Source organism: Megascapheus bottae, chromosome 12, assembly GCF_031878675.1.
Source record: "Megascapheus bottae isolate mThoBot1 chromosome 12, mThoBot2.hap1, whole genome shotgun sequence".
Classification (NCBI taxonomy): domain Eukaryota; kingdom Metazoa; phylum Chordata; class Mammalia; order Rodentia; family Geomyidae; genus Megascapheus; species Megascapheus bottae.
In genome coordinates this window covers 14585286-14729464 of record NC_143520.1, presented here as the reverse complement: position 1 = coordinate 14729464, position 144179 = coordinate 14585286, and the positions used below count along the sequence as shown (strand labels likewise).

The window sequence follows — 144179 nt, the reverse complement described above, 5'->3', positions numbered from 1 at the left end:
GAATGGAATTGTTGGGTCAAAAGGAAGGTCTGTGTTTTGACTTTTGAAGAGCTTCCATGCTTCTTTCAGGGTGACTGAACAAGTTTACATTCCCACCAACAATGTAGTAGCATTCTCCTTTGGCTACATTCCTGCTAGCACCTGTTATTCTTAGTTTTCTTGATAATGATCATTCTAATGGTGAGGTGTTTTTATTACCATTTGTTTTATGACCAGAGATATTGAACATGTCTTCAATGACTACTTCAACTTTTAAGCATCAGCCACTTAGTGCAATTAGGCTACACTGTGCTTATTTCACTCAGGGCTATCAAGGCTTCTGTAATCACCCAGAGGGAACCTGGGAATGTACAATTCATAATGGCTTCACTGGGAGCCCTTGCTACTTCTCCAGATATGTCATATGTCTCTACAGAAATCCATTGCAGGCCTGTTCACTGGTGATGTCAGAGACAGCAGGGAATCTTTTCAGTTGCATAAAGTTTGTTGTTGTTCCATTGGTCAATACAAGTAGTATGGTCAACCCCTAAGTAAGTGTCAAAAGATATTTTTTAAATTTTATTTTAATGTATAAGAAGGGTACAGCTATATTCACCAGATAGAAAGTGTATTATTTCTCACACATTGATAACCATTCTCATGGTTTTGTCCTCATTTCCCTCCCCTCAACCCCTCCCCTGATCTATTTCCCCCACTATTTCAACTAAATAAGTAACCATATATATATAAACACACACATACACCACACACACACACACACACACACACACACACACACACACACACACACACATATATATATATATACCAGGTAACAAAGTCAGATACTGTAACTCAGATACTGTAACAATAAGTGATTAACCAAAGGGCAACATAACAGAAGAGAAAAACAGATAGTACATTAAGAACAACAGTCGCTCATTATTAAGCTTTTGTTTCTATGTCCTGGAGGTCCATTAATTTGGCTTCATCCTATATGGCCTTATAGATCCAGGGTTTGAGCTATTGTAATCCTCTGCTAAGAGAGATCTAGGTTTTTACTAATTATTACAAATGAGGGAAACCATTGAGCATCGTTCCTTTGGATCTGGCTTACTTCACTTAATATGATTGTTTTCCAAGTCTTTCCATTTCCTTACAAATGGGGTGATGTCTTTCTTTCTGATGACAGCATAGAATTCCATTGTGTATAAATACCACACCTTGTTGATCCAATCATCTATGAGGGGCATCTGGGTTTGCTATGGTAAATAGCACTGCAATGAACATCGTTGTGCTAGTGGCTTTAGTATATCCTCCTTTCTGGATTTTTGGGTAAATGCCAAGTAGTAGAATTGCTGGGTCATAGGGGAGATCTGTGTTTAGTCTTTTGAGGAACTGCCATACTGCTTTCCATAGTGGTTGAACAAGTTTACACTCCCACCAACAGTGTAGTACTGATCCTTCCTGGCCACATCCCACTGGTATCTGTTATTGGATTTCTTGATCATGGCCATTCTAACTAGGTCAGGTGGAATCTAAGAGTTGTTTTGATTCACATTTCTTTTATGGCCAGAGATATCAAGCATTTCTTCAGTGTGTCTATGGGCCATTCTTATTTTCTCTTCAGAGAAGTCTCTCTTTGGCCCATCTTTTAATGGGATGGTTGTTTCTTTGAAGATTTGTTTTGGAGAGATTCAATTATTTGATCTGCATATATACTTTAGATACAAGGCCTTTCTCTGTTATATGGTTAGTGAAGACCTTCTCACATTCTGTGGGCTTTCTATTTAACTTGCTAGCTATGTCCTTTGCCATACAGAAACTCTTCAATTTAAAGCAGTCCCCAACTTTCTTTAATTTGTTATGTTTCTGGGTCTTTATTAAGAAAGTTTCTACCTTTGCTAAGGAGATCTAGTGTATCTCCTATTCCTTCTTGTAAAAATTTTAAGGTGTCTTCTTTTACCTCAAGGTCTTTCATCCATTTGGAGTTAATCTTGGTGCAGGGTGACAAAGAAGGATCCAACTTTAGTTTTCTGCAGGTGCTTAACCAGTTCTGCCAGCACCACTTGTTGAAGAGGATGTCTTTCTTCCATTCTATTTTTTTGCTCCCTTATCAAAGATTAGGTGGCCATAGGTCTATGGGTTAATTTCTGGGTCTTCGATTCTATTACATTGGTCTTCAGGCCTGTTATTGTGCCAGTACCAAGCTGTTTAATTTACTATATCTCTGTAATAAGAGTCTAAAGTTTGGTATTGAAATTTCTCCTGTGTTGCTATTTCTGATAAGAAATGTTTTGGATATACGGGGTCTTTTATTATTCCATATGAAATTTTGGATTGTCTTTTCTATTTCCTTAAAGAATGACGTTGAGATATTGATGGGTATTGCATTGAATTTATAGATACCCCTTGACAAGATTGCCATTTTCACGATGTTAATTTTTCCCATCAGGAGTATGGGAGAATTTTCCATTTCTTCAGTTCTCCTTTAATTTCCTTTTTCAGGTTTTTAAAGTTTTCATCATAAATGTTCTTTACATTCTTAGTTAAGTTAATTCCTATGTACTTTATTTTCTTTGAGGCTATTGCAACAGGGACCCAAATAGGGAAAGAGGAAGTGAAACTTTCCCTCTTTGCAGATGACATGATTTTGTGTTTTAAGAACCCTATAGACTCAACTCTGAAGTTGCTTGAGCTGATTCAAAACTTTGGCAAAGTAGCATGTTATCAAATTAACCCTCAAAAATCAATTGCCTTCCTCTATACCAACAACAGGAGCAAGGCAGCAATCAGGAAAGAAACTGCATTTACAATACTCTTGCCTAATTGTATAGGTGGTTTTAGTTTGGCCCTTTTACACATCAATTTTCCACTATGCAAATATGTAGCATTTTTCTCAGCTAGAGGATATGACATCCATAATGACCTCTTGAAGCAGATACTGGACTCTCGCTTTACCTGCTGACTATGATCATGGAGTTACCAGTCACTAGAAGGTGCCTTTAAATACACAACCATTATGAGCTGTGTAATTCACCATTTACTATTAGAGAAAGCACAAGGAGTAAATATAGATTATAAGAAATCACAAAAGTGAGATAATATGGGTAGATACAAGAGACCTAAAGTATAAGATCAAAAAGTAAAAAAATTGCCAGAGAGAAAGAAAGAGAATAAGGAGAGTATTGTGCCTGAGTAGCCAAGGGACAGAGGCAATTTCAAGAGGACAAAGAAACTAAGATGTTAAGTGAGTTAAAGATGAGACATACCCATTGATTTAAGCAGTGAAGAAGATATTGGTGAGATTGTCATCTGGCAAGATCAATACCAGTGATTTAGCAGAAGCAGAGGCTAGGTTGGGATGGATTTAAGATCAAGTGAAAAGTAACAAAGGGGAGACAATGGCCATAGACAATCCTTCAGCAGTGTGAAGAGGGGAACAAAAGAAGTTACTAAAGTGAAGTAGGAGGGAATCTAACTTTTTTCATATTAAATATGACATCTCTAAATGTCTTTTGAGAAGGATCAAAGATATAGAAAGAAGTTAGCTGCTTTAGAATATGTGTAAAACTTGCAAAAGACATTTCTCAGACATAAAATAAAAGGGTTTTTTTACTCATTTATTACTAAGGGAACATTGTAATTTTATGATATTTTATTGATGTAGAATTGGAATGGCTAGAATATATACACGTAGTAAAACAATGACATGTTAAGTTCATACTAAGTTTTAAAGTGTAACATTTTCTGATAGGCAAAATGTCATGGTGATTATTAGTTTTACTTCTCAAAAATTGTATCTCTTATGGAAAAAAAAGCTATACATCAAGGTGTATCTTTACTACATCTTAAATACTGAACTTCTGAAACATTTTTATAATTTTGTTTTGTTCAAATAAATTGTGAAAAAGTTGCAATTTAACATTCTTTTATGCTTAGAGTGCATTTTGTCCACAGTCACATTTTCTATCATCTCCTTCACATCTATCCAGGTCCTAAAATTTCTTAGTTCAGATTTCACACATGTGCACTAAATTTTATGACTGCGTTTTCCTTCGTTCACTGTTTTAAATTTATCTGCGTCTCCATTTAGCTCCCATTCCCCTTAGTCAAACCACATATAAGCTTTGTGGTATGCATGATGTTGAATTGCCTGGTAATTTTCCATAGGGATTGTACCATAGAATATCATTGTATGCACATAATCTTTATTCAGTTCAATTGTATATATATGTGTATGGCCATGTATATATTTCCAAATATCCTCACATTTTAGGTCTAGCCTTCAAAAGTGAGTGAAAACCTGTGTCCTTTGTCATTCTGAGCCTGGTGTTCTTCGCTCATATCGTTTTTTTTCAGGTTGATCTGATTCCCTGCAAATGAAATATTATACTTCCTGATGGGTAAATAAAATCCCATTACATAAATATACCATATTTTCTTATGGGACATCTAAATTTCTTCATAATTGGTTATTGTGAATAGTACCGCAATGAACATTAGTGTTTAGATGCTTTTGCTGTGTTTTTTGTCTTAAAATCTTTTGGCTAAATGTAAAAGAATAGTATTACTTGATCATATGGTATTTCTATTCTTAATGGGCTTCTCCCCCAAGAAATCTATTTTCTCTTCCATAGAAATCACACTAATTTATATTAGAGCAGTACATGAATGTTCTTTCGCTATCCCATCATCACTAGCATTTGTTGTGGTTCATATTCTTTTCTGTTTTTTTTTCTAGAAATACATCATTTTATTGTTTTTTGTTTCCATTAATTTTTCATTTTTGCTACAAAGGTGATGTACACAGGGGTTACAGTTACATAAGTAAGGTAAAGATACATTTCTTTTGGACATTGTCACCCCTTCCCTCTCTCTTTCCCATTTTTTTCCTCCCACCCCCAACCACCAGTTCAATATAGTGTTCAGTGAGCACCAGTGCTGAATTTGTTCACCTTGTGTCCCTTCATTTTGGTGTGTTGTTTGCATTCTTGATGATGCCATTCTAACTAGACTGAGATAGAATTCCACTCATGTGTTTAATAAGCCTATGCATTTCTATTTTGAAACGTGTCCATTCAAGTCATTTTGATTCTTTGGGGGATTATACTTTTAAATTACTTGAATATCTTGGTTATTATACTATTGTTATACATGAGACTGGCAAAAATCTTGACCCACTCAGAAAATCCTCTATGACAACCATCATGTGGCTTTACTTCTTATATACAACTCAAAGAATAAGCCATTCTCTTTTTGAGCTTTTCCTTACTGTTGGATAATTTTTTTGCCAAAAATACATTATTAGAGATGTGAGATATACATACTGTGAGTGATGTGCCCAAAAGATAATATTCTTCTTTTGGCTCCAAAAATGGAACAGACTTTAAACAAAAGTTCAAAGTTTGCCCCCACAGGTAGAGATAATTTACTTAGAGTGGGACAAGACAGGAGTAATATCCAGAGATAAGAACCATGGAAGGGGATAGGGGAATTTCAGTGCATGTGAGAAGCTGGACTTAGATAAAAGGAGGATGGCTGCATCTTAGTTTACTGTAATGAGGAAGGATGACCATGGATGCAAATTTAAAGAAGGAAAGAAAAATGTCAGCATTGCTTCACCTGTGATTAGACCTCAGTGAACAAGCATATGCCACCAGTTCAAATTCTTTGAATGGTATTGATGCTTGAGTAGATCATTCCTGTGTTTTGCTTTCCTTACTTTGCATGAAAAGAAGTATTGAAAGTAAGTCTTATTCCAGAATTTTAATTATGAAATTCATCTTCTTTAAGTGCTCTACATTTTGCAAGTGTCATTTTTAAGCAATAGCTAGTATTGACAGAGAAATATACACTGACAAATGACTGCTGCAACTCTTTAATATGAAGCTGATTTTTCTCTGTAGTCTGCTTTCAAAATGCCTGAGAGATAATAATCAAAGGAACAATACATTCTCCTGACTAATCTCATAGTTTTCTGGTGCAGTGGTTGAACTTGGGCCTCTTTTTCAGTTAAGGTATTTCAAATAAAAATAAACTAAAAAAGAATAGAAGTATCCCAATTAAATGGAACCAAAAGATAGCATATATAGTTCACTTACAAAATTTAGCACTTGAACAAAATCTCAGGCCTATTGGATCTCTAAGAACCATTGCATTAGCCTGGAGGCGTTTTTTTTTTTGTTTGTTTTTTTTGTTTTTTTTTTTTAACCAGTTCTTGAGAGAGAAGATTTTGAAGTACTTCTTAGCTTTTCATCTTTTTCTTTAATTTTGAGATCTGAATAAATTTCCATCATTTGATATTCAACAGTGTTGTTGAATGAAAAAGCAGATTATTCTTGATGCCCACACTTGTTGCAGTTTTCAGAAATAATTGCAACTCAAAGCAGATAGATCCACAGTTAAGAAAATTGAAAAATTCTTAGTATGATATATGCTAATATTCAGCTGTTTATTTATAGGACAACTTTGCTTCTGCTTCATCCCCTCATCACTGTAAATGTTAGCTATCAGTTTGTCACGCATGCAAACTGCTGATCTAATAGGTCTGTAAGAGCATTCTTTTGGTTTTCTTTTAAGCACCATAAACATATTATATGGACAATATATTTAGAGATACCGTTTCTATGCTTGTATATTTATTTATTTCATATATTTTATTGTAATTAATAGAAGGGTTACATTATATTCACCAGATAGTAGGTGCATTTCTTCACAAACATCGATACCCTTTCTCATGTCTTTGTCCTCAACCTCCACCCCTCTTTTTGTTTTGCTCCCTTCCTTATCCTATTTCAAATAACCAAATAAACATATATACAATATATCAAATAACAAGGTAAAATACTGTAACAATATGAGATAACCAAGGGACAGAAAAGAGATGAGAGATAACCGTACATTAAGGACAACATATTCTGTATTTAAAATGGCTTGTTGTGTTGTACATGGAGATTTGCTAAATGAGTTTCTATGAGAAGAGACAGAGACATTATTGTCTATGACTTCTGCATCACACAGTCTTTGAAGGGATTCACGGTAGTAACAATAGAGCCAATCTCTACCGAAGTTTGTGACCATGTACAGCTCAATAATGTAAAAAGTGAGATTCTCTCAAAAAATGCCTTAGAAAAGTTAGAGTTGAGATCATTTCTTTCCTTTTTCAGAATCACTTCACCATTTCCTCTTGGAGGTCTCAGCTGACTTCCTAGAGCTTCACGTTGTAATTTCTGGCAGAAAGCAAAATCCCCAGAGGGGAGGCTTTGAACAACCTTTCTTTGACATGTGTTCTCCATGTTGTGAAGCTTTGGGCCCCCTATGAACAGCAAATAACTATATTAGAGTGTACAGTATCTCCCCAAATCTTAGTACCTCTTCCTTTTAATAGAGAATAGTTCTAACTTTAAACGACAGTACATATCCTCTAAGGCATTTAAGGCACTGTATGGACATGGTAAAAAATGTATTCTAATTATTACTACATTAGATCTGCACTATCATTAAGGACCTTTGATTTATGAGAAGAAAATGAAATTTCCAAGGGATTTATGGTATCTCCAAATTCCCATCCCTCTTGATACATAAAAAAGGTAAAAATTCATCTCTTTTTGATAATTAGAAAACTCTGCCTTCTGTAAAACACAGACAGTAAGGAGCTTCATAAGATCATGTATTCCAGGATTGTAACCAAGTCTCAGCATGACATAATTAGCTCAGGAATATAAATATTCATACCTTACAAAGCTCATATTTTGCCTGAATACTCAATTTAATGTCAAGAAGAGACTTCCCTGCCAGAAATCAAATACATGACTCAAGTAATGTCTGAAGTGTCTCTTTGACAATAGGAAACTGTTTCCATTTTAGCAATTCCTTGATGATAGTGACAAATATTTATAGAAATATCTATAGGGTTGATACATTGAATGCTTACACTGCCCTATACTGTCTTGCAAGTAAGAAGTATTATGAAGACTTTACAGATGGAGGAATTCTAAGCTGTTACTGAACAAATTACTATATCAGATGTACAAAGCTGGCAAGAGTTGAGGTTGAGCTATAAACCCAGGTGTGGCTGGCTTTATTTTAACACATATGACTGTTCTGTCAAGATCGTTATATTCTGTAGGTAGATGTTATCGGCTCTGCCTAAGCATCATTAAGTATCACCGATACACATATACATGCATTTTGCTTCATTCTCTGCATATTTTTGGGATAATACCCTTGAATAAAGAAATTTTGTTTTTAGTTTATTCACACAACTCTAGGAAATATCATTGGGTTATCTCATTTTCAAGAAGTTAAGGGAAAATGGAATAAAAATGATACAAAAAATATCAAAAGAAAACACTTTGCATGCTAACACCTAAATCTCAAATGGCACATCAGCTTTAACAAGTGTAAGAGTGGATTAGTTTTAAAAGGTTTAGCCATTAGGGATTTTTTCATTGTTAGTAATATGGCCGAATGAAAGTAGTTTAAATATATTAATGGAAGATTCTTTTCATCAGATTTCTTTTAAGACTGGATGTAATCTGAAACTAATAAAGTTAATCCTAAAACACTTCAGGGGCCTATTTAAGGAAATAGGAGTGTTTGGGGAAAACTATACAATTTTATTCTTAACGGTCAAGGAAAAGAAAGCAGCATTTCTGCCTTATATGTAAATTTGACTGTATAAATGTGATGACATAAGAAAGTCAATGCATGGAGCAGTACTCTGACTCCACAGGAAATTTTCAGTCAGTGCTCCCTGAGCATGAAATAGCACAAGTGGTCTGGGCCACACAGATTGAAATGGCCCTGATTCCCTAGGAAGAGAGAAAATGAGACATGATGACATTCCCTAAAAATCAGGCTTGAAATAACATTGACATCTACATTGTGGAACCTCAGGCACTTAGAACTTTACCTCATTAAGTCTCAGAGCATTCTTCCTGTTAGGCAGGGGACAAGTAGCAAAATAATGAAGCACATGCTTCTACAAAAACTAAGTTGAAAATTAAGAAATTACCTGGTATGCCCATAAGCCATGAATCAGCTTCCCCACCCCCCCACCAGAAGAGTATTTCTTCTGAAGATTTTAAACAATGTTGAATATACTTGTATAGAATCACACATTAAAATGCTAGAACATATGAATTTTATTATTGGACTCAATTAAAATGGAGGCTGAATTAGGACTAGCCATATAAACTCATTATGCACAATTTCCTGTGTTTGTAAAGAGTTGTAAAGTTTCTCTGTTTGCACATTCTAGAAGAAGGTTTAACACATTTGTCTACAGACAAATAAATGGAATGACGAGGGCTGGCAGTCTGGGTCTCAGGTCCTACAGTGAAGATCCTGTGACAGTACTGACTTAAGTGCTGGCCACTGGCCACTAAGATATGTGGACACTAGCAGAGAAAAAACATCAGATAGTGGCACCCAAGGGACCCAATTCCACCTTTTATGAGATCCCCATTCCCCATAGCAGAGCTCCCTTGAAAATTATTTGTATGGCTGCCACAACTGCATTTGTTAGCACAATGTCCCTATTTTGAGTTAAACATCTGTGAAATTCTTTGATAACATAAGGATCAGTAGATGCATTCCACTAAATAAATAATAGGGAATCCAGATTTTGTTCTTTATTTCAAGAAAGGTGTGATAGTAGATTTCTTATTCATCTCTCATTCCGCCACAGAGTTTTGTGAATAAAAGATGGAAGAAAGAAGAGACATTTTTTTCACTCTTGAGAACCTCAACATTTATCTCAAGGATTTTGAAGGGAAAAATGTTGAGTAAAATGTTAGTCTACACATCAAGAGTGTGTGGATGATGTACCAAGGGGATAAATTACCCAGATGCCTTTACATCTTTGTGGAACTAAAATCAGAGGAAACAATAATTGTTGGTGGTGAACCTAGAATTAAATGGAGATAGAAAGGGTAGGAAAATATAACGTACCTACCTGTAGATGTAACAAGGGTGACTGAGGAGATGGGATGGGTTTGGCGAATTGGAGGGTGATGATGAAAGGGGTGATGCAAATCAAGATGCATTGCATCCATAAAATGACCTGTTGAGTTGAAACCCTTTTGTACAACAGGTAATAAGATAAAAAGATAAATGGGATAAGATTGAATGTATTAAAAAACCTAATATCTACAGAGCATGATCTTGAGAATCAATGTTAGTTATATGTTCATCAGGGTTTATTTTGTTTTTGCTTTAGCTCCTGATGGGAAAGGGCTTCTTGGCCGGATAGGCTTTCCATTCATTTTAGTTGAAGAACTAGAAGTCTGCCTGAATTCTCCAACAGTTTTCTGGAATGTATCAGAGCTGTGGTGGAAATAGTTATAAAAAATTCAGCACTTCAAGATTATATGTAACTTTGATCAAGGGAATTTGAAATAGCTATGAAAGTCTGCTTGTGGCTCAGCTCAGAATGTAGGGCTGGGATGTTTTGTATCATATGCAGGTCCTATCCTTGATGCAGAATATGTATTTTGAAACTGTGAGTGCTTTGTTTTGATGGCTACTACGCTTAGGTCATTTACTAGAGTTAGTACAGGCAAAGAGAACTTCTCAAGAAATTCTTTGACTTTAGCATAATTAGTTAAATAAATAATTTAAAGCCATGAAAGAAAATTGTGCTTACATTTAGTAGTCAGTTCTGCTCTATTTACCTATTAGGTTACACTATCAAAAGAAAGTATCATGATGTAGGTGGCTTGAACAACAGGAATTTGTTTCTTCACAGTTCTGATAGCCTCAGTTCCAGCTCAAAGTGACAGCCTAAGTGATTTATTCTGATGATCTTATGGGAAGAGCCTTAAGGGAAGGGCTTTCTTCTTGACTTACAGATGTCCACTATCTTTCTGCCTCTTCACACAATTGTTCTTCTGAAGCTAATGTCCTACTGTCTATTTGTGTGTAAAGCTTCTTTCTGTTTATAAGAAAAACAGATTATTACTTCAATGACATTATTTTAACAGTATCATCAATCTAAAAACCTGTCTCCAGGAGAGTCATATTCTGAGGTAGAGGGGCTTAGGACTATAGATTGAAGGGCATTCAATTGAAACTGTAGCAGCAGTAAGTAAATGGAGGATGGCTGTGTTGTAAAAGAGAATGGATGTGCTGAGTGTAAAGGAGGACAAAAGGAGATTGTGGGACATGGGAGCCCAGACCAAAGGACTGAGATAGATGGTGCTGAGCTTCTGATGGTACATAAGGAGTGATAACAGAAAGGAGAGTTAAAAAAGCACTGTACTTTATTAATTAGATAATGATAACTTTCTATTTAATATTTAGCTGTTTTAGAAGGATAGTAGAAATTTCATTAAAAACTACAAAAATTGGTTTATTATAGTTCAGAAGAGATGTGTATGTCTGTGTGTTGTGGAGGGGTGTCTTCCTTATAGATAATAACTTTGGTACTGAACTGCTTCTATTACATACCCTGGAATTTTCAGGAAAAAAGTAAGGTGCTGAATTTTTTCTAAAGCAAAAATTTTAAGATATTGGCAGCATTAACTTTTTTCATATATTTTATTGCAATTAATAGAAGGGTTACATTATATTCACCAGACAGAAGGTGCATTACTTCAGAAACATTGATATCCTTTCTCATGTCTTGGTCCCCATTTCCCTCCCCACACCCCAACCCCTCATCTTGTTTCCCCCCCTTCCCTATCTGATTTCAAATAACCAAATACTCATATATCCAATATATCAGATATATAGCCAGGGGATATAGCCAGGAGGGATCACTACTACACTGTTGGTGGGAGTACAAACTCATTCAACCACTATGTAAAGCCATACGGCAGTTCCTCAAAAGCCTAAACATAGAGCTCCCCTATGACCCAGCAATTCCACTACTTGGCATTTACCCAATCGTCCAGAAACAAGGACATACTAAATCCACCAGCATTAAGTTTTGGTCGACCATACATATGATACAAATTTGGTTTCTTCTACTTCTCTTCAAAGTAGTTAGGTAGCTTGTTATTTTAAATCAGTACCTTCCATTCGACAAAACATGCCTTTACACATTTATAGATTGAAATTTAAATCCATTTAATAAACAGAGAAACCTGTAGTGTGTAAGGAAGAAGTGAGTCTGATCATATGTTGGCAGTAAATATGAATAAACTATGTCCTTAATGAGCTGACCATGTAAGAGGAAGCAAGCTGTGTTAAAAATCACTATAGCATGCAAAATTAAATATCAAAAGGTAGTTCAAGAAACTGCAAATAGTAGAAGGACTTAGACACAGACCATTCAGAAAACATGACCTAGTATAAGTAGCATTTGGACCCTACGTAAAAGGACAGTTAGACTTTTAGTAAGTGATGATAAGTAGTGGCATAGTGTAGTATGTTGCTTAGACAAACATGAATAAAAATGGAGAGGTACAAAGGACAGTGCTGAGAACAGATGAAGGACTGATTCAGCACAGTCTGATTGGACTGGTGTAGCCATGGTAAAAGGATCTCAGTGAAAAACTACTGAGAATCACTGGGATATGAGGCAGATTACTGAATTCAAATACTCATTCTTCAGTTCTTTGTGAAAGTGTCTTCAAATGAGGAGCAAGGCACATTCTAGAATGATGTGTGCAATTGCATATGATAATGTTGTGATGATAATTATGATCTTTTCATCTATTCATTATATTAGCTTATATTTTTGCTTCTATGATTGAATGTTATCCAAAAATAAGATATCATGTATCTGAAAACTCACCTCAAAATTTATTGTCTGCTGAGAGTTCTATGGAGGAACAAGACATGTAGCTGCTACATCTGAGAGGAGAGGATGACAAGTTGTTGTCATCCCATTTCATCCATTATAATAACCTATATTATCCCAGTTTCCAGAATTGATAAATTACACTAGAAGTACAAGATGGCAAGATATTTTAAAATTTCCAGCTTAAAGTCAGACTCATGTCTGGCATTTTCTGTGTGGTCTTGGGCACAAGTTGCTTAAACCATATGATCTTATTCTTTTTACTGTATGCCAGTGTTAACTTCCTTAATTAACATTAATTACACTCAAAAAATAGTAAATATAGAGCAGGTCATATGGCACAAATAATCATTAGGAGAGTAGATCTTTTTAGTTCTTGAATATTTCTTTGTACTATGCATATTGTTCTCCATGCAGTTTCCTTTTCTTGGGTGAGACAAAAACGGAAGGTCACAGAAGCTGAATAACAGGAGATAAAGTTAATGAGGATAATATTTTCTCATTACTTATTGCGTGATAATATCCAGCCTAAAATTTAGTGACTCAATCTAATTTAATTTTTCATGATTGAAATGCTGTAGGTTAACCTAATTCAACTGGGGAGCCTAATTTAAAATATCTCACAAGGTTTTGATCTAATGCAGACTCAGAATTACAGTTATATGAAGTCTCCACAGGACTGAATATCCAGGACTGGTCATACACACAAGAGGCAGTGTTTACTTCTGCTTCCTGTCACATCAGTTGAGGCTATAAATGTACCACATGTCAATGCTCTTCCCAAGCGTCTCCACACAGGATAGTGGGGTCCGAGAGGAAGTGCCCAACAGTAAGTGTTCAGAGAGAATGGAGGGGAAAGCACATATTGTCTTTACTCATGTACCTGAATACATGGCCTGAACTTCTCACTCCTGGAAACCTAAGGGAAAAGTGTAAGTTTCCTTATATGCCTGTCAGCTACCAAGAATTAGGAAATAAAACTTGCTAGTCAATTGAAGAGCTAGGTCCAGAAAAAAGAAAACTATCAAAATACAATATCTGCTGTTTCTGCACTACTTTTACTAAGACCTGCCCTGCTTAAAGAGAAATAAATTTGAGTTTCTTTGATAGTAGAGTGGATGGTACGATTGCATGTGAGCATGTATAATGATACTGCTAACACGTTTCCAAGACCTTATAAAATAAGGAAGGCTGATGTTACCTGTGTTGTGTTTTTGATAAGGAAACAGAGATGGAAAGATAAGATAGCCAACAAGTTCAAGATGGCTTGAACTCTGGTTTTCTGAATCCAAACTGAATCTTCTGGGAAAACCATTTTCACCCTCTCCTCATATTGCTCATCATATTCTCTTTCCAGAGATGGGAAGGAGGATGGAACCTAACAATAGTTATTTCTACTAGCCACATTTCTCTCATCTTGCCTATTCCTATTCCCTCTTTCCCTGCCTGCCTCTTTGATCCTTCCTCTTCCTGTGAGCCTCCATTTTACTATGTAGAGAAATAAATTTATACATATCTCTCTATATATCTTCATATCTATCTATCTATCTATCTATCTATCTATCTATCTATCTATCTATTATCTATCTAGAGTGAGAGACAGAGACAGACACAGAGAGAATTGTAGATATATAGTCTCAGATATGTGGGGAGGGTGGAGGAGGAGTACTTTCCCATAGAACGAAAAGAAAGTTACATGGATATGATATGTGAACAGCAGTAGAGACATAGCTGATACCTAACCAGTGTCTAAAACATTTTAGCTAATGTTGTTCCTGTTTCTATCCCTACTGCAGTCCTTCAGGATAGAGGTTGATATTTTTCCTTGCTCTTGATTTTTCTTTCTCCCTAATCATTTTTCTTCCACATGCCCAGTTTTAACCTAGTCTATCTCCTGATAACCTGAACCAGTGAATAATTTTCTTTGCTTAATGTTTCCTTTAGCTTCCTGCTGCATGCCTCCTTGATTGAAAGGGCTTTGCAACCACCCCCCCTCCACCTGACTTTGAAAACCACATACAGTTGTGTAGGTAATAAGCTGTTAAATGGTGGGCATTAAAAAAAAAAAAAAAAGAATGTACATCAAAATAAAGTGCCGAAGAAGATTTATGATGACTTTCCAGCAGATGGCAGTAACATGATCTGCTCTAACAACACTGTTACCTTAAGATGACTTTCTGACAGATGGAGAATTGGGTCTTGAGCAGGAGCTCCTGCTTCATGTTTGCCTTGAGGCTGCCTTACTGTGTGAGATGCAGTTGTCCTACTAGTGTTTTTTTTTTTTTTTCCAGTCCTGGGCTTGAGCTCAGGGCCTGAGCACTGTCCTTGGACTTTCTCAAGGCTTGAGCTCTACCACTTTAGCCTGAGCACCACTTCCAGCTTTTTTCTATGTATGTGGTACCGAGGAATTGAACCCGGGTCTTTGTGCATGCTAGGCAAGCACTCCACCACGAGGCCAAATTCCCGGCCCCTACTAGTGGATCTTTTTAACACAGATATGTTTATGTAAAGTACAAATCTAATCTTGTCACCCTATGTAATTTACTTCCAAGGAAAACCAAATTGAATTGCTTCTCTTTTAGCTACCCACTTTCTAATTAACTGAATTACAACTCTGGAGAAGGTTTATATATAACTCAACAGCACTTATTGATTGACCTGAAAATTGAATATAACTAACCTTACATGAGAAGTACTACAGATTGACCCCAGAGCCTCATATATGCTAGCATATGACCAGTAGAGCCATACCCCAGTATATGTAGTTTGTTTTTCCATAAGAGTCATGCTTTTGCCCAGCTGCATTTGGACTTTGAGGCTTGTACCTCATTTCCTAAATAGGTGTAATACTTGTTACTGGGCATCTAGCTCAGATTTTACTGTTCCTATCATTAAGCAAACCAGCATGCAGATTAACCATGCCTACATTTGTTCCTCCTTCCCTTCCCCCTTTCCTATCTTTGGGTTATACTTTTATTCATGTACTTGGTTTCTCCTGATTGACCTTCTCAGGACTTTTACATGGGTAAATGATCATTCTCTCTTCCCCCACAGTGAAACCTCTCCATCTCAAATTACTTTTATCTTCTAAAAGTATCTTCCTCTTACTTTCAATTACACTAAATGAAATAGAGATCTATGAAGGTACTGCTCTCTTTGATCCATTTTAATATGGAAGTCTTCTGGAGATGCTTACACTTCAACACCTTCATCTTTGCTCATGCGGGCGCATGTGCACACACACACACACACATGCACACACATTCATAAACCATTAATAACTTTTTATTATGCTAAGACAAGAATAGTTAACATGGTCCTTTATGGTCTAGACTCTGCCTGAAGCAACAAGTAATGTAATTCATGTTCTCTCTGAATTCTTCCTCAGCCACATTTCTATTCATTGTACCTGTTCTAATCTCAGCACATTTGTGCATGTGGTTTTCTCCATGTGGAAAGTTTGTTATCTTTTAAAGCCTCATTTTTTTCTTCAAATATCATCTGAAGATCTTTTCCCATAGGATTCTCCATGACTTCCTCACTGGGTAGTTCTGTCTCAGTTGGTGCTATCAGAACTTCCCTGGCTTGTTGACAGTTACATATTTATATTGGCTTATGTGCTTTATTACAATTTGACTCTCACTAAGCAGAAAACCACACAGGCTGTAATATTTTCATTTCCATTCTACTTAAAATTACATGAGAAATGGCTGTTTCTTGAACATGAAATAGTTATTACTGAATCCCAGAAGTGCCCAGTGACTTCACCCAGGCCACATAAGTAATTAGCAGCTATGTCAAGGCTTCGGCAATTACTAAAGACTAAGTCTTAATTTAAAACAGACTATTTGTACATGTGCACTGCACAGATTAGAAGAGATCAAACATCACTGTTTTGATCAGAGACAGCTCCTCAATCTCACTGCAACACACTTAATCCTTGGCTAGTCCCTCATAATTTGCCTCAAAACAGTGTGGATTTGATAACAGAGCCTTGGAAATATGTCTGCCACCTTCATAAGTGAACTGTCTAGGTGTTTCTCACCACCTTAGCATATGAGACTGTGCATTCCAAACAGAATATATATAACAAGTGTATGTTATTTCCATTGCCAGTTGAAACACTTGCAAAGAAATTTTTTTTACCATTATCATTCTAATCTCATGGAGTATGATAACAAGACCATTAATTATCAAAATATAAAATTTCAGAAGAAAAGTCACAGCATGTTAGACATCTTTGTGCTCTATTTCATTTTATGTTTTCCAAAGACAGAAATGAGTTTAAAGTGCTCAAACAAAAGAATGGGTCAATACAACATCAATATCATTACAGTCAACTTCCTTGGCAGTAGTGGAAGATACCAAAGTGAACAACAGTACAGAAGTATACATTCACACACATATAAATGTAAATAAAATGAACATATATATGAATATATAATTTATCTTTGAATAGAACAGAAAGTACATTTATGCTAAGAAGTATTTTAAAATGAGGTTATTGTTCCAACTTGACTCACACATACTAATGTTCAAACATGAAAGGTAGTTATTCACATCACTGTTGGATTTCCTATTCAGAATTATAGTCTCCTTTGCAAAAATCTAAAATTTTCTATTAGCTATTAAAGAATTTTCCATGTATTACTTGTCATATCTATAGACATAGCTACATAATTGTATAGATAGATAATAGGTAGGTGACAGATGAATGTAATTTTGCTTCAGAAATTGTAATTGCATGTTTATTACTTTCTATAGTTTTTTTAAAATTTACTTTTTATTGTCAGGATAATGTATAGAGGGGTTATAGTTATGTTCACCAGGTAGTAGGTGCATTACTTCTCATACATTCATACCCCTTCTCATGTTTTTGTCCCCATTTCTCTCCCTCCACCTTCTCCCAATCATCTTATTTCCACCCTTCCCTTTCCTATTTCAAATAAACAAATAAACATATATACAATATACCAGATAACAAAGTCAGATACAGTAACAATATGAATTTGACCATAAGGGCAAAAAAAGATGTGAGAAATAACATAGTACATTAAGAACAGCAATCACACCATATTTATTGTGATTAAACTGGTTTGTTTGATATCACTCAACTCACAAAATATGGGGTGCTTGACCACACTGCAAATATTTTTGTACTTTCAATAGAACATTTAGTGTTACCATTTTAATTACTATAAAAGAATTAATTTCATAATCTTTATAAATTGACCATTTGTTCTCACAACATGGTAGGCAAATTTTTAATAGAGAAGGTATAATTGCTAAGATGATTATTGGAGAGTGAGCGTGACATTAAAAACACAACTTTCTTTGTGTCTTTTTAAAATTTCTTTCTTTGCATCTTTAGCATGTAATATTGATGCATTTTTATTTTCTGAATATGTCTCATTGATATTTCTCAAGCCCTAGGACACTGTATGTATTACCATATATTATGTTGAATTGTGATCCTTATTCCTGCTTTGTCTTTTACGTGTGGTGGGAAAGCACACACGTGAAAGGAAAACTAATTCAGAAATGGAAAATGTGGCAAAGAAATAAACCAAGTATCAGATGTGTGTTTGTGATTCTTGGCAAACTTATTAACGTTTCCCTGAAGCATATTGGAAAACATCCCTCATGCTAGAAACCCTCTGTATTTTCATCCCTCCTTCTAAACCCCTGAAAACCACATCTGTTTCCCACTGATAGCTTTTAACATATATCCCTTTAATGTCTCCTAACAGGAAGTAGAAATTGAGCGAAACTTCTCTTCATCAACTTTTAAGAGTCATGCTGGGAGCAAGTCAGATGACTTTGGGAAAGATGCAGACAAGAAAGGCAAGGAAACACCCTTTGACAACATGTCACCTGAAAGCGGTCACAGCCACATCTCTGAAGGTTAGCATAAAATCTTAATTTGATTTTTGAGATCATAACTTGTAAAGGGTTCATTTAAACTTAGTAAGAAAAAGGATGACAGCCTACAGCTTAAGAAACATTATTCAGGAAAAGACAGCTATATTTAAATGTATCCTTAGTATATCAGACTATGATTTTAAAACCATAGAATCATTTTAATTTATTGTAAATCATTGCAACACACATTGTCAATATTAAGCTTCTAACCATGGTATTTGACCATTACCTGTTTCTCTGTGTGTGTGTGTGTGTGTGTGTATGTGTGTGTGTGTGTGTGTACAAAGAAAAACAGGCTAACACCCTTAACACTTGAGCCACAGCTCCACTTCCAGCTTTTTGGTGGTTAATTGGGGCTAATAGGCTTAGTATGCTTTGAATAAGGATCCTCAGTCCCCTCAGTTTCCACTGGCAACAGGCTAGGCTAGATTTATGAATGCATGGCAATTGGTATCTCAAGCTCTATTTTTCATTTTCAATTTTCTTGAATTCTCCTAGTTGATATGTTAACAGGAGTAGTCTCTGTTTTGAAGAATTCACTTTACATATTTTGGCCCTTGATTAAACTTTATGTGCACTTAGTTGAACAAAAATAAATTTTAAAAAATTAGCAAAGGTCTAGAAGGGGAGTTTTAGGAAATGAGGTATGTTCTGATTAATCTGAATTTGCTAAACTGATCAAAGTTGTGTGATAATTGACTACATTCCTCACACATGACCCAACCATTGTTTTCTTTGAACCCCATGTAAAAGCTTTCAAGACCCCTCTTAAACATAATAATGGCAATGTACATTGGAAGAAAATCCTTAAGTATCATGTTGTGATAATTTTCAGATTTAAATTTCCAGATGCGTTACAGACCTCAAGTTAAGATACAAAGCCGAGAATTGTACCAAGGGAGAATACAGCCACTACCTGTACATTGCAGAAGAACTTTAACTCCTTTGTTATTTCTCAAACCTAAAGTTAAGATACAAAGCAGAGAATTGTGCCAAGGGAGAATATAGCCACTACCTTTACATTGCAGAAGAACTTTAACTCCTTTGCTATTTCTTTTTTTAAAAAAAATGTATTATAAGTACCTCTGACCTTTCCTAGTGGCTCGAGTTTGTCTTGAATTAGATAATTATAAATTATTTTTATGCTTATTTAACTTTGATGATTTTTAGGTTTCATCCAACCAACAGATAAAAAATGTACTGGTTATTTATTTTCTCTTTTTTCCCCTTATGGTTAATCTCACATGATTACTGAATCTGACTGTGTTACTTGGTGCATTGTATGTATATTTTCTTTTTTTCATATATGTTTATTGTAATTAATAGAAGGGTTACATTATATTCACCAGATAGAAGGTGCATTACTTCACATACATTGATACCCTTTCTCATGTCTTGATCCCCATTTTCCTCCCCCCCTACCCCTACCCCTCATCTTGTTTCCCCCCTTCCCAATCCAATTTCAAATAACCAAATATGCATTTATCCAATATATCAGATAACAAAATGAAATACTGTAACAATATGAGATAACCAAGGGACAACAAAAGAGATGTGAGATAACAGTACATTAAGGACAAAAATCACTGTATTTTCTTTTTTGAAATAGCGAAGGGAAAGGGGAAAACAGGATGATTGGGATCAAAAGGGGAACAAAAGCATGAGAAGAGGTATCAAGGTTTGAGAAGTAATGTAACCATTACCTGATTGAATGTAACTGTAAACCCACAGTTAATTATCCCGACAATAAAAATACAATAAAAAATATGTACTCGTTGGAGCCAGTAGTGTGGCCTAGTGGTAGAGTACTTGCCTAGCATGCATGAAGTCCTGAGTTTAATTCCTCAGCACCACATACACAGAAAAAGCCATAACTGATGCTAAGGCTCAAGTGATGAGTGGTTAGCCTTGAGAAAGCTCAAGAACAGTGCCCAGGCGCTGAATTTAAGCTGACATTTCTGCTCTACTACATATAATTATTCTATTCTAAGGAGATAATCACACTTTTCAAAATAAAATGTAAGTGAAAAATTTTAGAGTTCATCTGATAATATGAGTAGCTATAAAGACCTAGAAATCAAGTTAATTAGCCATAAATGTTTCAAACTTGATTGCATGTTTAGTTCTTTTCTCATAAAATTTAGTTTTGGAAAATTATATTTACAATAAGCATTAAAATGCCGCTATTTAATTTCCTCGCATTTTTAAGTTTGGCAGAAAGTTTAAACTGATAAATTGATCTCTCAGTTATCAGTGTCTATTGTAGTACAGATCATCACTTATCCATAACTGACCTATAATTGACATATTCTGACCATATGGAAAGACAGTGTGATTACCTCCAGTCTTCCCTTCCATGCATGATTATCCAACTTCTCAGATTCCCAACTGGAATTCCCTCAAACCCTACACATCATTTGTTCCACTTTCTTCACTTATACATTCATGTGAAATGTGTAGTAATTTCATGTTCATGTTATACATTCCATTCCTATTTTCTTTTAGATAGCTTCTAATTATTTGTTCCAATGAGTCTCATATAACTTGGCTTTTACATATTTCAATGTCAAAACTGACAGATCCTTACTTAGACAAATTTGGGTATTGAAGCAGATGTGGGAGAAAAACAAATCTGTATAAATAATAATTTTGAAAAATTATGCATACTAAGAATTACAAAAATCTGAAATTTGAAATGCCTCCAAATTTATAACTTAGGGACTGTTAAAATAATACTGAAATGAAAAATTTCACATCTGATCACATCTGACCATTGCAGTTAAAATACAATTAAACCAAAGTACTATATAAAATTACTTCCAGACCAGATATGATGGTATATAATTATAATCCCCTGTACTTGGGAAACAGAGATCAGAATTGCAATCTGAGTCCACTATCAGCCTACAAGACTGTCTCCCAAAAACAACAAAAAAGAAAGAAATGTGAGTCACTGTTTAAATGGAAGAACACCTTCCTGCCATGTTTAAAGTTCTGAGTTAAAAGTTCAATGCTACGAAAAGCTAAAATTTACTTTCAGGTTTTTAATATAAAATGTACATGAAACACTAGTAAATTTTTGTACTTAGGCTTAGTCTTAGCTCCACATTTTATTATATATATGCATATTTTCTAAAATTCTTTTCTTAAAAATCCCCATTCCAAACCATCACTAGTCCTATGCATTTCAGATAATAAATGTGGTAATTGTGGTATAAATATTTGTGGTAATAGATATAAAAGTCTCATTTGCAAAATTTTTAATATGTGTGTGTGTGTGTGTGTGTGTGTGTGTATGTGTGTGTGAGTGTGTGCTAACCCTGGAGCTTGAATTGGGGGACTGGGCATTATGTTAGATCTCCGTTTGCTCAAAGCTACACTTGAGCTAAACTTTCATTTCTGGCTTTTTCTTTGTAGTGCATTGGAATTAACAGTTTCACAGATTTTTCCTGTCCAAATTGGCTTTGAACTGGGATACTCAGAACTCAGTTTCTTGAGTAGATAGGATTGCATGTATGAGCTTTCAGCAACTGGACCACTATTATTTTTTAAACTTGCCATTGTAAAGGCAATTTTAGTTACATAAGACAGGTAGTGAGTTCATTTCCTTTTGAACATTGTTACCCCTTCCCTCCATTTGTCCCAGTTTTTCCCTCTTGACCTACTTCGCAGCAATGGTATAGTTCACTTTCAAGGGAGTGTCTAGAGGGTATCACAGCTGCATTTCATTACACATTAACAACCTGGAACGTAAACAGTGACAGTCTAAAGAACTAACGTGTGATATATGTTTATATCAGATAAAAATCTATTATTTTGCTTAAAAACTTTGTGTCAAGTAATCTTTTAAATAGCAGAGGTGATTGAGTAATCATCATTAAGTTTATATTACTTGGGGTTTTTTATATAAAAATTGCTGCTTTTCTCTTTTATTCCTTAAAGCACAATTTTAATTTTAATCTTCTAAGTCATCAACATGTAAAATGCTGAGAGATTAAGTCTATATTCAAAGTTATTCATTCGAGACATTTGTAATAAACCATGGAAATTACCTGCTGCATTTCTGTTTGTATTTTATGCCATTAAACTAACTCATTTTCTATTTTTGTAATTGCCATTGATCTCTGAACAATTTTACAAAACAAATACTCCTGTTCTTGTCAATTTTGTGCTTCTTCTTCATATGTATCCTTCCAATTGTTAGCATTTCTACCATATTAATGTATACGTTACATTAGTTTACACATATTTGTGTAAACAATATTTACTTAAGTATTTCATCTTTTATTTAAGATCAGACATTTTACAGCAATGGTGTTGGAAATTTCTTCCATGACATGTACTATTCTACAATTCTACTGTTCTAGTCTGGACATGTACTATTTCTACATTATCCAATATAAAATCACTAGCCGCATATGACTTTTAAACATCCCAAACTAACTCATTCTCTGACCAGTTCCTATGATGTGTTTTCTTTTGCTAATATGAATATAAACATACATTGTGTTGGAGCAGTTTTAGAAACTGAAATATATGCAAGGAACTCATTTTCCACCTACTCACAAGTAGTGCTTTAAATGCTAATTATCCACTTGAAGTCATCCTTTAGCAACTGTCCTTTCTTAAGTGTATATGGAAAGGAAGAGAACTCAGCTCCGCAAACTGATAAGCAAATAAGTAGCTACAATCCCCAGAATTAAAAGTCACTTCCAAGGGCTAGTGACAATCCCTTCCTTAAAGTACTTTCTTCTCCAAAAATCAAGACAAGAAACATCCACAGATTCCTCTTTTTAATGCACCAAATCCCCACAATTCTATTAGAGGGAGAAAAATCTGCTGTGAAACCTTGTGTGTGCTGTATACCACTGTATTTTTCTCTAGTATCTTTTCTACTCCTTAACTTCCTTTGGTCTATGAATCCTTTCAGACCAGGAAGCAGAACACTCACTAATTACCTAAGAGCATACTTTAAAATTATTCTACAATTTCTTTACTAAATGGAATGATAGGAACGAATTTGAACAAAGTATATAATAGACATAGAAATTTCGCAGTGAACTCCTTTTTACAATTAATTTACGCTAATGGAGTCGGCTTCATTTGGCGGCTTATAAATAAATTAAACATAGCATCACAGGGTAGTTTTAGCTAAGATCACTGGCACCATGTATTCTGCTCTGAATTATTTCAAAGAAAAGATTTTAGGCTCAGATCTTACATGGTGGATCAAGACTCTTCACGCTGCCTTCTTCAGTACACTCTTACTTATTTTGTCTATACTACATTTTATATCTCAGATGAAATAATAATCTTGGCAATATCCAGACTATAAACTGAATCTTTTAAAATAATACTTGGGTTAAAAGATGTATTTTGTATTACTAAGCATTGTTGATCTTTTATGTTTTTTCTTCTTAGAGTTTGCCTCTGATTTTCTTAGATTGCCACATGATCCTTTTAGTTGCTGCTATAATCAAAAGACAAAGCAGATTCCAGAGTTAAATCATGCCCTGGGAGAAAGGGACAGCTGGGAGTTAGCTATTCTGAGGTATAGGAAATGAAAGGTCTAGTCATGAAGTTGTCTACATGGTAACCACAACTAAGTCTCTTAGAATGTTGGAAAATATCCACTAACTAAACTTCAAAACTCCAGCCACTTAATTTGAGCCAGAGCATTGTCATTTTAAAGCATGAACCTATCAAAGAAAAGGGACAATAAATATAAACATTCCTCCTTAAAACCATAAATTTATCTCATTGTCTTGAAATCAAAATAACTAAGTATTCTTTTTTCAATTTAAATTAATTTTGTTTTAAAGGTGATGTACAGAGGGGTTCCAGTTACATAAATAATGAGTACAGTTTGTATTACTTCTTCCTTAATTTTTCGCCCTCTTTCCCACACCCTCTCCATCACAAAATGTTAAAAGCGTGGATCTATATTACAAAATATTTGGAAGTGGCTTCTGCCATTTGCCCAGATATCCAGCAGCTATTTATTCAGTGTTGGCAAGAACTAGGTACTAATTTATGTACTTGAAGACATCAGCTACTAAAAGAGAGAAGGTAAAAAATATCCTTGCCCCGAAGATGCTTGAATTCTAATGGGGAAGTACAACCAATGGAAACTAAAATAGTAGAGAGGAATTACATGTGAGATGGTGGTAGGAGCTGGAGACCTCACAGAGTTGGAGAGAAGCGAAACATGGAAAGGAAATATTTCTTACAAAACAAAGATGGTGAAGATCAGTCACAATGAGGAAATGATAATTAGGAAATGACTGTTATTAAATGAAGTTTTTCATTAGTGTCAAGTGTTCTCTCTATTATACAGAAAATAAGCCCAAATAAGACAGCAGAAGTCAAGGAGGTCAGGCAGAATATCCTGGCTGTCTGAAGACCCATATCTGGAAACCAATCCAGGCATCAGTTATTCTAGGACAGGTCCATGGGAATTATGTGATCTAATCATTGTGAAATTCAAATGGCAGTACAAAGGTGAAAGAGGAGAACTCTACATCTTAAACTGAAATCATGACTCCATGTAACTAAGCAGGCTGACATGACTTATGTGACTGTCAGTGTTCCAAAATAATCAGAACTTTAGAAGTCCTCACATGTGACAAGTCTACACAGGAATGCTATTAGTGTGGCAATCCTGACCCAACTCAGGTTTAAACAAGATACTGAGTCAGTAAGGATCATAGCATAGCTATGAGAACGCATTACTCTGAGGCAGTAATCTTTAAATATGGGATGAAGAAAATTAAGACAAGATGGAAAGAGAGGGGAATGAAGAAAGAGTAAAAAGAGACAAACACAGACACAAACAGAAATTGAAGACCAAAGATTAAACAACAACAACAAAAACAGAGCATTTCTTTGAAACTTTTGAGAAGGAACCAGAATTCAGTTAGTAAAAAACTGTTCTGGTTTTCAGAGACAAGTCATGTAGAAAGCGTTGGAACACAGTAAATTCAATTGTCATTTTCTGTATATATGACTTGGTTCTTCACTGTGCTTCGTAGAAGAGATGTATGTATGTGAAGTGTAAACCTTATTTTTTAGTAATTTAAGGAAAACACCAAGGCACTTATAACAAGCAATATATGTTACAGTAGAGGAGCATGCAGGAAGCAACTGCCTTTTCTTCCTGGGCTTCAGAGATGATTCTTAAAAGTCATGGTGGGTTTTTCTTTTTCTTTTCTTGTCTTTTATTGTTGGAGTAATGTACAGATGGGATACAGTTACATTTATTGATCGGGTAAATGGGCACATTTTTTGTGTGGGCCATGGGGCTTGAACTTGGCCTGGGCACTGTCTCTGAGCTCTTCAGCTCAAGGCTACCGCCCTACTCTTGATCCACAGCCCCACTTCTCATTTTCTAGAGGTTAATTTGAGATAAGAGTCTCAGGTCCTTTTGTTCCTGGGCTGGCTTTGATCTTTGATCCTCAGACCTGAGCCTTCTGAGTAGCTAGGATTACAGGTATGAACCACCTCACCCAGCAGTGGCATGTGTTTTTAAAGGTATATTTGAGTATGAGAAAAAGAAGTAAGGAGGTAGGATAGGACAAAGAGTGAGAATGCTAGGTAGGTGCTGCAAAATGGTGAAGTGAGGATTTGGGGGACTAAAAACACTTTCATATATCTGAGATTGACTGATGTCTTTCAACAAATGTCCTCTAGCCATGAAAGGGACGAAAGGTGAATACCAGATGGACTGTAACCCCAATCTTGCGCATCCTTTTTTTGCGGTTAATTAGACTCAACTGCCAGACTAGAATGACTCATTTGGATGAAAAAGGAAGACTATTCCATCCTTTCGAAGTTGATGGAAATGTTCATTGATACATTTTACAGTTTGTTTCATTTTTTTCAATGAATGAGATTTTAGTTTATAATGACAAAAATAAAAACCAATGTTCTAAAGGCAATCTTTAACTCTAGATAATTCATGTATTTACAATAGGAAAAAACTACTATGTATAATATCTAATTAGCAATGTCATCTTATAAACTGAATTTTGAAATATTTAATGTGCTTTCTATATTAACAAGTCAATATATAAATTATTCATTAAGTTTATTATTATATAATATTCTATGTAATAGGTATATAATGTATATTAATGTAAATCATATGTAGTATTAAAGCAGCTTATTAGTTTAAGATCTATGTTTTTAATGTGATTTCAAGAGTTAAGCCAAATACTTTTATTTTTAAAACTGTATTTTTTCTACTCAACTTTAATGGACATTTAATATTAGAAATACTAATTCACTTCTAATCAAAATTAATTAAAACCAGCTAAGTGTCGAACATAATTTCACATTTTTGTTTATCTTATCTTCTTATGCCCTGTAGTCTTCAACATTCATTATAAAAATAAAAACTTAATAAATATGAAAATACAAATCATAAAAGCATGTGAGCCTTTCTTTTTATGAAGTTTGGTTCAAAAATCCACAAAGAGCTGCATGCTTCTATATTTAATGCTTCATGGACATTTATAAATACCAGGATAAGGCTAAAATAATATTCTATGAATAAATTCTGCATGTCACAGTTATGATCCTTTATTTGAAAGCTGATGAAACAGTATATGGGGACTCAATTAGAATGGTACACAAAGTTCCAGCCAAAGGGTCTCAGAAATTCTTGAATGATATTCCAAGATTCTACCCTGACTAAGGTAAAAGTTCAGCTCCCATTCTTAAAAGATCATTATGAGAAAATAATCAGATGTCCCCAAGTACATTAGGAAAGTTACATTCATTTCAGTTAATTGGATCTAAAGTTTCAGCACCTAATACCCTAGGTAGCTTCAGATTTATTATTAGATGATAATTATTCTGTAGTGACTTGGTAAAGCCATGGCTTTTCATAATGATCAGGGAATAATTTGATATACCACTTTCAAATTTATCTTTTGCCAACACTTCCAATATTTATGATTCATTATTTAAATATCTTTACTCACCATCCCTAGTAATGCTATATGGCCCTTTGGGAAGATTGTTTAAGCCCATAACTTTTTGTTACATTATAGAGTAGAAACTATTAAAGAATTTTAATGACTCCAGAAAGGACTTATAATAATTTAGACTAAAACCATAGAATGAGGAGAGATCAGATAGTCATACTTCTTTAGTGAAGAGAATTAAGAATTCTGGTTGAAATCTGTCTTTCTTGACTTTTTGATATGAATAATTTAATTCCTGTCCTTCATATACATCAGCATTTTAGTTCATGTGTGATACATTTATGGTTATGCTATGAAATAGCATAATATGATCTTTTAATTAAAACATGATCTGTTTTAATATCTATTTCCAAATTGTGCTATTTATAACACAATTTCACCACAGGAAAATAATAAAGAACATTATATACCAATGATATTTTAAAATCATTAAAGAGTGAAACATGATATTATAGCTGGCCATTTTTTATATTTTTGTTGTCTATGATTTTTATCACTAGTATAAATTCCCATTATTTGTAACAAGCTAAAAGCTTATAAAAATCTAGGAAGCAAAATTTCTTAACCTGAAAGTTCAGAAGCCTCTACTGAAAGGGTAAGATAGGGATGCTGTACTCCCGAAAAATTACTAATTAATATAAACAATAGAGATTCCAGAGATGTGAATGAAGAAAATGTGGGGTGGATTTGGAAAACAAATCAGTATAGAAAAATCTTAGAGTTGAAAAAAAGTACAGAATGTCCCACTGTTCTAATACTTTAGGTAGCAAAAAATACACATGTAGCATAGATGGGCAAAGAATGGAGTTCTTGTCCACTTTAGTGTGAAACCCCTACAAGTTCTGAGATAGAGCAAAAGGCCAAGTTTGAAAAAGGAATGTGTCAAGTTGGTGTCAGACTTTCCAGTAGCATCTCAGGATGCAAGAAAAAAATGTTCCTTGAGACTCATATCAACATTAGATTATCTTTTCCCAGTTGGTTGGCTGTCTTTCTACTTTAGTAGCTACGCTTTTATCTGTGCAGAAACTTTTTATTCTACTGAAAGAAATATTCAAGAGACTCCAGATTTCTTGGGTTCTAAATATGTGGCAGAATTGAAGTCAAGAACTTGCCTTCCACTACTAATAGAGTCAGAATCATTCATAATGTATCTATGATCATAAATGTCAAGATTTAAAACACAGAAGAACCAGGTGTCAATAGGAAATGCAAATACAAACTACCAAGATGTTTGCCTGATAAAACTATCATCAAAATGATAGCATGATTAAAGTATTAAAAATATAAAAGATATCATGAAAAACAATGGAATAATTGCTATTATTTTGTTAAATGAAAAATAAGAGATTTAGAAAAGAATCAAATAAAATTTCCAATGTAAAATAATTAAGGGGAAAATATAAACAAAAAGAAATCCCTGAACTGATGCACATGTAACTTGTTCTCTATGTGGAAGAGACACTTCTTGACCTAGAAATAAGCCCAGTGCTGGTGGGTCATACCTGTAATCCTAGCTACTCAGGAAGCTGAGATCTGAGGATCCCAGATCAAAGCCAGTCAAGAACCACAGTGGAAGAGACTCTTCTCTCCAATTAACCACCAGAAAATTGGAAGTGGTGGTGTGGCTCAAGTGGTAGAGCCTAGCTTTGAGCGGAAGAGTTCTGGGATAGCACCCAGGCAAGAGTTCAAGCCCCATGATGGACAAAAAAAAAAAAAGTAGAAATAGTGAAAAGTCAAATTAAGTAACATGAAGCACACAAGGACTTATCTGAATTACATTTAACTAAATCCCCAAAATAAGACAACAGAAGAGAGGAAATAATTGAAATGATAAATAAATAAATTTAGGTTACTATTAAAGACCCAAATCTGAAATTCAGATATCATAATGAAGAAATATTCAGATAACTAAAAAAATCTATTTCTCACAATTCACATGGAAAATATATAGTACTGAAGAGTTACAAGAAAAGAAAAAAACAAGATGGGGCAACATTACACATATAACTGTACAGTTATGAATGTAACTGTAACCCCTCTAAACATAACTTTGATAATAAAATAAAATTTAAAAAATAGAAAAGAAATAGTTTTTAAAAGTTGTGCACTAAACAGATAACTGAGTACTCAGTGCTTAAATGAAATGAACTCAAATAGTAGAAAGTTACCACTGAAACTTTTACTACAGGAAACTATTTAGAAATATACTCATGCAAAAAGAAACAATATGACAGAATGTTTGTAGGTGAAGAAAATCATGTTGACTAATTGCTAAAAGTTTGGATAGACCTGATCAAGCAATGCACAAGATAGGGACTGTACAAGCATCAGTTAACGCAACAGGCTTGCCATATATAAATCTTGCATTTCCAAAGAAAGATTATCCTTTCCTAGAAAACAGCAACTGAGCTTTTGCAGTCTGGCCTGGCTGGGAAAAGGGTCTTTGTAAACCTTGGGCAGTGGGCCCAGCCAGATGGTGGATGCCAACAAGGTGATTTATAATGGGGGCCTTGGGTTATAATGCGTCAATTTGAGACACAGACTAATTAATGAAATTTAACCGCAACTATGTGACATACTTTTATGATTAACCTTCAAAACTGTTATGAATGCAGGCTTGAAAGGGCTTCTTAAATTGTTCATGCTTCATGCATGTTTTTGAACAATGTTTACAAATAAATTAAGCACAGTCCTCACAACTCCACTGGCAGAGGACAACTAGAAGCTCACAATTGGCTTCCTCTGGAATTTGTCCTGTGTGATTTTTTAAATTTGATTTTAATCTAAATGATTTTTGTCATGATGAAGTATAATTAGTAATCTAATACTTTGCTAAGTTCGAGAGTCCCAGGGACCAAGTGACATGAGAGTAAACTGAAGTTAGTTCTAAAATTTTAATAAAAATAATAGATAATATAAAAGGAAAATGATCAAATCATTCTTAGGAATTTATATTATACTTTAATAACAAAAGGGATATAATCAGCCTTCTACTTTGGTTAGTTAATGTTTGTATTAAAGTATTTTAGTTAATCAATACCATACAAGATAGAATAACCTTCAAACTGCTAGAAGAGAGGATAAACTTTGAGCAAGCCAAAAGGAAATAGAAAAAGATATAATGCTAAATGAAAGGACCTCCAGGATATAGAAACAAAAGCCATATAACGAGTGATTGTTGTCCTTAATGTACTATGTTATCTCTCATCTCTTTTGCTGTCCCTTGGTTATCTCAAATTGTTACAGTATTTTACCTTGTTGTCTGATATATTGTATATATGTGTATTTGGTTATTTGAAATTGGATAGGGGAGGGGGGAAAACAAGATGAGGGGTGGGGGTGGGGGGAGGAAAATGGCGACCAGGACATGAGAAAGGGTATTAATATTTGGGAAGTAATGCACCTTCTGTCTGGTGAATATAATGTAATTCTTCTATTAATTACAATAAAAATATATGGAAAAAAGATAAAGAGAAGCATAGATTTGGGATGTAAATAGAATTTCAAAAATAGATGGTTGAAATAAATCTTAATGTTTTAGTTACCTTTAAAATTGCAAATGCCTCATTTCTCCATTAGAAGGAAAGAATTTCAGATTGGACTATGAAAATAAATAGGCAAAGGATAGCTTTCAAGAAACAGTCATAAAACCCTGATTCCAAAAAAGAAAAGGAATAACTTAATAAGATTAATCAAAAGTAAATCACTAGGCATTAGAGTAGTTCAACTACTCAAGAGGCCGAGATCAGGAGGATCATGTTTGGAGACCAACACAGGCAGAGTAGTTTTCTAGATTCTGTGTATAAAAATGATTGTTACAAGCAGAGATAGAAGCATACTAAAGAGTGAGTGTACCAGCCTAACAATGGATGAGGCTCTTGAGTTTGAACCCCATTACCTCTAAGCAAGTGAATAAAAATGTGAGTCAATGTAGATATCCAGTTTTCAGAAAACCAACTGACATAACACAAAAAGGTTGAGTATAATAATTAAAACATATATATATATATATAAATCAGGAAATTACCACTATTTCCATCTTTTTTCAGTCTCAAAATACAGAAAGCCAGCAAAACACTATCAGAACTGCAAAATTAAGTGACAAACTAGTTATGAAACTTGGAAGATTTTATGACATATGTTTAGTAAATATTATTGCAAGCAATGATAATAAAGATATCAAAATTTAAGAAACCCAGTTCACCATTTAATTCTTCTGAATTTACATTAGGCAAGCTGTGTATACTAAGCCAGTGGCTGTCAGACTTCAGATTGCCTCATCATCTGGAGAACCTATTATGCTAAAAGATATGACCATGACATATGACAATAGGACTAAAATCAAACTAAGAACTTACACATTTGTTCAGTTTTCAGGTGATATTAATATTCCAGACAAATTTTATTCATTCATTAGAGGGAATGACACAGTATCATTCATAAGAAAATGGAGACTTGTAAAAAATTACATTAAGTGAAGCAAGCCACATATGGATTTATAGGTACATTCTCCCTGCTTGTGGCAGAGAGAATGTACCTATAAATCCATAAGTAAACATGTTGGATGGCATACAGATGGTTTACAAACTAATTGACTGAAGTAGAATAGACTCGATGAAGTACTCAAATAGTGTAGCTTTTTAGGAAGACTATATCAAGGCCTTCAAAAACAGGTACATGAAGGAGAATGGGGACAAGGTGAGAGTAGACAAGGGAGAGGAGGAGAGAATGCACTTAAGATTGTCTTATATATACCACAAAATTAAGAAAATTAAGGGAAGAGGAGTGTCAAAGGGGAGTCAAAATGTTGAAAGGGGAGACAATGAGCAAGAAGTGTTGTATTCATAACTTGATTTTTAAAGGAGAAACACTTTTATACAACAATTTCATGATAATAATTTTGTGTGTGGGGGTCCTAGGGCTTGAACTCTGGGCTTGGGCACTGTCCCTGAGGTCTTCAGCTCAAGACTACCACCTTGCCCCTTGAGCCACAGCCCCACACTCGGTTTTCTAGTGATTAATTGGAAATAAGAGTGTCTGGATCTTTAGTACCTGGGTTGGATTTAAACTGCAGTCCTCAGATCTCAGCCTCCTGAGCATTACAGGCGTGAGTCACCACACCCAGCTCTAGATAATAATTTTTTAAAAACTGCTTTACACTATAAAGAAAAGATCAAACATTTCAAATAAATGATTTCAAACAGACCAAATAGCAATTAAAATGGAAAATAATTACTTTAAATAAATTTTTACATGTTTATTTGGGTTGGAATTTCTGAAATTATCCAATTATGCAGCACCAATATTGATGCAACTACTTAGAGATAATCTTTCAGGAAAGTAGAGGTAACTACTGTGAGACAGAAGAGAGTCCTAGTAAAAATCTAGGGATGAAAGCAAGCATAGAAACAACTATCCAATTTTGAGAGTGATTAGAATTATTTAATAGATGAATTCATAGAATTGATTCAGGATATTCTGTCCCTACTTCAAGTTTAACTGACAACACCGAAAACTTCAATATGCTATAGATGAATGAGAGGACACATTGAAATTACCTTTGCCTCAAGATTTATTTTCTGAATCAAGGGAAAAGAATTTTATCTCTGCTAATTCTTAATTCAAGAATTAATGGATCCCCACCCAATCACGGTCAGGTTTGATAATCAGGTTCAACTATTGGTGCAATCTTGAAAATATTATCCAAATTCTTTATTTATAATGAGTCAATTATGTAGACAACAAAGTTAAAGTTTGTTCTGATGGAGTAGACCTTCAAATAGGAATCAAGAATGTCAGTGATAAATACATTAGAAAAAAAAGATCCTGGGTTTAACTGTGCATAAACTTAATTTCAGATAGTATATATATATATATATAGATATAGATATAGATATAGATATATGTAAATTCCAAAATCTAGACAATAAGAGATATTAGAAAAATGAAAGAGATATTTTTTATTTTGTAAGGATAAAGTATTGACAAGAAACAGTATAAATAAAGAAAATCAGTTCTAATTTTTTTGTGTGTGTGTGCGTTATGGGGCTTGATCTCTGCCTGGTTGCTATCTCTGAGCTCTTCAGCTCAAGGCTACCGACCTAACTCTGGGGCTGTTATCTCTGAGTTACCTACCACTCTACCCTTGGGCCAAGCCCCACTTCCTGTTTTCTAGAGGTTAATTGGAGATACAAGTCTCAGGTCCTTTTGTGCCTGGACTGGCTTTGAACTTTGATCCTCAGATCTCAGTCTCCTGAGAAGTTCTAAAAATTTTGATACATCAAATACACTTCCTTTATATGGATAATACATTACCATATAGTGCCTACGGCTGACAACCTGAACATTTAGAGTACTTACAAAGGAAAAGATAATCAAAAGTAAGCTTGAGTAGAGTATGTGATCAAAACAAAGAAAACAAGAAATTGATAATGGAAATGGGCCTATGGAAATATAGATAACACTGTTAGGCGCTAAGAAGACAAACTTTAACATAATTAGTAGGCATAATATTGTTATCTGAAGAGAAAAATGAACTGCTTAATAATTTGTAATTGGGAGTGTATAAGGACATATGTTGTTTTTGGTAGTATAAAAAAGTATGAACAAGAGCTTTATTTTGAGTGATTGTTGTTCTTAATGTACTATGTTATTTCTCTTCTCCTTTGTTGCCTTTTGGTTAATCTCATGTTGTTACTGTATCTGACTTTGTTACATGATATATTTATATATGCTTATTTGTTTATTTAAAATAGGAAAGGGGGAAAACAAGATGATTGGGAGGGGGTAGGGAGGGAAATGGGGACAAAAACATGAGAAGGGGTATCAATGTGTGAGAATAATGCACCAACTATCTGGCAAATATAACTATAAACCCTCTATACATTACCTTGATAATAAAAAATAAAATGAGGAAAAAATATTATGATCTCCTGGGGAGACAGTTTAGCTGTGGTGATAAAAATTCAAACTGTTAGCTAACAATTTCCGATCAATTTTTATCTACTTATTTAAAAGAAATACCATACCTGAGTAAAATCACCAGTAATATAGGTTATGTAAAGAAGTGTTGATTATTAGTTAAAAAAATGGATATAAGGGATGAAACAAACACAAGGATGAGGAAGGTCAGCTGACAGGTAAAATCATCTCAAATGTACTGTTAAATTAGGATGTTGTTTTAATATTATTAAAGAAAAAAGGCTTTTCTTTTTTTTTGTTTTTGGACATTCCTGGGCTATAAATCGGGGCCTGGGCACTGTCCTTGAGCATTTTTGCTCAGGGCTACTGCGCTACCATTCCACTTGAGCCACAGCATCACTTTCAGCTTTTCCTGTGTTTATAATATTGAGGAATCCAACCCAGGGCTTTGTGATGGCTAGGTAAGCACTCTGCCAGTAGTCCACCATCCTGGCCCTGAAAAAAGGCATTTTTTTCATATATTTTTATTGTAATTATTAGAAGGGTTACATTATATTCACCAAATAGAAGGTGCATTACTTTCCAAACATTAATACCTTTTCTCATGTCTTGGTCCCCATTTCCCTCCCTATCCCCACCCTTCATCTTGTTTTCCCTCTTCCCTATTCTATTTCAAATAACCAAATAAGCATATATACAATATATCAGATAACAAGGTGAAATACTGTAACAATATGCGATAACCAGGGGACAGCAAAAGAGATGAGAGATAACATAGTGCATTAAGGACAACAATCACTCATTATATGGCTTTTGTTTTTATATCCTGGAGGTCCTTTCATTTAGTGTTCTACTATATGGCCTTATGTAGCTAGGTTTTGCTCTATTGTAAATCTCTGCTAGAAGATCCCAAGGTTTCTACTGGTTATGACAAATGAGGGAAGCCATTGAGCCCATGTTCTTTGAGTCTGGCTTACTTCACTTAATATGATTTGAAAAGACATTTTTATGTATTACGTTGTAACTTTAAAAAATAGATGAAAATCCCTGACAGAGAATCTTAAGAGTAGGTAGAGTCAATAAAATTTCTGTAGTATTGTTTAGAGCCCTTACATGCATAAAGATTTATTAGATAAGAAAGTTCTTAAATTTTTTAATAGAAGTATAAATGAAAAGTGTCACATTGCAATGCCATCAATCAGGCAGCAAAACTGGCCTTCTATGGTTATTTGATTCATACTTTAAGAAACTACTGTTCAATTTATTATCAATTCTGTGGAACGTTTTTAAGGATTTTGATCATTTGAAATGTACCAGTGTATGAAGTACTTGTGGGGAGGTCAACATAAAATATATTTTAGTACACAGCTCAATTTATGATGTTCACCATGTGAAGAAAAAAGTGTAGGTTCTTTTATAGATTTGCAAAGAAGATAGTAAAACATTTACTACAACCTAGATTGGGTACCGGAGGCCATAGGATTTTGCCTAATTTGTTTTCACTTTAACTAGCTCATAATAAAGTGATACCAGGTCTTGGAATGTTATAAGAAACAATTGGCTTGAGGATCTAGAGTAATATTCTCACTTACTTTGGGACTGTGACTCTGATGCTGCTCTTAAGGAAATCCTGAGATATGTTTGTGCAAAGCAAACCCCCACCATCCCACAAAATCTATCAGTCCAGCCCCCGAGAAGCACAGCTGGAATTCACATCACTATGTGAACTTTTTTCTAAAATACCTCCAGTTCTTATTACCCCAATCTCTTTAACTCAGTTCTCATAGAAAATTTGAAAGAAAGCCACTTTGCTGCCCAAAGGGTTTGAGTTTGCCTGTTCTACCTTATAGTGCTACTTATAAAAAAAATTACAAATGAATCTACGGGCAGAAAAAGGTGAACAAAAGAAGAAAAATGATGGGAAACTGATTTTCTAAGGAGTAGGCATTCTTTTAGCCTTTTCCCCCTTCAGTCTTCAGGGTGAAACCCAGGGACTGAGAGGTGTTAGAAAATATTATACCAGTAATCTGTATTTCCTGCTTTGGCATGTCTGTTTTTGAAGAGAATGTTAATACTCATGATACATCAGGCAAAGTCACTGGCTATGCAAGAATGCATAAAGGTCCTCTGAATTCCCAAATCTCGTGCTGTAGATCAGAGTTTTTAAAAATCATTCATTAGACTCATATTTATTAATGTGACCCTTTAAAACTTAAAAAAAATGTGGCTACTGACCAGAATAAGAGCTTGCATCCCAACAAGGAATGTATAATGTCAGAACATGAGTCCAAGAAATGTAGTCCATTTCAGTCTTTGAGAATAAAGAAAGAAACTTAGGTACACGAAATCTGCTGTAAAACTACACTGGGAAAAACAAACAATTTTAACATAAATGTAAATTTTAAAATTTTGATTAGAGTTTAAAGAAATTATTCGTTGTGTTGAACCATAGGTTTTAATAACAAGATTATTTAGTTGATTATGAAATGGCTTTACATTCAATTGTCCATATGTGTCATATGTGTTCAATTGCAGTAATCCCTGGAATAGCATGCTAATTCTCTGATAGAAAGGTCTTTGATGAGGTCAAGATATGCCAGAATGGCATTTTGGCATATTGAACACTTTAGCAAAGGGAATTTGAAAGTGAAATCAGGTGTAGGAAGAAGACTCTGACCTTCTCCCTGAAAAAGTCATAATATATTCAAGTGATAGCTGCCCTCCTTATGCCTAAAGGAAAGAAATGACTACCAGATCCAAAAATAGAAAAATAATGACAAAGCAGAACGGAATGAAGAGGTTTGCTAAGTGGCTTCCCTCCTGCTTTCTACATTTAGCTCATACCCTTGTTCAATCCTTTATCTCCAAGATTTTCTACTCCTCATAAATCGAAGTATTAAAAGCACATCTTTCCCCACTTAAACTGGGGAAAGATTTCATCAAATCTTCTATATAAATTATCAGTTATAAAAACAGGTACATGTTGTTTTTTATCTGTTTTTAATTGTAATTAATAGAAGGTTTACAGTTATATCCGCCAGATAGAGGACACATTACTTCACACATATTGATACCTCTGCTCATGTTTTTGTCCCCATTTCCCTCCCTCTAACTCCTCCCCTCATATCATTTTCCACCTTCCCTTTCTTATTTCAAATAAACAAATAAATGTATATACAATGTACCAGATAACAAGGTGAGATAATGTGACAATATGAGAATAACCAAGGAATAACAAAAGAGATGTGAAATAACATAGTACATTAAGGACAACAATCACACATTATATGGCTCTTGTTTCCATATCCTGGAGGTCTTTTCATTTAGCCTCATCCTATATGGCCTTATGCATCTAGTTTTTGAGCTATTGTAATCCTCTTCTAGAAGAATCTTAGATGTGTACTAGTTATTACAAATGAGGGAAACCATTGAGCTTATGTTCCTTTGGGTGTGACTTACTTCACTTAATATGATTTTTCCAAGTCTTTCTATTTCCTTAAAAATGGGGCAATGTCCTTCTTTCTGGTGGCAGCATAGAATTCCATTGTGTATAAATACCACATTTTGTTGATCCAGTCATCTACTGAGGAGCATCTGGGTTGATTCCATATCTTTGCTATGGTAAATATAGTGCTGCAATGAACTTCAAACTTATCAATTCTGTAAATTTTTCTGGTACACTGAGATCTAGCTTTATTTACAAACTAAATCCCAATAGAAGCTGAATGAATATTGTTTGGATGAAGAAATAGTTTCTCAGTCATGACAACCAAGTGATTGGAGATGGATTATGTTTTTCAGAAAATAATTTAGATGATGAAATCTACAAAACATTACATCAAATGCAGTCTGTCATCTCTATAATTTTACCACCTGGTGACAGAATACCTATTGAAATGTCTGAAGTTTGAAGAGTTTGAGAAATTGACCTATAGACCTAAAATGACAGTTGAAGCAAAATATGAAAGATTTTTTGGTTATTTACTTAAAACATGAGGAAATCCTCTCCTGAACTAAAAGCTCAGGAAAATGAAACTGCTTATTCTTAATTTTCCCTTTCCAAACCTCTTGGCACCATTTTAAACTATTCATAGTTATTATTTCATTTCGAAATACAGAATTATCAGTTTCTTTTAGAAACAATTGCCTTCTGTTTATAACAAAAGAATATCCTGAGAATGCTCAAGGCTGAGATTGTGTGTTGTCAGTAACACACATTGATCACGTTTGTAACACTCAAAGGAAGCTCAAAGAGGAATGAACTCAGATACTCTTGTTATATGCTGTTAGTCTCCTGGTTACTGTATCTCCACTTTCGGGAATTAAGTTGTTCAATTATGTATTAGTTTCTTTGCTTATACGTTGATCTATTTATTCTGTGTTCTATAAAGTGAAGTTATGCATCAGGTGAACAAAAGACATCAGTCTTGCCACGATAGCTTTGAGCGAGCCCTAAGTGTTCATTGGGATGTTCTGTGATCTCATAGTCAGCATCTAACTTACACAGATGTTTTCATTTACATGAAGTAGACAGAAGAACACTATGCATATGTTATACTACATAAATATCCATGCACTGAGTGTGGAGGAAAGGCGAGCCGTTATCTCGAGTTTTTCTTAGACAGATGCATTCAGACTTTTACAAGAGAAAGACAGGGAAAGACAGAAAGATTAGAAAACAGAGATGACAGATATGGTGCTACATATAATAACTGTGCATTCTAAACAATTTTGTGGATCCAGAATCCTTGTTTTCTTTTTTCCGTCTACATACAAAGCAGTTTGTGTGCTGTTTGTCAGTTTACTGTAGTCCAAAAAAGAAAAATGGAGTTTCTTGACAGGGCTGATAGGATCATCATTGAAACAATTACAACAAGAAAGGAAATATTATATGAGTATATATTCATATAAGGCCAAGAAATGCTGATACAAAAGTATTTCACACCTTCCTTTACAGTCATGACACATTTTGGCTTCATATCTGTGCAGAATTTGGGTGACAATATTTTGGAAGAAATTACTAATAATTGAAAGAGTTTATGATAGCTGTTTTCCCTTACTACTGAAAAGTAAGTACATAAAATTGGAGTTATTTATCTACTGAAAATGCTTAAAAACTGTGTCTCAGGCAGTAACATGAGCAGATTTTTCCATCAAAATCTACACTTTGCATTTAAACACAACCAAAGAAGAATTGCAGTCAACTGTATTTGACTAATCTGGTTTTCAGAGTGAAGCTAAATAGCTAATTCAACAATATACTCACTTATTATGGCCTGAGATTATGACTTTCTCCATGTTGTCTGCTAATTTTCAAAAATGACTTACATAATATATAAGGTGTTTTCACAAGCAGTTCACAATTATTATGCTACTTATGTCAATTATCTGAGCTAGGTGTTTTTCCTAAAATCAATATGAAATCCTTGAAACTTTTTGAATATTTAAGACTAAGCTGGTCAGAAATAATTCCAAATACATACAAAGGATGCCAAAGCTGTGACATAAACATTAAATTATATCATAGTTAACGGTTTGTCAGCAGGTTTCCAATGGAGAGACAGGAAAAATGAAGTAATTTGAAAAGGCAAATATTTTTTTTACCTTTACATTTAGAATTACATCTTTTACATTGGAAGCTTCCACTTCTAACTTTGACACAATATCTAACTGATAACATTAGCAAATGACTCCAAGGATTTTAAATTTACTGAGCATTTTCACTCATCTCATTCTATTTAGTCTACTGGGCATATAAAACAGATACCAAAGATGACCATAACATAAAGGTTCCAAGCAGAGTGAAAATATCTACTTAATAGTCACATTGGTAGTACTTGGATACATTTTCATATTCCCAAATAGTCTCTCTTTTCTCATCTGGGGTTGATATTGTGTCTTCCTTGCTTTTTCTTTTTTCATATATTTTTTATTGTAATTAATAGAAGGGTTGCATTATATTCACCAGACAGAAGGTGCATTAATTCACATACATTGATACCCTTTCTCATCCCCCCCAGGCCCACTCCTCATCTTCCCTATTCAATTCCAAATAACCAAATACAAATATATCCAATATATCAGATAACAAAGTGAGATACTGTGAAAATACGAGATAACCAAGGGACAGCAAAAGAGATGAGAGATAATATAGTACATTAAGGACAACAATCACTCATTCTATGGCTTTTGTTTCTATATTCTAGAGGTCCTTTCATTTAGTGTCATACTGTATGGCCTTATGTATCTAGGTTTTGCTCCATTGCAAATCTCTGCTAGGAGAACCCCATGTTTCTATGATTATGACAAATGAGGGAAACCATTGAGTCTATGTTCCTTTGAGTCTGGCTTACTTCACTTAATATGATTTTTTTCTAAGTCTTTCCATTTCCTAACAAATGGGACAATGTCATTCTTTCTGACAGCAGCATAGAATTCCATTGTGTACAAATACCACATCTTGTTGATCCACTCATCAAATGAGGGACATCTAGGTTGGTTCCATATCTTTGCTATGGTAAATAGTGCTGCAATGAACATCGTTGTGTTAGTGGATTTAGTATGTCCTTGTTTCTGGACAATTGGGTAAATGCCAAGTAGTGGAATTGCTAGGTCATAAGGGAGCTGTATGCTTAGTCTTTTGAGGAACTGCCATACTGCTTTCTATAGTAGTTGGACGAGTTTGCACTCCCACCAACAGTGTAGTAGTGATCCCTCCTGGCCACATCCCCTCCAGCATCTGTTGTTATTAGTTTTCTTGATCCTGGCCATTCTAACTGGAGTGAGGTGGAATCTTAGAGTTGTTTTGATTTGCATTTCTTTTATGGCCAGATATGTTGAGCATTTCTTCAAGTGTCTATAGGCCATTTTTATTTCTTCTTCAGAGAAGACTCTCTTTAAGTCGTTGGCCCATCTTTTAATAGGATGGTTGTTACTTTGGAGATTATTTTGGAGTCATTCATTTTTTTGAGTTGTTGATATATTTTAGATATGAGGCCTTTGTCTGTTGTATGGTTGGTGAAGATCTTCTTCCATTCTGTAGGCTTCCTAATTAATTTACTATGTCCTTTGCCATACAAAAGCTCTGCAGTTTAATGCAGTCCCACTTATCCAGCCTTTCTCTGATTTGTTGTGATTCTTGGTCCTTATTAAGAAAGTTTCGACTTGTGCCAAGGAGGCCTAGATTACTAACTGTAGCAGGAATTTTGAGAAATCATGATCAGGTAACAATTGGGTAAGGAAACCGTATAAATACAGAAAGAGCAGATGTAGGAAGAAAAACCCTATTTCGAGGGACACAAGTACCCACAAAAGAAGAAAATGTGGAAATAAACCCCTTTATGGAGTATAGGTGTCAGATGACATTGGAAAAGGCATTATAGTGCCTCACAGGGTGGTGAAGAAGTGATCAAGAGCTGACCTGGGTAACCAGAAAGCCATCTTTGGGATGCCAAGCAAGCAGTCATGGGGAAAGAGCCCCATTGTTCTGCACAAAGCACCACATGAGCATGTCAGGAGCCATTCCCAGAACTAGTGAACTCTTTCTCGTCCAGTGTCCCTCCCTGACCAATGTGATCCTTCATCACCTCTTTGCTGTATCCAAAGCATGTAATAGATCACCATTACATATTTGTTACAACTACACTCTATGGGTTCATTTTTAATTCTTTTATCATGAATTAAGTCATTTGAGCATTTATTCATTTATTTGTGTATTATTTGCATTGTTATTGTAAATGTGGTGTGCAGAGAGGATGCAGCTACATAAGTCAGATAATAAGTACATTTCCTTTTGAGCAGTGTCACCTCTTTCCTCATTTTCTCCTAGTTTATTCCCTCCTGACTCCTCTCCACCACAAGGTATACAGTTCGTTTTCATCATAGTATCTATTGAATATCACTGCTGAATTAGTTCACCTATTGGCCCATCATTTCTGTGCTTTCCATCCTTCCCCTTTTCATATCTGACATACAACTGACATACAACAAAAAATGTACGGAAATGACAAAACAGGGAACAACAGAAAAAAAGAAAAAACACACACAAGTAAAATAAAACCCCCTTGTTTCTATTTCTTGAAGTTCATTTCAATAAGTATCATTTTATATAATCAAGTTTACATTGCTTTTGAGCCATGTGATCCTCTCCTAAGAATATCCTCCTTTGGTCTCACTGTGTGAATGTTTTTTGTTGTTGTTGTTGTTTTTATTGTGATTAATAGAAGGGTTACATTATATTCACCAGATAGATGGTGCATAACTTCACAAACATTGATACCCTTTCTCATGACATGGTCCCCATTTCCCTCCCACCCTCCCCACTGTGTGAATGTTGAAAGTCCTGTTTCTATGCAAATTTTTGTATGAGATGCTACAAGATTCAATGATTTCCCATTAAGACAAAGAAAATGTTGCAATCTGATCATTGAAAGAATTGAATTTGGCCCTAGAGTGCATCTAGTTTTTAACCACTTGGAGAAATTGTATCAGGGAAAGCACAGACAAAGCACAGACAAAGAAACAAAAACGAAATATTCAAGGAGTATGTCCCCTAGTGTATGCAATGAAAATCTGCCAAAAGACTTGTCATCCTCTATCTAATGCTTCCTTACTCACATTGGCATAGACCAGAGGCAAATAAGACATGGAAAAGTTGCCCCTCAGTAGGTCAAGAAGATTTATTTATACACATTGGAATTCTATGCTGCCACCAGAATGAATGACATCACCTCATTTGTAAGGAAATGGAAAGACTTGGAAAAAAATCATATTAAGTGAACTAAGCCAGACCCAAAGGAACATAGAGAGGCTCAATGGTTTTCCTCATGTGTAATAATTAGTACACACCTAGGACTCTCATAGCAGAGGATTACAATAGCTCAAAACCTAGATACAGAGGGCCATAGAGGGTGAGTATAAATGAAAGGATGTCCAGGATATGGAAACAAGTGCTTTATCTTGTATGATTGCTGTTCTTAATGTACTATGTTATGTCTCTTTTCTTTGGTTGCCCTTTGTTTAATCTCATATTCTTAATGCATCTGACTTTGCTACCTGGCATAGTGTATATATGTTTATTTGTTTATTTGAAATAGGAAAGGGAAGGGGGGTAAAGAAGAAGATTGGGAGGGGGTTGGAGGGAATGGGGGCAAAAACATGAGGTGTATCAATGTGTGAGGAGTAATGCACCTACTATCTGTTGAATATAACTGTAACCTCTTTATTCATTACAACAAAAAAGAGAAGAAAAAAATGAAAATTTTTCCTTGAAAATTTTATCTATTTTATTATAAATGTATGCTTTTCATCTATAACTCTCTGATTACAATTGTCAAGAATGTCCTCTTTAAAAGAAAAATTATAAAACTGTTTGAGTTGACATACACACACACACACACATACACACACACACACACACACACACACATATTTAGTATAAGGAGCACTGGCTCCAGTAAAGATTCTAAAATTTATAAATGCAAATCATAGCTAATTCCTTATGTTTTGATATCCAATTAATGTGTGTTCATGACTTCAAAATAGTCTCATGTGCATTCTCAACTCATCATCCCAAACCAGAAGTAATTACTATATTTATCATATACACATATATCTTATTATATATGCATCAATACATATTATAGTAACATAGAGTAAATATATTATTATAAATAATATATCATTATATATATGTCATTCTATTTTTTGCTTATTTGAAATTTTTCTAGAATCCAGATGAAAAATGTATATTCATTCTTTTCCATTCTCTTTTACTCTGTGTCTTCTCTTTGCTTTTTCTTTTTTGTCCTTAGTATATATTAATTGTAAAAACATTTCATTACAGTATATGTCCATACACTTTGGATGTTCAAATTAACCCCTTTCTTATTCTTTCATTCCCATTAGTTTCTCTTGAACCTTTTTAAAAAATATATCATCAATTAATTGTAAAAAGTGGTTTCATTTCAATGTGTTCACATATGCAACAATGTTCTTGATTATTTTCAACCCATCTGTGAATTTGATCTCTACTTCCTACTAGTACTCATACTTCATGTAGAACCTGTTTATGTTATTGTCACTCAATTTTAAGCATATAATAGCAGTTCAAAGCGTTCGTTGTTGTGTTTCATGATGTGTATACTGTATTTTAATGCTAATGATCTTTTCACTCTCACATTTCTCATCCTCTCTATACCTTATAATTCAATAGCTTTCAGCAAATTTTTATACCATTTTTAGTAACAGATATAATGTCGTTCTTCATGCTTTTAAGGGTCAACTAAGGTGATGGAATTCATTGTTTCTGTCAAAGGCTTTTCACATTTTATTGCTCAATAACATTCTTTTTTTTTTTTTGCCAGTCCTGGGCTTGGGCTCAGGGCCTAAGCACTGTCCTTGGACTTTTTCAAGGCTAGCACACTACCACTTGGGCCTCAGCACCAGTTCCGGCTTTTTGCTACGTATGTGGTACAGAGGAATTGAACCTGGGTCTTCGTGCATGCTAGGCAAGCACTCTACCACTAGGCCAAACTCCCAGCCCTCAATAACATTCTTTTATGGGAATAAACACATAAAATTAATGCATGTAATTTTCTTATTTTTGAACTTTAGGTTGTTTCTAACTTAGAGATGCATACATTTTTTGTTAGTCATCTTGCACAAACATTTGGTAATGACACAGAAATATTTTTGCTCTTTTGGATAACTACCTAAGATTGGATGTTGACTAAGCCAATGATTATATTTTTAAATGTTATTTTGATCCAGATTATTTAGATCATTTTGCACTGTAATCAGCAATATGTTTAGAATTTTACTTCTTTTTTGTTTTTTTACATCAGTGTAATATATGCAGCTTAAATTTAGCCACTTTACTGGCTATGAGTACTATTTTGTTAGAAATTTCATTAGCATTTCTCTCTTGGCTAAGGTTGCTAAACATACTTCATGTGTATATTAGACTTTTATATTTTTATGTAGTATATATTTTTCCTTTCTTTAACTGAATGCTTGTCTTTATTACCTCATTGGCATATGCTTTATGTATCAATGTCATTAAGTCCTTTGTTTATGTGTTGCAATCATTTCTTACTATTGGCTACATTTTTATAATAATACCATTTAATGAGGAGTTTTTATTCTTATCTAACCATGATTCTGTTTACTTGACATTGATTTGGTTACAATTTTCTGCAGCTGCTGAATACCTTCTTACTGCACAACTACATATCTATTCCTGATGATGTTTCAATAGTTGGGGTTTTGCTTGCAAATATAAGATCCATTTTGATTGTGTTTCTGTGCACACTATAAAATGAAGCTGTGGTTCTTTTTTTCCCACATAGATGACCAGTTGTTCCTATAGTATGTGTTGTGAAGATTCCTCTCTCTAAAGCATTTCTTTGATGCTCTTAGCAAAGTGGTTTCATCAGAAACTATAGTTTGTGTCTAGACACTGTTTCAGTCCATTTGTCACTTCCCTATCTCGTTAATACCACTTGGTTTTGATGACTGCTGCTTGTCATACACATTGAATAAGCACAAGAATCTTTCAAGCTTAGTCATTTTCTCTTAATTATTTCATGTATGTATGTAAATTAATATTGATTCATACATTTATAATTATCTTGCCTTAACTAGATCTTGCTTGTGATGTTGCTGATTTCCTAGATAAATCTGAAAAAAAAAGTCTGTTTCTATTTTTTGAGAAAAACTGTTTCCTTCTGCCAGAAGGAAGCAACAGAAGGTACGTCCCTAGTTGTGTGATTTGCATTTGTTTCCCAGAGATCATTTTCATTATCAAAAATTATGTGCAAATTTTGTCACCTATTAGATCTAATCTTTCCTTCCATATTCTTTCTTCTGATGTTCCCATTCAAATACAAACATACCCACAGACTATGAGCAAGTCGTGGTTATTCATTTGAACAGCAGAAAGCTCCTGCCCTTTGTTAGCTCTTCTCCATCAATTTTCACAGGTTCCCCAATGTTCTTTAATTCAGCTGACTCATTCTTTTTAGGTTCATATGAAATCAAATTCATGATTAAATTATATATTTTATTTATATCTAATTTACATTCTATCTACAATGGAGTGCCCCAGAAGAAAACATTTTATTATAGTTATTATTATAACATTTAATAGATAATTACATTATAAAAACATAATATATAGTTATATAGTAATTGTATGTTATGTAATTATAATAAGCATTTAATGAATAAAAACATTTATTACTAATTATACTGACACCTAGATCATGTGAAATCTTTTTCATTGATTGCTCCCAGGTTAAATCAGGAGATACACATTTGGCTAATTAGTCACATGCGCATGCACCCCACTTTGTCCCAGCCAGCCACAGCCTGTGCTGTGTGTGTTGGCATAGTTATTAATAGTGCTTCTTTCACTCTTTAAAGTTCCCTGGTTTGCATGACAAATTACATCATCACCGTAAATGAGACTATGAGATATGATTTGAATGAGTCATGTATTCATCAAGGCCTTATTCAGACTTCCTTAATATCATGACATAATTTTAATGGTATGAAAACATGAATAGGAGAAATTTATAGTTAAATGAACTCATCTGAATTAATTTATTAACTGTTATAACTCATTTATTAAAATCTAAGTTCTGTTCAATGTCTACCTAAATAGATCTGAATCATGTCACCTATCAAAAGCCAAGATTAAAGTCCCAAATCATGTGAATCTATAGAAGAATCTATGGAGTCTGCAGAATTCAGCTCAATTCTCACTTTTGTTCATTGCTAACTTTTGTCTTTGGAAATATATCAACTGTCTTCATTCATGTTGTTAAAAAATAACAGGGAAAGGAATTGGAGTTTGGCCTAGAGTGCTTTCTTAGCATGCATGAAGACACAGGTGCTATTCCTCCCATACCACATACATAGCAAAAGCCAGAAGAGATGATGTGGCTCAAATGATAGAGCTCAAGCCTTGATAAAGCCCAAGGATCAGATCCCGAGTTCAAGCCCCAAAACTGGCAAAGAAAAAAAAGGAAAAAAATCTCTATGGCTCAAGCCTTCAGGAAAAGCAAAAGAAAATAAAATCTCTGACAAATAAATTCTCCTCACAAAGTACAGACATTATGAAATAGAGAAAATTAAATTGAGATGGAAGATTTGCTATCTTTCTTGGAAAGGCTTTTTCAGAGTAGCTTTTAATAGCAAAACTGAGAATAAGACATGGATTTCTGACTTAACTCCCACACCTCCCTTCCTAGCTCTCATTACCAGCATTCCCCAAAAGTATGGCACACTTCTTATGGTTTTGTTGAACCTACATTGATAGTTCTTACTCACATGAAGTCCATAGTTTATATGAATACTCACACTTCTACTGTGTATTTGTTGGGTGTGCCAGTTGTCTAATGACACATAAACACTCAAATGGTATCAGATAGAAGAAAATTCTCTGCATGCTGCTTACTCAACCCTTTCCTAAACCCTGCAGAGAAAGTATATTTTTCTATCCCTGTGATTATGCATTTCTCAGAAAGTGAAAGAGTTGGCTTTATGCAGTATACTCATTTTCACATTGTTTATATGATGTTAAGTTTTCTTCCTGTCTTTTTGCAATTTCATAGGCTACTTTTACATTATTGTTTGCTAAGTCAAATGTATACAGGGCCTACTTCCACTCTGTTGGTTAGTTAGCATGCCTATGGTCAGTCTTTTTATGATTGGTATTTTTCAAAGAACTAGTCTTGCTATTTGGTGCATCGGTATGGATGTTCTGCAAAAATCTAAATATATCTATCATGTAATCCATCTATATTATTCTTGAGTATACATCTGAGGAATCAAAGTCAAAATACTTTAGAAATTTCTGCACATCCATACATATTGTAGAACTATTTACAATAGCCAAGCCATGGTAACATCTGGTCATCAAAAGATGGATGTATAAAGAAAAGGTGTTATGTATGTGGGGAGCAGGGTCTTTGTGTATACATGCAGTATTGGAAAGATAATAGATTCAACTGAAAGTCATTGTATTAAGAAGAATAAGATATATTCATATTTGCAATCTAGTTTTTCAAAGTGAAACTATTTGAAAGGATGTACCAATGGGAAGAAGAGGGGCTGAGAGAGTTTCATTGAGGGGTGTGTGAATATGACAAAATACATTGCATCTATGTAATAAAATGTCATACTAAAATCTATTGTTTGTACAGTTAATATAGGCTAATTTAAAATGCTAAGCATTGTATATTCAAAATCAAAGCTTTAAAGACTGGTGTTCTTTCACCAAAAGAGGGAGTTGATATTCTAAATTTCAATGCGAATCTGTGGTATCATTTTTTCTACAGGAGGCTGTGTTCAACCCATTCAAGGTCCTTAGCTGTTTTTTTTGGCCTCACCTCCAATGAACATTCAGAATTCAACATGTGGCTTAAGAGGGAAGTTGACAATGATTGAGTCATGTTCAGTTACCAACTTTACTAATTTTGATTAAGTGCCAAGATCTTTGGTGGCTTTTCTGTCTGTCATCTCCTAAAAGCCAAGATAAAAATCTTCAGTCTGTAGCTACGTAAAGATCATCTCCTAGGATAAAGCACTTTTTGCAGAATAATTTGGTTCATTCTCCTTTATTTGAAGGCTACCTACTGTTATCCAACTTTCTCATGCATAAATTCCTGCTGAGCATGAGGAAAAATGTGGGGTATCAAACATTACTTTTTTGTGTACAATCTTGCAGTTGTATTCTGGCATTCTGTGAAGTTTAAAAACTTATTACACATGTTAGCAGAAAACAAAATTTAGGATCTGTTTTTAAAAGATTTTATTAATGATTTTTACATCATATTTCAAATGTCATGCTTAACAAACAACTATTCGAGAAGGGAATCTCTATTTCCTCTTTTATGTTATCACAGCAGACCTAATATAACAGTCCAAAATGCTGCCTTTCGTTTGTCCCGTAGCAGTACCTACCTCAGTCTGTTTCCAAGAACAGACTTAAACCTTGATCTCGTCATTGTGAGAACATTGTCTTCCTTGAATTGTACTCCTCTGGCCCTTATTGGTTTGGCTGGCCTCTGGGGACTTGTAAGTATTATCTTTCTGATTGTTCTAGGACTTTTAATTGTTATCTGTTGAGAGCATTATCCTGATATTTATGACTCTATCTCAAAAAAAATGATTTCATGTAAGGTTCACTGGAGTTTAAGGCAAGTTTTAATAGATGGAGATAAGGTCTTTAGACACCTCAAAATGGGAAGCAGGTTTATGATTTGGGTAAGGAGTAAAAAGTTTTAAGATTTTTGATAAAGTGAATCACTTTGTGTAACTTTCTATTTCTAAAATTATATACTTTCTATAATCCATCTATCCATCCACTCACCCATCCATATACTCTTAAATCTATTTAGCTTTCATAATTATTTGTGATGATGAATTATGCTACTATTAAGGGAAAATGAAATTCAATATCTGAAACTACAGAAATATTAGTGGTCAGGATCTTGATGTCAACTAATGTGAATAAGCCAAATTAAGTTATTACTAACTAATTTTATGATGGACATTTCTTGCTTTACCTTAGGTGAACTTATGAAAAACTACTATATAGCTAACATTTATTGCTCTTCCTACATTAGCACTCATTTTATAATTTGACATCCTATCCATTATTTTTTTTCTTTTAGGAATGTATAATCATGTTTTTTGGATGACATTGAGGGTATTTTGAGGGATATTAGCTATGAAAAATATCAAAAGTGCTTTTAATGTATATGTATTAAACTCAAACACATTTTCTTCCTCAACAGCAAATGCAGAAAGTTTGAAAAAGGTTATCATTACTGAAATTTAATCAAGTAAAGAAACTAATCATCAAAATGTAATGATAAAGGCAGAAAACTGAATAAAAAGAAATAAACCAGAAATTATATTTTTGAATAATTACCATACTTCCAAAAAACAAAACTACTGTAAGAATTACTTAAAGCCATATGAAAATACAAAAATAAGATGATCTCATTTAGGCTCTTTTTTTTTGGCTAATTCAACCTGTGTACTCACTTGACACTATTGGACATGAAACTTACAACTTGTGGAGCAGATCTTAGGGAAGGGAGAGTGGGAGAAAATGAGGGATAAAGTAACAAATGTTTATCCCTAGGCCATTCTTATTTCCTTAATTTGTATCTGTTCTCTAATTACAAAAGTAGTATATTCCCACTGTGGACAAAACACTGCAATTTACATAATAAACAGCAGAATTATATATCTAAAAAAAAGTAACAAATGTTTAAAAACAAATATAATGATGGACCTATAATTCTAGTTACTCAAGAGGCTGAGATCTGAGATTGCGGTTCAAAGTCAGTCCAGGCACTAAAGTCTTGAGAGTCAACTCCAATTAACCACTAGAAAACCAGAAGTGGGGCAGTGATTCAAGTGGTAGGGAGGCAGCCTTGAGCCAAAAAGCTCAGGGACAGTGCCTAGGCCCAGAGTTCAAACCCTACAACCACCACCACCAACAACAACAACAAAAAAATGTACTCATTACCTTATTTATGTAACTGTAATCCTCTGCACATCATCTCATCAATTAAAAATGAAGATACATTGGGATAGTGATCTAACTCACTCTCGCCCAATGATGGACGTGTGACCTATCTTCCCTAGTACACAGCCACAAGCTACATAAGGAAAATAAATATTTGAAAGATAGCTAGTTCAAATAATGACATAATTTTTATTTAATTTTAAGCAATTAAAATATCTTTAATAGCAACCATACTGGTCAGTTCAAATCTAAGCATGATATTGCTTCTTGGTCCTAAAGAAAAAAAAAAACGTCTTCCTTTTAGGAAAATTATTGCAGAACAGGTTCATAGAATAAATATGCTGGAATAACATTTCCTGACCCACTTTTTAACAGAAACCAATATTGTATATGGAGAAATGGCCTGTGCATAATGATTCTTATTAGTAGCCATATGGGAAAAGTTTACTGATCTGCATTAGGAATAAGATAAAGAATATACAATCAAGACACTGTCCTCAACTTGAATCACCTTTCTTTCTCTAGTTGGGTTTGTTGTGAGACCAGCTGTGTACACACTGAACACTACATTAAGAAATGAATAGAGCCGATGATAGGGGGAGCTGTTATTTTGTATTCATTTAAAATGCAAATGGTGCTGGTATGTGGCTGTTGAGTTTCCCTCTCTTCTCCTGAGTCAGGCTGGAAGGATGTGCTGAGTAAGTAGAGTGGTAGCAAAAGATATTTAATATGATTCTCTCCAGAGCATGTGAGGTGACTCTTCTCCCTGCCTGATCTTCCTCAGTTCAAATGATTTAAAGCTAATACCGTGAGCAGTCACAGTCTAGGATGAGCCTAATTCTCCCAGGAAGTCCTTCTTACTCCACATCCTCTGTTTTTTTTTAGGCCAAAGAACAGTTCCTTTACCTTTATAAACACCTCAGTGGCAAAAAGCAAACATGTTTATATATCCAAGAACATTTTATGAAGTGAAATCAATCGTTTTTCTTCCCCCAATCCACGAGAACAGAATGTAACTCTTCCCCCAAACCATGAGAACAGAATGTAACTCTTTGGTTGTAGTTCTTAATGAAAAATGATAGGATAGTGTCTTCAGAAGGGAATATACTTTCATGAGTATGAAAGATGGTTGTCTATAGGATAGGCATGACCAAATTAGAACTTTCTCCTCTCTCCCTTCCTTTTATATATTTAATATATAAATAGTTGATATCATTCCTAAAGTGCAATCAATTCTAAACTGCAATCGGTTCTAATGGAATTAATCCCTCTGCTGCCTCTTCTGTTCTGGTTCTATCATAGTTTTATGGAGAAGTTCTGAATTGGTATTGTGGTTGGGGCTGCATAAGAGCTCTTGATTGACTGCACATGTGTTAGAGGCCTGTATACATTACTGGGACTCTCAGAGGCAGCAGGCCTGCAGAGACACACTTCTGAAAAGAGTGGTTGACTCAGGCCCCACCTCAACAGAGCTCAGTTCCTAAAAATAGGTGCCAAGTTGCATCTTTCAGACACAGGGCTAAAATAAATTCAGCCACCCCATCAACTTTCTTCATATACCCTTCAGTGGAGCTGGCCTCCACTCACCTGCTTGCTTTCAGGGGACCGGGAAAATTGCTGTATAAGAAACAAGGGAGGAATCTACTCAGTGAAGAATTGTAAAGACCTATGACATTTCCAGGCTTGGGGTTAAGTCTGTTATAAAAAGGTATGTGCAATATACTCATTGGTATGTGTGTGTTTTCACAGTTGTAAAATGCTCTTGATAATCACTAAACATTAGTAAAGGCCATAGGTCAAATTGTCATCATTATAAAAGTAGATATTCCCTTGAAATTTGTTTTCTGTTATTATATTTATCACCATCAATTTCTATTATGAAAGTTAGGACTCCATGCATTAACCACTGGGCGAGGGAAAAGAACTTTTCCTATTTAACATTGAAGAATGGTCAACTTAATTTAAACGATTGTGAGTTCAAATTATACTCATCTTAGAGCTAAAAGGAACACTGGTGACAAAATAGTGTGTGATTTATGAGCAAAAATGTAATGAAATCATTAAGAAATATAGTGTGAATGTGGTGAGGGAAAGGAAGAGTTTGAAATAGTTTTAACTGTTGCAGCTTGCTCAGGAAAATGTAGGAAAATTTTTCTCTGCAAGCAGTAGTTTGATTTTGTAGTTCTTACTCCAGCCATAACCTCATATCCTCTGGGAGTTTAACTGAAGTAAGGATTAAAGAATCAGGTTCTTACATGTTTTGCAGAATTAAGAAAAGCACCACCAGTTGAATCTGCCAGCCCTAATTATAGTAACTACAAACTTAAATAGAGAAGACTGAGATTGTACTTTGAAGGTATCATGCCTGATATACTGTTTCAAATGGATTTTTTTCTGTCTTCGATTGCCTGTGAACACCTTAATTTGGTCCTGTTGTGCCTTAAGTGTTCTGATGTTAAGAGATTGAAATGGTTTGGGAAAGACATTGTAACAGAATTTCCTAAAACACTATCTAAAAGCAGGGACACTTTAAGATTACATAATGCCAAGTTTAAATTTAGCCAGCTTGTGCTGAAATCAAAGATACTTTATTTTTACCAGAGCTTCATTTGGTTACTGATATGCTGTTGGTTGTTTGAATTATTTTAAAATCTTAAGTGCAAATGACAAAGGACAAGTAAAATATTTGTCACAACTAAATTCAGGGCCATGAATTTTTATATAAAAGAGCACCTGTTCAGGGTATCTAATGAGTCACAAAGTGCTGGAGCAGAAATTAGATAGTCCTGAATTATTATTGTTTTTTGCTTAAATAAATTTCTCTGTTCCTATGTCTGATGTTTGAATTTTTGTCTTCTGCCTTGTTACCAACACACAAACTAGCAATTAGATCTCTTTTTAGATGTCAGTCTACATTTCAGATCTGCATTGTGGCAATGGCTGTGAGGGGGAAAATTTAGTCCCGGTTTGGGTTGAATGCTTCTGCTTCTGTGTACTGTTGGGCATATTTAAGGTGCAGCTTCCCCGGGGCCTCTGAAAAATGAAAGCAGACATTCCTCACTGATCACAGAGGCCTTCCTTCAGAACACATTCCTACAGAAATGTCATCCCAGTTCTGATGTCTCCTGTGATTACAAAGGAAGAAGGGTTTGCCTCTCACAGAGTCTGCTCGAGGGTAAAAATCTCACCAAGATCATCGATAATTTATTGTTGTTTACAGAAATAAATGCCCTCTATTCAATCTGTTCTACCTCTCACTTTATATTTGCCATGTTCAGAACAAGTCTTCTGTTTAACTGGGAAGTATTACTCATAGTAAGATAATTTGGGGATGGACTCTCTGATAATATCAGATCTGGTAATTAATATTTCCCCATCTCTCTCTTCTGTCTGTCTTTGTCTTTCTCTGCTTCATTGTCTCTCTGGCATTGTGTCTCCATCTCTATGTGTGCCTGTGTGTATGTCTCTGTCTCTGTCTGAATCACAGTCTCTACCTCTGTCTCTTTTTCCATTTCTCCCTTTTTGTCTGTCTCTGTCTCTGTCTCTGTTTCTCTCTCTCTCTCTTTCTTTCTCGCTCTCTCTCTCTCTGTCTGTCTGTCTGTCTGTCTCTCTCTCTCTCTCTCTCTCTCTCTCTCTCTCTCTCTCTCACACACACACACACCCACCCACCCACACACACACACACACACACACATACCATAAACACACATCTTGAGTATGAAAAGACACCATATTGTAAGTCCTTTTTAATAGCCAGCAGTGATGTCTAAATTTAGTAATTTATAGCACAGCGTAGGTATTTATTAAGTATCTGACAGTTAATTCTAAGATTTTGATTGAACAATCTGTGGGGGATAAAACTTAATTGGAATTCTGCTGTCCTTTTTATTTGCTTCCCATCCACTCATTCAAACAATTCGTTACACTTTGAAATTTAATTAAATTGTAATTTGTTTCTTCCTTTTTCTGAGACCAACCCAAGTTCATTGAAATCACATTTTTGTCCCATGTAGAATGTTGAGTAAACTCAGCCTTCTTTGACTCAGAAACCAACTCTTTTTAAAACGTCAGCTGGCACCATGTAGGTACATGATGTTTACATGGCTGGAGGATGTTATATTGTTTATTTCCTAACATGGTATCTGACATTAAATGTTGCATTTTTCCCCTAATATCAAACAGTTCTCCCCATTCACCAAAACGAATTGGATATCTTCCCATTTATTTCAGCTCTGACAATAACCCTCAGATTTGCCAGCTACCCCAAGTGACTGGCTTAAGGCATACAGACATCCTATTCTGGATACAGTTGTGGAAGGAAAGCCCAGGCTTCCCACACTTTTCCCAGCTGTCTAGTATTCCTGGGGCACCTCTAACTCCCCTCTTCAGTCTGTATTCCACTAGATTGGCCCAGGAGTCAGAAGCATGTTCCATTAATGATAAAGGATATATCATAAAGAGTATAATTCAGTCAGTAAAATAGAAGTTATGTCTATTGCAAAGCAGAGAAGAAATTGGTGGGAGGCTGGGAGAAAAGGGTGAGCAGGCCTGTGATGGCTTCTCTTTGTTGTGTTCAAGGTTAAGCCCAAATTTTTAGAATCAGTAGATCTATAGAAGTGAAAATGAATTATTCATGAACTGTTGCAGGTGCTAATCAGAAGGACTGGGTCTTGTGGCAAATTCCAGTAAAGAGCAGGAGCAAGGGTAATGACAAGAAAATATCTGCTGGACTTAGAACCAAACAACAAACATTTTTATATTGAAAACAGAGATAGCAATTGTAGATGGTGACCTACTATCATCATTGACTATAGATTTAAAAGTACAGAATGTTATTGCAGAACAAGAAAGCTTTGGGATAAGGAGACAGTTCACAGGATCTTAGATTCCCCCCGACCATGGTTGTTTGGAGCTGTGAGTAGGATGGCTTGGATATCTGTAATGTGAGCAGCCTAGGGTTCTGAGACAAGGTTATAACATAAATTTGGCAATGTGCCATAATCTTTGGTGGTCCATCCCTTAGCTGTTAACTGATTATTTTCCTTATCTTTCATGCCTTTCATCCTCTGGCCTTAGGAATGACACTTAAGACATCTCAGTTATTTTCCCTTAAGAACACCTATCCAGAAACATGCCAAATCCTTCATTTAAGATTTCTAATAAGGAATTCAATTTTCGGGCCATCTCTTCTTACAGATAAAGAGGTTAGTCTGGAAGTGTGAATCTACTCATTTCTTGACTGGTTTCTCTGGCCAGCAGTCATATTCTAAAGCCCTGGAGGAGACTTCTACCCCAGCCCAACTTATCAGGAAGGCATTCCATTCCTTTGCGATAAGCATCACCCTGAAGGAGACTCCAAGGATTTCCTTCCATTCCACAAACTGTGAGCAAGGAGTAAATATTTGGTTTTAATATTCCAGATTTGTCCACTCTGTGTTCTGCTTTGGAATGCCATTTCTAACATCTGTGTTTTAAATTTTTATACTCTTTATAAAAAAAGAAAACAAAAAATTATACTATTTATTTACTTAATCATTTGTATCTACATCATACAAATATAAATGAGCTTAGCATTTTCCCATCTGTGTAATATAATTAGTAAGAGGATAAAGAGCAATGAATTTGAAAGCAGAAGCACCAATGATTTTTATTTTCCTAAAACAAAATCAGCAAATTCTATTATTTATATTCATTTTGATATTTTAAATGACAGTAAGACTAATAACTCTTGGGACTTTGTGAATCCCAAGATGATAGCATGAAAATAATCTGGCAGTGAGTACTATAGTAAGTAATCCAAATTCCTGGTAGAGTAGTTATAGTTCTTAAAATTTTGGCAAGGACAAAAGGAACTTACTGTGTAGATGATGCAGACCCATGATGACTATTCAGTTTATCTCCTTTCAATCTAGATGAACAACATGAATGCAATAGAACATCAACTAGCATCCCAGGGAAGCCCATGCATAGAGAGCTAGAAACAAATTCCATGACACTCTGTGAATCTCAATCCATGCATGATGTACAATACATTTCAATGTACATCTTGATAAAGACATTTTTACAACAGAAGTTTCATGTGGCTTTTTATTTTGTATTGTATGTTCTTAAAATTAGAATAAATTGTATAAAAATAACCCACTCACAGGGGCCAGGAGTTCGGCCTAGTGGTAGAATGCTTGCCTAGCATCACAAACATAGAAAAAGCCAGAAGTGGTGTTGCGGCCACTTGGCTTGAGAAAGCACAAGGACAGTGCTCAGGGCCTGACTTCAATCCCCAAGACTAGCAAAAAAAAAATAATAATACAATCACATAATGTAAAACTCAAAAGGTGGTGATTAGTTTAACTTTAATTTTAGTAAACAGTAGTGATCATTCTTATTAGATAAGATTTTCCTCCCTTGACATCTACTCTCTGGTATATGGATGCTCATCATTTTTCATTGCTCTTTCTGGCAAGCCTTCAAGCAGATTATTGCTATTCATGTTTTTCTAGTTGTACACAAAATACTTCTTTACTGCCTAGAGAAAGAACCTAATGATTTAGATATGTCTGATTTTTTGGTGACCGAATGGTCAAGAGTAGGAAAGTATACACAAATGAAGTGAGGAAGCATGGGTTAATGCATCCATAATATTCAATAAATATGTGTGAAAGTTGAACTAGGAAAATTGAGGGGATTGGTAGGTTTGAAAGAACGGGAGAGTATGATAAAAGTGGTGACACTGATGCATTAGTCTACTAAACAGGCACGTTGCAATCAAACTCTCTTATCCAGCTATATAAGGAAAATTAAATATAGATAAATCTGATTACTCAAAGGCAAAAAATTGCCAAATGGTAGTGGGCATTTATGTAACTACAGTAATAAAAATGTGGGGATGATTTTTGTATTAAAGATTCAATAGGGGCCGGGAGTTTGGCCTAGTGGTAGAGTGCTTGCCTAGCATGAACAAACACCCGGATTCAATTCCTTGGTACCCCATACATAGAAAAAAAAGCCGGAAGTGGTGCTGAGGCTCAACTGGTAGAGATCTAGCCTTGAGAAAGTCCAAAGCCAGTGCTCAGGCTCTGAGCTCAAGCCCAGCACTGGCAAAAAAAAAAAAAAAAAAAAAAAAAAAGATTCAATAGCATTTTTTTCCCAACCTGAATATATCAGCATTTGTGTTCCTAAGTGAATTATCTTTGTAAATTCCAAAACAGAAGAGCTAAAAAGATCATGTCAAATGTTTAAAAGCAGAGTTTGAAATTAAAAATCATTTTAAATTCCACAATCAATATTTTTCATAGCTGGGCCTGGTGGCTCATGCCTGTAGCCATAGCTACTCGGGAGGCTGACATCTGAGGATCATGGTTCAAAGCCAGCCTGGGCACTAAAATTCATGAAACTCTTATCTCCAATTAACCACCAGAAAACCGGAAGTGGCACTTTATTTGAGGAGTAGCGTTGTAACCTGAGCTGAAGAGCTCAGGGACAGTTCAAGTCCCACAACCAACAAAAAATAAAAATACTTTACATAACCTCAATAATTGTGGATTGAATATAAAACAATTTATAAATGATTACTTTTATTTCAAGCTTTAAATTTATAGGATATTAATTAAATTAAATTACAAATAGGCTTCACATTAGAAGTTAAATGCATGTTTTGAAACTATGAATATGGATTTTTCATAATTAGTCACATTAATTCATTTGATTATAACTTCATGGGTAATTTACCAATATCTCCGCTGTTGGATTTTGTTTATTTTCAATCACACTCTCAGAATAAGAAGTCAGGATTCCATTATCTATCAGTTAAATCTGTAAAATTATTGGAAATTTGTAAACGGCTCTAGTAACTAGGAACACCAGAAAAATTGTAAAAACTCTTTTGAAGTTATATCTCACCTATTAATTTACCTGTTTTCTATTTTACAAGTTTTGAATTATATGTTTATGAATGAATTTTGAATTGCATGTTTATGCAAGGGATATATTTTCAAGTAGGAATGTTCTGGGGGAAGGAACATATTGAATGCTAGTTCACATTATTAAAGATTGCAAATTCTGGTTGCAAGTTGTGTTAAAAATCCACCACTTCTGCGTCTTTTGAGTCAGAGCCATTTTCCTGGATATTACATAGAATGGAAGGCAATTGTTTTTCTACCATGTAAAAGTCCAACAATAGACTCTAATTGAAATATAGCCACCGGCAGCAATTACCTAGTTTCTTCTGCACCATGTTAGACCAGCATGCTCAAAGTATAAGCAACACTTCACTTGTGCAGTAGGTCCTGGGAATTTCCAACCATTAGTTTTTAGGAATGTGCATATGCATGTTGTAGTGAATATCTGATTTTAACCACTGAATCATTCTGAAATAATTTCAAGATTCATCATCCTTCCATCATCAGAGCTGGACAACAAACATAATTTTACACTATATATATTCAGAGAAATGAAGTTTGGAAGATGTGTTTGTATCTCAACTTGAACACTTATTTCTTCAAAGATCTAGTATGACTATCATAGTAGAAATTTTAAATTACTATTCAAAGTTCCCAAAATGTCATCCAAAGAATAGAATCAACAAATTATCTCAAACCTCAGTGTTAACCAATTTTCCTTACTTCACTATTTTAATACAAATGCAGGTTCCTTGACTATATCATCATACTGTCATTACTGTTTCTCATGAGTATCTTTACATACATATGCAAATATATATGATACATATACACATATTTGTATATATAAACTTTTCTATAAACAATAGTGCTCTATTGTTCTCTATTGTTTGTGCTGCATATTACAATGTTCCAAGATTAATGGATAGTCCTCAAATAACTACTAATTATGCCATCTATTATGGCATTCTTTTTATTCTTTGTATAATATTTAATACAGAACACCATATGAAATGGAAAATAGTTGCCTTAAGAAAGTGTAAAGCTAAATCTTAATAGTAATAAGATGTTCCTATAGGATATTTCTTCTTTTCCTTAACATAAAAAGAGTTCCAGAGTCTAATCTGAATTTCACTATTAAAACTATGTCCATATTTTGATCAGTCTTTCAAGATTTTCATGAACGATGTGTTCTGTTTCCTTTTCACCTCTTCCAAATCTTCCTTCATTATATTTTATTTTTGCTAAAAGACCCTGGAAATGTTTGTCTTGATTTCAAAATGAAGCCATTCTTAAAATGTTTTGAATGTGTTCAGTTTATCAGAATCACAAGGCATTATCTCCTAGAGCTAGCAGTTTCCAATGAATGCTACATAATACCCCAGGGAAACCAAAATACTGTCAGATTAACCCTAATAAGCTAAACACAACTTTAGAATAACCTTTAGGGAATCAAATTCTCACTTTTGACACTTATTTATTGGTCTTGAGCAAATTGATAATTCTGACTTGTTTTCTCATATCAAAAAAGAGATGCTTGGGCTGGGAGTTTGACTGAGTGGTAGACTGCTTACCTAGCATGCATGAAGACCCAGGTTCAATTTCTCATCACCACATACATAGAAAAAGCTGGAAGTGGTGCTGTCGCTGAAGTGGTAGAGCTCTTGCCCAAGGACAGTGATCATGCCCTGAGCTCAAGGCCCAGGATTGGCAAAAAAAAAAAAGACGCTACAATATTTCTCTTATAATCATATTTTGAGGATTTTGTCTATTGTGGCTTTAATGTTTTTGGTGTTCAAGACAAATTATCACTACACAGCCTAGGAATGACCTCAAACTTCCTATCTAAATTGACCTTAATCCCCCTGAACTCCTGCCTTAGCCTCTAAAGTGCTAGGACTATAAGCATAGACTACTACATTCATATTTGTAAAGTTACCAAAACCTTAATACCTGGGACATAATAAGAGTTTTATAAGCCTTTGTTGTTAATATCGTTATTATTTTTACTTGTGACATAAGAGTCATCATCATTATAGTCCCAGGGAACAAGTGTTTAAATTATCAAGGCAGTTTTATGTCAAACATTTAAAATACAAAGACACACACATACACATGCATGCATACACACACACAAACTGTTTAAGAAAATTGTCTATCTGATTGAACCATTTGTTCCAATTTCAAAGGCTTCCTTACCATTCACAGATGCACTCTTCAGCTCAAATTAAATTTCTATCCTGTCTGAAATTATCAAAAGCTTTTAAGTGCACCCTTTCTTCTAGTATAACTATTCCAGCACTTAAAGCAAATAACCTTTTCTGTTATTCTGTTGTCACCATCACATTCCTTAAATTTTAAAAAAATCTTCAACCACTTAAAACTCCTGATAACTCCATCTCTTTTCAGAAAGAGTAATCTTGGCCACATTTTGGATCTTGTCCCTATTTTGAACTAGTTCTTGAAATCAAAATGTACGTTCTGTTCACAGTCTTCTGTCTTTTTTATTGTACTTTATGGTTTGGGAAATGTATAGATTGGCTACATTTACATTCATCAGGTAGCAGATATATTACTTCTCGAACATTGATACCCCTTCTCGTGGTTTTGTTCCTCTTTGCCTCCCCTAACCCCCTCCCAGTCATCTTATTTTTCCCTTCCCTTCCCTATTTCAAATAAACAAATAAACATATATACAATATATCAGGTAACAAAGTTAGATACAGTAAAGATATGGAAGTAACCATAAGGGGAAAAAGAGAAAAGAAATAACTTCACATAGGACATTAAAAACAATAATCACGAAAGATAAACCTCCTAAAACTTTCCTATTTTATTAATTGGTGATTAAACATCCTTCCACTTTCATTATTTTTCTTCATTGTATTATTGGTATTTATTTATTCTGGCCTCTCATCCCATTGAATACCAAGCTCAGTTCCTCTTCTAAGCATGCTGTAGCTTTTCAGCATTCTTCCCTCACCAGTGGTGGATTTCTCATTGTCTGTGACTGGTAAGTCAGCCACTTCCAAATTTCCATGTTAGTGTCTGCTTCTTGCAACCAGCTGTTAATATTCTGTCTTAATAGATCTCTCCTTTTTCTCAAGAGCCGCATACTCTACATCTTCAGCATGCTGTCTACCTCTCCCTGCCACAGTTTCTCCATCTAAAATTCCTTACAGTGACCTGAGTAAAGGTGAAATGAGAGCTTTCACTCATTACAAAGGCATTATAAGATAGACAAGACTATCTTGAAGGCCCATAGTAGAAAAGGTAAAAAACACAACTGCAGAAAGAAAAAGATACTGAGCAGGTGAAATGAGAAAAGATATCACATTCCAGAGATGGAGTTCAATCATAAGTTGGAAAACCAAACACAGAACAAAAGCCCTGGGACAAAGTATAATGGAGCCTAGATAGAGTAAGGCATATTTTCCCCATTAAGGACAAAAACAGTTCAGACGGCTTACAAGAACCTTACTCCAGATCTCAGTGGGAGTTTTAATAGCTGAGCAACATCGAACTAGAACTACGCCTGGCTCTACTGTAAGCATGGACAGCTGAGCGCCCATGTACCCTCGGTCCATTAATTCTCAAATTTTGCTCTAAATCTGACTACCATTCTCCTTAATTTTTTTTGTTAGCTTACATTAGTTAATCTGGGGGAAGATTTTATTGTAATATTTTCACAAATGTTTGCACTGTATTCCAATAGATTTCATCACCTGTCACACTGTCTGCACACAATTCATTTGAAAAACACATCCCCAACAGGTTTCCACTCAGCAACCACCTTGAATGACTCTCTATTCCATTAATCACAATTTCTCAGGTGCATTCCATTTAAATACACAACTAGAGAGATTGAAAATAGAAACTTGTGAATTTTTGTAAATGGTATTAAAAAGAGCCATGTTGAATTTTAAGGTTCTGTCAATGTGAGTTTAAAATTTAGTTATTAAAATTAACATGAGTGAAATAGAGTTGATAGGCTGATGGATCATGAGTAGTAAGACAAAAAATTTTAAAAAATTGAACATAAAGCCTTGGGAAGATACATGATTGGGAGGAGGAGGGGTCAGAAAGGAGTGTGTGTGTGTGTGTGTGTGTGTGTGTGTGTGTGTGTGCGCGTGTGTGCCCATGTTCATCAAGGAACTGACCTCAACAGAAGTGTGTCATTTGTACTTGTTTAATTCTCTCACCTACTCCATGCTCAAGTATGAGACTTTGTGAACAAAGGAGTGATAATGCTGAAAAGCACCAGCGTTTTGAGCTCTTCCTCCTATGGTAATCAAGTGTCTGTCTTGGTGAGGTTTATAGCATTTTCCTGAGACACTGTACTGTTAGAGAGGAAAATCTAGGCTTTGTAGTAAATCTGCTTTCCTTGGAAATCTTCCAGTCTAAGAATGTATGGGGAAACCCGAAAGACTACCAGGTATCCCTATACAGGAGACTATAGCTTCTGATAGACCTTCAACAAATTATGTATTGTCTGTGAGTATGTGTGCATTCATGCTCTGTTGCTCTGTGTTCTGTCTATACCCAGCTAGCTGAGCTAAGGAGCTCATTATTTTCTTGGCTGAAATATGATGAGGACATGAATGCATTGGGATTTATTTTTACTTATAGCACTTTTCTAATTGCATTCTGCAGCTATAAAATAACAGGAGAAATTTGGGCAGAAATTAAACTTGGCAGAAAGCCAAAAAATTGACTGGTTTCACTTTCTGAGCAAACATTTTTGCACAGTTCTAATTTTCACCTGCCCATGTGATGGCCTGCTGAGCATTTTGGGCAATGAGGTAGATTTCATTGTGGGAGACTAACAAGTTCAGAGGCAAGGCATTTATTTTCACTGTCTTCAGGAACTCTAAACCCAACTTTCCCATAACTTCTCTGTGTTGCTTAATGACTTCTGATGCAGAGTTTAAAATTTGTTTTCTGTTCTTAAAATAAATCTAGGATGGAGAAAGCAAGAAAAATCTGTGCACAGGAAGCATTTAAAGATTGGCACTGGATTTTGCAATGTTCTCATGTGACAAATTAATCTACAAAATGCTTCATATCTATCTACTGTATATAAGTCACTATGTTAGCTGTTATACACTTGTATTAATCTAAAACATCAGTTTGCTTTAGTTCCAGGTAAAAATAAAATGCTAACTACCAGTTTTCCAAAAAGAAAGAGAGAGAGAAAGGAAGGAAGGAAGGAAAGAAGGAAAGAAAGAAGGAGGGAAGGAAGCAAGGAAGGAAAGAAGGAAGAAAGAAAGGAAAGAAAGAAAGAAAGAAAGAAAGAAAGAAAGAAAGAAAGAAAGAAAGAAAGAAAGAAGAAAGAAAGAAAGAAAGAAAGGAAGAAAGAAAGAAAGAGGAAAATATTAGGGAGGATTCTGCCACTTACTACTAGGAAAATATATGCAGAGAGTTCTTAGACATAATTTGCGCTCTCCCCAGCTCCACCAGAGAGAACTAAGGAAAATTAACTCAAAAGGGAAATGTGTGTGTTATCATTTTGCAAACAGATCAAGCTAAGTAATTCCTATTCTGTAATCAAGATAGAAATGATTAAGCAAGTATACTGTCAAGAGATGGGGATTGATAATAAGTGATTAACCCGTGACTGGAAAGCTATAGTTATAGTTAAGTGCTTAAAATTTAAATAATCTTGACAACAAATAAAAAGATACTCAGCTTTACATTCTAACTTCCCTATTAGGTACTTTTTTCAAATGTAGTTGGAGATTGAATCAGATTGAAATAACGACTCAAGGGTGTCTCAAGAGTAAAGGTGTAGATTTTAAAGCTGTGAGGTCTAACTTCATGTGGAATTTGACAGATTATTCTAATGTATGATTATTTGTTTGTCTTTTTAATTTGCCCAGTCTCTCACTTACATTCTTATCTCCTCTAACCTTCTACATGAGTTAAGTTTAAAGACCATTGGACCAGGAAAACTTTCCTTGACAAGTGTTAATTAAAATCTTCATTGTTCACAGATGTTACCATGCACATAAAAGAGAACAGGCTTCATGAATAACATTTAAAGGCTGAATTTTATACTTATCTTTTCGAAAAGAACTGAAATATGGGGTAAGGGGAGAGGAAATTGAGTTCCTCAATCTATGGTGCACTTATAATACAAGGCTTTGAATCTGAGGGAAACAAATACTAATGTCATGCTTTTAAATATAAATAACTATAAATAAGTTAAAGGATGATGAGACTCACAAACTATGTGCTTCATGTGTATCTTAAGCAGGCAAGACTATTAAGTTACTTCCACTCTTGGGCTGTTCCTAATACCAGTGAATCATTTGCAATCTGATATCATCCCTTTCTTTTGAAATTACATCCTTCATTTGTATGTGAAGGGTATTTAGGGCATGCTAACAATGATAGAGAATAACCCAATACCTGATTTACTCACCATTTTTGTATATTAAATTATGATAGCTTTAATTGACATCTTTGCTCTTTCTTTAAAAAATATTACTTAGAATCCATGCAGCATTATCCATTGTCTCTTCAACAGTAATCAAAAGCAACCTGGATAGTTCAAACATTTGAACATGATGCCAATTATTTTTCATTTTAAAAGGCTAGAGATTTACTAAGGAAAAATGTTGCCTACAAGGAGTCAGTATTTCTGTTTACCTATGGTAGTCTTAACCTTTTTACCTAAGGCAAATTTTTCTAAGTACTTAGCTACTTTGAAAGGGTATATTCACTTCCAAAAGAGAATATTGTTTATAAAAATTTTGTACATTGTTTAAACATTTTAATTTTTCTTCTTAATGAGTTAGTTTTTCAAATAGTGTTTAAAAAACACTATATGAAAGTAGTGCCATTTCTCATCTTTGACTAATCAGTCAAGTCCAAGGGCTGGAAAATTTTTTTAAGTGGCATTATGTGAACTTAAGCAGAGAAATAATTTAGAAACATGACATACTTAGGATCATTGAAATTTCTTCTAATTGAGGATGGGATTTCTTCAAGACACACTGGGTTGCTTTAAATGCATTTTATTATTAAAAAGGAAAAAAATGTGCTTAGAAGATAAAAAGCTCCTTCACATATATGTTTAACTTGGAGATTTAGAAATTGATCATTTGGGCTTTCTTTACATATCTTTTGTGAGACTAGATTTTTGATGCTAATTTTAACAGCATAATAAAATTAAGGAAGAGGAAGATATTGAAGATCTGGCAAATTCCTACAAGCAGATCATATTTTAGCTGTTACAGAATACTATTCTACAGAAATTAGTTAAGTAATATTAAACAACTTTCCTTCTACTGTCTAAAGTTAGACACCTTAAAAATAGTCATACCAGAAAAGTGTTTTACAATTGCCAAATTATTAGACTATGCAACCTCTGGTTTGTTTTTATGTATTTAAACACAGAAACATATCTAGAACTAAACAAGAATGACTCTGTATACACAAAATACCTTCCTAGGCAGTTCTACACAGTCTATGACAAGAATAAACTTGGTTGCTTTAGGAAGAGACAGATTTGAGACTGGTGAATATGTGTATTTTCTTCTTCCAAAGAATTGCTTCTCCCCCACTTAAATTCCTTTTCTGTGTATTTTGGAAGCACAGGAGACAGAGAAGCTGAGGGGAGTATCCTAAAACACCTTCCACAGGCTTGTACATTTGCTGGTAATTGTAAACGCACCTTCTCTTAAGGGTGAGGGAGTGAGAATATTTGCTTCCTATTCCTCAAGTTTTCACTTTCTGCTTTTAAAAACAGAAAGAAGATAAAATTCTCCTCATAAAGCATAAGCCCTCGAAATTGAGCCACACAGAAAAGGAAATTAGAGAGCTGAAAATCACAGAGAACTCTGGGCAAGGCAGAAAAGAAATAGAAATAAATCCAAAGCAAAGAAAGTTATATCCAAAAGGAGACAATTTGGGACGGGTGAAATAATATAGAATAATAAAAAGGAAGATTTCAGATTTTTTTAGACCTGCATGTTTGGGAAGACCAGGATAGAAAACATTAGAATTGGAAAAATTCTAATAGAATGAATAGCCATAATCAAACTAACCAAATGTAACAATGCTTTGTGTAGGGGTACATTTTCTTCCCTACGTAAACTTTGAGAAGGCATAGGTACCCAGTACAGCAGTAGAATCATCAACCAGGAATGGAAGATCCTCTCTTCCTTGGCAGATAGCCATAAGGTAGCAGTAACTTAAAGAAGAGCTTCATCAACCACACCAATGGAAATTTTAAAGACATATAAATAACATGACTGGTAAAATAGAGTAGGAGGAAACCCAAAGAACCACTGTAAAGAAAAATGAACAGATCTGTTCCTAAAATATATCCTAGGTTGATTTTGTTGTCTGGTTTTCCAGCTTTTTGGACAGATCCTGTCTATGAGTAGCCCAAGGTGGCCTCAAATTCAAGATCATCTTGCATTAGCCTACCCTGTGTTGGCAAGATTTTTTTCATATATTTTCTATTGTAATTAATAGAAGGTTTATATTATATTCACCAGATAGAAGGTGCATTACTTCACATACATTGATACTCTTTCTCATGTCTTTGTCCGCATTTCTCTCCCCCTACCCCCATCCCTCATCTTCTTTTCCTCCCTTCCTTATCCCACTTCAAATAACCAAATTCGCATGCATAAAATATATCAGATAACCAGGAGAAATACTAAACAATAAGATAATCAAGGGACAGCAAAAATGAGGAGAGATAACACAGTGCACTAAGGAAAACAATCACATGTTACATGGCTTTTGTTTCTATATCCTGGAGGTCATTTCATTTAGTGTCATTCTACATGGCCATATGTATTTAGGTTTGTTCTATTGTAACTCTCTGCTAGGAGAGCCCAAGGTTTCTACTGATTATGACAAATGAGGGAAACAATTGAGCCTATTTTCCTTTGAGTCTGGCTTACTTCACTTAATATGATTTTTTCTAAGTCTTTCCATTTCCTAACAAATGGGGCGATGTCATTCTTTCTGACAGCAGCATAGAATTCCAGTGTGTACAAATACCACATCTTGTTGATCCACTCATCAACTGAGGGGCATCTGGGTTGGTTCCATATCTTTGCTATGGTAAATAGTGCTGCAATGAACATCGTTGTGCTAGTGGATTTAGTATGTTCTTGTTTCTGGACAATTGGGTAAATGCCTAGTAGTGGAATTGCTAGGTCATAAGCGAACTGTATGCTTAGTCTTTTGTGGAACTGCCATACTGCTTTCTATAGTGGTTGAATGAGTTTGCACTCCCACCAACAGTGTAGTAGTGATCCCTCCTGGCCACATCCCCACCAGCATCTGTTGTTATTAGATTTCTTGATCCTGGCCATTCTAACTGGAGTGAGGTGGAATCTTAGAGTTGTTTTGATTTGCATTTCTTTTATGACCAGAGATGTTGAGCATTTCTTCATGTGTCTATAGGCTATTCATATTTCTTCTTCAGAGAAGACTTTCTAAGTCTTTGGCCCATCTTTTAATGGGATGGTTGTTTCTTTGGAGATTAGTTTTGGAGTTATTCACTTTTTTGAGCTGTTGATAAATTTTAGATATGAGGTCTTTGCCCATTTTATGGTTAGTGAAGATCTTCTCCTCTCTGTGGGCTTTCTTGTTAATTTTCTAGCTATGTCCTTTGCCATACAGAAGTTCTGCAGTTTAATGCAGTCCCACTTATCAGCCTTTCTCTGATTTGTTGTGATTCTTGGTCTTTATTAAGAAAGTTTCGACTTGTGCCAAGGAGACCTAGTGTGTCTCCTATTCCTTCTTGTAAAGTTTTCAGTGCATCTGCTTTTCCTCCAGGTCTTTGATCCATTTGGAGTTCATCCTGGTGCAGGGTGACAAAGAAGGATCCAACTTTAGTTTTCTACAGGAGCTTAACCAATTCTGCCAGCACAATTTGTTGAAGAGTTTTTCTTCCATTCTATTTTTTTGCTCCCTTATCAAAGATTAGGTGGCCATAGGTCTGCAGTTTAATATCTGGGTCCTCAGTTCTATTCCATTGGTCTTCAGGCCTCTTCTTGTACCAGTACCAAGCTGTTTTGGTCACTGTAGCTGTGTAATAGTGTCTCAAGTTTCATATTGAAATTCCTCCTGCGCTGTTCTTTCTGCTAAGAATTGTTTTAGCTACACAGGGTATTTTATTATTCCATATGAAATTTCAGATTGCTTCCTCTATTTCTTTAAAGAATGACATTGAGGTATTGATGGGTATTACATTGAATTTGTAGATAGCCCTTGGCAAGATTGCCATTTTCATGATGTTAATTCTTCCAATCCAGGAGCATGGGAGGTTTTTCCATTTCCTCAGTTCTTCTTTAATTTCCTTCTTCAGGGTTTTAAAGTTTTCATCAAAAAGGTTTTTTACATTCTTAGTTAAGTTAATTCCTAGGTACTTTATTTTCTTTGAGGCTATTTCAGAAGGAGTTGCTTTCCTGATTTTTGCCTCGTTCCCCTCATTGTTGGCATAGAGGAAGGCAGTTGATTTTTGAGGGTTAATTTTATATCCTCCTACCTTACCAAAGTTTTGAATCAGCTCGAGCAGCTTGGGAGTGGAGTTTATAGGGTTCTTTAAATACAGACTCCTGTCAACTGCACAGAGGGAAAGTTTCACTTCCTCTTTCCCTCTTTGGATCCCCTATATGCTTGCTTCTTGTTGGCAAGATTTCTATCTTTTATTTTATTTAATTTTTGTATGTTGTTGTTTTACCACAATTGACTCCCTGGAGTGATTAATTTGAACAGATTCAGCAGATTGTTATTGTGCTTGCTGGTGAAAAAAATTTATGGTTTATTTTCTACTGTTGAAATGCCAGTGAAACAGAACTGTAAATAACATACATCTCCACAAAAAGTTTTTTCTCCATGTGAGTAAAAAGACAAGTAGAACCATCCTTACCCATACACCATGGAGAAATTATCCAGTTGTATGTACATAATACCTCCTAACCTCTTCCTCCTTTCAGGTATCATAGTGAGAAATTAGTGATAAAGAGAAAGGGATCCTTTTTAGAGGAACAAATAATACATTTATGAGGATCTCAGTCAAATAGTATCCTTTTTATTTTCTAGTTTTGAGATTTGCAAAAATGCCATTACATTTTTTATATCCAGCTTCTTCATCTATGAATTTTTATTTACACAATAAAGCCTAGTGTAGGTGTAAATAATGCAAATAATGAAATGATGTATTATTTATTATGGTCAATATCCTATACATAATTCCTTGCCTTTTATAATATTTCATTCTGTCTTCATGTGAAATGACTTTGATATATTGAAGTATAATTTTTATTGTATAGGTAAACAAAAAGATGGAACTTTAGGGTCATTAAGAATACTACATGAATAATTTCAGTGTTTCTGAATCTGCCCAGGTCTGTTTTATGACCTAAAATGTGGTCTATTTTGGAAAATGTTCCATGAGCTGCTGAAAAAAAACTTATATTGTGTTGTTGCTGGGTGAAATAATCTGCAGAAATCTGTTAGATCTAGTTGGTCTATACAGTTGTTCAATTCTAAGTTTTCTCTGTTGAGTTTTTGCCTGGTTGACCTGTCCATAGGTGAGCGCGGTGTGTTAAAGTAACCTACAATCACTGTGTTTTGATCTATGTATGGTTTCAGTGAATGTAATGTTTGCTTGATGAAGTTCAGTGCTCCAGGATTAGGTGTATAGATATTTAGGATGTTTATGTCCTCCTGGAGCATGTAGTAACCTTCAATGTCTTTTCTCACTAATTTTAGTTTCAAGTCTATTTTATGTGATATGAGGATGGCAATTCCAGCCTGTTTATGGGAGCCTTAACTTTGTTAAACTTTATTCTAACCTCTCACTTTCAAAAAATATTTGGTTATCTCATATTGTTACAATTTTTCTGATATATTTTATATGTACTTAATTGGTTATTTAAAATTGGATAAGGAAGGGGGAAATCAAGATAAGCAGGGGGAGGGTGGGAGGGAAATGGGGACCATGTCATGAGAAAGGTATCAATGATTGTGAAGTAATGCACCTTCTATCTGGTGAATATAATGTAACTTCTATTAATCACAAAAAATTATTTTAAAAAAATAGTACATGAAGTCACATAGCAAATTTCAGCAGTAGACTTGAAACTAGGCATTGTGGATCTACAGACATGCTTCTCTCTTTCTTTCTCTCTCTCTCTCTCTCTTTCTCTCTCTCTGTGTCTCTCTCTCCCTCTGTCTCTCTCTGTCTCTGTCTCTCTGTCTGTCTCTGTCTCTGTCTCTCTCTCTGTCTGTCTCTGTCTCTCTCTCTCTGTCTCTCTCTGTGTCTCTCTCTCTGTGTCTCTCTCTCTGTGTCTCTCTCTGTGTCTCTCTCTCTCTCTCTTTCTCTCTCTCTCTCTCTCTCTCTCTCTCTCTCTCTCTCTCTCTCTCTCTCTCTCTCTCGCTTGCTAGCTCACTCTCAGTCTCTCTCTCCTCTCTTTTGTCAGTCCTGGACTTGAGCTCAGGGCCTGAGCACTGTCCTTGTTTTTTTTTTTTTTCTTTCTCTGAAAGCTAGATCCCTACCACTTGAGCAACAGCACCACTTCTGGCTATTTCTATGCATGTGGTACTGAGGACTCAACCTGGGTTTTTGTGCATGCCAGGCATGCACTCTACCACTAGGCCAAACTCTTGGCCTCAATATGAGATATTATTTGCAAAGTAAATTACCTAATACAAAGATGGGCATTAAACAGCTTTACAATCTATCCTAGGAAAACTTGAACATTTGTGGAAGATGAAATATGGAAGTCAGGGGTGTTTACATACATACCATAAGAAATAAGTATTACAATTAGAACTATAATTTTTGAGTGCTCAGCACACACTCACTGACTTTATTAATTGGAAGTGAAATATAGCCAATAAAAGATTACATGTAACATTATGTCAAGTTAGGGTCTAATCATTTTAATGTAGGCAAATAGGGTCGTTTAGAGAGATTCTATTGTGAGTGTATTGTGAGTGCCAGCAAGTTCCTCAGAACACCTAGTAGGGGCATCTACCAGAAATCTTGTTTTATCCCAAAGTCACCATATGAAATAATACCTGTTTTATTTCTAGTTTTAGAGATTAAGTCAGATCAATACTTCTAAAGACACCATATTTTTTGAGCTTCTCTTTTCAAATGGAGCGTGACTGATTACAATGAGTCCAGCTCTGAGCCCATAACTGGATGACCAACAATAGATAAGCCTCTCATTGAAGCCCTAAGAGGGCAGTGCATCAAAACTCCTCAGTGGGTGGGGAAGTGGCAGATTTAAACCTGAAGAAACAAGGATGAAGCACCATTCCTTCCCTTATGCTGTGAACAGATCGCTGAGAAACATGAGCAGCAGACCCTGTTCTGCATTGTTTTTCTGTTCACTCAGTAAACTTCTCTCATTATTCTGTTTACTTGGATCTACATCCAGACCTTCCTTGAGTATGATCTCTACTATGACCAAAGCAAGTTGTGGAAGAATTTATTTTTCAATTCAAATTCTAAACTGAAGCTCCTGAGAATGAAGAAAAGAGCAATATAGAACTGTATTAGTTTCCCTTTGATGTACTTTAGATTACACAGAAACCTATGTCTAAAAAGGATTCATGCACAGATATTTGGAAAGCAGAAAGAAAAATTCATATAAAAATGTACCTTGAAATGAAAAAAAATATGCTTAAATGAAAGTACAGAGTGTGTGGAGCTAAAGCAGCTGGTGTGCAGAAATCAGTGCAGGTACAGCCACTTTCTATTTGAATTTCTTTTCTGGTCATTAATTCTTTAGCAATAAAATGGGAATAAACCACCTACCAAATACAATTGCTGTGTGAACTTATGAAATAATGCATCTAAAGTTATTAACCCATAATAGGTACTCATTAATTGATAGGTGTAACTATTAGAATGTGATATGTCTGTTCTAAAGAGATGGTCAACAGGAAATTAATGCTCTAAAAAATTTTAACTACCTTCAGGCATTTAATGGCTCCAATTTATGTGACTATTTCAATGAAACTTAAATCATTTTATTCAATTATTGATTTTAACTGACCAATATTCTAAGCTATGCAATTAATTTAAAATATTTGATAGAACTCTGATTAAATTTTCAAATATTCCCAAACTAACAATATATTTATACTAATGCTTATCAAATTTCTGATTAAACCCTATTCATTCATAACTGCTTTACTACCAGAAGTAATTCTTATGAGGTGATAGAAGCTGCTGAAAACAGACGGCATATACATAGAAATAGAAGTTATTACAATTGGAAATAGCAATTCTGCTTCTTACACAAAAATCTAAATGAGCACTTAACCTAAGTCATACATATTCATGGATGGAATTTTTTTTATTATTTGGGGCCTTTAGAGTAACTTCATAGATGTTTATATGACTTTAGCTGATTTGAATATATGGTGTTCTTTGGGAGAGATGGAACTGAACTATGTCTTAAAAAGAATTTAGTGAGAAGTGGTTTCTAGACTATTGTTATATGTATGTGTGTGGTAATGTTTATGTTCATTTCCTATTGATGCTATTGCAAATACCATAAATATAATTTATTATATCAGCATGAATTTATTACCTTCCAAATCTGGGGGTCCAAACTTCACCATACTAAAAGCAAAGTATTATATGAGCCAGGATTCTTTCAGATTTTTAAGGGTATCATCTGTTTCCTGGGGTTTTTTTTGTCTGCTTCCAAAAATGGTATTATTTTCACATTGCCAGTAGTGTAGAATCTTCACTCTTCACTCTCCACCCTGCCTTCTGTCAACACTACTCCTTCCTCCCTCTAACCTTCTAGCTTTCCGGTTCACCTTTCTCACCCACAAGGACTTGGTGACCACACAAAACTCAGGGGATACCAAAAAAATCTCCCCAAATCCAGTGTTTTTCAGTTTTTCACATCTGCAAAATTCTTTTTAATATGAAGATACAAATTCATAAGTTCCTGGAATTAGGATATAAATATATCTGGGAAAATTAAAATCTTGTCTACCACAATAGTGAATCTTTTCTTTTTCCTTGTGTGAGAAACTGGAATTAGGAGAATACTGCTTAGGGAAGATGTGGAAAATGCAAGAAATAATCTCCATTACCATCAAGGACATGAATAAAAATACGGCGTACTGATCAGAACAATACATTTATTTTGAGGAAATTGGTGAGTGCATATGCAATCACAGAATAAAATATAATGTCATAAGGCCAGAAAATAGATCATAAGGTGGCTAGTTAAAGAAAGACTCTCTTCTTACTCTGGAAGGGTGCCAGCAGATATCTGGCATGTACTCTCACTCCCTCTATTCCCCTACTCTTCATCTCCATATTTTAAGAACTGTGAATTAATGCGGTACTGTGCTGTCAACTTGCTCTTTCATTTTTTTCTCCATCTAGTTCCTGATTTTATGATATTCAAATGAGGTTAAAAATACATAAAACCCAAATTGATTACTGTTTCACATGGCAGCAGTATGTTGAATTCTTAAAAGGTTGAATTTTCTTATTAGCTGACGGTTATGCAAATTAGAAGGATTTTAAAAAAAATTATTCCTGCTAATAGCTTCAAGCCTATGACATGTTTTTGTGTGCTATCATGTAAGTAAATCTAAACTTGATTATAAGTCATATATTTTGGTTTGATAGAATTTAGTTTATGAGCTGGTGTGGTGGCTCAAACCTGTAATCCTAGTTACTCAGGAGGCTGAGATCTGAGGGTCATGTTTCATAGCCAGCCCAGGCACTACAAAGCCATGAGACTCTTATCTCTAATTAATCTTTAGAAAATGAGAAGTAGGGCTGTGGCTCAAGGGTAGGGTGGTAGCCTTGAGCTGTAGAGCTCAGGGACAGTTCCCATGCCAATAGTTCAAGCCCCATGACCCACAAAAATTTTAGTTTATGACACTCCAAATTCTATTCTAAATCCATATTCCAAGTACTATTATTTATAAATCATCCAGAATTTAAAAAATAAAACCCAAGGTGATCATCATAAAACTGAAGGTAGTCTTGTATTTTTCTTCTTCTTGTTGTTGCTTTGTGTCAGTACTGGGACTTGAACCTAGAGCCTTTGTCCTAAGTTGCCTTTCTTGCTGTCACTCTGCCACAGGTGCCATAGCTCCAGTTCTGGAAGTTGGCCCATTTTGTCAAGTGACATAATTGGAGATGAGAATATCACAAATTTGTCTATGCAGATTGTTTTTGAATCATGGTCGTCCAACCTTAGTCTGTTCAGTAGCCAGGAATATAAGGCCATTTGGGGGATTGCATTCTTGAAATAATATCTAGGACTGCTTTGGCTTTGGAAGCTTCTATTGGGATCATGAGTACATTTTGCCTACTTTTTATCTACGCTTCCAGATTTTTTTTGTTTTTTAGCAAAATACAGACAGTGTCTTTTGTTCTCATCAGATTAAATTGATGTTGATTTATAGAAATTCCTTTAGGCAAGACATTACCTTAATTTACATTAATCAGCCACATGTTAATTTTTTAACACAGTTATCATGTATAAATAGGAGTCAGCTAGCAACAGAAAGTGCCATCCTTCATTGTTTCAATTTTTCTTTATGTGTCAACTTGGCAAGGTGACTGGTGGGATTTTTGAACAAGACTCTTGGATTGAAAGGTGGCATAAAACTGGAGCTAACCTATATACTTAGAAGCAGATTGTCTGGCTCCTCTTCCCAGCTCTGCACTTCACCAGCCACCAGACTCAGAGACGTTTCCTAATTTCTGTTCCTCTATCTGTAAAATAGAGATTCAAAGTAAAAATAGTGCCTTTCTCATAAGTGTAATTGAGAGTATAAAATGAATTAATGCCTCACACAAAGGAAGTATTTTCATATATCTGGTACTATTTTTCACTTGTTAATGAGTCTTTAAAGTTCATAGTGTTTATTTCAAGAATGTTAGGCATTTTCTGACCCAGAAACTTTCCTGATTGAAATCGAATTCTTATGTCCATTTTAAGTTAATTGTCTCTTTCCACTTTTAGTTTTTTTCTGCAAACTTTGTTCAAAATATCTTATTTTGATTTCCCATGTTTATAAAGTCTAATTGAAAATGTTCTGTGAACAACTCAAATTTCTCTAGAGATTTCCTTCAGTTTTAAAATTTTACCTCTTAACCCAACTAGTACTTTGTTTGCAGTATGCTGTCAAGTGAATAATTGAGTGTTTTCCTCCTAATAATTTCCCAGTCTTCTTTGAGATAAACCGAAATAGACCCTTGCTTTAGAAATTAGCCATTACCACGGAAAGTGTCATCTTAACCAAGACATTTTGTACTCATAATCTGATTTATTGAATTGAGATGCTCTTTACAGATATTAATAATAATAATAGAAATGATCCAGTGACAAAGCATTTTGCTGCGTGACCCCTTCTACAGTGGTAATGTTCAGAATGAATATACTTCTTACATATGCAACAAGTGAACCCTAGATTTATATAGCAAGTGATTGATTTGTTATTTCCAAATTATTGTTCTATGGAGATCTTAGGGATCGTGTGTATAACATTTTGGGTGTTTAAACAGTTGTTTTGATAGAAATTAGGATAGGAGAGTCTCTTCTTATTGCCACATAAATACATTCTGAATTCAAATTTCCTGAAAAACTAGACAGAGATGGTTCAAGAAAAAAATGGGTCATCAGCTCTTATATTTATTAATGGAGCACCTCCAAGGAAACTGAGGGTTTTCTATACAAATTCTTCTGTTAATGATCATAGAATGTGAATAGTTGAATAAAAAGGAAGCAAAATGTGCTTGTAAGTACTGCATCACTGTTCTTTCTAAAATATAAAATTCTGTACAGCAAGTAAAAGTCTTAATGAACCTCGGTAATCTGGAAGATTTTACTTGTTTTACTTAGTATGCATTTAAAGTGAAAAGCACACGTTTGAGGTTTGAAACAATGATATTGTAGTCACACAGTGTCTTGTGAGTTAAGACGATAAAAAGCATAACTTAGATGTACATGTGGTCTGTAACTTTTTATACTGCAAAAATAGTACAATGTAAATCTTTTCCCTGAGAATAACAGAACCCTTATGAAAAATTTCTAACCATGGTATCTAATAATTGTAATGATCATAAATCATACTTTTTAATGTATTATTTTCTTCCAAAATTTTTACTTATATGTTGTTTTATTTCAATTTATCATATTATATAAAGAAATAGCATTTTAATAGATTTGCAACTATGTCCCTACAAACAAATGAACTAGAGCCATTTATATTTAATATATGGTGGCTTCTAAGCACAGTGATGCCATGAATGCTGGAGATGACGGAAGATATCAACACCACTTTGGATTTTTGTCTACTTATCTGTACAGTAAATTGCCTATAAATTCCAGAGTCTGCAAACATCAAACAAAATCATATCAATATTAATATGTATGAGGCTTTCTCACATAATAATATCTTAAGGTTTTAAGTGAAACCTTTCCTTTTGGTTTGTGTTTCACAGAGTACTTTTTCCTTTCCATTTGGTTCTTTCTTATAGACTTAGTGGTCAGTTCTATTCTTCCTTATTTTTTCACAAGTAATTGTATAAGAACCAGAATCATTGTTCATTCTTTTGCCTCCTTTCTTATTTACAACCATTTTCATTTCATTGTATTCCATTCTACAAACTTAGCTATTTCTTAGTAGACTTTAAACTGGGGCATGATAAGCCTAGATACTCATGTTCCTCAGCTCTACCTAGGGAAAGGGCTGTGTTGTCCACATGAAATTTAGATCAGGCATTTTTCAAGCCACATTAAAGGCACATGAAGCCAAAATCTTTATCTCTATGAAGACACTGACAGACATTGATTAACCTAGAAGATTAGTAAAGAATAGCCTATTGTCTCCATGTCTTGTCCATCCTACCCTAATTGAATATGTAGTTACTGATGGGTTAAAAAAAATAAATTTCTTATTTTCTCGAGGCTGGGTATGGTTAGTAGAAACACACAGAAAAATCACACTTTGAAGACAATCTAGTCCCAGAGCTAAGAAAGAAAGAAAGAAAGAAAGAAAGAAAGAAAGAAAGAAAGAAAGAAAGAAAGGACAAAAAAGAGAAAGAAGCCGGGCATAGTGCTCATGCCTCTAATCCTAAATACTCAGGAGGGTGAGATCTGAGGATCCAGGTTCAAAGCCAGCCCGGGCACTAAAGTCTATAGGCTCTTATTTCCAATTAACCATTAGAAAATCAGAAGTGGCACTGTGGCTCAAGTGTAGGGTGGTAGTCTTAAGCTGAAGAACTCGTCAACAACTTCCAGGCCCAGAATACAAGCCCCACGACATTGGCAGGGGGTGGGGTGGGGTGGGGAGGGATAAAATTTCAAGTCCTCTTAACAATAAGTTGGAAAGACAATGTACCAAATGGAATCCAAATCTCTTAATGCAGACTTCAGCGGTTTCTCTAATGGTCCTGGGAATTTTCCAGTTAGCTGAAATATGAGAATGAAATGTTTGATAAATAAATACTACTTGGCAATTTTAGCAAAATTAAAGAGCCTGCATTTCTTTCTATTAATATTAATGGAGTAGTAATAATGCTTATGAGGAAACAAGTAAATAAAATATTGAGATTGTGTGTATGTGTGTGTGTGTGTGTGTGTGTGTGTGTGTGTCTATGTATGTGTTGTGCATGGTATGCACTTGAACACATTCAAGAAGGGGGTTACAACCCAGCACTTTGCATTCCCATTTAATTTCACCCTAGGCTGGTGCTGAACCACTTGAATCTTTTCACTTCCAATATTTTAATGGAAAAAAATGCATAGGTTATCCTCAATAAAACATTTCTAGTATATTTATAACAAAGTAAGAACAATATAGTTGAACAAAAATTGAATTCATTTGGACAGATAAAAAAATCATAAGAAAAAACTACACATCTGAAAGACTTTTAGTGAACTGGAGGGAGGGACTTTGTTAATGATTTGGGATGACGTGAAGTTCAAAGATGGCTAACATAAACATATGAGTGGCTTACAATCACCATGTTTATATACTGTGTTTTATCCTTTAATACTTTGTATTTTGCCATGTATTAAATGTTTTTGATATCTTGAATAAAGCATGAAAATGTTTACTTCAAGGAGTTCTCAGAGAGTGAAATGAAATGAAAATTAATTTTAGTTTTTTATCTGAACCACAGAAAGTGTCTTCAAATACTGTTGCTTAAATAAACCTTAAAGACACTAATTAGAAAAGTAAACAACTCAATAAAATAGTAAAAGCCAAGAAGGAACAGAGAAAGGAAGGAAAGGCCTAGTAGTCTATTAATTAGTGTTTGAACCTTGGGTCACCATGAGTGTGTCAAACCAACACGAAATAATAAAGTGCACAAAAGAGCTAAAAAGTTTTCATATTTTCTGTAGCACAGCTTAGAGAGTGATAGGAGGGGTGACTAAATTGTAAATACATACATAAACACTCTCCCCACCCTTCACAAGCACACACACACACACACACACACACACACACACACACACACACACTTAATTGGTTGGTCCCAGAAAGAGCTCTTGAGTTTTGAACAAAAATCATTTAAATAGCAACCCATGAATCAAAAAGATAACATGACAAAATTTGCTGGTTTAAATAAGAAAAAGTAGCTCTGAAGCTATCACTAGTACATATTAGCTAAATAACAAAGGAGAACCATATAGTCATGAAAATACTTATATTCATTGAATACAAGGAAATATCTAGGCACACTCTTATGCCTGAACCATATATTTAAAATGGGTTACACTAGTCCAGTTTAAGATTTTTCTGTTTGTACTAACTATCATAAGGAGATCATGCAATTCATTTTTTGCTCTCTTTCCAGTTCTGTAATTGCTACTACTTGCATTTTTGTCAGATAGATGGGAAAAATGCCAGACTCTCTGAAATGTGTGATGGAAAAAAGTAACTAATGATGCTATTATTTCTCTCTTATACAACATATGCCTCTAAAAATAGAAGAAAGACCACAGTCCATAATCTCATGGCACTTATAATTTTTGCTAGTGTTCTCCTCAAGAACTGAAGAGAGATGCAAAGGACAAGTTTTAGCCTTGCTAAAGATGTTGTCTAACTGTTGTCTAATTCAGTCCAGGCACTTCAGAATTCGTGTGATCTTGGGACAGATTTTGAACTGCGATCACTGAGTTCTGTCATACATAAATTTTAGGAAAAATAACACCTATCTCACAAGGTAGTTCTGTCATCAGAGTCCTCCTCAGACTTTTGGGAGGGAGATGAGTGGCGACAGAGCCCACAAATAATCCCGGCAACACAGACTCCAGAGACCAGACTGAAGGTGTAGATCTAACTTTATTTAAAAATATGGTCGCTTATATACAGCACATCATCCAATGGCAGCCACCTCATACCACCACCAGCAGCAAATAGGGCCTTCCTGTTGCCACTGTCAGCCAATGGTGTCCTGAGACACTGCACCCTTATCGGGAGTTTCTGGACTGCCCACCTCACTGGGCGTTATCAGGGGTGTACATTCCTGAAGGAACAGGATCACCAGGTGTTCCCAGGGATGTACATACCTGAAGGGACAGGGTCATGGAAGAATTTGGTTTGTTGATATTATACATCCATTTATATTATTTCTCATCATGGTAATCATACAAGTTACCCATAACAGGGAGATGTAATCATTTTACGTTGCTTTAAACATGTTCTATTAAGAGTAAGTTTACCTTTGCTCAGAAGCTTGAAGAACATGACCATGAAACATCAAAAATACTGTGAAATGTTGTAATTTGTTTTGTGAAAAAGTCTTTAGGACTATATGTATGTATATGTGAAAGATGTATAAACTGTGCATATATATACATATATATATAATTTATTCCTAACACCACTGGAACTTAAACTCAGTTCCCCTCACTTGGCTTTCTTGCTCACACTTGGTGTTATACCACTTGAGCCATGCCTCCAATCTGGCTTTTAACTGGTTCATTAGAGATGGAGTCTCCTGGAAATTTTCTGCCCAGGTTGACTTCAAGCATACATCCTTCAAATGTCAGCCTGCTGGGGAGTGGGCATTATAGGCATGAGCCACCAACTAAGAGAGATAAATATTTTACCTGTCTTTCAATTTTATATAAGTGAAGTCACTTGCTTTTCATGTTTGCCACCTATATGAGCATTTTATATTTGCTTTCAGTGACCGTTGAACCTACAAAGCTCCTAGAAGCCACTGTTGCTGGGAACAAGAGTGCATCAGATCTCCAACAGGTGGTCTCCCTGAAAGAGAGGATGGCAAAGTACCAGGCAGCTGTTTCCAGGAGTGACTGCCGCAGTTTCTCAGCTAACGTAAGCTTCCCCATGAAGTTTTAGATTTGGCATCGATTGATGTCTGTGCAAACTCCCTTTTAGACAAGATAGCTAGTAAGCAGTTTAAGAGGTGAAAACCTAGTATGGATTAAATTCAGACCACTTGAATTTAAGCTTCAGCTGCACCCTTGAAAGCTTCATGAAATTGACTGAATATTAACCCTCTGAAAACATTAGGCATTTTTAACTATTAGTTATTATCAAGGAGAAAGATATATGTGTAAGTCAGGAGGCACTGAAAAAATGTGTTATTATTGTCCTCAGAAAGGTTGGGAATTAATTTCCAATGTTAATAATATAGGTTTGCAGTCTGCCCTCCTTGGTCTCCTATATGGTTCATTTAAATTCTTTGGCAGTACAATTTCTTTTGCCTCTTTTCTGCTTTAAATCCATTAGGAGAGGCTTAATCAACATTGAAATGAGAGAGATTAGCAATGTAGGCAATCTGCTAAACCAATTATGATTATAGAAAACTGCATGATTCAGTAAGACCACCAATTTTTTAGAGTCAACCCATAATAAAGTCATATTCAACTGAATTTGTTGGATTATGTGTTCTGTGCCCTTCAGCTTAATGGAATATAAGAATGTTCTTTTATAATTATAATCTCTAAGTTAGCCATGTTCTTTCTCTCTCTTTCCCATTTTCTCTCACTCTTTGTGTGGGTGTTTGATTATGTGTTGTAGAAAGATAGCCTGAGACAGAGTAACAGGGAGAGGAGCCTAAAGGGTAGTATTTCCAAATAGCTACTCTACATTCTGCTTTACAAACTATTTAGAGACAAGACTAACTGTGCCAAATTCATTAACAGCATTGCAACTCTAGATGATATTTAAATTTTGACATAGTCATTAAAATATATTTTGGACACAACATAGATTTGGAATGAATGCACCAAAGTGACATAAGTAACTAGATCACTTCCAAAACAAATAGTAGCATTACCTCATATTACTTTTCTTAGTGAACACCCCCTGCTGGCTCATTCAGGAATTTCATTACACATCTATTTTTTTTTAATTGTAATTAGTAAAAGGGTTACATGATATTTGCCAGATAGAAGGTGCATTAATTCACATACATTGATACCCTTTCACATGTCTTGGTCCCCATTACCCTCCCCCCACACCCCCCACCCATCTTGGTTTTCCCCCCTTCCCTATCAAATTTCAAATAACCAAATACAAATAAATTCAATGTATCAGATAACAAAGTGAGATACTGTAACAATATGAGATAACCAAGGGACAGCAAAGGAGATGAGAGACAACATAGTATATTAAGGACAACAACCATTCGTTATATGGCTTTTGTTTCAATATCCTGGAGGTCCTTTCAATTAGCTTCATACTATATGGCCTTATGTATCAAGATTTTGCTCTATTGCAGATCTCTGCTAGTAGAGTCGAAGGTTTCTACTGATTATGACGAGTGAGAGAAACCATTGAGCCTAAGTTCCTTTGAGTCTGGCTTACTTCACTTAATAGGATTTTTTCTAAGTCTTTCCATTTCCTAACAAATGGGGCGATGTCATTCTTTCTGACAGCAGCATAGAATTCCAGTGTGTCCAAATACCACAACTTGTTGATCCACTCACCAACTGAGGAACATCTAGGTTGGTTCCATATCTTTGCTATGGTGAATAGTGCTGCAATGAACATTGTTGTGTTAGTGGATTTAGTATGCCCTTGTTTCTGGATGGTTGGGTAAATGCCAAGTAGTGGAATTGCTGGGTCATAGGGGAGTTCTATGTTTAGCCTTTTGGGCACTGCCACACTGCTTTCCATAGTGGTTGAATGAGTTTGCACTCCCACCAACAGTGTAGTAGGGATCCTTCCTGGCCACATCTTCTCCAGCATCTGTTATTATTCGTTTTCCTGATCCTGGCCATTCTAGCTGGAGTGAGGTGGAATCTTAGAGTTGTTTTGATTTGCATTTCTTTTATGACCAGAGATGTTGAGCATTTCTTCATGTGTCTATAGGCCATTTTTGTTTCTTCTTCAGAGAAGACTCTCTTTAAGTCTTTGGCCCATCTTTTAATGGGATGGTTGTTACTTTGGAGATTAGTTTTGGAGTGATTCAATTTTTTGAGTTGTTGATATATTTTAGGTATGAGGCCTTTGTCTGTTGTTTGGTTGGTGAAGATCTTCTCCCACTCTGTAGGCTTCCTAATTAATTTACTAGCTATAATGCCCACTCTCTCCACTACTCTTTAACATAGTACTAGAATTTGTAGCCAGTGCAATAAGGCAAGAAGCAAGCATAAAGGGGATCCAAGTAGGGACAGAGGAAATAAAACTATCCCTCTTTGCAGATGACATGATTCTGTATTTAAAGAATCCTATAGACTCTAGTCCCAAGCTCCTTGAGCTGATTCAAAGCTTTGGAAGGGTAGCAGGCCATAAAATCAACTCTCACAAATCAACTGCCTTCCTTTACGCCAACAGTGAGAGGAAGGAGGCAATAATCAGGAAAGAAACTCCTTTCACAATAGCCTCAAAGAAAATAAAGTACCTAGGAATTAGCTTAACTAAGAATGTAAAGGACCTTTTTGATGAAAACCCTAAAAAAGGAAATTAAAGCAGAACTAAGGAAATGGAAAAACCTCCCATGCTCCTGGATTGGAAGAATCAACATTGTGAAAATGACAATCTTGCCAAGGGCCATCTACAAATTCAATGCAATACCCATCAATATCCCAATGGCATTCTTTAAAGAAATAGAAGAGGCAATTCAAAATTTCATATGGAATAATAAAAGACCCCGTATAGCAAAAACACTTCTTAGCACAAAGAACAGCGCTGGAGGAATTTCAATTCCAAACTTTAGACTCTGTTACAGAGCTATAATTCTCAAAACAGCTTGGCACTGGCACAAGAACAGGCCTGAAGACCAAAGGAATAGAACTGAGGACCCAGATATTAAACCACAGACCTATGGCCACCTAATCTTTGACAAGGGAGCCAAAAAAATAGAATGGAAGAAAGATAGCCTCTTCAACAAGTGGTGCTGGCAGAACTGGTTAAGCACCTGCAGAAAACTAAAGTTGGATCCTTCTTTGTCACCTTGCACTAGAATTAACTCCAAATGGATCAAAGACCTGGAGGTAAAAGCTGACACACTGAAAACTTTACAGGAAGGAATAGGAGATACACTAGGCCTCCTTGGCACAGGTTGAAACTTTCTTAATAAGGACCAAGAATCACAACATATCAGAGAAAGGCTGGATAAGTGGGACTGCATTAAACTGCAGAGCTTTTGTACACATCTATTCTTAATTGGAGAGACAAGTTGTAGGGAAGCAGCTGATTTTTGAAATACCTGATTAGAGATTGGTTACTTAATAAATAGTGTTTTAATTAGGAAACCTAAATCCTCCATATACTTGGATAACATCGCATTAATTTTTAATTTTTTTAATTTTGCTTTTAATTTTATTATATTTAACTAGTTGTACAGTTTCAATTCAGAAGACCAGTTTATGAGTGCAGTACATCTAAGATGATAAGAGGAATGTTTAATGGGCACATAAATGAATTAAAGAATGCTAGTGTATAAAACATTTGCTGGGATGTTAATATGAACAGTCAACACTTAAGAAATTTTATAATCTTTCATTCTGTGCTGATATTATAGACCCACAAATCCAGTAAGAATCGTATTCAACTCCCTCCTTTCTGACCAAAAAATGACTTTCCCTTATAACTCAGGATAAATTTTGTAAGCGTTATGACCATGTAATATATCTCACCTTGAATGATAGATATTTGATTAATTTATTATCATTAACATTGAAATGTCGATTCGAGTTATTTCAAAACCAAAGAATAAGAAACACAAAACAGGGGCTGGTAATGTTTGATACAGTGCTTGCCTAGCATGTATGAAGCCCTGGTTTCAGTTCCTCAGTACCACATAAACAGAAAAGGCCAGAAATTGTGTTATGGCTCAAGTGGTAGAGTGCTACCCTTGGCAAAAGAAGCGAAGGGTATACAGTGCCCTGGCCCCAGGACTGGCAAATAGTAATTATTATTATTAGTAGTAGTAAACCTAAAAAAGTCAGAATGAAGCATTCTCCATTTTTCAGTCATTAACAATAATATAGTCCATCAGGATATTTAGAACAAGATGTTAAACCAGGCAAAGCTACAGGAGCAATCAGCTTAGCAAAGATATTATTCCGGGTGTGGCCACACACTGGGCCTTGAACAGATTCAAGCACAACTCTCTCTTCACAAGGTGAGCTGTAGGAATTCTTAGCACCACCACTTCTCCATCACTTTGGTTGATGAGTTTTGCAGCATGACTCAGTCATACCAGAGGGAATAAGGGTAAGATTAATAGTGCTATGAAAACAAATCATCTCTTTGCACTTTGCAAATGTGATCTGATTTTGAGCCAGACTGTTAAAGAAAAATAATAGTCTGCTATATTATTTTTGTATGATGTATACATTGTTAATAGTGTCTTGAAACAACAGTATTCTTAATGATTGCTTTAATTTCTGTAGTTTAATACTTATATATAATTTGCACATGATCTACTATGGAAGGTCATTTATGTACCACAAATGCTAGATAGAGGAAAGGAAATATTGTGGGCTTAATTTACATCTCTTTTCTCTTTCCCCATACTTTTATTAGTATTAGTTGTTTAAAAGCCTTTCATTTTCACATGTTTATGTATAAAATGTACCTTGATCAGACCCATTTCCTCCATTACTCTCCCTTACTCTCGCTCCTCCTGGCCCAATCTATCTCACTAGACTTCACTGTTCCATATTTGCACATACACAACCATATTCACCTTTATTTTCTCCATTATCTTCTTTTTCTACTGGCAACACCCTTTCACAAGACCTGTTTTCCATCCCTATCATTTATTTGTAAAAATTAGTATATATTTCTATTCCTTTACTTAGTCTAAATTTTCAAAGGCATTCCATATTTTCTCATGACCTTTTCATTTATGAAATGGACATCACTGATCAGCAATTACACTGAACATTTCTTACAGAATTTGAGATTTGTACCTGCTAAGTAGAAGTATATAGGCATAGCTTTCCTTCCCACAGGTCAGTGTGCATATTTTTAAATGTCTGGTAGTCCACAGAAATGGACAGTTAATTTTGGCAATGCAAACCCTTGACCATGGCTAGTAATTCACATAATCCTGAATATGATATCAGTGCACAATACTCTTGAGAGTAGAAAACTCAAAACAAACCTTTGGGTAGATGTATTGTTAGTTATCTTCTTGGAAAATGCACAATTTGAGTGAAGATTCCAGGATCTTGAAAGTCCATGGATCCATGGCATGAGGAGCTGAGCTCCAGTTATTTCCAAGGTCTTATGGCGCCATGGGATTATGTTAGACTAGACTAGACCTCAGAAGTTGTGCTCTGGTTTAAAGTGTTTCTGAAACTCCTCTGAGCTTCAAGCAAACTGGAAGCTCCTGATACAGACTCTGTTTGCTTCATTCTATCTGGCTTGAAATTCTGCACTTGTGAGAAGACATGGGATCCGACATGTTCAAGTTGCTTCCAGTGCTGTGAAACGAAATCAGTTTCCTCAATCATAGAACACCTAGGATGGATTAGAAACCATTCATAGCTCAAGCCAACCGTGATCCTCAGATCTCAGCCCCCTGAGTAGCTAGGATTACAGACATTAGCCACCATGGCACTTGGCTTGGCTACATCATTTTTAATATTTAATAATTAAAATTAATTTTGAAGAAACTAAAATGATTTTAATGTATTTTTCTTAACAATATGTTGCTTACACATATATCTGGGATTGATGACAACTTTATTGTGAGATAAAATTGAATCCATTATTCTAGTATTCACAATTCCACTCATATTTCATTAAAGGGATATAGATGATTTGACCAAATCTCTAGATATCAATATCTATCTGAAGAAAGGAGCATTAGCTGAACTATTTGAAGACTCTTATGATCATATATGAAAACACAGATAAAGAACACAGTTTGAGAAGTTTATTTTAGTAAGGTGTTTAGACAAATCCTACAAGATGGGTGCAGTGGCTCATGCCTTGGTCCTTGCTACTCAGGAGGCTGAGATTTGAGGATCATGGTTCAAAGCCAGCCTGAGCACAAAAGGACCTGAGAGCCTTATCTCCAATTAATCACTAGAAAAGAGGAAGTGGGGCTGTGGCCCAAGGGTAGGGCAATAGCCTTGAGCTGAAAAGTTTAGGGACAGCACCCAGGCCCAGGGGTAGGGCAGCAGCCTTGAACTGAAGAGCTCAGGGACAGAGCCCAAGCCCAGAATTCAATCCCCATGACCCACCCCAAGTACTACAGAATAATTACATATTACTATTTTAACATATAATCAGTCTATTATTGTCAGCAGTCAAAAATACAGCCCTAGAATCACCATGCTGCATGCATACAAGACTGAAATTTTCTTTTTTTTTTTTTTTTTTTGGTTTATACTAGGTGATGGAAGAATCAGAAATGTGCTCAGTGCCTGGTGGTTTGGCCACAGTGAAGAAACACTTTGAGGATGAAATGACATCAGCCTGTAATGCCTTTTCTCAATACCACCACCAACATCAGAGCAGATCTCAGCAGGTAATATCTGTGAGTCTGATAAATGGTGTAAGGAAGGCTTTTGTCACCACAGAGATATTCCCTTTCTTTGGTAAAGTTCATTTTAAAATTTATTTAGTGTTTTAGAAAAGTATTTTGAAATCATTTTGATTTCTTTTCTTGGTTTCCTGACTTGGAATATTTTGTTATATGAACAATTGCTCTCGGCTTCTTATGTCTCATATGCAAAAAAAATAGGTAACTTAACATTGGTCAATGTATCAACATGAATGTTAAGAGTAATGTTTCTATTCACTGACTGCTTGTAGGTTATAATTTATCACAAATTATCTACTTTTTTGTATAGATGAAACAAGAAACTTTTTTGCTGTTTATCATAGATGGGATTTTTTTCTTTAAAATCATCAAAAATTTACCAGCAGAAATCAGATGTTACCCAAAACCTCACAATACAGCTTCTTTCTAAATGTTATCCTTACATGGAATTTGTTTCCCATTCAATTCCTTCATTATCATATATCACCAAGTATTCTCATGAGATATAAGGGTTTTATTAAAATGTGAATTTGTAAGTAGTAAAACTCATCAGACTAAGTTTGGCATGTGGAAAACACATTTTCACTGTAAATAGCTGTACTTAAGCCAACGTTTGACATGAGAAAGGAAGTCATTTGTGTATGAAATTTTGTAATGGGAAATAAAAATGGGTGTGCTTTATTTCTCTAAGCACATAGGACATACAGAGTCATCTAAATTGTAAATGATGAAGGAACTGGCTGTTATGCACGGCCAGGGTGTTAGGGATACTACAAATAGAGTATTAAGCATTTGATTGTATTTCTGTTCTAGCTGTGTTCAAAATGTGAAATCAGTTCAAAGTACCTAGTTTGATAAACATATTATGATATTTCTTCCTAATGTCACCTAAGGAGTCATCATAAAATAAGAAATTAGGACTGGGTATGCCCACCATCTAACATTTAGTTGTTGCAACATAGGAACATGTATGCATGGTACTTAGTATATGAGTGAATTGGTCAACAATACGTAAATAAATATCATGATATTCATACCTTAAATGGCCAATTCCACAGAGGTATAGGAATGCAACCAGACTTTATCTTCCGAGAAAGCCATGCAATAGACTTTGGGGCTTTGGGTTCTGGGACTAGGAGCTCTGAATTTTGGCTATCAACTCGTAGACCCACCTGTGAAGAGAGATCTTTGTGGGTTTGTAGTGTTTATGAAGTAAGCTTGGGTGTAGTTTTCTATTATTTTTATTTTGAGATTTTGAATGTGGAACAAAGGACTTCATCTCTGCATGTTACTCTGAATCAGGCAGATTTTTTTTAGCCATATTTTGTAGCAGAGCCCAAACCCATAAAGCTCTGAAAGCTTCAGTTTCAGATAGATGAGTCAGGAAAACAGAAGAGCAATCTGCCTCTCTCATGAAGATATTGTAGAGACAATATGACAAAGAATGATTCGTGAGAGGGCATCTCATTGACTGTGAAAACTAGTACTCTAAAAGACAGAAAAAGGCAAACTGGCTTAAGCCAATGGAAACTGTATAAATCAACAAAAACGCAGTTCATGGAAAGTTGATTTAAGCTCCACTGGTATGTTAAATCTGGCTTGTACTCACTCTCACGTTAGTTAAACTTCAGAGAATTTTGCATACCATGACAACTGGTTTTTTGAAGTAGCTGAGATCGCTTTGCTGCTTTTTCTACACACCTGCCCAAAGAATATTTATTTTTGACATACAGTAAGTCATATTAGTATGAAAAAAAATTTAAAACAAAGAACATTTGTGTTGCATTCCTGACAATATTTATTTAATGCCACAATTAAAAAACAATTCTTAAAATATAATAAGCCCTGTCTGCCTCTTTCCTTCCTAATGTAATGAAATCAGATGTCTGGGCAAATGAATTGTTCAGTAAACATAAGCTCTTGTCATCAGTAAGTGCTGCATTAAAGCAATAGGCATAAATCTGTTTATCATGGATCAAAGCACTATGTACCTGCTGAAAAGAGGTTCTGAAATAGAACAGGAGATGCTTGAAAACATGGAAGCATCCATTTACTCAAGACATTTTAAACATGACGATATTCTATTTACACATTCTAGTTTTGGTCCTGCTTTATGATTCTGTGATTCGTCTAACAGTAGTAACACAATGTGCTCGTGAAGTATTCCTCTAAAAATTAGAAAAGGCAGCCACTCTGCGTCTCTGGAGAGGTAGGGAGGAGGTAGAGTGAATGTTGCTTCCTCCATAGGGCAGGAAATCTTGATTCAGTCACCTACTGTTTAGTACTTAGTGTTTAACAGCACTAATCTAGACTCACTGGTGGATATGAATGATTTCCAGACCCCCAGCCTTCTTTCAGGGATTACAAATAGGTATATCTCTTGTTATTTCATTTGAAATAGGTTATTGTCTTTTTTGTGGGGGTGGGGGTGGTCATGGGCTTGAACTTGGCCTGGGCACAGTCCCTGAGCTATTTAGCTCAAGGCTCCAGACCTACCTTCAAGCAAAGCTCCACTTCCCATTTTCTAGAGGTTAATTGGAGATAAGAGTCTCAGGTCCTTTTGTGAACAAGCTGGCTTTGAACCTCGATCCTCAGATCTCAGCCTCCTGAGTAGCTAGGATTACAGGCCTGAGCCACCCTGCCTGGCTATCCATCTTGTTTTGTATTTTGTTTTAAGATGGAGTGTTCAGTGTTCTGTGCCAGTGAAAATTGGTCAGCCTTCAATGCTAGACTGCAAGGGATGGCTTAAAGAAGGTTATTCTTTCATTTCATCCTTCTCTGAACAGGTTACATTTCAAAGGAACATGCTCAATAATTTATTCTCTCAACCTCAAATGAACATTTCAAAATTTTACTGTGGCCGATGTTAGAATAAATGTGGTGTGCATGTGAACCAGAGATCCTTTCACTGGTTCTTTATATGATTTCTAACATTTAGAGTTTCCTTCTCTCTTCCTGTCCATATTTGTTTATAAAATATAATAAAATTTACTCACTTTGTAAATACAACTCAATGATTGTTCTAAATATTTCCAAAGTAACAATGCTCCAATAACCTACTTTACAAATAGTTCATAATTCCAAGAAGAAACTTTGGATCCTTTAATACAATATTATTTTTTTTGAGCTGTACTCTCATGTTCAGGGTTTGGCTGTCATTATTTTATGTGAATTTCATCTTTTTTTATGTCCCCCATTTTTTAATATTTTTTATTGTAATTACTAAAAGGGTTACATGATATTTGCCAGATAGAAGGTGCATTAATTCACATACATTGATACCCTTTCACATGTCTTGGTACCCACTACCCTCCCCCCCACCCACCACCCACCCCCGTCTTGGTTTTCCCCCCTTCCCTATCCAATTTCAAATAACCAAATACAAATAAATTCAATATATCAGATAACAAAGTGAGATACTGTAACAATATGAGATACCCAAGGGTATGTCCCCCATTTTTATGCAACACTGAAGAGTTATTTTTTTCATTAATTGCAGAACCCCTGAAACCTCAACTTTTGGTCCATTGTTTTTTATGTTGCTCAAGAAGAAAAGCAAAGTCCAAGCTTCAAATAGTTTGGAAGTAGTAATGTAAGCCATGGCATAGAACACTACTTTCATGTGAAATTTCTGCAATGAATCCATGTCAAGAGTTAAAAGCATCCCTGACCTTTACCTTGTTGCCAACTCAGATCTATTGGGTGACAGGATGCATCTTTCAATCTATTTGTGCCATGGCAAAAATCCCAACATAAACATGTGTACTCTGAAAGATTAGGTGGATTAAGAACTATCTGTGAACAATTTCAGCTCAATGGAAAACATTTTTGACAGCTTGCAATAGACATAATCTGACATCTGTATAAATTAAACACACACACACACACACACACACACACACACACACACACATATTTTTCACCCAAATGTCTATTGTCATGGCAATTTAAAATTACCTTTAACATATGTATTTATCACACAAATATGTGTTAAAATTACCTTGAACAACAGTCAAATATAGAAAATTTCAAGGTCCTAAATTACCATTAACAGTTTTATCCTACCCTAGAGATTTCTTTCAATACAATAAAATGTTATAACCAACTGTATCTTTTATTGACTTTTAATTAGGTTCATTGCATTTAAATGATTATTATGACTTCCAGGTTTGAAAATAAATCAGACTTGAGCAATGAATAGACCTTTATCCCCAGAACCTGACTATCTGGGTTCCAATGCTGAATGAGCCATTTATCTCAGCTTAAGTTCTGTTGCTACAAGAGAACATCATAGATTGGGTAATTTATAACAATTAGCAATTTATTAAATAACCATTAGGAAGTATAAAAATCTCAGGGGCCTGAGATGTTGCTCAGAGGCAAAGTGCCTGCCTAGCTAGTGTAGTGTCCTGGGTTTGATCCTCAGCATCAATAAAGAAAAGACAAAAAAAGTAGAGGAGGAGGTAAGAGGAGGAGGAAGAGGAGGAGGAAGAGGAGGAGGAGGAGGAGGAGGAGGAGGAGGAGGAGGAGGAGGAAAGAAGATGAGGAGGAGGGAAAGGAGGAGAAGAGGGGGAGGGGGAGGAAATAATTCTAGGAGCAATGTCTGGAAAATCACTTTTTGCCACACTTTAATATGCAGACAACAAGAGTACCAAAGAGAGAGAGGGGGGGAGGGAAACAAGCCCAAGAAAGAGCAAACCTCAGTTGCATGAGTATGGGAACCTTATGACCTGAAGGGTCCCATTCTCCCAAACCATTATCATGGCAATTAAATTATAAATGAATTTTTGAAGGAAAAAATATTCAAATCTAATAACACCTACCCTTTCTCATAAAGTGAAACAATGTAACAGAATCATGTCAAGAGTAGAAAGTCATGGCTTCCTGAGCCAGGCACCAGTTAGTGGCTAATGATGATTCCAAAAGACAATATTGTTATAATTATTATATAATTAAGATATGGTTCACCAAGTATTCTTGTGAGAAAAGACAAAGTACCTCACACCTTAGTATTCTTTTAAATTCTTTCTTTAGCTCTAGCAGGCAATAATTTTTCAGGAGTGAGGTAAATAAATAGAAATAATCTTAAAATGAGTTTTTTGCATATACTTTGGGCATATGTTGTAGAGTAGACAGTAGCTCTAATGCATGCATATTTTTTCAATGAAAATAGCAAGTGCTCTTTTGAGGAATATGTGTGTAACCTCAAGTACAATAGGAGAAGATGAGTTGGATTCTCAGAAAGCTGAAGAGACCAATCTATATAAAGTCTTGCTCTACAGGTATACCATGTCCCCAGATGTCATCATGAATGCCAATTGTTGTTTTGGGGGGGTGAAAGTAAAAGCAACTGAATGTTTTTGATGATTGCTTTATTCATATTACTGTTTCAAGATGTATCAAGAAGAAAATATAATAAATGTATAAAGTGATTCAAACAGAAGAGAAAAGGGTTAGTATATTGCCTGAGTAAGTAAAAGAACAGTTGGGAAAATAATGGCTTTTTTACTTCTACTAAGGTATTGTGCACTGTGGGTTCCCAGCACATTTTAATTGGTATATAGAAGCAAAAGAAAACAATTTGGAAGGCAAAGAAACTATTTCATGGTATTTTATGGTTTGAAGATTTAAAACAATGAAGACAGGTATATGTCTACAAGTATCTTGATTAAAAAAATAGCAAATGTTTATCCAATGTACAAACTTGTCATGATGTACAAATTCTAAGAAACAAGGACTTCTGTTTGCCAGTAAACTTGCTTTGAATCTGATATAAGTTAGCAAATTTTACCATTTTCCTCTAAACAGCCAGAGGATACACTGCAGCCTTTCACAGGCTAGGTGTCAATGCCAAGTCTCCACTTGGACTCAGGTAAACATAGAAATAGCACAGCCCTGTCCTCAAGAAGATTAAGAAAGGATCATGGAAACAATAGACATAACACAGATGCACCAGTAAAATTAACACTCTAATGACTAAGCTTTTACTGCTTTCTCTTCCATACCTAGTCCTGTAGTTTGCTTGTTTTCCACAGCTCATTCTCATGCCTTATGGTTGAGTGGACTTTGGTGATGGAAAAAATACAATCAGATTCACTGTTTAAGGGTGACACAGAAGGCCAAGGGTTTGCTAAATAAAGCACAATGGCCTCCACCAATTACTATCTGTAATACACACATGGGCCAGACCTACAGGATCTGCTGTGTGCAAAACTCAATTTGACCTCAGTGACAAAACTTCCTCCCAGTTCTTGAGTATGCCATACAGCAAACCAGCTTTGCTTTGTTAATAAGTATAACTCAGTTTTCTTTTGATTACTTTTTGTATGAAAATATAAACCTTGATCCAATTATGAATTTGTATGCATAAATCTCATGAATTAATTTCTTCTATAGCCTTGAATTCATAACTGTCTTTTGCCAAATTAGATTGAGTTTCTCTGCTTCATTCCAGCTTGTCACATGTGCTTAGAGCTCTCTTGCTTAGACTTCTCATCCTTAGTCAGTATTCAGTCTCCTTGATTCCTCCCCACATCAACCTTACTAGCGTTCTATTGGACATAGTCAGAGTCCACATTCCTTTGTAGAAATGGAATCCAAGGAGTGATAATATAAGAAATTATCTGAGGAATATTAACTGCATTTACCAATGCCTACATCAAGTACAGAGAAAACAAAAGCAAAAAAATAAAAGCAGAGCAAGTAAATGAGGACTTGTTTTTATCAGAATGAAAGGTTGAGTTTCTCTGTGACAAATCATTAGCTCCTCCTTCTTCTCTTATGGTTGCATGACACTAATCAGCTATTTGGTCTACAATCACACCCCATATTCCTGATAAAGCCCCCCTACCTCTCTGACTCAGGGCTTCTTTGTGCTTGAGCCCCAGAGTTGAAGAGATAGTGGTTTTCAATGGATGCTCTGTCTGTTATTTTTCACAATGCTCAGGGCTGAAACTGAACATCTTTTCAAAATCCCTGACACTTCACCTCCCACTCTTCCCCGACTGTGTAAAGATTTAGAAGAATATCATCCTCTCTGCTTGGCTGAGGCAACAGAGTTTCAGTGGGAACTCTGGGTACCAAAGCCCTCTTCCACATGAATTTATAGACTAGCATTCCCTGGGTAGCTTCACTACTTCTGACGTAATTTGCTGGAGTGTGATCGGAAGTCAGCAGCATCATAGCTCTCCTAATTATTACAAGATAGCTCTCTTAATGATTGGCTAACATTTGTTATTTGAATTGACCATTCACCTTTTCATTTCTAATCTGAAACTTCTCACCTGCCTATCCCTGACACATCTACATCCTCTTTAGAAAGAGAAGTCTTTGTGCTCCTGTGTGAATATTTATTATGGCCATAGAATAGAACACAATCTTGTGGAGACAGAGCCTTAAAAGACTATGGTGAAAGTTATAGTATAAATCAGACCAAGAACTAATTCGAAGATACTCCAAATTCAGTCAACATTTTTATTTACAGGAAAATATCTTGTAATAATGGGATTTTTCATTCTTATTTTACTGTTTATTATAGACATGATGTACAGAGGGATTAAAATTATATGAGTCAAATATTAAGTACTTTTTTCTCATACAGTGTCTCCTTTTCTCTTGCCACATAACCAAAATAGTGGTTTTGCATATATAAATATTCAATATTTAAAATAAATGAAACAATTAAATGCTATAAATTAAAGGCATGTTAGAACCAAACTAAAGTAAAACATTAACAAATTCTATAGTTTGTTAGGTTGATATTCCAATAACTACTTAAAATAGAAACCAGATTCAACATTGTAACCCTTTTTGAAATTTATCTTCATAGAATTATACAACCTCTACATTTAATGTCTGTTGTCTGTGTACCTTTGATATTTGTATACCACTGATATCATTTTGTGAAAGACAGAGTGTTGTGTTTAATTATAACTGCAAAACATAATTAATTTGATAAACAATGCCCATCATCATTCAGATGTTGACATAACTAAAACAATATGTTGCCTATCTATCTCTGAGATACAAGAAGATGTGTTCATAAAATATAAAGGCTGTCATGGAGAGTCTGCTAACATCAATCATATGACTTAACATATGACAGCAGGTAACCTCTGTTGTCCCTAAATGAAGCTGATGTTAATTGCTGTCTTCTGAGGTATATGGAAAGTCTCAATCATAGTCCTGTGTAATTTGCCATTGTTTTCAGTTGTGGCCACAGAATCTGTGGTATATGTGTTGTCCTGGTTTTGAATAGAGGGTTTGTCTCCTCCTTCCCATGGGGGAACAAACACTGAAGGCCATTCCAGTAAGTTATAAGGGCAAATTCATTCTCATCCACACTGTGCAGACACAGAGAAAATGCTGGCCTAGTCTTCTGTGGAAGCACTATCTCCTGAGTAAATTTGTACAGCCTGTATATTGACTGAATCAATTCAAAGTCAGCTCCTTTGATGTTCTGAAAAAAAATAATTAATTGAACTAATCTTCCTGGCACTTCCCAGAGGAAGATATTTAAATGGAAGATACCCTGGACTTGACTGTAGGAAATCAAGGCTTCGGTGAATGATACAAATACATCTAAATAGGATTTTTGCTGCAAAAATAACCTAAATTTACTGCTTTTCTCTTCACAAATCATCTTATTCATTCTCCCAAATAGAATTTGTAGGAGCAATGTTTCCTTTCCAAGAGCTCCTCTTTTTCTTAATGGTATTGTATGTCTGCTGATTCTATAGACCTATTTGTTCTTATAGAACACAATTTCAGTTTCATTTAGCCAAGCATACTTACATTTATATCCTTCACTTTTTTAAAGTGCAATGAATTGGGATTGCTGTAGAAATGAAGTAGAAGTGTATTCTCATCACAGGGCGGAGTCTTTACTCAAAAGCATCCATCTTAACACAGAGCAGCCTCTCAACCCTTGAACAGTGGTCACAAAAGTACTTGATGTTGATAAAGAGGTGAAACTAGTTTTCATTTTTATCACGATGGAGGTTTATAAACTTTATAAGAAAAAGTGGGCATTTAGGACAAGGTGAAATAGAAAAAATGATCCCTCCCCCCACCTCATTCTTCTATTCAGAGTCTTATACTATCAAAAGCTTTTCCTTTGGTAGATTCTACAGTATAATCTTTCTTGTTAGTTATACTTACTGTATTTCAAGATTTTTTTAATAATTAAATTGCCATTCAAATAGCTATCAGTTCTCAGATTTTTTTGTATTTTGTGAGAAGCAAGGGGGAAAAAAGGAACCAAGGAAACAATATTTTAGAATCATTATGCTTGTAAAACTTTATTTCACACATTACTTTTATGAAAATGTGTCTGTCTGTATTGAACATAAGCAAATATTAGCTGTATTTGCTTCTTTCGTATTTCTCAAAATAAACCTATCTGCATGATCTTTGAAAATAACTGGATTAAATTGAAACTTGTCTATTCTTCAGTTAATGATTAACTTGCATAATTACAAACAAATTATGATACATGAAAATACCGAAGAAATACAGAGCCTAAATGAAGGGAGAGGCACTGAGAGTTTCTTTCCATAGCATTACAGTGTGCTAAAGATATGTTTGGAACATTCTTCATCCATTTTAGCTTCTTGATAAATCACAACACCACATATCAAGGAGTAAGATTATATTTTCTTAACAGCCTTTTCCTGGGATTATTCTTTATCATTCTCTTCTAAGTGATCCACCTAGACAGAGCAAATAATGAGTTGTTCATCTCTGTGTTTAGGAATGAGCAATGAGTTGAGGCTACTTCATTGCCCACAAAGAAGGGTATACAATGTTTATAATAATGCACTTCTTAGTAAACTCCCCAGATTCATTACTTTTCTGGTGTGAAATCCTGTATATATTGGAATTTTTCCCAATATTTTCAAATCTGAACTTAATTCTATAATGTAATTTAAAAATTTTTGTAAAGGTGATAGGCAGAGGGCTTATGGTTACATAAGTCAATTTTTGAGTACACTTCTTTCTCAACAGTGTCATCCCTTCCCTCATTTTCTCCTATTTCGCCCTCCAATCCTCTTCCTCCAATTTGTATAGTTCATTTCCAACACAGTGTCTACTATCACTGCTGAATTAATTTACCATTTGTCCACCATTTCTGTGCTTCCTCTACTCCTTCCCAAATCAGGTAAACTTGCATACATGACAAAGGTTACAAAAATCAAACAAAGTGAAAGACAGGAAAATAAACATAAAAAGTAAAATTTAAAAATCTTTTGTTTTCATTTCTTGGATTCTTTTCATGAAACATTATTTATATGATTTATGTACATAACTATTGAGCCCTTGTTGCACTCTCCTAAGAATATTCTCCTTTGGTCTCACTGTGTGAATGTTCAGGATCCTGTTTAATTTACCATATCCAAGTGTAGTATTTTGCCTTTCATTGTGCATTTGGGTTGACTCATAACTTAATAGGCACATTCTAAGTTTTACAAATGAGGGAAAACATGCAACTTTTGTTTATTTGGGTCTGGATTACTTCATTTAATATATTGTTCCATGTTTTTTTGCTGATGGGACAATGTCATTCTTTCTGATGGAAGAATAGAATTCCATTGTGTATACACACCACCTTTTCCTGGATCTGTTCATCCATGTACTGGGTTGATTCCATATCTTGGCTGTGGTAAACAATGCTGAAATGAACATGGTTTGCTGGTGGCTTCCATGAGTTTGACTCAACTCAATTAATCCTTACACAATATAATTTTATTTGGTAAATTTCATTGACATACCCTCAAAATCCTGTGATTCACTAATGATATTTGTGCATCAGTGAATACTGATTCCTGAAACATTAGGAAAATATCTAACCTAAATAAATTCTCAACAAATACTAATGATAATAAATATAAAATAGTAATTATTGCCCATTTTAACATATTATTACTTCCTTCCCAGAATAACCTTCTGAGATAGGCACTTGTCATTTCAGGTTTGCTGTTGTTCTGCAGATGTGATTGTTTTTCAAAAAGTAGTATGCAGACAAAAGATCTACTTAATCTTCTCAAGGAAAATGTGCAAAGTGAAACCCAGGAAGGCTGACCTATCTCTTATATTTCTTTGTTGTTGTTGTTCTGTTTTTATTCAGTTGATAATCATGAAGTACTCTGGCACGCACAAAGAATTCAAGGATGAATATGATATTGTTTTTCCATCAAATTGCTCACTTTTTCAGAACAACAGACAAATAAGTAATCACAAAGATGATGTAATAGATGCTATGGTAGAAAACATTAGGAGGCTTGCAGAGAAATAAGGAAGGTATAATGAACTTTAGTTTGGGTGAAGCATGGGCAGGAGGTGCATCTGAAAGGGAAGACAGCTTCATCAAGGGCTTGAAATATTTTTTTTTCATTTATCTAAGAATATTTTCTACTCAAAAGTACAACTTATGCAAAAGGTAATAAAAACCAGACATATTTGTGAATCTAATGAAGGATAATTAAGGTATAAATGTAGATGTATACGCAGCGGAGAGATAATAGAGGAAATGATATGCATATAAAATAATTCATTCCTTATTCTCAGGCCTTCAAGAACCATTGAAAAATTTGAACAAAGGGGTAAGATGAATAGATATGCCTTTAAGAAACATTATTGTGACTCTAAGAATTGATATAAAGGAGATTATAGCTGGATAGAAGAAGATAAATTAAGCAACTTCTGAAATAGTTTAGGTCAAATATATGAGAACTTAAATGGGTTAGAAGTTCCAGGGTAAAGAAAGCTGTGGCTCAGGAGGTACTTAAATAGCTTTAAATAGCATATTCAAAACATAGAAATCAATTATCATGGCTAAGGGATGGGGAAAATTACCCTAGTTCCCTATCTTGGTTTCTGTTAATTAACATAGGATTCCTTTCCTCTGGCTTTTTATTTTTCATTTCCTTTTCAAACTATTTATGCTGAGTTTTACTGCTCTTAAAATTCCAGCCTCTTATAATGTACTTTTATGCTTATTTATGTCTTAGTTTCTCTTTGATTTTAAGGTTCTTTCATCTAGATTGAGTTGAACATATATCTTGAACATATGTCTGCATATATAAGATGTTTCTTATATATTTATGTAGGCTGCATTTTGTGTTTGTCAAATAAATATTATTTATATAACTAATATGTTTGATGACTCAGTTGAGAGCTCATCACTTTTATATTGTTTTTTAATGAATCCTCAGTCTTTTTAAACTTTGGTTCAAGAAATAATAATTTTAGAGAGGAAGAGAATAGTCAGAGGTCTAGAAGCTGAAGCTGTCATCACTTAGAAATCTCCCTTTTGAAAAAAAAAGAAATCTCCCTTTTGAAAGTGTTTTGCATCTAAACTAAATACCTTATATTTAATTATATTTAATCTCTGTCATAAATTATGATCAAAACCTGTTTTAATAAACAAAGAAATGAAGTGAATTGAATAACATAGCTCTCAGAAAAATAGGCAACAAAACTGTACAATTCATAATCCTTATCTCAAGGGCATATTGAACAAAACTGTGCCTCTTTATAACATTAAATATAGGCGTAATTTATAAACATGGCATAGTTAGCTATATAGTAGGTATATAGGTAGACAATTGATAGATGATAGATGTTCTTCCATGTGATAGGAAAATAGTAAAGATGAGTATGACAGTCATAGAAAATGGGAGAAAATCAGAATACTATCTCTATAAAGAAAACTCAGGAATGGTCTCAAGCAGCAAATTTATGTTTGAGTCAAGCCTTCAAGAGTATATTGAATATGAAAAACTGAAGCACAAAACCAGAGAATGTCAGATTGGATAATATCGCAACTTTCAGTATATAATTTTTAAAACAGAGAAAACTGCAGCAAAAGAAAACATTTTCATTTAAATATATGCAAATGAAGGAAAAAGTAATGTTTTAACTGCAGGTTTTTAATGTTTCTTGCTTAAAGCAAAGAACTGATTATTCTTTCAAGTCATTAAACCCATCAATGTTTTGTCAAAATAACTAAGATATATTGTACTTTATGTCTTCGTGACAAAGATGACACCCTAACTCTCTGCAGTTTTAATTAGAATGAGATTAATTATGTGTAAAATAGTTGAATTTCTGAGCACAAACTTCCATTTCTTCTTCTCCAGTGAAACAGGTATCTGCTATTCTGCATCTATCTTTACACATTTTTCTATTGAGTATAATTGTATGGGTCACAATCAGACTGAAGCAAAATTAGAAAGTATTATTTTTCCTTTGCTCAATTCATTGAAATAAGTTTAAGTTTGGATTTTATTACTAAAAAATTACAAAGGTTTTTTCCTGTATTTACAACACAATGATAAATTGAATAGTCAAAGTGTGAGCTATTTTTTTTTTCCAGTCCTGGGCTTCAGCTCAGGGCCTGAGCACTGTCCTTGGACTTTTTCAAGGCTAGAGCTCTACCACTTGAGCCTCAGCACCACTTCCGGCTTTTTTTGTATTTATGTAGTACCAAGGAATCGAACCCGGGTCTTCATGCATGCTAGGCAAGCACTTTAACCACTAGGCCAAACTCCCAGCCAAAGTGTGAGCTATTTTCTGTCCTGAAAAATTGTATATTGATGTGCATGCCAGCAGAAATACCTTATAATATAGCTGGCTAATATATGAACCAACATCGGATTGATGAAGCTATGGAAACACCATAATATAGTTTTAGCTTTAAAATATGATTTCTCTTTGATCTCAAAATCAGACATAAAAATTATCTTTTTACTATGCCTGCATGAAATTAAAAAAAACAGAGTTTAAGTGTGAGTTATTGATTTCCCCAAGATTACAATGTACAATGAGAGGGAGTTAGTACACATTACTCGTTCCTGGTTTCTAGTTAATATACCCATGAACAAACCCATTTTATCTATTGGAGCCTGGTCTACATTAGATGTAATTTGTAACAACCGATTTCATGAATCATTTCCTATGACTTTATGTGCAATGTTCTGACCAGAATCCTTTATTATATCTTATTTGTGTTATTTGAGTTCTGACAGAATATCATATGATCTTTTAAAAATCCTATATAAACACCAATCCTCTTTATAAACACCAGAAATTAGGAATAAATTCAGACTGGAAATCCAAAGTTGTTGAAAAATTAGAAACAATAACAGAAACGTAATGTTACAATATTTTAAGGCAAATGTTAAGTCAATTATTACAAACAGGGGGCAGTAAATTTGATTCACTAATGCTAACTTTTCAAACTAAAGTACCAATTACAGTTCCATTTGGTAATGGCATATAATGCTGAAATAGAAATTTCAATCTATAAACAAAATGTATGTACATTTTCCCTGTTGTGTATGATCTACTGTGAGGAAAGTATATTCATACACATAGGAAACATGGATTTTTTTTCCAGTTGAGTACATACTACAATTTTTGCCTTTCAAAATTACAAATTTTGAATCATACACCAATTTTTATTTACTTACAGTTAATAAACTCCAAATGCCTTACATTTCTAACACAGCACTAGAAATTAAGCTTGCAGTTTTGTGGATACTACACTATCCACTGTACTACACCTGATACAGTATCCACTGTATTACACCTAGCATAGTAGTATAGCATTTATTTTCTAATATACACATTTAGGTCACTATTCCTTCAGTATGCCAGTTAGTGACAGGTGACAGAAAGTCAAATATCTACAGATATCAGAAAGTTTGTGTGTAGGGGGGGGGTTGTTTGTTTTGTTTTGTAAGATGTGGAGCTTGGACTGCAGGCCTGAGGGCTGTCCCTGAGCTCTTCAGCTCAAGGCTGCTGCCCTACCCCTTGAGCCACAGCACTGCTTCCGGTTTTCTAGTGGTTAATTAGAGATAAGAATCTCATTGTCTTTAGAGATCCTCAGATTTCAGCCTCCTGAGTAGCTAGGATTACAGGTGTGAGTCATCACACCTGGCTTTGTTCTTTGTTTGCCAATATGGTGTTAAATGTTGTTAAATGATAGGGCAGTTGGCTTGAAAAATATATTCCCCAAATAAAAGGACTGATCACGATTTTATCTTAGCCAAGTAGTATTGAGCTAAATAGAATGTTAACTTAGTGTTGTCTGATCTTCAGATTGCAAACAGAAAGGAGGAAACAAAACAAAACTATTTATGTAGCATTAATTTATCTGAAATTGTGCCATTGTGTGAGTCAAATAAAACATGTCAGTAGTCTATAGCAGGCAGGTGGGCTTGCAAAGACATGTTTCAGTAGGAGTGATCATATGCATCACAAGAAATACTTTAGTTCTGGCCAGAATTGCACTGTATTTGGCTATTTCACTGTCAACTTAACTTGTACTTCATATTTTTCTGTGCACGAATATGAAAGACATAGAATAATCTCATTCTTCTAGATGGAAAGATTTTTTTATCACTATAGAGCTGTCATTTGTACCTATGAATTTTTTCTATCTTCATTTATTATTGTTCCCCTCTCCATCACAGTATTAATGACTCTTTTCAATAAAACTGGATTAAGTGAAGTAAGCCAGACTCAAAGGAACTTAGACTCAATGGTTTCCCTCATTTGTCATAATCTGTACAAACCTTGGGCTCTACTAGCAGAGATTTGCAATAGAGCTAAACCTTGATACATAAGGCCATATAGTATGAAGCTAATTGAAAGGACCTCCAGGATATTGAAACAAAAGCCATATAATGAATGATTGTTGTCCTTAATGTACTATGTTATCTCTCATCTCTTTTGCTGTCCCTTGGTTATCTCATATTGTTACAGTATCTCACTTTCTTATCTGATATATTGGATATATTTGTATTTGGTTATTTGAAATTGGATAGGGAAGGGGGGAAAACAAGATGAGGGATGGGGGTGGGGGGGAGGGTAATGGGGACCAAGACATGTGAAAGGGTATCAATGTATGTGAATTAATACACCTTCTATCTGGTGAATATTATGTAATCCTTTTATTAATTACAATAAAAATATTTAAAAAACTGGATTAGGAATCTTAGTATATGAAATTGGGTTCTTTAAACTTAAAAGTCTAGGACATCTGTATAACTTTATACTCTTTCTTAAGGGAATGATGCATTTTGTTCATCATTCCAGCCACTTTATGTTTGAAAATTTGTTCATGGCAAAAACGGAAGTTGTAATGGAATTGATTAAAAGAAATCATTATTTTTCAGTCATTCATTCTTCATTCAATAAGTAAATTTTGATTAAATAAATTTTTCTTTAACACAAGCTATATGGCAAAAGTATTAGGTAATGTTTGAAGTATGCAAATCATATATTAGAGCTAAAATTTATTTTTATACAGAAAAAAATATCAGTCATCAATTTAATGAGTTGTAACTTTAAACCTGGACTGTTAGCCCACATCTCATCTGCTGTTGCTTTATTTGTTTGCTTACCTATTTTCAGGAGGCAAAGCATCGCAGTTTGGATATGAAAAGAAATGAACAAGAAGCTTACAAAGGCTATGGAACTGATGTTCTTAAAACAGAAATGGTAATTACTTAAGAAAATAGTCCTTAGGGCCGGGAGTTTGGCCTAGTGGTAGAGTGCTTTCCTAGGATGCACGAAGACCTGGATTCGATTCCTCGGTACCACATACATAGCAAAAAGCCAGAAGTGGTGCTGTGGCTCAAGTGGTAGAGCCCTAGCCTTGAGAAAATCCAAGGACATTACTCAAGCCCTGAGCCCAAGCCCACGACTGGCAAAAAAAAAAAAATAGTCCTTTCCAAATCACTTCCAAAACTCTATGGAAATCCTGATTCTGTTTTGATGATTTACTTTTACTGAACTTTTCGTACCAAGTCCTAATCTTTATCTTCTTCCTTCCTTTTCAGTTAAAGTTATTTTAAAATTAAAACCAATCTTACAAGTATTATTTCACTTTTGGTGCCATTCAAATGATTTCTGTTAATACTTGAGCTGCTGAATTCTAATCAATGAGAAAAACTTAAATAGCTTATCTCAATATAAATTCTTAGGTGAAAATTTTTGCAAAATATTATTTTGGAATCATACTGCAAAATATTATTTACTGGAAAATATTATTTGCATTGCTTAAGTGTTTGTTACTAAATAATTATCTTTACTCCCAGATTTCCCATCTTGAAAACCGTGCTAAAGAGATAAACAAAACTTCTCAGTTCCAGCAATATGTTCAAGAAACAGGTAAGTGTTTGGGATTATTGGATCTGATAGATCTTTCTCTTGTTTGAGTTTGAATGGAGGAATTCTGCACTTCAGTTCTTTCTACTGAGTCAATTAAGGGCTTATAATTTATGGTCCAAAAGGAGGACAGGAAAATGTTCCTGCCAGTCATTAGATCTTGCCCATGGTAAGAGCTGAAGTAGTTTCAAAGCAGGCCATTATCCATTAGCTTTATGATGTCCTCAGTCCAATGCCAAAAAGGTGATGAAGTAACTTGTAAATTCCATTTTTGCCTTAAAGATTTAGAATTAAACTTTGTGCTTTTCAAGCTCCTAGAAAATATAGTTATCCAGATTATATTATGTTAGTAATAGACTTCAGCAATTTTAATTCCAGTTCACTTATAGACAAGAGCTTAGACTTGATGACAATTTCTACAAAATTTCATAAATCATAAAATTGTTGTCTTATAGTAGAAAGAATTCTGCTGCCCTATAGAAGTAAAAGGAAAGATTTATTTTAAATTTATTTTAAATATTTAAAATATTACTTCAATTAGTTATAATTTACCATGGCCATACTGCCAACGAAAGTAGGCTATCTGATATTCTTTTCTTTTAAATAACTTTTGTACTTTTTTTCCTGAGCCTAGAAGTCAAAATTTTAGAAAATATCTCCATCCATAGATACCTAACAACACTTTTATTCCTTTTTTCCCTTCCTATGTTCTTGTTATTATCCTCAATCATATATATATATATATATCTTTTGTATCATTTAATGTATGGTTTGAGATGCTTCTATTAGCACTGTGTTTTTCTTATCTAGCATTTTTTTTTCATTTTATAAAACCTCTTATACTCTTATGCTTTTAGTTATTGACACACCAGAGGATGAAGAGATTCCTAAGGTTTCAACTAAGCACTTAAAAGAGCAATTTGAAAAGTCTGCCCAGAGTACGGTCCTCTATGTTGACAAAGAGACAACATCCCCAGCCAAGCAGATTAAGGTAAAGTAATCCTCTACAGAAGAAAAAAATCTACCATGTTTAAAATCATCTTAAGTGTAAAATCAGACTTCAATATATAAAAATTTTGAGTTATTGAATCTTAATAATTGTTTCCAACAATGAAAAACTAATACTTTTCCTGCTCCATAAGAAAGATGATGATCTACATGAGAGAACAAGCAGAGGAAAAGCTTTTTCAATCCATCAAATAAAGAAAGAAAAATGTGTATGCTCTAAAGTCTATAACTAACATAAGAAAAAGTGATTAAGTCAGTTTGAATGTCAGATTCTTATTCCATTCTGTTTAGAATTACTAAGATAACAAAACAACCCTCAAAAGAATTCAAGATGCTTTCTACTTCCATATGGATCAGTGTATGGTACATTCAGTTAATATTTATGTATAAATATTAAAGTACTGAGTTCTGCTGTACTGAATGTATCAGCATGAATTATTAAAAAAGCAGGAAAGATTGCCTTTCTGATATTTCTATTTAGGTTTTACCTGTTTTGCCAGTGAAGATATCATAGCAGTCCTGCTTGTGTGAGGGTAGCACCTAGATGCTTTAACCACTTTATGTATCTTTTAAACTTTGGTTTTCTTTTCTCTAAAGATCAAAAGTGAACATGAAGAAACTTTTAAACCTTTGGTGGCTGCTGTGGGTACGTCTTCTGCTTCTTACACACCAAGTAGCCAGGTGAAGGAAACATCAACCTCAACATGTAGTGATCTCAGTGTAACTTCCTCAAATCTGTCACAAGTTAGTACCATACTTTCAGGAAAAATGGAAGAACTTCCTCCTCCCCCATCTGATGTACTTCCAACTCCAATAGATGTGGCAGCATTTTCCCAGTCCCCTGAATTCCCCAGCCTTCCAAGCAAACCACCAATCCCTAAAGATTTATATTCCAAACAAAGAAATTTGTATGAATTAAACCGCTTATATAAACACATCCATCCAGAGTTAAGAAAAAACTTAGAGAAAGATTATATCTGTGAGGTTTCTGAAATTGTGTCTGGCCAAATGGGCTCAGGGAGCTCAACCACAGCAGATGTGCAGCAAGCCTGCTATGTTTTTGAAAATATAAACGACAGGTCTCAGAAAGATCTGGATTCAGAAAGAGAAGACTTGGAGTGGGATGAAATTCTGAAAGGGGAAGTGCAGTCCATCAGATGGATCTTTGAGAATCAGCCATTAGATTCTATCCACAATGGTTCTCCAGAGCCAGGTAATGATTCCAACAATACTGCTGACCACAACATCATTTCTGCTGGCGATGTGAAGTATACTACATGGATGTTTGAAACACAGCCCATAGATACACTGGGCACCCATTCTCCTGGCATGGGAGTAAATGCTGATAAAATTCCCGAGCTAGCCAAAAGTGATGTCCACACAGCCCGGTGGATGTTTGAAACAAGGCCACTGGATTCAATGAATAAAATACATCAAAGTGAAGAAGAAAGTACACTCATAGCTACTACAGATATAACTGGAGGAGATGTTAAGACTGTGAGGTATATGTTTGAAACCAAAAATCTAGATCAACTTGGAGAACTTCATTCAGTCGACGAAGTTAATTTACTGCAGCTCAGGTCTGAGCTCAAAAAAATTAAAGGGAATGTTAAGAAAAGTATCAAATGTTTTGAAACCCAACCACTATACGTCATTAGAGATGTTTCTGGTCAAATTCTAGAGATTAAAACTGTTCACAGAGAAGACATTGAAAAAGGTGATGTGAGAACTGCACGTTGGATGTTTGAGACACAGCCTTTAGACACAATTAATAAGGAAATCACAGAAATTAAAGTTGTCCGAGGAATATCTATGGAAGAAAATGTCAGAGGTGGGGTGAGTAGGGCAAAGTGGTTATTTGAAACTCAACCTTTGGAGAAAATCAAAGAAGAGTTAGAAGAGGTCATCACTGAAAAAGAAAAAATAATAGGTACTGATGTGTCCCAAAAGTGTTGGATGTTTGAAACACAGCCATTAGACATTCTAAAAGAAGGTTCTGAGGCAGAATCTATATCACAAGAAGAGATATTAGGGGGTGATGTACAAACTACCAAGCACCTATTTGAAACACTGCCAATAGAGGCTATAAAAGACAGTGCTGATGTTGGGAAGCTTCAAAAAATAACTGCCTCTGAAGAAGAAAGAGGAGATGTTAGACACCAAAAATGGATTTTTGAGACCCAACCTCTGGAAGAGATCAGAGAAAATAAAAAGGAGTACACACGCACAGTGAAACTTGAAGAAGTTGACAGAGGAGATGTCAGGAAATATACACATGTCTTTGAATCAAACAACCTAGTTAAAGTTGATGCATCACGTAAAATAGAAGTGGAAGGAGTTACACAAGGATCTGTGGAACTGAATAAATCTCTCTTTGAGACGACGCCACTATATGCTATTCAAGATCACCTTGGACAATATCATGAAGTAAAGACTGTCCAGCAAGAAGAAATCCTACGAGGTGATGTAAGAAGCTGCAGGTGGCTTTTTGAAACAAGGCCCATTGACCAGTTTGATGAAAGCCTTCATAAGTTTCAGATAATTAGAGGGATATCTGCTCAAGAAATACAGGCTGGAAATGTGAAGTCTGCTAAATGGTTGTTTGAAACACAACCTCTTGATTCAATTAAAAATGTTAGTGACACAGAAGAAATAAAAAGTAAATCTGAGCAAGCCACAGATATTGTCAAGGGAGATGTGAAGACTTGCAAATGGCTTTTTGAAACCCAGCCAATGGAATCGTTGTATGAAAAGGTTTCATTAATGACTGATAGTGAGGAAATTCATAAGGGAGATGTGAAAACTTGCACTTGGCTCTTTGAAACGAAGCCACTTGATACCATAAAAGATGACTCTGAAGCAACCACAAAATTGCAAACTGTGAAACAGGAAGATATTCATGGTGGTGATGTTCAGACGGCATGTTTTCTTTTTGAGACAGAAAATTTAGACAGCATACAAGGAGAGGAAGGGAAGGAAATCAAGGCCTTGGAAATGGACATCCAAGCTGGGGATGTCACCAGCATGAAGTATAAATTTGAGAATCAATCTTTAGACTCGATAAGTTCAAGTTCAACAGAAGTTTTGAAAACAATCAAAACTCTAAAAACTGAAGACATTCAGAAAGGAAACGTTTTAAGTTGTAGGTGGCTGTTTGAAAACCAACCCATTGATATGATCAAAGAAAGTCAAGGAGGTGATGGACTGGTTAAGACAGTGACAGACATACAAGGTGGGGATGTGAGAAAGAGATGTTTTATTTTTGAGACTTATTCTTTAGATGCAGTTAAAGAAGAACTTGACACTACCAGCACCAAGAAAACAATCATTGATGAAGAAATAAAGGGCAATGTAAAAAATTACAGAATGCTATTTGAAACCCAGCCCCTATATGCTATCCAGGATAAGGAAGGCTGTTATCATGAAGTGACAACTGTGCAAAAAGAAGAGGTAATTCATGGAGATGTTCGTAGAACCAGGTGGCTTTTTGAAACAAAGCCTTTAGACTCACTGAATGAATCAGAAAATGTGTATGTTATTAAATCAGTCACACAGGAAGATATTCAGAAAGGGGCTGTTAGTTCTGTCAGGTACAGATTTGAAACCCAGCCACTGGATCAGATTTCAGAAGAATCACACAATATTTTGCCCACTGTAGATAATATTCAAGGTGGCAATGTGAAGTCAAGCAAACAGTTCTTTGAGACTGAAAATGTTGGTCAGAATAATTATATAAGAACAGTAAGTGTCAATGAAATACAGAAGGGCAATGTTAAAACCTCCACCTGGCTATTCGAAACCCATACTATGGAGGAACTGAAAGGAGAAGGGTCAGAATACAAAAATGTCAAGACAGTCACCCAAGAAGAAAGACAGAAGGGTGATGTGAAGCAGGCGGTGTGGCTTTTTGAAAGCCAAACTTTGGATTCTATTAAGGAAACAGATGGAAACATCACAAAATTGACGAGGGAAGAAATCCCTCTTTCTGATGTGAAGACAACTACGTGGCTCTTTGAAACCACACCTATACATGCATTTAATGAAAACCGAGTAGAAAAGGTAGAGATTATTGGCAAGAGCATTAAAGAAACATTAGCAGATCTTTACTCTCAAAAAGTTATTGAAGCTCCTGGAATTATCATTGAAGCTGATGAAGTTGGGGATGTCCGAATGGCAAAATACAAACTAATGAATCAAACATCTCCTGAGATACAGAAAGAAGAGGTTATCAGGGTTGATCTCAGCAACATAGTCATGAGTTTACTTTCCCAGAGAGACTGTACAAAAAAGGAGATACTTGTTAGTGAAGAGGAGAAGGGAAATGTTAACTTGACTAAATCACAATTATTAAGTACATCAACAGAGTTTCATGCTGAAAAGGAAGATATAGTGAGAGGTGATGTACAACAAGCGATAAAAAACCTGTTCTCAGAGGAAAAGTCAGCAAAGAAAGGGATTGTAATTCAGGAAGATGAAAAAGGAGATATTAACATGACTATCTATTGTCTTCTTCATGAAAATCCTAATGACACAGTTAATCGTGAAGAAGTAATAGGAGGCGATGTGAAATCTACAATTCACCATTTATTCTCCTCTGCATCAAATACCAAAGTCTCTGAAAGGGTTAAAATTGATGCTTCTGAGAAAGGAAATGTTCAATTTTTCACAACATGCATAGAAACAGGAGCTTTAGATTATCTCAAACAACTCCAGACAGGATTGGATGAAACATTAACAACTAGGAAGCTTGAAGAAGAGGATAGAATAATTGGTGGTGATGTTGAGGGTACAAAAATGTTACTAAAGAAAAGGCAGTCTCAGGTGGAGCGAACTGTTAATGAAACTGACATCATTCCAGGAGATGTCCAGAATACAGTTAAAGTTTTTACGACAGAGCCTCTGAGTACATCTGATAAGATAGCCAAAGAAGAAATTATAAAAGGTGATCTGAAATCAAGCCTAAATTCCCTCAATCAGTCTATAAATCAGAAAACACAGGCAAAAACTGAAGAAATTACGAAAGGTGACCTGACGGCCACACTGACGTCACTCAGAGAGTCAAGGGACAAATGGAAAGAATCAAATCAACAGTCTAATGTCATCCCTCAAGACATTGAACAAACTATTGAGTGCCTTGAAAAGGCTGCAAATACCAAGACAGAAATCCTGAAAAGGGAGATTATTCGAGATGATCTTAAAATGTCATTAAGGTCTTTGCAAGATGCACACAGAGCTTTCAAAGAGGTAGATAAAGAAGGTATGATGAAAAACACCACAGAGACTCATCAGGTGGCCACACCTATGGACCGAAAAAGTGTTCTTCAGCCAAGGCCAGGACCACTAGAATCAGCATCTGCATGGCAAGAGGAAGCAGACATGCTCAGTGAAACTACAGGCAAAACTTGTCATGGGACTTTAACAAAAGGTAGAAATAATATTAACATTCCAAATGCTCCCAGAGGTGCTGTAAAGATTGTCGTAGATCGTGAACAAAACAACGATGCTCTTGAGAAAAGCCTTACAAGAGCTAATTCACCATACAAAGCTATGGCAAATGTGTTGGAAATAGGTGATGAAAGAGCTGTCTGGACTGAGAACACCACAGAACAGCAGCTCAGCAATGAGCAAATGAGTAAACCAGTAACCTCATCTGTGCCAAGAAAGAGCAATCAAAAGTCTGTGGAATCAGAGACTATGAGAAGCCTCAAAAAGAATGATGTCTTTAACCCCACCCAATGTACTAATAAAACACTTGGAACACAACACATTCAAAACTGCAAAATGAATTATAACCATCAAAAGACTGAGGCCTCCCACTTAAAGTCTCCTAAAAATACTCCAAATGCTAAATTATCAATAGAGACTCAAAACTTCTCATGTAGTCCAAGCCAGCATCCAGTTAACCAGCCAAGTGGAGAAAAATATGAGATGACAAGGGACTTTCAGAACCAAACTCTGTTCAGGCAAGAAATTCAATATTCTAATACAGATACAAAGAAAAATAACATGAACCTTCAACCTTTCCCCGTAGATCAAGACATATCCAATGTAACAGAAGTGAAAACCGACAGGAAACATCACAATAAATTCAAGGCATCTGACCAAAAACACAAAAAGGATTTCCATCTGGAAAGTCAGGACTTTTTAATGAAGACAAATACTTCCGCAGAGTTAAAAATGGCAATGGAAAGGTCATTTAATCCTATCAACCTTAACCCTGAAAACAATGCAAGAGAAAGTGAGGGTTCCCTGCCACCTCCATCTCCACCTCCTCCTCCACCCTCCAATGCATCATCTGAAATTGAATTTCCACTTCCGCCTCCACCTCCTTTAATGCTGTTGAATGAAAAAAGTGAGCTTCCTCCCTCACTACCCACCCAGAAGACAAGAACTGACATTGAAAGCTTCCCTAGCCTGCCTCCTCCTCCATTACCAGTAGATGAGAAATCTGAAAAAGAATGTCCATCAGTGATTCCTCCCCCTCCCCCTTCTCCAACTCCATCTCAATCAGCTTATCATCTCTCCACCTCTGTTCCGGAAAAACACAGTGAAGCATTCATGCACCGCTATTCCCAAAAAGAAGCCTCAATATCTCAGCAAACTCATTCTCAGGCTACAATCACCAGAAGAAAATCACCACCACCCACATTGCCCAAACCCAAACTACCCAAGCAACTTGAAGAAAAAATGAACTATCGTTCCAAAAAAATTGATTCAGAAAGTTCCCTGATTAATATGCAAAGCAAAACTACCCTCTCAGAGTATCAGGAAAAAGCAACGAAGGCAACTGGCTGGGAACACCAAGAGTCAAATCAGGAGATAATCAAAAATAGTCTGGACAAAAGAAAACAACTGTCTATTGACTCTGTAAAGTCTCTTCCACCGTCAGTTCTAAAATCTTCAGCTGTCAAAGGAAAGCAGACAGAAGCTCTCATGAAATCCCACTCATTTCCATCAAGTTCAGAACAACAAACACCAAAACCTTATGTGAGAAAATTTAAGACACCTTTAATGATTGCAGAAGAAAAGTACAGACAACAAAAGAATGAGCTGGAAAAGCAGAGACAGGAGAGTTCTCATTACAGCATTGTCAAAACAGACAGCCAAAATCAAAGCATATCTGAATCAGAAAAGGATATGCTGATTAAAACGACAAACAAAGAGAACTCTTTAGCCAGAATGGACAGAGAACTACTATCTATGGCCAGCCTCAACCCAGATTCCCAAAACAATGCTGCAGTTCTAGAAGTACGCTCTGACAGCCAGCTCTCCATGAGTTCAGAAGTGACAGCTGCTACCAAGAAGCTCCAGGATGTTCTAGCAGCCTCAGAAGAGAAAAGGAACATGAAAAAGGAATTTCTACAGCTCTCAAGGGACACTGTACCATCTAAGTCAACTTCTGAAATTAACCAGGTTCACAGGGCACAGCAAACACAACAGGAGAAGTGTCAGGAGCAGTTACACCCATCCCAAAGCAAGGCAGTTTCTCCAAGTTTCAAAGTCAAAACCATTAAGCTTCCAACTCCACGGAATGGAACAAATCACAGCTATGGAAGTCACATAAAACTATCTGAAGTTGATGCGGAAACCATTACCAAACAACTGCATCAGGAAACTAAGAAAACTGAAACAAGCACAGAATTCAAAAATAAGGAGTCTGTAGCTGGAAAATATCACCAACTACCTAAGAAGGAGAAAAGGGTGACATTATCAGTGCCTACAGAATCTGCAGAGAAAAGTCATAGCAGCAACTTCCAGAAAACTACTCAGAAGACAAGTGAAATTTGGCAGTCTGTGAGGGAGAAGCTTCCAGGGGTTAAAGACAATAGTCAGGCAACATCAATGATGAGTCTAAATGAACAGAAATTAATAGATGAAAGAAAACAGGTATGTTTGAAGGACAAGACAGAACCCAAGGTAGTACAACAAAAAATGATTGATGCACATCTTGAGTCACAGACTCAGAATTTTCAGCAAACACAAATGCAGACTTCTGAAAGTACAGCTGAACATAAAAAATTATCCCAGTCATACAATATGCTTCAGGAAACAAAATGTCTCCAAGGCAAAGACACACCACAGAAGCAAGTCTTTTCTGAGACTAAAGATTCAAAGCAAGAGATGAGACAGAACAACTCTTCATTTTCCTCAATGAAAGAATCCCAGCAATTAGATGGAAAAGGTGCCATAAATATATTGGAATTCTTGAGGAGACGTGAAGAAATCCAAGAAGTCTTGTCAAGAGTAAAACAGTTTGAAACAGAACCCAATAAAAATAGTCTTAAAACATTTCAGACACTGTTAAATATGATTCCAGGGTGGCTGATAAGTGAAGAAAGAAGAGACTATGGGATCCAGATAGCCATGGAAAATAACCTAGAAAAAATTAAAGAAGAAGTAATGCATATCAAAACCCAAGCCGAAGATAGACTTGTGTACTGTGAAGGTATCATTCAGTCAGCCATGATGGCCTCCAACACAGGAAAGCAGAAAACAGGAAGGCATAAGCCTACTGGACTTAATGACACATCATTAAAAGTGCTGAACATTAATGCCAGTTCTAATATAAACAAGGAACAGAAAGAAAATAAACTGGTAGAAGAAAAAACAGCTCACCACCAGGTAGAAACTCATCATGAGGCATTTGCTCAAGATCATGCAAAAACACATCAGGAAAGAAAAATAGAGAACATCAAGATTTCTCCTCATTCTTTAAAAACTCCCCCATCATCACCCACCTTCATAACCATTGAGTCCACCCGAAGACCAGAAACATCCCCCAAGGAAGCGCTCTCTCCACGCTCCCAAAAGGAGAGTTGTTCTGAACTCTCCCCAAGAGAATCCACGGCTCAAACACCTAAAACTCACAGAGCCAACACCTCCTCTTCTCCACCCCGGAGTCGCTCTGAACAACTTGTCAAACTCAAAGACACCACTGCAAAGTTATCCAGAGGGACCCTCCCAGGTCCTCAGGTGACCCCGATCCCAATGGTAGAGAAGAGGTCTGAAATCGTCATGTCTCCTGCAACTCTCCGTCGTCAAATTAAGATAGAGAGCCGAGGTGGCGACTCCCCACCTACAATCACTATACCATTAGATGTAAATCCTGTGGGCAGTGGGTCTTTCAGAGAAGCCGTGGAAGCTCAGGAGCAAGTGAGGAAAGTAGAGAAAAGGGGGACGTATGTTCACAAGGATGGAGTCAACGCCGTGCCTGTCCTCGTGCCAGACAGCGAGAGTTACGACGCAGTGGAAATCATCCGGAGGGTGGAGGGGCCTCGCCTGTCAGAGCACACCCAGAGATACGAAGCTGCCAATCGAACTGTGCAAAGGGCAGAAACCCTCATAGAGGAGCGTGAACGTGAAATGGACAGATGGTTCAGGAAATTTGAGAATGGACCAATTTTTGAAGCAAACTCGGAGAGGAGAGTCTATGCCAACGGAGATGCAAGCCATAACATAAAACAAGAGCGGCGTGCGTTTTGTAAGGACGAATTTGGACTAGCATCTCTAGGAAACCCTCATGTTGCCGGCTTTTCTTTCAAACATCCCAGAGAGCATCAAGAAAGCATTTCTGTGCAGCAGCCGGGGCTTTGCTCTGAGACGAGGTCTGTGAGTGAACACTTCTCAGGTATTGACGCATATGAGAGTCACAATGTGGGCTCCATGACGACCACCTCCTCTTCGCTCAGGTCCCAGGCTGGCAAGTCTGCCTTTGACTTCAAGCATGCTCCTCCAGCCTATGAAGACGTTATCGCGGGCCATATTCTAGATATCGCTGATTCACCTGAACAACTCAGGAGGGACTTTCAAAAGGCATGGCAGGAGAGTGAGAGCGTTTTTGAAAGCCTAGGTGGATCTACAACGGAGATGAGGAACGCTTTCCGGGAGTCTGCCTTTATAAGTGGTAAATGAACTTGGAAAGTGGGAAGGGAGATTAACCCATTTAAAGTACCTTGAGGTTTGCCACTAACAGTGTGTGGATTTAATCAAGTATTGTAACCTAAAATTAACAGCCTCCTCTCTATACTAATATCTTCTTTAGTTTGCTTTCTTTCCCAATGGCATTGTGTGAGAATAATAACAAACCATCTTGGGCTGGGAATGTGGCTTGGTGGTGGAGTGCTTGTCTAGCATGCATGAAGCCCTGGGTTCAGTTCCTCAGTGCTATATGCCCAAAAAACGCCACTGAGAAGTGGCACTGAGATTCAAATGGTACTGTAGTGGTCTTGAGCAAAAACAAGCTCAGGGACAGTATCCAGGACATCAGGACTGGCAAAAACAGAAGTGAAACTATAATTGATATTCTTATGATCTATATTTGTCCAAGTAAATGAATCTTTGCATTACATAGTAGATATTTTAATAGCTGTTGTGATAATTTTAGCAAATACACTACCACATTTATGTAGATACACGCATATACATATTAATTACAGAGCATAGTTATTTCACTTATTTATTTAGGGCAATATCAGATGGTAATTCTTTGGCCCAATACTGATACATTTTAATGGAATATTTAATTGATATCTACATTGAATTTAATACAACTTAGTAATAATCTAAGAAAGGGTTCATATGTTTAAGGATTTTTTTTAATTGATTTGCATCTTTGGTAAAAATGTAATGATTGAGATAGAGTTATCTTTGATGTCATATGCTGTCTCTTAAATTATTTTTTAACCTTTCTAAAAATAAACTAAGCTACAGATCATATAACCTTACAGAAGAACAGAAAAAAATACATATTTTGAAAGTGTGAAATTTAAATCATAGAATCCCATGATATAGATAACATCCAAATAGAGCTGATTTCATTGGCTTTCTCTGCTTTTTTTTTTTTACAATTAATGAATCTTCATGATGGATGCATTTGACATAATTAATGTACATCCTTAATATAGCCCATTCTATTAGACACATTGTAAGAAATAGCAAGATTAAAAATTAGAACATCTGAAATTAATAATTACGCTTCTGTTACTTGTAACACAAGTATCTAGTTTATTGAGTTAATATGGTTTCTTAATGGGCCACTTCTGATATAATTAAGCAAAGCTGTCTAATTTCAAATGTTCATTTTCTGTTAACATAGCTAAAAACATAGAAAATACCAAAAAATATGTTAAATATAGAAATATGTTCTCCCTAGAACCAAATAAACAACAAACTTCTATCAATACTCTAGAGTACCTAAGACTACAGTATATTTATGTTTGTGTAAAGGACCATGAGTGTGTTTGCTCTTATAGGTAACTAAGGTAAAAGCTTATATATTTTCACATGATAAGTTAAAGAATCAAAAGGAATACTAAATCATATTTCTGTGTCTGTGGTAAACCACAATACAAGTATCAGTTAGTCAATTAGTCAACTATTACTTTCAGAGATTAAAATTTACATGAATGCAGAAGGGATGGGTTATATGACAACTATAAAAACATGTGAAAACCCTAAGACTAAAATCAAAAGCCTTTTAAATTGAGAAAAAGGATCCTGAAATTTTTCACATATTCCAGTTTCATTACATACTGTTCAAAGAGCTGGTATCACAGGGTCAACTATAACTTGATCAGAAAATAATGAAACAAATATACGATGGCTTTGGTTTAAAAACATCTATGGACTTTAGAAAAATCTCTTCAGAATGCTTCAAAACAATGAAAATGTTGAACCAAGTTATAAGTCTACAAATGTATGGGAAGTTCAGTTTCTTAAAATGATAAGGTTTTTCTCAGGGTTCTCCATGGCAGATAGATAGATAGATAGATAGATAGATAGATAGATAGATAGATAGATATAGATGTAGAGAGATACACATATATGGTATGTTAAAAGGTATTCTCTATATATAGTATGTTAAAAGGTCATGAGGATATTTTGCTTGTATGTATTTACTTAAAATCAAAATTTTGATGTTTAGACACATTCAACGTATTAGACTAGATCTTCCAACCTAATGATTGCATTGGTTTTGTTCAGAAAAGCAACATAAAGATTGCTGTCTTTGGGCTTTCTACTTCATTTGCATAACCAATTAACATCTTTGTTTTATTTTGTCTTTAACATTGCTAATGAGGATAATGATATATACATATTATATATCATATATACAATATATTTAAACCTTTGTAAATTTTTATTTTTAGAAACTGCCTCTCCAAGACAAGGAAATATGTATACTTTGTCAAAAGATAGTTTATCCAATGGAATGCCTAGTAGCAGACAAGCAGAGTTTTCATAAGTCCTGCTTCCGATGCCACCATTGCAACAGCAAACTGAGGTAAAAATATTTTGTGGCCCATGACACAAATATTCATAGATCTTCAATGCACAAACAGTATCATGCTTCTAGGGAGATGAGGTAGAATGTCAGATTTGGCTGCTATCATCACTTAATACCACCACACATAGGGGTTTGCTCATGCCCTGTTTATATCACTCAGGTTCTCTGGACTATTTCTTCTTCTGGAAGCTTGCTTTTCTAATCAAATCAACAGTTACCCTTTATTTAAACATAGAAATCATGTGGAGAAGACAATTTAAAAATTATGTTAGAATCCAGTAATTTGAAGATAGCATTTTCGTTTGAAGTCTGAACTCTAGGTAAAGAAATGACAATAATTTTCTGTTAAGAGCACATAGTAAATATCTTCAACACTATAGGCAAGGCTCTTTCTATCCCTTCTCAATTTCCATTGATGTTCAGGAACAAGCAAACAAAAAAATTAATGTGGATATACTGTGTTTCTAATAAAAATAACTTGAATACCAAAGCCACTGAAAGATTAGAAGTTGCCCATATTAAAACTAAACTATATGTAAACTAAAAATCAATTTTAGAATATCAAAAAAGCCTTTTTATTCTCTGAAACAATGGAAGTACCCTATCAGCACAGTTCCAAAGACACGCATGTTCCAAAACTCCTGTAGAAAATGCATTTACACTAATGTGACACTCAGTGTGACTGTAAGCTGAGATGCTGAAATGGAACTTATTTTGGTGAATCTAATGTGTGTGTCTCTCAGATTATGACTTTTCTGACTTTAATTGATATTGTCAAATATCCTTCATTTTGACATTCCTTTCCCTTGGTTTCCATGACAGCACAGTATAATTTTTTTATTACCTTCTGAGTGTTCTGTCTAAGGCACCTATGTGGGTGACTCTCTTTCTTACAACATGTTAGACTTGTTCAGAATCCTGTTATGGGAATTTCACTATTCCTATTCTTTCTATTGAATCCTATGCACTTCTCATGTCATGAAGATGGTCCGTACTGTAAGGACTCTGAAATGTGTACTCTTAGTGCACATTTCTCCTCTGTACATCAAATATTTATAATTCCTTGACTAGCATATTTTTCCAAATAGAATTCTATCCAAGTATGGCAAACTTAATCTTCTCTCTAGTAAAGTTTCTTCCCCACCATTGTGTGTAATGGCACTGTAAGTGACATTAATATTAACTAAGTGACTAATTCATAAAGTAATCTTTGATTCATTTCTCTTCTTCATTTTCTACATTCAAGCCACCACTAAATCCTGTAATTATAGGACTCATAATTACTTCTCCAGCTGTGCATATTTCTCCATCTCCATCATCTAGCTATTCTTCAAGCACATGTCATTTTCCATGTAGAATAATTCCACATTCTAGTTAAGTGGTCTTTCAACTTCCAGTATTCTTTTACCACCAATACCAGAAATCTTTCCCAAAGCTGACACCCACAATCTCATAAAACCATATCATAAAATGCACTTCTGTATTTAAAAAATGTAATAGTTTTCCATGTCCACTAAAAAAGGTCCGACTCTAAAGGGTGAATTGAGAAGCAATACAATTCAGGATATGGCCCTTGCTGATCTCTAATGCCTCTTTCATTCCCACTCCATCTTATTTACATGTTAATTTTCTAGCAGAATAAATGCCGTTTTCTTTCCCCAAACCATCAGTTTTCTATTTCACATCTAGCTGATTCCAAATGTTATTTTTCTTGTTGAAGGATTTATCCTCACCCCTCTCCAGCTCTGTATCAGGCTAATGTCCACTCATTCTTCAGACATCAGTGGAGAGCATATGAGCCATGGAGCCTGATTCCACCCTATGGATAGACACAGCCTCCTTACTATATCTTCTGCAGCACCCCTGATGCTCTCCTGTCATTAAATCAAATATAATTACATTTATTTCTATCATTGTAATAATGCTTGTCTTCCCAATATCTAGGAATGACTAACATGTAATAAGGAGCCAAAAATATTTATTCAATGACTGGTATTTCAAGAAACATACCTATCATATCAAAACAAAAACCCAAACCACAGTCCTAGAATTATTGTAAAATTATTATGTTGCAACTACTATTAAGATCAAGAAATATAGTTTCCCTGGCCCTTCCAGAAGCCTCTTTTATTTTTTTATTTTTTTTTTGTCAGTCCGGAGCTTGAGCTCAGGGCCTGAGCACTGTCCTTGGACTTTCTCAAGGCTAGAACTCTACCACTTGAGCTCAGCACCACTTTCGGCTTTTTCTATATATGTGGTACCAAGGAATCGAACCTGGGTCTTCGTGCATGCTAGGCAAGCACTTTAACCACTAGGCCAAACTCCCGGCCCCCAGAAGCCTCTTTTATGTGCTCCATCATAAATACGACTCTAGCCTGTGTGTGTGTGTGTGTGTGTGTGTGTGTGTGTGTGTGTGTGTGTGTGTGTGTTTGCTAGTACATATGCAGGTGCCAGTCGTGGGACTTGAACCCAAAGCCTACACACTATCATTGAGCTTTTTTATGCTAAAGGCTAATGCTCTACTCACTTGAGTCACAGCTTCACTTCCAGTTTATTATGGGTGGTTAATTGGAGATAAGAGTATCACAGATTTTCTTACCCAAGAAACTACAATACTTAGCTTTTTGAATAATAGGATTATAGGAATTACAGAATTGCCCTTGCACTGGCATAGTCTTGTCGATTCAAAAGCAATATTGACATTCTTTCTTGTTCCTTATTAAATGTATATATGTATACATTTAAGTGTGTGTGTGTGTGTGTGTGTGTGTGTGTGTGTGTGTGTGTGTTCCCCTTCCATTCTCATATGACCTGTATAGTTGTCAAGAACTGCTGGTTTCAAGCTCACAGCACTGACAGTATTATTAAGGTCTTACATCTCTGCAGTTACAAACTGTTAGATAGATAAGACTCAGGTTTTAGGCTTTCTACAAGATAATGTTGAGGAGCTGGGAGCATGGCCTAGTGATAGAGTGCTCGCCTACCATGCATGAAGCCCTGGGTTCAGTTTTTCAGTACCTCATATACAGAAAATGCCAGAAGTGGTGCTGTGGCTGAAGTGGTATACCACTAGCCTTGAGAAAGCCCAAGAACATTGCCCAGGCCCTGAATTTAAGTTCCAGGACTGACAAATAAAAAGAAACTTTTAAGAACAGCACAGTAAATATATGTTTGTTTATTTCTCATTCTGTGATCATAACAAATACTAAGACATAGTAACTACATTCACCCTTTCATGTTTGTAAAATGCTGTAAATGTTGTGTTCTGATTATGTTATCTTTTACCTGCCTTAGGATACGTCTACAGAAAACAGGTCCTATTACTGTTAACTATAAATACAGCAATACTTGGTGTAGGAAAAAATTATTCGATGGAATAATCAAATTATTCTTCCCCTCTTTTTTTTACTTGTAAATATATAATTTTTCCAGCAATGTAATATAATTGTTTCTATGATTCCTTGGAGGTAACCAATTTTTAAAGAAATATTTCTCTTTTTTTCCAGTCCCTGTGCTTGTGCTCAGGATCTGAACACTGTCCTTGAGCTTTCTCAAGGCTAGAGTTCTAACCAGTTGAGCCACAGCACCATTTTCTGGCTTTTTTTTCCCATGTATGTGATACTGAGAAATCAAACTTGGATCTTTGTGCTTGCGAGGCAGGTACTCTACTAGTAGGCAAAACTTCCAGCCTTAAAGAAATATTTCTATCTTTATAGAGTCATGAGTTTATCTATATTTGATTAGCTTCAATCTTATATAATGGTTGACATTATTAAAGACCAAATTGTCCCCTTCCTGTCCAATTCCTGTCAATGAATGCCTCATTGAGTCATCTCCTGAGTCTTTTTTGCATGACCTTAGTCTCATTCACCCATTCTCTGTTGGTTACCTTCTAGTACTGTATCTTCTGTTCAAATCATACAGACTTATATGTCATGTTTTCCTCTTTGCTTCATTTAACCTTAGTTTGCAAGAAATAAGATGATTAATTTCAACAATCCTACTTGTTGATATTTTGGCAGTTACTGGGTTTATTAAGTATTGTTTTCTACTAGATCTAGATCCTTCAGTACAGTTAATTCTTTTTTTCATCCATTGTAGGGCTTCAACTTTGGGCCCAGTCACTGTCCCTGAGCTCTTCAGCTCAAGGCTACAGCCCTTTAGTGCCTGGGCTGACTTTGGAACCATCATCTTAAGATCTCAGCTTCCTGAGTAGCTAGGATTACAGCTGTAATCCACTGCACCCAGCTATGTAAATTCTTATGTAGTACAAATAGCTTGTCAGCTATGTTTATGGGAAAAAGTCTGGTTTTAAACTAAAATCTTTGTGACTTCCATTTATTTCACTGAGTATCTTAAATGTGTTATTTTAATTTCTTCTGGCATAAAATGTTGAAATAGTCTGATGATGAGCAAATTTTTCTTATAGGACATATTTTTCTTCTTAATTTATTTTCATTTTATTTGATGTTTAATGATTTTGTTAAATTAGTTCTTTGCTTGTGTCATTGTGGGTTAATAATGTCAATTACTTAGGGTAATGTCATTACCTACTTTTCATATTAAGGAAGTTCCTTTTAATTATAGAATTCAGTATTTTATGTGTTTCATTATTTTTATTTTCATCTTCAGGACATCTTTTCTGGCTATGCAAAAGTTTATGTGTTCCTTGCTTGAATATGATTCAACACTCCCAAATCCTTTCAATTTCATTTCTTTTTATCAGTGTTTAATTTTTATTCTTCTAAAGAGCTATTATATTTATTCAATATTTTCTTTTTATTTAGTTTTATTGAGATATTTTCTCTTTCAATTTTTCCAGATTTTTAACTTTTCCGTATTTCTGAAGTCACTTGTGAACTTGTGTAGGTCATTTTTTGTTGCTTCCAATTTTATTGTTCTTAATATTTTACAACTTGTATTGAAACAGGAGGTTAATTTTTTTCTAATTTTTGAGCATGTTTTATTTCCTTTGACTAATTTTATATAGAATTTATCTAGATTTTTCTGTGTATCGTTATTAGAAATAATTTTTTACCAATTCTTCATGATTTTGAGGCTTTCTGATTTCTGAATCCTCCTTCTTTCAGTTTTCCTAAGTAGTTAGAAACAACAATATGCCAATAATTATAGGATTTGGGGGCTCATTTTTCTCTCCCTCATCTTGATTTTTAAATATTCTCTTCTGATTCCACTCCTATATTTTCTCTCTCGGGTGAGGCTTCTATTCAAAAACTGGACATGTAGGGATCCATTTTGAGAGTTCTGTTTCCTCAGGCTATTCATTCTTTCCTAGTATGGTACCTTCATAATCTGCTAACTTCAAGTAACAAAATCCTTTCACATGTAACAATTTATTTCTGTGATATTTACTAGAAGTTGTCCCAATATTTTGTGACCTCGTATTTTTAGACCCATCAGACACCTTCACTCCTCCTTCTGTTCTCATCCACATACTTGAAACTACCTGTGGATCTTGTGACTACTGGTGGTCTGTCGTTGGTCCTGTCACATTTGCTTGTGACTTAGTTTTCTGTCAGCATTATCCATGAATTTTATGTCAAGCATTTAGCATATGGGTAGATTCAGAGATATTCAAAATAGTGCTATTGCTTCATGATGTGAGACTACCTGAACTACGTTTGATTTTAATTTTGTAGTACTCTATTTGTTGATCATCCTAAAGAGGCAAGTTTACCAATTCATTCAAAATCTAGCTAACACAATAGTTCACATCATTTAAGACCTTTTTTTTTTGCCAGTCCTGGGCTTGAGCTCAGGGCCTGAGCACTGTCTTTGGACTTTCTCAAGACCACAGTCTACAACTTGAGCCTTGGCACCACTTCTGGCTTTTTTCTATGTATATGGTATCGAGGAATCAAACCTGGGTCTTCATGCATGCTAGGCAAGCATTCTACCACTAGGCAAAACTCCCAGCCCATATAAGAATTTTTGAAAATTGTAACTCCTTACAAACCTTTGAATTTAGGACAAATTAGTATTATAGTTGTATAAGGCATGTGCATTCTACTATAAGATCTATTATGTCAATATTTCATAATATATATTCAAAATATATTTCAAAAGTTTCATAATGCAATTATGAAACTTACAAAACATGTATCATGAAAGATACCAGTGGTAACTATTATCAAACAGAATCAATTGATAAGTTCATTCCTATTATTCCTAAGTAAATTTTAATTTGGAGAATGAGGCTAAAATAAATAATCTTTGATTTTTTGTGAATTGCAATAAGTATACAAGGCACTGTTTAATTACTTTTTCTCTTTGGCAGTTTGGGAAATTATGCATCACTTCATGGACAAATATACTGTAAGCCTCATTTCAAACAGCTATTTAAATCTAAAGGAAACTATGATGAAGGCTTTGGACATAAACAGCACAAAGATCTATGGAATTGTAAAAATCAAAGCAACTTAGTGGACTCTCCACCCAATGAAGAACCAAATGTGTATGAAAACATTGCAGCAGATACTCTGTTCCTTGATGCTGATAAACATTTAGATGTTGGTGACAAAGATGATATGAATAAACTAAGGGAAAGAGGAAAGTTAAAAATCACTTGGCCTCCTTGCAGGGAGATGCCTAAGAAAAACTTGCCCCTGGAAGAAGAAGTCAAAATGAGAAAACCGAAGTGGCCTCCTCCAGTGACCAAATCTCTATCCTCAGAATTTAAAAGTGAGCTACTGACAGAACATAGTAAACCTCTGGAAGATAAAAGACACGAACAAGACAACCTGTGCCTCCTGCAGCCATACCCGCTGCCCACACATATGTGTCAGATAGAGGATGTCACAGGAATCAAAGAAATGAACATGTATGAAACAAGAAATGATGGAAAGAAGGAAGGAAACAAGAACGTGCAAGATAGACTGAATGAAGCTGAAGATATGAAGAATAAGCGAAAAAGTGAAATGAATCTTAGAGACAGACATAACATGGTAATGCAGAGTGAACCAAAGGAGAAAAATGAGAAAATAAAGGATTCTGATGATGCAGACATTTTACAGGTTACGAACAATGATGATGAGGTGGTGCCAGAAATCTATAAAGAGAATATGAATAAGAATAATAATAACAACTATATAGCAATCTCCTATTTGAACCATTGCAGGAGGAATATATCTATTTTAGGATTTCCTCATCTACTACCACTGTCAAATAAAACAAACTACACTGCATGTGAACAACACATTAAAAAGTTAGAAAACACATCCAGAATCTCCCAGTTACTTGGCATATTTGAGTCTGAAAAGACATATCCTAGGAAGATACTAGCAATGGCTCTGGAGAAACAGGCTGACAGGGAGACTGCTGGCAGTCCTGAGCAGTCAGTTTCAGGTCCAAACCTCCAGGCGGAAAGTTTCACAGTCTCTTCTGAAGCAAACCTCTTAAACGTGAAAGATAACCATTTAAGTAGCAGGAATTTACGCCTTTTCCTTTCCAATGCTGTGAAAATCACTGCTTTTTCCAAGAAAAGTGAGAACATTTTTGGATGCGATTTGAAAGATTCTGTTGATCACCTCAAAAGCATGCCTTGTTTGTATTTAAGAGAGCTTGGAAAAGATGTCAAACATTGCTGCAGTGAACTGATGGGAGACACCCAGGGTGATGGGAAAAGAGGTTCTGATGCTCTGAACCCCAAACATGCACCAGCACCTGTGCTACCCAGTATGAAGGACCAGGCCCACCACCTTACTGCAGAGGAGCAAATTAAAAGGAACAGATGCTACAGCGACCCAGAGTGAAAGTTGTCTGGCCACTGGCAGACACACTAGGTCACTGAGAAGAAAGAATGCTCTGAAATAAGATTTGGGGACTTTGTTCATCCTTTCTTAAAGTTGTAAGCCTACTGTTCACAAATCTCATGTCTTTCACAACAGAATAGTTCTTGCATTACAATTCATATTTTAAAAAATTACCTTCTGTTCTGAATGGAATGAAGAAATTAAACACTATGGCTGTGTTTTCTTCTCAAGGGTCACTTATGTAAATCATGGTTTTCATGTTATAAATCATGGATGACAGCCTCAACTGAGAATATCTGTCCAAATTCTTATACAATCTTATGAAATTCTGTTGAAATAAATTTGAATCATCTGGTGTGAATCCTCTGGTATATTTCTGTGTATTATCTCATGCTATACACTGTCATGCTGAGTACTATGTTTCCAACATTTTAAATACATGTACACACATTCACAAACATTAGTTTGAAAAAAGAAACCAAAGCCAATTTTCATTTGACTATGTCTTAAAGATGTGCAAGTTACTATGATTCTTTAACTAGTTACCTCTAGTAATGTATCATAGCATAATCTTATGAACATTTGATGAAGGAAGGACAATTAGAGTCCATACTCAAAAATAAATGGGAATTAAAAGGATTTCACAATTTGCTTAAATAAATTATGCACAGTCCAATTCTATTGGTTATACCAAGGAATAAACTATTATAAAATTTAAATTACTAGCTTGACAATTTTTTAAAAAAAATAGCATTTGATAAATATTGTATTCTCATTCTAAAACCATTCTTTTGAAAATTTACTTTCTGAGATACCACTGCTTTTGCCTTTCTTGAAATATATTTGATGATTCTTCAAGAAAAATACATGAATATAAATCAATGGGAGAAACATGTATGTAACAGACCTTATGTCACCATCTTCTACATAAACATAAACCACTGACTTCCTATAAGTATGAAACTTAAGTGCAGTGTTTGAAATAATTTCTTGTTAGAAAATAAAACAATTCTCTCTAGCTACCACATTGTCAACAGATACATGAGCGACCTATGTTGCATAAGATAATGTTGCCATAACAAATTCTAACAGGTTGGCAGGCTTTAAAAATTAAAATACATTTTCTTTTTTACTTTTCTTTTTTTGGTGTGTGTGAGTCATGGGGTTTGAACTTGGCCTAGACTCTGTCCCTGAGCTCTTCAGACCAAGGCTACAACCCTACCCTTGAGCAAAGCCCCACTTCCCATTTTCTAGAGTTTAATTGATGATAAGAGTCTCAGGTCCTTTTGTGCCCAGGCTGGTTTTGAACCTTGATCCTCAGATCTCAGCCTCCTGAATAGCTAGGATTACAGGCATGAGCCACCGCGCCCGGCAAAAATACATTTTCTAATAGGTCTGTAAATGAGAAGTTTAAGGTCAAGGTAGAAACACCATTAGCTTTTACTAAGGCTGTTCTCTTTGTTTCATGTTGGTATGATTTCATTGAGCTACCCACACATTTTTTTCCTAATTTTTATGGGGACACCAGTCCTATTAGATTGAGGACCACACATATGACTTCATTTAGTTTTTATTACTTCTTTGATTAATCTATTTCCAAATATAGTCATTTCAAGTGTTCTGCTTTCAACATATAAGTTTATAAGGATACAAACCCGTTTATAACATTTATAAAATATTTGAGTTTTCTATAAAAAGTTGTACAATGGATGTGCCATTCCAGAGAACAGTTTATAAATATAGCGCCTCTTGATCAATGTTACCCCTTTGAACATTCTCATCCACACATCACACCATATCCCTTCTCTTTTTTCTTAGTTATAAAGCTATGTGCTCAATTGTTTTGCCAGTTAACAAAACAATTTATGTATATAATTCATCTTGATCTGTGTCATCTCTACAAGGTCTTCACACACACAAAACCTACCCCTTCCCTTATTTTTCTCAATTCTGGGATATATATTATAGTATATAGTATATGATACATATATATTATATATATATATATATGTGCATTCTTACTTGCATTCTAATCCTTTCCCCTATTCATTCTTCAACCTCTTCCTCTTAATCTCCCTGTGCAAGTTCCCACTCCATAGTACTTATTTTGCTGGAGTTTGACTTAGTCTTTCTAAAGAATTACACTATGTGAGCTCTCTATAGAGTCTATAAAACCTCAAATTAATTCATCTATAACCACTTGTCTCCCATCCAATGTGTTTGCTTATTTCACAGGCATATTACAAATGAAGAAAACCACGCAACCTATGTTTCTCATACTCCTGGTTGGAAGAATTAACATCATGAAAATGCCAAAACTGCCCAAAGCAATTTACAAATTCAATGGGATACTCATCAAAATTCAAAAACATTATTTTATTTTATTTTTTTGCCAGTCTTGGGGCTTGAACTCAGGACCTAGACACTGTCCTTGGACACTTGCCACTTGAGCCACAGCACCACTTCTGTTTTTTTCTATGTATGTAGTACCAAGGAATTGAATCCAGGACTTCATGCATGCTGAGTGAGCACTCTACCACTAGGCCACACTCCCAATCCCAATAACATTCTTTAATGAGATAGAGAAAACCTAAAAGTTGTATAGAACAACAAAAGGCTCACAATAGCAAGAGCAATTCTTAGTAGGAAGAGCAGTATTGAACAAATAAAAACATCAAACTTTAACTCTATTATGGAGCACAAAATAATGGCACAAAAATAGGCTTGAGGACCAATGGAACAGAATAGAAGACTCAAAAATGAACACATAGACAAGTAGCCATCTAATATTCAAAATAAGAGCCAAAAATACAAGCAGGAAGACATACAGCTTCTGTTGGTGCTGGCCAAACTGGATATTTACATGCAGAAAACTGAAATTAGATCAAGTATATCACTTTTCAACAGAATTAATTCAAAATGGATATAAGATTTTAATGTAAGGCCAAAAACCATGAAACCCTTACAGAAAAAAGTAGAGGATCCCTAAGCACAGGTCAAAACTTTCTAAGCAAAAATCCAGAACTATAATAAAGAAAATGGGATAGATGGGATTACTTTAAACTTAAAAGTTTCTTATGAAAAGGGACATAGCCAACAAGTTAAACAGAAATTTAGAATGGGAGATTTTTGCCACGTATACAAACACCTATATCAGACAAGGGCTTAAATTTCAAAAAGCTAAAAATATTAATCCCTAAAAACAAACCCTCAGAGAAACAACAACCCAATTAATATGTGGGTTAATGATTTAAAGAGAGACATCAGAAGAATTAAGAATGGATAATTGATGCATAAAGAAATACTCAACATAAAAGAAATGCAAATGAAAACAACACTGAAATCTCAACTCACCCCAGTTAGAATGGCCATTATTAAGAAAACTAACCATAACAAATTCATGTGGGGATGTGCCCAAGATGGAACTCTACGATATTGTTGGTAGGAATGTAAGCTGGTTCGACCCCTTTGGAAAGCATTATGTAGGTTCCTCAAAAATAAAAAAAAGAAAAGAAAAAAAGAAGAAAAGAAAATAAAATGAAAAACTGAACAGAAGTGCCCTATAGTCCAGCAATTACACTCCTGGGCATTTATCCAATAGAGGTAGGGAGGGGAAAGATACACTAAAGCTAAGCCACCATGTTTATTGCAGCATTATTTACCATTCCCAAAATATGGAATCAGCTCAGATGTCCCTCAATGTACATATGTATAAAAAACACATTGAATTCTACTCATCCATCAAAAATAATGATATTATACCATTCGCAAGGAAATGGGAAGACTTAGAATAAATATACTATGTGAAATAACATATACTTTATCCAATATAATCAAATACTGTGAAAATTTCAGAAGATAAAGGAAGGAGGCCATGCCTATCCAAGGGGTTGAATCAGACTTCATGGCTCTTATAGTCTCCATTGATGTCTGAAGAATGAGTGGACATTAGTCTGGTAGAGAGCTGGAAAGGGTTAAGGACAAATCCTACAATAAGAAAAATGACATTTGGAACCAACGAGGTGTCATGTTATGGATCTACAACTGCAAGTTTTTCATTTAAATTGAATTATTTTTTGCACTACTCTCCATATATTCTTAGTGATACAGCATCAATTCTATAATTATTTATGCTAAGATAAGAAAAAAAATTTCTGGTGGAGAATAGTAATTTGTGAAAGCTCATGACATAATTTCCTAAAATACAATTTCATAATGTCAGTAATCCTTTTCTAAAAGTGACTCTTGATTTACAAAAATCTTCTGCTGGGAACCTGCCCAGTTAATCCCGTTATTCCAGTCTTTGGCTCAATTACATTAAAGATGAGCACCCACATAAGCTAATATCTGCATCAAGGTAAGGAATAAAAATATTGCTTTCTGTTTACTATTCACTTAAATAACAAGCCCTGTTTTTTAATCTCCTAAATTAGTCATTGCATTTATTATCATTTCTATCTGGGTTATCACTCTTGAATGAGAATAGGAGTTTACACAAAATCAAATATGTTTTAAAAATGCAAATGTAATTTCATTTAGTAATGGTTTCACTCACATTATGATGAAATCTTACATCTAAATAATAAATTTTAGAAAGTATGCAAATACAAATTTTGTGAATTTTCTCATTATTGTAAGAAATATTTCACTTGGCTTTCAAATCACAGCCCAATAAATTAAGTGAGTAAAATCTGTAAAATTTATTTACTCATAATTTTAAAGACTGGCAAAGTCTAAAGACAAGATGTTTACAGGTTGACACTGTTAGATTTGTACCAACCCTAATGACCTCATTTTGTCTTAACTAACTCTTTAAAGACCCTGTCTCCATGAAAATTCTCACTATGGTTTAGAATTCATTCTGCAAATCTTAAATGGGCATGACTCAGCTCATAGCAGAAAGCAAACACAATTAACTGTTTATGCACTATTTAAAACACTTTCATTGGGCCAGGAGTTTGGCCTAGTGGTAGAGTGCTTGCCTAGCATGCATGAAGACCTGGGTTTGATTCTTTGGTACCACATACTTAGAAAAAGCCGGAAGTGGTGCTGAGGCTCAAGTGGTAGAGCTCTAGCCTGGAGAAAAATCCAAGGATAATGCTCAGGCCCCGAGCTTAAGCCCAGGACTGGCAAAAAACAACAACAACAACAAAAAAACCCACTTTCATTAACCTGCTTATTAGTTTTATGCAACAACTTCCCAATGATTTTTTACTTGGGATTTATTTGACAACCCATGTACTATATAGGTTTATTCTGTAAAAGTTTATATTTCCAGGAACAAATTAAGTAAATTAAAGTGACAGACCAAATATTGCTTGAGAGAAGATTGTATGATAACAGACTTTAGCAAATAAGAGGCTTCACATTATTTATTCAAGAGTAAGCCATTTAATGTTTTAAAAATGTTCTATTTCCTAGAAAACATTATAGAATGGTCTTTGGCAGCTTTGTTATAGTCAGTCCTTTGAACAGAGTTGGGGCCTAGTAAATCTTTCTTTAGAATTCTTTTTCCAAAGTACAAGAAAAATAAAGAATTCAACCTTTCCACCCATTCTTAAACATGCAACAAACACAATTAGAGCAATTTCTAAAGGCACATTGATTTTCTTCAAGGAACTCGAGGACAGAAAATAAAGAATTTCTTTTGTGTATGATGGCTACTGGTTACTATTCAATTGTAGAGAACAGAAAAATTTTCCCATTACCAAAAAACAACTGTAAAGTTATAATCAAAGATGTTGAAATAAAAGAACAATGCAATGCTATTCTCTTTTTTTCCATCTATCTCTTTCTCTCTCTCCTGTTTTCTCTCTCTCCTTGCATTACTCTAAACCAGGTAATTTCCAAAAATAGCATAGAATTTTTGAGATGATCAGGTGCTGAGCATGTAAAATCCCATATTCAGAAAATTAAGTTGACATGAGGATCATAAATAAATTACAAGCATGATATTCAAATTCAGAATAAAAGCCAGGAAAACATCTTAGAATACTGGGAAATTCTGAGCCTCAGTCCCCAGGAAGCTGACTATAATAGAAGACAAGAGACACACTGGATAAACATAATCTAAAAGCAATTTAGCCTTAACATTGTTTAGGTCCTTTGGAAATGCTACCAAACAAGGACCATTTTCTCTGGATGTATATCTTAGAAAATATAAAGAATGTAAAAATTGATCAATGTAAATGAAGAGTTGGAGAAAATACTTGGAGACTATCGAAGTTTGTTAGAAAGAAAAAAATCAATGGCAAATGAATACTTATCCTGAACAATGAACAGGATGGCATTATCCAGTCAATAGAAGTACCCTAGAGTGTCTGATATGCATAGGCATAGTGAAAATGAGAAGAAAGAAACAATAGGTAAATCATGGTATTCTCCATACAGACCTCTGAGACTAGAATTGAGTATTAAATATGAAATAAAATACTCAACTACAGTGTTGCCTATGCATGTAAGAACCAGGAAATGTGTAAGCACAGGGTTTGTTTAGAGGTGGGCAGGATAAAAATAAACAGTTGAAAAAAATGCAACTTTCATTGTGTAATACTTTGCTCATAAATTTCGTTATTGCCACAGTGGTAGTGTAATCCACAGAAGCTACTCAGCAGTTAGCTCCTTACCTGGATTGCTTTTTCTGATAAGAGCTGTCTGTTCATATTGGACCCTATACAATTCTTGCTCAATGGAAAACCAACTTGTCCAACAAGAATTACTCCAGCTCAAATCAAAAGTCCATGTAGACTTGACTGACTCTTCACTTGAGGCTGATTGTCTTATAACAACATCAGTGTAATCTTGCTTCTTTTCCATCGCTTCCTAACCTGTAGATCAAGAATCTAATTCTTGGAGAAAACAGCTATCATCAGCTGGTGTTAGGAGTGGTCCTGGAAAGCAAATAGGATGTTGGGAACTGAATTATTTTGTGCATGGCGGACAATGGTCACAAGGTGGCAGTGCAATTGTTACAATTCTTAGCAGTCGTACTTGAGAATAAAACAAATGCCTACTTGGTACCATGATCAATTATATAGAATTTGGTGGCCATTATTAAACTCTATTTCTTGAGAAATGATTGTGTACAAAGCACTGGTTATGGTGAGTAAACAATTAAGAGTTAAATGCAACTTCATTTTAAGAGTATCTTAGCCCCATGGCAGGTTAAAATTTTTGCCAAGGGCTATGAACTTTTTTCCTGAAAAGAATGGAATTTAGGACATAAATGGAGTTGCATTGGCCAATGCAGCCAAAACCATTGTAAATGTAGATCTCTAATTCCTCAGAACCGGAAAAAAAAGTGATCCATCCTTATTCAAAATTTTTTTTTTGTAGTTTCCTCTCTGGCTCAACTATGTCATTTTGTTATACTTTACTGTCTCTATGAAGTGTCCATGAGTCTGTTGGGAAATACATTTTACACTGTGCTTGGCAGGAACACCTTGACTAGTACCACTCGAGGAAGTTAAGTTTTATTTTCTTACAGGAGTAGGCCATTTCAAGCCTGTAATAATAATAGTAATAATAATCATAATAATAATGACAAAGAAGTTGATGAATTAAAAGAAGATGATGATGAGAAGGAGAAGAAGAAGAAGAAGAAGAAGAAGAAGAAGAAGAAGAAGAAGAAGAAGAAGAAGAAGAAGAAGAAGAAGGAGGAGGAGGAGGAGGAGGAGGAGGAGGAGGAGGAGGAGGAGCAGGAGGAGGAGGAGGAGGAGGAGGAGCAGGAGGAGGAGGAGAGTAGTTAGAGAGGGTGGGAGAAGGCAAGGGAGAAAGAAAGGAGAAGGAGAAGGAAGAGGGAAAGAAAGGGGAAGAAGAGGAGAAAAAAGAGAAGAAGAAGAAGGAGAAAAGAAGAAACAGCCCTCTGGGTTCAGATTTGTTACCTCATGGTTTACTGTTGTTTCCTAATAATCTAAGAAAATCTTTAGCCAAAATGTGCAAGAAGAAGAAAAAATTGAGATTGTGACATTTTCTGAAGTAAATATCAAAAACAAAACATATTTGGTTACATAGTGCAGCTCTGTGTTGCTCCTGTATAGCTGGCTTTTATCTTTTTCATTCTGTGGTCAGGTTGTACCCAAGAATTCAGTGTAACACATTGTATAGCCAAGGTTAAAAGGCAGGTGGGAGCCACTTAAGGAAGATTTCAATGTCACTGAAAACAGACAGCACATCAACAACTTCAGTAGCTAGGTACTAGAGTAATTATTTACAGCATTAGAGAGGGAGAGGGAGAAGCTGAGGGAAGGGAAGAGTGAGAGGGAAAGAGACAGACACAAAGGCAGACACAGAGAGAGGGAGAGAGAGAAAGTATTACATTGTGTGTTCCCAATGGCTTGCAGAAGAAGCCATTCTGAAGAAGCTCCTGGCAACATACTGTCATGTACACCATTTCTAAATGCAGTAGTCATTCCTAGCTCTTACCCTTTGGCTTAGTAGTACTCATCCATGAGGAAAGAGGATACTGCCCAAGAGCCTGACACCCATCTACTTAGTCAGGTACCACAATAGTTTCATGTGCTACATGCAAACTGGCATACATAGAATCACTGTATTCAGTGAGTTTTCCAGCAGCCTGTGCACAGGACAAGGTGCTTCATGAAAACACAGAAGTGTCTTCTAAGTAGGTTACACACTACCCTCAAATTATTACTTTAATCTGTTTTAGAGAAACAGATTGTTGGCAATGACAACTACTCCTGTTTCTGTGTGTTTTTTAAGTTGGTGGCAAATATTAATATATAAGTTTATTACAATATGTCTATCACTACTATTAAACCATTTCTGTGAGAAGGGAAGATTGGAGAAATGATAGATCTGGAAAAAAATATTCTGGTTGCCTTTATTTGTTCATATAGAAGTTCCTTCAAATAAACTAGTTAAGAAGTAGACCTAAGATAATTCATTATTTCTTGAACTCTATCTAACCCAAAATATTTATTGTGCAGTAAAAGCATCAATGATTTTGTAATCAAGACAATATATTAAGTATGATTAACACCAGCAATCGCTAAGAACAAATAATAAAAGAAATATATTAAATGTCATGCGTTGGCTCGTTAACTGATAATTTTTAAATATCCTTGAATTTAATACTGTTTATGTTTACATGTGTTCATGTGAATGTGTGAATATGTGTTTAATAGTTAATGTCCAAATTATGAAAACATCAACATCATCAATTTTCATTTCTATTCAGCAGATTTCCAGCATGCCATCTACCTCATCAGCTCTGAATACAAATGTGTTATAAATGAATAACATTAGCTTCATATATATGTAATTCTATAACTATGTATTTACATGAATAATTTTATTATTTATTTATTATTATTAATATTTAGTTTGTATATTCTACTTTTCCCAATTTGGCTAACGTCAATATTGATTTGTTGGTGTTGCAAATGCACAATCATCAACACAATGCCTTAGTGATCTTTTATTTCCTCACTAGCACTATTCTTTGTTTCTATTCTCCAATATACTGTTCCTAACAGCTATATCCATCCCCCAAACTTCAACTATTTCCTTGGTATTGATAGCTCCCAAACACATAGCATTTTCTCCAAATTTGAGATTTACATAAGCATCTGCATACTGCATACTTTCCCTTAGATGTTTCAATATTACCTTAGATACAGCAAATCTAGATCAAGTCAGCAACAACCTACGACCTCAGAATTTTTCTCCTCAGTGTCTTGTCTCAAGTAACATTATCTATTTAATTACTAAAGCCAGAAAACCAGGACTCACTTTTTGTTCTACCTTTATTTATTTCACCCACTTCCAATTAAATTATCAAATACACTTGACTTTTCCTACTTAGACTTTTTTTGTCTTTATTTTTTTTGGTACTGGGTGTTGAACCCAGGACGTTGCACTTGCTAGGCAAGTGCTTTGGCACTGACCTACATCCCAGGCCCCTGACTAAACATTTCTAATTTCCACCTTTTGTTCCTAGCACACATATGTGTGATTTACATGCTCTTAGAAATTATTTCAGTAGGGCTGGGAGTTTGGCCTAGTGGTAAGAGTGCTTACCTAGCATGCATGAAGACCCAGGTTCGATTCCTCAGCACCTCTCATACATAGAAAAAGCCAGAAATGGTACCGTGGCTCAAGTGGTAGAGTGCTAGCCTTGTGAAGGCCCAAGGACAGTGCTCAGGCCCTGAGCTCAAGCCACAGGACTGGCAAAAAAAAATAAAAGAAATTATTTCATTAATGCCTATACACTTCCTTTATACTAGATTAAAGCTTTAGTAAGATAAGAACTATGTTAGATTTTACTTTCTAAATGTCCCGAGTTCCTACAAAAGGAAAATTATTATATGATGGCCCTTGTAAATTTTATTCAAAGATTTAAGAAGTATATTAATCTAAAATTTGAACTATTGTACCTAGTTTCAGAATAACATGGAAATTAGTAAGGATAATATGAATACCTTACTTAACCATGGAATCTTGAATATATGCAAAATTAGTCACAGACTATTTTGATATTTTCAAGGCATTAATTTCAAAGGAAGAGACATTCTTTTTTTAAATTTTTTTTCTAATATATTTTTTTAATCTTTTTTTTTGCCAGTACTGGGCTTGAGCTCAGGGCCTGAGCACTATCCTTGGACTTTCTCAAGGCTAGACCTCTACCACTTGAGCCTCAGCACAATTTCCAGCCTTTTTCTATGTATGTGGTACCAAAGAATCGAACCCGGGTCTTCGTGCATGCTAGGCAGGCACTCTACCACTAGGCCAAAATCCCAGCCCCCATATATATTTTTTATTGTAATTAATAGAAGGGTTACATTATATTTGCCAGATACAAGGTGCATTAATTCACATACATTAATACCCTTTCTCATGTCTTGGTCCCCATTTCTCTCCCTCCCACCCCCACCCCTCATCTTGTTTTTCCCTCTTCCCTATCCAATTTCAAATAACTAAATACAAATATATCCAATATATCAGATAACAAAGTGAGATACTGTAACAGTATGAGATAACCATGGACATGGTAGGGAAAACTGTGAATTAATCCAGCAGTGACACTTACTAGACCCAATGTTGAAAATGAAATGTAGAACTTGTGGAGGCAGGGTTGGGAGGGAAAAATCTGAGAGAAAATAAGGGGTGGAAGCGAAGCTTGAGTCTGGCGAAAGGGTATCAATGTATGTGAAGTAATGCACCTTCTATCTGGTGAATATAATGTAACCCTTCTATTAATTACAAAAAAATATGAAAATATAAAAAAAACAAAAAAGGGGTGACACTGTTGAAAAAGAAATGTACTCATTACTGGACTTATGTATGTATATAACTCCTCTGAATATTACCCTTACAATAAAAATTGTTAAAGATTGCTTTAAAATTGTTTAATAACTCCAGCACCTAAAGATGCATAGATAAATACAAATACATTAAATATGTGTTAATGTTGATTATAGTAAGTGTTAAAATGTATATTTCGTTTGCATTAAATTAGTTTTTCTACATTAACTTTTACATAATATTTTGGTTAGAAAGTCAAAAACTGGATTGCTGGGAATGTTTTGACTTAAAAATAACATTTAAAAATATTTATGTAGGGCTGGGAGTTTGGCCTAGTGGTAGAGTGCTTGCCTAGCATGCACGAAGACCCGGGTTCAATCCCATGGTACCACATATTTAGAAAAAGCCAGAAGTGGTGCTGAGGCTCAAGTGGTAGAGTTCTAGCCTTGAGAAAAATCCAAGGACAATGCTCAGTCCCCGAGCCTAAGTCCAGGACTGGCAAAATAAATAAATAAATAAATAAAATAAAAAATAAAAATATTTATGTAAATCAACTTGTGTTACACAAGAGATTTTATTTTACAGAATGTAAAACTTTTCATGGTAATTTCTATTATTCTCTTATATATAGGAATGCATATTTGAAATTTCTATAATTATTTAAATGAAATTTAAAACTCTGGAAAGTTAATAAGTTTGGAATGATGTGTGTTTTGTGTTGTTATTATCTTTTGTTTTCTTTTTTGGTGGCTAGTTAGAGATAAGAGTCTCACAGACTTTCTTTCCCAGGCTGACTTTAAACTATGACCCTCAACTCTCAGCCTCCTGAGTAGCTAGAAGGCATGAACCACAGGAACAAAAGAGATTTGTGTGATTTTTAACACATGCTAAAATAAAAACACAAATGTTGAGTTTTCTATTACTAACTAGGAATTTTAGACAAGAACCAATTGTAGTTCAGTAGAAAATAACTATGTGTGTCAAAGTAAAAATAATGTAACTAAAGCTGGTTTATATCTCTGTTTCTGTGCTTATCTGGCACGTACAAAGTCCTGGGCATGATTTTCAGCCTTGTGTGTGTGTGTGGGAGGAATATTCCAAAACTGTACCATGTTTTTTTTTTTTTTTGCCAGTCTTGGGCTTGAGCTCAGGGCCTGAGCACTGTCCTTGGGCTTTCTCAAGGCTAGAGCTCTACCACTTGAGCCTCAGCACCACTTCCGGCTTTTTTCTATGTATGTGGTACCATGGAATCGAACCCGGGTCTTCGTGCATGCTAGGCAAGCATTTTAACCACTAGGCCAAACTCCCGGCCTCTGTACCATGTTCTAATCTTTTGCTCTGCTCTGAGTTCACACCAGTGATAAGCCCTATCATTCTTTGTCTCATTTAGTCCTCAAAAATGTACTAGAGTTATGTTATGAAGTAAGATATCATTATTCCATGTGCAAAGCCTTACCAAGTGCTTGACCAAATTTATTCATATTGTAAGTATCGAGATACTGAATAAAATTAGTCCTTGCTGACCAAAAGGTCACTAAATACGGCTTTTCCCCCCTATACAATGGCTTCAAAACTTCTATTGTGCACATACAAAAATGTATTGTCATAGCCTTCCCTTATATGAGTCAACATAAATATATGTTGATGCTTTGCCTATAAATTCATAGATATATTTATTGGAGTGAAAATAGGTGTGAAGTATATCACACATTTTCTTTTTTCACAATGCATTTTTATGCACATTCATATATGATAAAGTGTATCTGGGTGAATATATGTGCTTGTATATACACAAACACATACTTGGTACCAAGAAGATTTAGATACTTGTCTGTCTGGTCTGTATATTCCAAAGACATTTATAATACAAAGTAGAGAACAAAAGAAAAGTCAGATACCTTATTGAATATGTCCTGAACTGCTAGGAACAGATGTGTAAGAAATACATTAATTCTTCTGCCTACCCAAAGGCAAGCGGAAGGCAGAACTCCTCTTTCTAAATCAATGAAATTAACCAAAGCAATTGGATGTGGCAGAAAGGAGTTGTCAGGGGGAACCAGTGCATGGGGAAGTGAAATCTGTGAATAACTTAGAGCCTGACAGGCTGTATGGCTGGGAAGTTGGCAGAAGTTGTCCCTGTTCCAGGAAACATCAGGGCTTTACAGGTCAGACCTAGTGATGTGAAGCAATCCAGAAACTATTAGCCCTGAATACTAAGCCTTTTAATTTTAAAAGTTGTAAAATATTTAAGCGAGAAATATTTCCAACACTGGAAGATGTTTAAATGGCTACTCTATACAGAAGAAAGGAAGAGCATGTGCCTGTATTTTTAATTCATAAGAAAATTATTAAATCACTAGCTTTTTGAAGAACCACTTTCAATTACTCACGGAGAGATTGCCTACAGAAAATGTAAAATGCATCTCTACCCTGCCCAGTTCCCTGCTTCCCTTTTACCTGCACTCGTGTCCTCAGGGAGTAAGGAGGCACTTCAGTATCAACAGAAGTAAAGCATAATAGCCACATTTATGGAATAATTTCCACTGATATTTTTATTCCAGGCAGAAGGAAAGGAGTTGTGAGCATAACAAGTTTCCCTGGATTTTCTTGCTGCTCTTGATCTCAAGAGCAAGTCCCACTGCAGTCTGTTGTTCACTGGTCCTCTTCTGTGTCTCCTGACCCCAGAGTCACCTACTTCCATGACAGCTTCTCTAGCTTCTAGTCCCCATAGCTCCACTCTTCTTGTTCCACCACCTTTCACCAGCACATGATGAACACAAAATGAATAAATGATGAGTGAAACTTTGATGAATATGTGAATGACTGTTGTATGCTTCTAAGGGAAGAAATACTTTCCACAAAAAGCTTTTCTCCTTGGTGCCTAAATACATTTAATAACAAAGAGTAAGGAGATAAAAGTAAGCTAAATATATATAACTACATACATCCACACACAGAGATAAGTATATTCATTTAAAGGAGAGTGGTAAGGGGCAGATTGGGGGAAAAGTACATGGGGTTACAACTGGGACTCCACCCCTAAGGACAGGAATAACAGATGAGTTCAGATTGCAGGATCAAAAGCCTGCACACTAAGATACTTAGTAGAATGTATAGACACAGTAACTCCAGAGGTAACAAATGAACCCTGAAATCTCAAAGACTGAAGACTAGGATATTTTCATTCTCCCTCACATCATAGCCCAAGATGGGTTGTAAAAGCTAGCGATTCTGCTCCATCAAGTCCTTTAGAATCTCAGTCCCTCTGTGTAGTTGCCTCTAGTCTTAATGGAAAGGCAGAAGGAAAGAGCACAAGGCTCTCTGCTCTCAGCATTGGTCACTTAGACCAAGGGACCAATGGCCTCAGTAGGAACCTGAGGTTATAACTCATTCAGTTGCTCTTTTTATCCATGATGTTTGGGAGATTTCCAAAATACCCTGTCAGAAACTGGAAAATTTCTGCTAGACATGTGAGTCTGGGAAAAGCTGAATAGATGAGAATGGCTCTGGCCGCTAAATTGGGAGGGATGATGGACAAGTTTTATAGATGATTGCTAGTAAAGCATGGGAAATGGGGGAGACACATGCTGAACCCAAACACACATGAGGTCTTCATTGGCATTACCAATAGTTTTGCCTTATCTATAACCTCTGCCTCTGTTAGAGACCTCTGTTGAAGGACTCCCATTTTTGGAATCAAGAAACAATGTTTGACAGACCTATGAGTCAGATAGCATTAATATTACTGCTGTTGTGACTTTCCTCTGTAAGGTCGCTGCTGGCTATGTTGCTAAGACAATTGAGTTTAGACTTATGGGGGGGGTTGATCATTTTTCCTGCATTTATTAAAGTTAGGGTTCTATTTGACACAAAATATCTGAGATTTTTTGTAGGTGAGGTATTTACATTTAATCCATGGTTTCATTATGTGGAAAGATACATTTTCTATTCCTATTAAAACAACTAAAAAGTATCCTTTCTGATCCTGGGTATTTGGAGTATAATATATTGTTAATATACAACTAACTAAATTATTTTCTTTTTGCATAAAAATGCAGTTATATTTATGGAGATGGCTGGCTCTGATGCCTAATCAGGCACAGATGTCTGCTAGAGAATATTTGAATTCTAATTGTTGAAATAATATTCAAACTTATTAACTAATACAATTCTTACTAAATATAAAATCACAACCACCTATTTTGGATAGTTTGCTGGAAATAGTTCAATGGAAATTTTTCCCATCATATCATGAGTGATAAATGCACTAAGGTGGAATACAAATAATAAACTCAGATGTCACCTTACTACAGACTTGATTCTTCATTACCGAGTTTGAAATGTACTGTTGGTCTGCCATATTAAATGATTTTTGGATGTCTTATTGCAGTATATTTAGAAGTATATATGTTTTCTGTATCAGCTTTTCAATGTGGTAAAAAAATAGGGATGTCTTACTATGAATTAAGTTTTTATTTCTTTTTATGTCATTATTATGAAGCAATCAATATCAAGTCTCAAACATTAAATGATAGTGAAGTTTTCATTTTTTCTGCATTTTCATGCCTTGCCTTGCCTTTGGAAGGTCTTATTCCATCTCCTAGAACTTTGAACTGGTCTTCTATTATCCTGTTTTTCATCACTTTTTTTTCTGAAAGGAAAACATTTTCTAGGCATTCTTCCTGAGCTTCTTCCTACATTATGAAGCTGTCTAAAAACATGATTTTTAGTTTAGTTAATTCTTGCTTATTTTCTTATAGTCACTGTATGTTGTAATCACCCAATTCTTACGCAGTTACTGAATCCAACAATCATGTTTCAACCTATTTGTCTCTGTATCTGCATGCCCTTTCTAAGGATCAAGCTCAGGACTTCAAGCATGCCATGAAATAATGAAATACACTGAAATCCACTCCTAGCTCTGGCTCTAAGTTTCAATGTCACCTTGCTTACAGGTTACATAAAGTCTTTTTCTCGATTTCCTGGTATTATAGTTATTTATATTTTCCTATATTCTTTCAATCTCCCTGGACATGATGATAATATTCATTCTTCTTTGGTAGATTTGTGATCTCTTCCTTACCTCTCATTTAAGCTTGGAGACTTTCTTCATTCTGGAATCACAATCCTCTGAGTTACATATTCCTTTCAGAGCTATCATTTGTAATTATCCCACGTGAAAAGGTGAGCATATTCTCTCTTTTTTTTTGAAATATTTGACATTCTTCAGCTACTCCCTCCTGGAAATCACCTCCTATTTCAGGTTCTATTGATACATTTCTTTCCAGTTATATTCTTGTTCTTTATTCATATTTTCAGCTTGATCATCCTCAGGCATCTCAGGCATTCCCATTTGTTCCTTCTCTTGCTATCCCTCTATGAATGTCCATTCCCTTTAATTTTATAATATATCTCTGAGAGAGAGAAAGAGAAAGAGAGAGAAAGAGAGAGACAGACAGAGAGAGAGAGAGAGAGAGAGAGAGAGAGAGAGAGAGAGAGAGAGAGAGAGAGAGAGGATTCATTTAAAATTATTTGAAGACGTACAAAATCATGGATGGAAGTGACCACTTTGTGATTTCCCACCTATAGACAATGATAGTCTAAGCTCACCAGCTTAAGAAGGGTATAGAAATAAAGGAAAGAGAAGGCATTGGGAAGTATCCAAGAAGAACTAGAGCACAAGATATGGTTTAGGCTCTTTTTTCTTACATCTTAAAAATAATGTCATTTGTGCTTCTTTATTACACAGCTTTTAAAAATTTTATTTAGTAGCTATCCTGACATAATTGATAATGCAAGAAAATTAAATGAATGAATGGGAAGAAAGAGAGACCAAGGATGAATTGATTTCTTCCTCAATCAAAAATCAGCGTGATTGTTTCCATAATTGTACGCCAATGAGAGAAGAATCAGCCAAGGGTTTTTGTCTTAAAGATGTGATAATAAATATGGAACAACAAACTCCTCCATGTACTAGGAAGAAATTCTCACCTTGTAATACAAAGATCTCACCATTTCCAATGTAAGTGTAAAAAAGGAAGAAAGTACAGCAAGACACCTGTGTTCTGGAGCCAAATCAAAAGGACATTTAGAACTAAGTGACACCATTTTCTGCCAAAGCTTCCAGGCAGACAGGGCAGAGCACAACAGCGACCGCAGCAGCTCTGGCACCAGTGACAACTTAGATGGTGCTGGTGAGAGCTATTTGCTGCTGTGCACTAGGAGAAAGCTGGGAGTTTAATTCATCAAGTGAGTTGGATGGTGGACCATTGATGCCAAGTTCCTGCATGGAAGGAAGAGCTCTCCTTTCTCTTTTGTCACTTCTGCAGGTGTGTGTAGACATGAGTGAGCTGTGCACTGCCTCCAATAGTGGAAACTTGCTTTGACTGTGTTGGCCTTGGTGAGAGCAAGTATACCTGAATTGAATGAGGTTTAGGGAAAGGGTCCCTGAATTTTGAATAGTAGAAGTGCTGTCATTGAAGAAATGGCCCCTGGTTTCCCTCATTTGTAATAATCAGTACACACCTGGGACTCTCCTAGCAGAGGATTACAATCACTCAAAACATAGGTTTATAAGGTCATAGAGGATGAGACTAAATGAAAGGATCTCTAGGATATGGAAACAAGTGCTTTATCTTATGTGATTGTTGTTCTTAATGTACGGTGCTATTTCTCTTCTCTTTTTGGTTAATCTTGCATTGTTACTGAA

The 144179-nt window shown here is 35.2% G+C and overlaps 1 protein-coding gene across 1 annotated transcript; it reads left to right on the top strand.

The window, feature by feature from the left end:
* The first annotated feature begins 81192 nt into the window (after nucleotides 1–81192).
* On the top strand, nucleotides 81193–124818 carry Xirp2 (xin actin binding repeat containing 2). Its single transcript, XM_090342709.1, has 8 exons — nucleotides 81193–81327; nucleotides 87815–87949; nucleotides 104384–104470; nucleotides 105070–105142; nucleotides 105997–106130; nucleotides 106745–116051; nucleotides 118297–118430; nucleotides 124732–124818. Exons 1-7 carry the CDS (start codon nucleotides 81271–81273, stop codon nucleotides 118389–118391), a joined length of 9888 nt encoding a protein of 3295 aa, XP_090198835.1. The 5' UTR covers nucleotides 81193–81270; the 3' UTR covers nucleotides 118392–118430; nucleotides 124732–124818.
* The last annotated feature ends 19361 nt before the right edge of the window (nucleotides 124819–144179 follow it).

Excerpts from the sequence above, each read along its gene's own strand:
- Xirp2 (XM_090342709.1), top strand. The coding sequence starts at position 81,271 with ATGGCAAAGTACCAGGCAGCTGTTTCCAGGAGTGACTGCCGCAGTTTC. Across the intron at positions 106,131-106,744 it reads CCCCAGCCAAGCAGATTAAG|ATCAAAAGTGAACATGAAGA; the intron begins GTAAAGTAATCC and ends TTTTCTCTAAAG. Across the intron at positions 116,052-118,296 it reads GGAGTCTGCCTTTATAAGTG|AAACTGCCTCTCCAAGACAA; the intron begins GTAAATGAACTT and ends TTTTATTTTTAG.